The sequence below is a fragment of the Physella acuta genome, unplaced genomic scaffold (assembly GCF_028476545.2).
Source record: "Physella acuta isolate Inbredline_101_S28 unplaced genomic scaffold, ASM2847654v3 ptg001292l, whole genome shotgun sequence".
Taxonomy (NCBI): domain Eukaryota; kingdom Metazoa; phylum Mollusca; class Gastropoda; family Physidae; genus Physella; species Physella acuta.
The window spans coordinates 1-144,179 of record NW_026732807.1 but is presented as its reverse complement, the minus strand read 5'-3'; the positions used below and the strand labels follow the sequence as shown (position 1 = coordinate 144,179).

The 144,179-nt window shown below is 39.1% G+C and overlaps 6 protein-coding genes and 2 long non-coding RNA genes across 11 annotated transcripts; 5 read left to right on the top strand and 3 right to left on the bottom strand.

The window, feature by feature from the left end:
* The first annotated feature begins 24,897 nt into the window (after positions 1-24,897).
* LOC131958121 (uncharacterized) lies at positions 24,898-28,027 on the top strand. The gene is made up of 3 exons (XR_009389203.1): positions 24,898-25,514; positions 27,347-27,408; positions 27,851-28,027. It is a non-coding gene; the product is annotated as an uncharacterized LOC131958121 (long non-coding RNA).
* A 7,021-nt stretch (positions 28,028-35,048) lies between these two features.
* Positions 35,049-39,153, bottom strand: LOC131958117 (uncharacterized). Its single transcript, XR_009389201.1, has 3 exons — positions 39,019-39,153; positions 38,076-38,144; positions 35,049-37,779 (listed from the first exon to the last, which is right to left on the bottom strand). It is a non-coding gene; the product is annotated as an uncharacterized LOC131958117 (long non-coding RNA).
* A 48,265-nt stretch (positions 39,154-87,418) lies between these two features.
* On the bottom strand, positions 87,419-95,572 carry LOC131958126 (uncharacterized). Of its 2 annotated transcripts, none has more exons than XM_059323002.1 (6): positions 95,431-95,572; positions 91,159-91,233; positions 90,387-90,596; positions 89,200-89,317; positions 87,868-87,925; positions 87,419-87,574 (listed from the first exon to the last, which is right to left on the bottom strand). In XM_059323002.1, the coding sequence occupies exons 1-6, from the start codon at positions 95,525-95,527 to the stop codon at positions 87,488-87,490; spliced, it is 645 nt and encodes a 214-aa protein (XP_059178985.1). In that variant the 5' UTR covers positions 95,528-95,572; the 3' UTR covers positions 87,419-87,487. The 2 variants fall into 2 exon arrangements, with proteins under 2 accessions (XP_059178985.1, XP_059178986.1); XM_059323003.1 differs by lacking the exon at positions 95,431-95,572 and adding an exon at positions 92,513-92,590.
* Positions 95,573-95,791: 219 nt separating this feature from the next.
* On the bottom strand, positions 95,792-103,149 carry LOC131958122 (sialate:O-sulfotransferase 1-like). Its single transcript, XM_059322997.1, has 6 exons — positions 103,055-103,149; positions 100,528-100,694; positions 99,633-99,768; positions 98,399-98,449; positions 97,000-97,145; positions 95,792-95,950 (listed from the first exon to the last, which is right to left on the bottom strand). Exons 1-6 carry the CDS (start codon positions 103,113-103,115, stop codon positions 95,792-95,794), a joined length of 720 nt encoding a protein of 239 aa, XP_059178980.1. The 5' UTR covers positions 103,116-103,149.
* A 3,694-nt stretch (positions 103,150-106,843) lies between these two features.
* LOC131958119 (uncharacterized) lies at positions 106,844-111,851 on the top strand. Of its 2 annotated transcripts, XM_059322995.1 has the most exons (5): positions 106,844-106,954; positions 108,424-108,559; positions 108,596-109,820; positions 110,469-110,611; positions 111,643-111,851. In XM_059322995.1, exons 2-5 carry the CDS (start codon positions 108,424-108,426, stop codon positions 111,702-111,704), a joined length of 1,566 nt encoding a protein of 521 aa, XP_059178978.1. In that variant the 5' UTR covers positions 106,844-106,954; the 3' UTR covers positions 111,705-111,851. The 2 variants fall into 2 exon arrangements, with proteins under 2 accessions (XP_059178978.1, XP_059178977.1); XM_059322994.1 differs by having other exon boundaries at positions 108,424-109,820.
* A 4,040-nt stretch (positions 111,852-115,891) lies between these two features.
* LOC131958120 (legumain-like) lies at positions 115,892-126,582 on the top strand. 2 transcript variants are annotated; one of them, XR_009389202.1, is made up of 14 exons: positions 115,892-116,115; positions 117,550-117,647; positions 118,017-118,098; positions 118,492-118,583; positions 118,923-118,998; positions 119,295-119,357; positions 119,507-119,576; positions 120,321-120,439; positions 121,234-121,323; positions 122,555-122,644; positions 122,781-122,888; positions 123,325-123,492; positions 125,182-125,364; positions 125,400-126,582. XR_009389202.1 is itself a non-coding variant. In XM_059322996.1 (13 exons), the coding sequence occupies exons 1-13, from the start codon at positions 115,999-116,001 to the stop codon at positions 125,308-125,310; spliced, it is 1,302 nt and encodes a 433-aa protein (XP_059178979.1). In that variant the 5' UTR covers positions 115,892-115,998; the 3' UTR covers positions 125,311-126,582. The 2 variants fall into 2 exon arrangements, 1 of the variants encoding a protein (XP_059178979.1); XM_059322996.1 differs by having other exon boundaries at positions 125,182-126,582.
* Positions 126,583-133,667: 7,085 nt separating this feature from the next.
* On the top strand, positions 133,668-137,358 carry LOC131958118 (cytochrome P450 10-like). Its single transcript, XM_059322993.1, has 4 exons — positions 133,668-133,862; positions 134,969-135,191; positions 135,614-135,795; positions 137,156-137,358. The coding sequence occupies exons 1-4, from the start codon at positions 133,676-133,678 to the stop codon at positions 137,356-137,358; spliced, it is 795 nt and encodes a 264-aa protein (XP_059178976.1). The 5' UTR covers positions 133,668-133,675.
* Positions 137,359-137,853: 495 nt separating this feature from the next.
* On the top strand, positions 137,854-142,455 carry LOC131958125 (putative cytochrome P450 12a5, mitochondrial). Its single transcript, XM_059323001.1, has 5 exons — positions 137,854-138,022; positions 138,462-138,628; positions 139,864-139,945; positions 141,235-141,441; positions 142,178-142,455. The coding sequence occupies exons 1-5, from the start codon at positions 137,963-137,965 to the stop codon at positions 142,292-142,294; spliced, it is 633 nt and encodes a 210-aa protein (XP_059178984.1). The 5' UTR covers positions 137,854-137,962; the 3' UTR covers positions 142,295-142,455.
* Positions 142,456-144,179: the final 1,724 nt, after the last annotated feature.

Sequence of the window (144,179 nt, the reverse complement as noted above, 5' to 3'; positions counted from 1 at the left end):
GTATCAATGTTGGTTATTGAACGGGTTAGCCGTATTGTGTAAAGAAGGACTATAGACATGTGGATTCAGTTATACGAAGCCTAGTGAGGACTGTTAGGGAGTCAGTTGATCCAGACTATTATTGAGAAGCATTCCTGTTGATTTCTTGTGTGATTATGAAACATTTCTTGATTCATGTAATAAAGGATCAATAGCGAACCTGCATCTTGAGTATCTATACTGTGGTCGATGTTGTCTAGAATGAGTGGTCAGAACTCGTTAACATTTGGCACTACAGACAATTAGGTCTCATTACATGTGGCGTGCGAGCATAGTAACTGTTGGCTCGTTATAATTGGCGTTGTCGGCAGGATAAATGTCCGCCCGTTACAATTGCCGCTGCGAGCAGGGTAGATGTTCGCCCGTTACAATTGGCGCTGCGATCAGGATGGATTCAACTAGACTTGCCGTTTAAGGCACCCATAGTCAACCTTGTGCATAACTGTGTTTTGTGTGTGTGTGAATTCGGACATTCAGGAACTGTGAAAATCGAGGAACGAGGAAAAATTTTTCATACACACACGGTAAGAAAGAACTCTTTTTTTTTACTTAAGGAATAAAATGTCTACTCTGGACGAGAAGCAGACCCATATAGTGGTCCTACCCAGAGAGTCCCACATTAACAAATTTTACGGGGACGGAGATCCAACTTTAACCAACAGGTTCAGTGAAGAGGTCAAAGCGGCCTGGGCCTCGAGACACATGTCACCAGAGGAAAGATTAAGACTGCTGATGGGCAGTATAGGTGAAACGGTTAGGGCAGAGGTAAAATGCCACGATAAAACCGTCCAATCAGATCCAGATAAGGTGCTAGATCTGATTATGGAGACCTTTGGGGAGAGACGGTCGGGATCGCAACTGCTATCGGGATTCGTAGGCTTAAAGCAGAGAATGGCGGAGAGTGTGATGGAGTACTCACACCGGATGAACAGGGCCTTTGATTTGGTAAAGGGCAAAACACCTGACATTGATGTACGCCTACTGAGGGACCATTTCATTGAGGGGCTAGCAACCCCGATCTTAAGGAGAGAGTTGAAAGAGGAGGTCCACAGAAACCCGCAGTTGACCTTCCTTCAGGTCAGGAACTCAGCGATCCGCAGGTCCGAGGATGAGGACCAATCGAACTGTTCGGTGGACAAAGTCTCTGTGCCAGAACAGAAACAATCCCCACCCACAGGGGCCGACACGATGGAGACCATGATGGCTCAACTGTTGGCCCACATAGAGAAGGTTGACCAACGCTTGAAGAGGTTAGAAAGCAGGTCAACAGCTGAGAATCAGGAAAGGAACGAGACAAAACAGAGACAGGTTGGACGGCCGCGACCCGCCGGTCCATCGCTCCGGTGGACGGCGGATGGTAGACCAATTTGCTTGTCCTGTTCACAACCCGGACATATGGCACGGTACTGCCAGGGAAACGGTCGTCCTCTGTAAGGCAGGGCCAAGCTACAGAGGGGCGTGGTTATGGCCCAAGAAACAAATTGATGGGAGTCTGTCCCGAAATGGTGATTACGATTGGGGACATCGCGGTGAAGGCAATTGTGGATACAGGCTCCCAGGTGACGACAATTACGGAAAATTTTTACACCAAATGGATGAAAGGAAAAGACCATAGGTTGAGGTCTGACACATGCATGCGCCTAACGGCAGCTAATGGACTTACCATTCCATACTGCGGTTATTTTCTGACGGATGTCGTGGTGGCGGGACATAAGTTGAAGCAGGTTGGGGTGTTCGTTACGAAACACAACCTAGAGACAAATGTGTCAAACATACCTTGCCTATTGGGCATGAATATTCTTGGTCAGTTGCCAGAATTTCCTACAAATATAGTCGGATCGCCCACATCAGGTCGAGAATCCAGGTTGGCCAGGTTTGCCAAGACCAAAGGAAGGACAGCAGTCCCGGCAAACACGGTCAAGGCAATCACATTACAAATTGGTGATAGAAGTGTAAATGGTGATGTGATGATAGAACCATGTGGCGCCGCACTGAGGGCAGGCGTCGTGTTACTGCGGACATACACATCAGCGGAAAATGGACTAGTTCAAGGGTTGGTAGCAAATGTTTTGGATGAGGAAATTTTTATACCGCCTAATACTCTGGTAGGAGTACCACAGAACGTCGAGGTACAAAGGTCGGCACAGTGCATCGAACTGATTAATACCAGCAGTAATGAAGTAACAATTAGGTCGGTCAATGTGACGGCCGAGGTGAAGCAAAAGGATGGCCGATCATATACATTCCCAGAAACTGAGGACCCAAAACTGAATGAATTGCTGAATAAATACAAGGATATATTTGCCTCGTATGAGGGTGATTTGGGGTACACGGAGATAATCAAACACCAGATACCCTTACTACAAGACAAGCCGGTGGCGCAACCCTACCGAAGATTACCACCAAGTCACTACTCGGCGGTGAAGGCACACCTGAATGATCTACTAGAAAAGGGAATTATTACAACTAGTACAAGCCCGTATGCGGCACCGATTGTAGTGGTAAAAAAGAAGTCAGGGGAGATAAGACTGTGTTGTGATTACCGGAAATTGAACAATATCACAAGAAGGGATGCATTCCCCTTGCCTCGTATTGATGAATGTCTTGATGCGTTGGGGGGAGCAAGATTTTTTTCTACCTTGGATTTGGCTAGTGGCTACCACCAAGTGGCCATGCACCCCAACGATCAACATAAAACGGCATTTATTTCTCCACTGGGACTGTACGAGTGGACCCGTATGCCGTTTGGTTTAACTAATGCACCTGCTACATTCCAGCGAGTAATGCAGAGTGCTATGAGTGACTTTCTATTTCAAATAATGTTGGTGTACTTGGATGATATACTAGTTTACTCAAAAACTTGGAAGGACCATCTAAAAAGATTAGAACAAGTGTTTCTCCGTCTTAGGGAGATAGGAGTAAAGCTAAACCCAGACAAATGCTGCTTTGGTCTGAAATCGGTACATTTTTTGGGTTATGTGATTTCGTCGGATGGCATCGCCACTGACCCAGATAAAATTGCAGCGGTTAAAGAATGGAAACAACCAACAACTACGGTAGAGGTCAGATCATTCTTGGGTTTTGCTTCCTATTATAGAAAATTTGTGCCTGGTTTTGCAAAAATTGCCGCACCATTGCATGACTTGGTAAACAAAATGACAAAGAAACACAGTAAGGAGAAAAAGAAAGGCAAAACACACCTGATAGGTGAATTATGGACTGATGAATGCCTGAACTCGTTTAAACTCTTGAAAAAGGCTTTGACAGAGGCGCCGATATTGGGATACGCGGACTTTGACAAACCATTTCGGTTAGAAATCGACGCCAGCTCTAAAGGTCTGGGAGCTGTATTATCACAACAACAAAAGCAAGGTTTCAGGGTTATTGCGTATGCCAGTCGAGCTCTGAAGGAATCAGAGAAGAACATGACAAATTACAGCGCCATGAAACTAGAACTTTTGACATTAAAATGGGCTGTGACTGAAAAATTCAGGGATTATCTCTTAGGTGCTAAATGTGTGGTATACACTGACAATAACCCCTTGAGCCACCTAAAGACAGCAAAGTTGGGATCAATCGAACAGCGATGGGCAGCAGAATTGGCACTCTTTGACCTGGAGATAAAATATCGCCCGGGGCGGTCCAATGGCAATGCGGACGCTTTATCAAGGAATCCGTACGAGAGACCGGGCGATGAGGAAGAAACGCTGACAGGAATATGTGAGGTCAGAGCGTCAACAGATATCCCTCACGGGGTGCAAGTGATGCAAAACGGACAGACCGGGGTGGAGCACATTTCCACAGAGCCCGGACATATGGACATGAGTGATTTTAATTGCCTTAATCACAAAAAGATAAGAGATGCCCAGAGAACGGATAGTGGGTTACAGCCGCTATTGAAATACGTCCAGGAACAAAAATTCCCAAGGAAAAGGGAAAGAGAACAATTTGGTCGGGAAACAAGGAAACTACTGAGTCAGTGGAACCGTCTCAGTATAAAGGATGGTGTTCTCATGCGGAGAATTCATGACCAAATAGACGGCACAATACACCAGGTGGTGGTGCCTGGACAATTACGAGGAGAAGTGCTAAGGTTGGCACATGACAGGGCAGGACACCAGGGTCAGGACAGGACCCACAAAATATTACGACGGAGGTGTTACTGGCCCAATATGGAGATGGAGGTCAAACGCCATTGTGAGGCTTGTGTGAGGTGTCAGCATGCGAAAATGCCAGTTGTCAAAATGAGACAGCCATCAGGACACCTACTAGCGACAAAACCACTAGAGATTGTGGCTATGGACTTTACGTCGTTGGAGCAATCATCGGATGGGACGGAACATGTGTTGGTAATGACTGATGTATTCACCAAATGGACTGTGGCGGTGCCCACACGAGATCAGACTGCCAAAACAGTGGCAAAGGTCTTAATAGAACATTGGTTCATCAGATATGGCATACCAAGACAATTACACTCTGACCAAGGAAGGGCTTTTGAGTCTGAAGTAATTAACCAACTGTGCAGTCACTACGGGATCAACAAATCCAGAACAACCACATTTAATCCGAAAGGAAACGGACAGTGCGAACGGTTCAACCGCAGCATGCATGATTTGCTGCGCACTCTAGAACCTGAACAGAAAAAACGTTGGCCGGATTTTCTCCCAGAGTTGGTGTATCTATACAACTGCACCCCCCATGCCACGACCGGCTTTACGCCACACATGTTGCTGTTCGGACGAGAGGCTCGACTCCCTCTTGATTTGTTCCTAGGAAAAAGGGAGAGTATGACTGGCTCATACACCGCACTGGAATATGTGAATGAACATATGCGAAGAATTAGAGAAATGTACAGGGTAGTACAGGAAAGACTAGAACATGAAGCTCGGCGAAGGGAACCGCCGGTACAGACAAAGGACCCGCCACTCAAACTGAACGACAGGGTATTACTGCGTAGCCACCCGTTAGGCAGAAACAAGATACACGACCTCTGGGGACAGGAGATATGGCAAGTCGTGGAGATGCCTAAAGTAGCAGGTGGCCCCTTTAAGATAAGACCCATCGGTCACGCCAAACCGGATCGGTGGGCGAATATTGCTCAATTAAAGAAATATTGGAATAGGCAAGAAGAGCAGTTACACACAGAGAAACCCAAGAGAATTAGGGAACCGGAAGTTACAACGGAAATTCACATACCCATCCCGGAACAATGTCACCATCAACAGAACAACAGCGTTACACAAGGGGGGGATACCGGCAACAATGAGGATCCCGGTCCCTCCAGAAGCAAAGAGACAATAGACCATCAGAATAGTGGTCCGCGGAGAAGCTTGAGGAACAGAAAGAATACGAAATTTTTTGTCAGCAACCATCAATTCTTTCATGGTCGCGCTGGTAGGAGAACAGACTGTTCAAAAAGTCATAAAGGTGAATTGGTGAAAGCACCAAACGGAAAAGGTGGATGTGAATTCTAGAACTGTTTGGTGTCTGAGGAGGATGATGTGGAAACAGTTGAGGTGAAAGAGGTATAACTGTCAATCATATACGAATGGGACGACATTGACAGTGAGTGGAACAATAAATTCTTTTTTTTTATGGTGGTGCGTTTGACTTTGAGGGAGTGCACCTGCCAAGCGTGTTTGTGGTTGATAACACACAAAAAAAGGCAGGGGTGGATGTAACGGGGGTAGGCCTGGCTACTAGTTACAACTGATAACGAACGATAAGCCGCGACGCAGAATGAAATCTGATGCAACTATAACAGGTGGCTTATTGGATCGGTCTGATAACAATCTCAAAGCCAACGCGTGCTATTTTGGGAAACGGTACGAGAAGTTTCAGACGAGCTGTCAACTTTGATTGATGGGATGCAGATGTTTTAGTAAATCGGACGGTACGTCAGAAACTGCGACATTAGTATTCGGATACATCGATTACAAGTATCGATTACGGAAATGGAGACAAGTACGACTTCGAATACTAAGGATAAATAGGAGGGGACGGCTGAGATCGTAGCTCTGCTCTTCTCTTTTCACCGCTAGTTGTGACAGTATCAATGTTGGTTATTGAACGGGTTAGCCGTATTGTGTAAAGAAGGACTATAGACATGTGGATTCAGTTATACGAAGCCTAGTGAGGACTGTTAGGGAGTCAGTTGATCCAGACTATTATTGAGAAGCATTCCTGTTGATTTCTTGTGTGATTATGAAACATTTCTTGATTCATGTAATAAAGGATCAATAGCGAACCTGCATCTTGAGTATCTATACTGTGGTCGATGTTGTCTAGAATGAGTGGTCAGAACTCGTTAACATTTGGCACTACAGACAATTAGGTCTCATTACATGTGGCGTGCGAGCATAGTAACTGTTGGCTCGTTATAATTGGCGTTGTCGGCAGGATAAATGTCCGCCCGTTACAATTGCCGCTGCGAGCAGGGTAGATGTTCGCCCGTTACATATATATATATATATATATATATATATATATATATATATATATATATATATATATATATATATATATATATATATATATATATATATATATATATATATATAGGCACTGATGTAGGCTAAATGAATACCCACATCCTCCCCCCTCGCTTAAGAAATAATTAAGCACCGTATTGTAGTGATTAAAAACGCATTCAATCAATTAAACAAAACTTAGTATTTTAAATCTTATAAAATATTGATTATTTCATTGAATCCATTGATTTTTATCATTGTTTACTGATCATCTAGGCCTCATGTAAAAGGCCTCTCTTGATACAAATAGCTGAACCCTTTGTACACAGACATGTTTTGGCTCATCTCTCAATGAAATATATGATTTCTATACGTAAGTAATAGCATACACAATTAATACTCTTCACATAGTACTCACATAGTACTCCTCTTCTTCGATCTTAATTTTAATGTTGTAAGGGATCCCCTTCATATTAAGTACACGTGTCAACTGGTTATGCGATTTATCCAATTTCAGCCTGCTTTTCTTTGGATTTCCTTCCATAGTATTTTTCAAACCAAGAACAAACTACAAGGCAGCAGTTGTTTGATTTTGGAGTTGTCCCCAGCTAATGAAACTCATCTGCCCATGAGCTTTACCGACTCGACCACGCCGACCCCCTGAATGTTGTACAATAGTTAAAATAAGTAATAGCATACACTCATAATACAATGTACGGTAGTTAAAATAAATAATATCATACACACATAATAGAATGTTGTACAATAGATAAAATAAGTAATAGCTTACACACATAATGTACAATTGCTAAAACAGACTTCTATAAAAGGCTAATGATCTTCTCGATGGCTTCAGTTTGAGAATCCTTGACACCTCCCCCCCCCCTCTCAACCCCACCCCGATGCACACTCGTATTAAATAAAAACTAAGAAATGGCGGTAAGAATAACACAAGACCAGTTTTATCTCGTGCTGTCTGGCGTTAGATTTCTCGGCTTCTTGAGTCTCCTATTGATAAACACTCAAGTTATTATTTTTCTATTTACTTGTTCCCATTTTTGGACCCGTGCCCAAAGTTTGCGTGAAATTTATGACTAGGCGTTTGGGATTTAAAGAGGTTTTTTTTATTTATTATTAAATATGACACATAGATTATTATTTCAATGGGTGTTCAAGTAAAATATAACAATATACGTGATAAACAGGTGGAGATATGGACCACATGGATGGACCATATGGTCAACAGGTGGAGATATGGACCACATGGTCAACAGGTGGAGATATGGACCACATGGATGGACCACATGGTCAACAGGTGGAGATATGGACCACATGGTCAACAGGTGGAGATATGGACCACATGGATGGACCACATGGTCAACAGGTGGAGATATGAACCACATGGTCAACAGGTGGAGATATGGACCACATGGTCAACAGGTGGAGATATGGACCACATGGATGGACCACATGGTCAACAGGTGGAGATATGGACCACATGGTCAACAGGTGGAGATATGGACCACATGGTCAACAGGTGGAGATATGGACCACATGGATGGACCACATGGTCAACAGGTGGAGATATGGACCACATGGATGGACCACATGGTCAACAGGTGGAGATATGGACCACATGGTAAACAGGTGGAGATATGGACCACATGGTCAACAGGTGGAGATATGGAACACATGGTCAACAGGTGGAGATATGGACCACATGGTCAACAGGTGGAGATATGGACCACATGGTCAACAGGTGGAGATATTGACCACATGGTCAGCAGGTGGAGATATGGACCACATGGATGGACCACATGGTCAACAGGTGGAGATATGGACCACATGGATGGACCACATGGTCAACAGGTGGAGATATGGACCACATGGTCAACAGGTGGAGATATGGAACACATGGTCAACAGGTGGAGATATGGACCACATGGTCAACAGGTGGAGATATGGACCACATGGTCAACAGGTGGAGATATTGACCACATGGTCAGCAGGTGGAGATATGGACCACATGGATGGACCACATGGTCAACAGGTGGAGATATGGAACACATGGTCAACAGGTGGAGATATGGACCACATGGATGGACCACATGGTCAACAGGTGGAGATATGGAACACATGGTCAACAGGTGGAGTTATGGACCACATGGATGGACCACATGGTCAACAGGTGGAGATATGAAACACATGGTCAACAGGTGGAGATATGGACCACATGGTCGACAGGTGGAGATATGGACCATATCGTCAACAGGTGGAGATATGGACCACATGAATGGACCATATGGTCAACAGGTGGAGATATGGACCACATGGTCAACAGGTGGAGATATGGACCACATGGATGGACCACATGGTCAACAGGTGGAGATATGGACCACATGGTCAACAGGTGGAGATATGGACCATATGGTCAACAGGTGGAGATATGGACCACATGGTCAGCAGGTGGAGATATGGACCACATGGTCAACAGGTGCAGATATGGACCACATGGATGGACCACATGGTCAACAGGTGGAGATATGGACCACATGGATGGACCACATGGTCAACAGGTGGAGATATGGACCACATGGTCAATAGGTGGAGATATGGACCACATGGTCAACAGGTGGAGATATGGACCATATGGTCAACAGGTGGAGATATGGACCACATGGTCAGCAGGAGGAGATATGGACCACATGGTCAGCAGGAGGAGATATGGACCACATGGTCAACAGGTGGAGATATGGACCACATGGTCAACAGGTGGAGTTATGGACCACATGGATGGACCACATGGTCAACAGGTGGAGATATGAAACACATGGTCAACAGGTGGAGATATGGACCACATGGTCGACAGGTGGAGATATGGACCATATCGTCAACAGGTGGAGATATGGACCACATGGATGGACCATATGGTCAACAGGTGGAGATATGGACCACATGGTCAACAGGTGGAGATATGGACCACATGGATGGACCACATGGTCAACAGGTGGAGATATGGACCACATGGTCAATAGGTGGAGATATGGACCACATGGATGGACCACATGGTCAACAGGTGGAGATATGGACCACATGGTCAACAGGTCGAGATATGGACCATATGGTCAACAGGTGGAGATATGGACCACATGGATGGACCACATGGTCAACAGGTGGAGATATGGACCACATAGATGGACCACATGGTCAACAGGTGGAGATATGGACCACATGGTCAACAGGTGGAGATATGGAACACATTGTCAACAGGTGGAGATATGGACCACATGGATGGACCACATGGTCAACAGGTGGAGATATGGAACACATGGTCAACAGGTGGAGATATGGACTACATGGTCAACAGGTGGAGATATGGACCATATGGTCAACAGGTGGAGATATGGACCACATGGATGGACCTAATGGTCAACAGGTGGAGATATGGAACACATGGTCAACAGGTGGAGATATGGACCACATGGTCAGCAGGAGGAGATATGGACCACATGGTCAGCAGGAGGAGATATGGACCACATGGTCAACAGGTGGAGATATGGACCACATGGTCAACAGGTGGAGTTATGGACCACACATGGATGGACCACATGGTCAACAGGTGGAGATATGAAACACATGGTCAACAGGTGGAGATATGGACCACATGGTCGACAGGTGGAGATATGGACCATATCGTCAACAGGTGGAGATATGGACCACATGGATGGACCATATGGTCAACAGGTGGAGATATGGACCACATGGTCAACAGGTGGAGATATGGACCACATGGATGGACCACATGGTCAACAGGTGGAGATATGGACCACATGGTCAATAGGTGGAGATATGGACCACATGGATGGACCACATGGTCAACAGGTGGAGATATGGACCACATGGTCAACAGGTCGAGATATTGACCATATGGTCAACAGGTGGAGATATGGACCACATGGATGGACCACATGGTCAACAGGTGGAGATATGGACCATATGGTCAACAGGTGGAGATATGGACCACATGGATGGACCACATGGTCAGCAGGAGGAGATATGGACCACGTGGTCAACAGGTGGAGATATGGACCATATGGTCAACAGGTGGAGATATGGAACACATGGTCAACAGGTGGAGATATGGACCACATGGATGGACCACATGGTCAACAGGTGGAGATATGGAACACATGGTCAACAGGTGGAGATATGGACCATATGGTCAACAGGTGGAGATATGGACCACATGGATGGACCATATGGTCAACAGGTGGAGATATGGACCATATGGTCAACAGGTGGAGATATGGACCACATGGATGGACCACATGGTCAACAGGTGGAGATATGGACCACATTGTCAATAGGTGGAGATATGGACCACATGGATGGACCACATGGTCAACAGGTGGAGATATGGACCACATGGTCAACAGGTGGAGATATGGACCATATGGTCAACAGGTGGAGATATGGACCACATGGTCAGCAGGTGGAGATATGGACCACATGGTCAACAGGTGCAGATATGGACCACATGGATGGACCACATGGTCAACAGGTGGAGATATGGACCACATGGATGGACCACATGGTCAACAGGTGGAGATATGGACCACATGGTCAATAGGTGGAGATATGGACCACATGGTCAACAGGTGGAGATATGGACCATATGGTCAACAGGTGGAGATATGGACCACATGGTCAGCAGGAGGAGATATGGACCACATGGTCAGCAGGAGGAGATATGGACCACATGGTCAACAGGTGGAGATATGGACCACATGGTCAACAGGTGGAGTTATGGACCACATGGATGGACCACATGGTCAACAGGTGGAGATATGAAACACATGGTCAACAGGTGGAGATATGGACCACATGGTCGACAGGTGGAGATATGGACCATATCGTCAACAGGTGGAGATATGGACCACATGGATGGACCATATGGTCAACAGGTGGAGATATGGACCACATGGTCAACAGGTGGAGATATGGACCACATGGATGGACCACATGGTCAACAGGTGGAGATATGGACCACATAGTCAATAGGTGGAGATATGGACCACATGGATGGACCACATGGTCAACAGGTGGAGATATGGACCACATGGTCAACAGGTCGAGATATGGACCATATGGTCAACAGGTGGAGATATGGACCACATGGATGGACCACATGGTCAACAGGTGGAGATATGGACCACATAGATGGACCACATGGTCAACAGGTGGAGATATGGACCACATGGTCAACAGGTGGAGATATGGAACACATTGTCAACAGGTGGAGATATGGACCACATGGATGGACCACATGGTCAACAGGTGGAGATATGGAACACATTGTCAACAGGTGGAGATATGGACTACATGGTCAACAGGTGGAGATATGGACCATATGGTCAACAGGTGGAGATATGGACCACATGGATGGACCACATGGTCAACAGGTGGAGATATGGAACACATGGTCAACAGGTGGAGATATGGACCACATGGTCAGCAGGAGGAGATATGGACCACATGGTCAGCAGGAGGAGATATGGACCACATGGTCAACAGGTGGAGATATGGACCACATGGTCAACAGGTGGAGTTATGGACCACATGGATGGACCACATGGTCAACAGGTGGAGATATGAAACACATGGTCAACAGGTGGAGATATGGACCACATGGTCGACAGGTGGAGATATGGACCATATCGTCAACAGGTGGAGATATGGACCACATGGATGGACCATATGGTCAACAGGTGGAGATATGGACCACATGGTCAACAGGTGGAGATATGGACCACATGGATGGACCACATGGTCAACAGGTGGAGATATGGACCACATGGTCAATAGGTGGAGATATGGACCACATGGATGGACCACATGGTCAACAGGTGGAGATATGGACCACATGGTCAACAGGTCGAGATATTGACCATATGGTCAACAGGTGGAGATATGGACCACATGGATGGACCACATGGTCAACAGGTGGAGATATGGACCACATAGATGGACCACATGGTCAACAGGTGGAGATATGGACCACATGGTCAACAGGTGGAGATATGGAACACATTGTCAACAGGTGGAGATATGGACCACATGGATGGACCACATGGTCAACAGGTGGAGATATGGAACACATGGTCAACAGGTGGAGATATGGACTACATGGTCAACAGGTGGAGATATGGACCATATGGTCAACAGGTGGAGATATGGACCACATGGATGGACCATATGGTCAACAGGTGGAGATATGGACCATATGGTCAACAGGTGGAGATATGGACCACATGGATAGACCACATGGTCAACAGGTGGAGATATGGACCACATGGTCAATAGGTGGAGATATGGACCACATGGATGGACCACATGGTCAACAGGTGGAGATATGGACCACATGGTCAACAGGTGGAGATATGGACCATATGGTCAACAGGTGGAGATATGGACCACATGGTCAGCAGGTGGAGATATGGACCACATGGTCAACAGGTGGAGATATGGACTACATGGTCAACAGGTGGAGATATGGACCATATGGTCAACAGGTGGAGATATGGACCACATGGATGGACCATATGGTCAACAGGTGGAGATATGGACCATATGGTCAACAGGTGGAGATATGGACCACATGGATAGACCACATGGTCAACAGGTGGAGATATGGACCACATGGTCAATAGGTGGAGATATGGACCACATGGATGGACCACATGGTCAACAGGTGGAGATATGGACCACATGGTCAACAGGTGGAGATATGGACCATATGGTCAACAGGTGGAGATATGGACCACATGGTCAGCAGGTGGAGATATGGACCACATGGTCAACAGGTGGAGATATGGACCACATGGATGGACCACATGGTCAACAGGTGCAGATATGGACCACATGGATGGACCACATGGTCAACAGGTGGAGATATGGACCACATGGATGGACCACATGGTCAACAGGTGGAGATATGGACCACATGGTCAATAGGTGGAGATATGGACCACATGGTCAACAGGTGGAGATATGGACCATATGGTCAACAGGTGGAGATATGGACCACATGGTCAGCAGGAGGAGATATGGACCACATGGTCAGCAGGAGGAGATATGGACCACGTGGTCAACAGGTGGAGATATGGACCACATGGTCAATAGGTGGAGATATGGACCACATGGTCAACAGGTGGAGATATGGACCATATGGTCAACAGGTGGAGATATGGACCACATGGTCAGCAGGAGGAGATATGGACCACATGGTCAGCAGGAGGAGATATGGACCACATGGTCAACAGGTGGAGATATGGACCACATGGTCAACAGGTGGAGTTATGGACCACATGGATGGACCACATGGTCAACAGGAGGAGATATGAAACACATGGTCAACAGGTGGAGATATGGACCACATGGTCGACAGGTGGAGATATGGACCATATCGTCAACAGGTGGAGATATGGACCACATGGTCAACAGGTGGAGATATGGACCACATGGATGGACCACATGGTCAACAGGTGGAGATATGGACCACATGGTCAATAGGTGGAGATATGGACCACATGGATGGACCACATGGTCAACAGGTGGAGATATGGACCACATGGTCAACAGGTCGAGATATGGACCATATGGTCAACAGGTGGAGATATGGACCACATGGATGGACCACATGGTCAACAGGTGGAGATATGGACCACATAGATGGACCACATGGTCAACAGGTGGAGATATGGACCACATGGTCAACAGGTGGAGATATGGAACACATTGTCAACAGGTGGAGATATGGACCAAATGGATGGACCACATGGTCAACAGGTGGAGATATGGAACACATGGTCAACAGGTGGAGATATGGACTACATGGTCAACAGTTGGAGATATGGACCATATGGTCAACAGGTGGAGATATGGACCACATGGATGGACCATATGGTCAACAGGTGGAGATATGGACCATATGGTCAACAGGTGGAGATATGGACCACATGGATAGACCACATGGTCAACAGGTGGAGATATGGACCACATGGTCAATAGGTGGAGATATGGACCACATGGATGGACCACATGGTCAACAGGTGGAGATATGGACCACATGGTCAACAGGTGGAGATATGGACCATATGGTCAACAGGTGGAGATATGGACCACATGGTCAACAGGTGGAGATATGGACCACATGGATGGACCACATGGTCAACAGGTGCAGATATGGACCACATGGATGGACCACATGGTCAACAGGTGGAGATATGGACCACATGGATGGACCACATGGTCAACAGGTGGAGATATGGACCACATGGTCAATAGGTGGAGATATGGACCACATGGTCAACAGGTGGAGATATGGACCATATGGTCAACAGGTGGAGATATGGACCACATGGATGGACCATATGGTCAACAGGTGGAGATATGGACCATATGGTCAACAGGTGGAGATATGGACCACATGGATAGACCACATGGTCAACAGGTGGAGATATGGACCACATGGTCAATAGGTGGAGATATGGACCACATGGATGGACCACATGGTCAACAGGTGGAGATATGGACCATATGGTCAACAGGTGGAGATATGGACCACATGGTCAGCAGGTGGAGATATGGACCACATGGTCAACAGGTGGAGATATGGACCACATGGATGGACCACATGGTCAACAGGTGCAGATATGGACCACATGGATGGACCACATGGTCAACAGGTGGAGATATGGACCACATGGATGGACCACATGGTCAACAGGTGGAGATATGGACCACATGGTCAATAGGTGGAGATATGGACCACATGGTCAACAGGTGGAGATATGGACCATATAGTCAACAGGTGGAGATATGAACCACATGGTCAGCAGGAGGAGATATGGACCACATGGTCAGCAGGAGGAGATATGGACCACGTGGTCAACAGGTGGAGATATGGACCATATGGTCAACAGGTGGAGATATGGAACACATGGTCAACAGGTGGAGATATGGACCACATGGATGGACCACATGGTCAACAGGTGGAGATATGGAACACATGGTCAACAGGTTGAGATATGGACCACATGGTCAACAGGTGGAGATATGGACCATATGGTCAACAGGTGGAGATATGGACCACATGGATGGACCATATGGTCAACAGGTGGAGATATGGACCATATGGTCAACAGGTGGAGATATGGACCACATGGACGGACCACATGGTCAACAGGTGGAGATATGGACCACATGGTCAATAGGTGGAGATATGGACCACATGGATGGACCACATGGTCAACAGGTGGAGATATGGACCACATGGTCAACAGGTGGAGATATGGACCATATGGTCAACAGGTGGAGATATTGACCACATGGTCAGCAGGTGGAGATATGGACCACATGGTCAACAGGTGGAGATATGGACCACATGGATGGACCACATGGTCAACAGGTGCAGATATGGACCACATGGATGGACCACATGGTCAACAGGTGGAGATATGGACCACATGGATGGACCACATGGTCAACAGGTGGAGATATGGACCACATGGTCAATAGGTGGAGATATGGACCACATGGTCAACAGGTGGAGATATGGACCATATGGTCAACAGGTGGAGATATGGACCACATGGTCAGCAGGAGGAGATATGGACCACATGGTCAGCAGGAGGTGATATGGACCACATGGTCAACAGGTGGAGATATGGACCATATGGTCAACAGGTGGAGATATGGACCATATGGTCAGCAGGAGGAGATATGGACCACATGGTCAACAGGTGGAGATATGGACCATATGGTCAACAGGTGGAGATATGGACCATATGGTCAACAGGTGGAGATATGGACCACATGGATGGACCACATGGTCAACAGGTGGAGATATGGACCACATGGTCAACAGGTGAAGATATGGACCATATGGTCAACAGGTGGAGATATGGACCACATGGTCAGCAGGTGGAGATATGGACCACATGGTCAACAGGTGGAGATATGGACCACATGGATGGACCACATGGTCAACAGGTGCAGATATGGACCACATGGATGGACCACATGGTCAACAGGTGGAGATATGGACCACATGGATAGACCAAATGGTCAGCAGGAGGAGATATGGACCACATGGTCAACAGGTGGAGATATGGACCATATGGTCAACAGGTGGAGATATGGACCATATGGTCAGCAGGAGGAGATATGGACCACATGGTCAACAGGTGGAGATATGGACCATATGGTCAACAGGTGGAGATATGGACCATATGGTCAACAGGTGGAGATATGGACCACATGGATGGACCACATGGTCAACAGGTGGAGATATGGACCACATGGTCAACAGGTGGAGATATGGACCACATGGTCAACAGGTGGAGATATGGACCACATGGATGGACCACATGGTCAACAGGTGGAGATATGGACCACATGGTCAATAGGTGGAGATATGGACCACATGGTCAACAGGTGGAGATATGGACCACATGGTCAGCAGATGGAGATATGGACCACATGGTCAACAGGTGGAGATATGGACCACATGGATGGACCACATGGTCAACAGGTGGAGATATGGACCACATGGTCAACAGGTGGAGATATGGACCACATGGTCAACAGGTGGAGATATGGACCACATGGTCAACAGGTGGAGATATGGACCACATGGATGGACCACATGGTCAACAGGTGGAGATATGGACCACATGGTCAACAGGTGGAGAAATGGACCACATGGTCAACAGGTGGAGATATGGACCACATGGTCAACAGGTGGAGATATGGACCACATGGTCAACAGATGGAGATATGGACCACATGGTCAACAGGTGGAGATATGGACCACATGGATGGACCACATGGTCAACAGGTGGAGATATGGACCACATGGTCAACAGGTGGAGATATGGACCACATGGTCAACAGGTGGAGATATGGACCACATGGTCAACAGGTGGAGATATGGACCACATGGATGGACCACATGGTCAACAGGTGGAGATATGGACCACATGGTCAACAGGTGGAGATATGGACCACATGGTCAACAGGTGGAGATATGGACCACATGGTCAACAGGTGGAGATATGGACCACATGGTCAACAGATGGAGATATGGACCACATGGTCAACAGGTGGAGATATGGACCACATGGATGGACCACATGGTCAACAGGTGGAGATATGGACCACATGGTCAACAGGTGGAGATATGGACCACATGGATGGACCACATGGTCAACAGGTGGAGATATGGACCACATGGTCAACAGGTGGAGATATGGACCACATGGTCAACAGGTGGAGATATGGACCACATGGATGGACCACATGGTCAACAGGTGGAGATATGGACCACATGGTCAACAGGTGGAGATATGGACCACATGGATGGACCACATGGTCAACATGGTGGAGATATTGACCACAAAAGGGGGATTTCAAAGAGAAAATTATAAAATCATATTGTACCTTTTATTTGTTTGTCGTTTAAAATTATCAACCCCTTTTACAATTTACCTTCTGCCTCGCTCATAAATAAATAAATGGCCATTTGGGTTTTCTGAATATGCTTAACTTTAAGTATCCTACAGTATAAAAAGTTCTGTGACTAACCCCTGCAACTTAACTGAACTAAAGAACAACAGATGATGACAATTATAGCTCCAGTTGTGTGTGTGTAAAAATATATGACAGTTATGACATCTGCCCCATACATAGGATCTGACGTGAGATTAACACTGGGATTGGTTGTATCGTGGCTTGTAAAAATCTTTATAAAAAACACTCTGAAATACGAAAGAATATGCTTCGCACAACTGTCTTCGTGTGACTGTCATAGCTCCTGTGTTCTAAGCTACCGCCTGTAAATCGACATTAAGCTGAACAAATTGTAGGCCATCTTGTATCGTTGTGTGCTTGAGTCAATTGAAGCTACCATTTCGGGCCTAGCGATCAGGATTGCAGGTGAAGTAGAGTTCACCTATTTATTGTGGAGGTTGCTTAGTTCAATGCCAAGCCGACTTTACGTTTTACTTTCTTTAACGTGAGCTAGGCACCTAAGAGAAATCAGTGGCTTCACTTACGTTCGAACTCGAAACTTTCGGGTTAGCAGTCGTGCGCTCTAGCATCCGACCACGTCGTCCCATTTAACAGTGACCAAACAAACAGATGATTTAATACGAGCCGACCCGTAGCGTATCATATGCCGCTACTTAGTTGTTTTATTTTCTACTTTTCAGTAATTCATAATTTGTGAATTCGACAGTATCAATGCTGCCACTGAAGATATTTGCTTTAAAACACTATCAGTAGGTCGTTAAGAACGATACTACTCCCACCCTCCTTTCCCCCAACCCCTACCATACCCCCCCACCCGTGAAAGCAGCCTCCTCTTAGTTACCTCCCCTAAGTTTAAAATAGTTTCAAACTAAATTATCTGCCCCTAATAGCCGTCACTACGATTGTAAACATTTAGCGCGAACCACAGCTTACCAGACCATGTGGGGGTGGGGGTGGTAGGAATATGCCTAGAGAGGAAGAGAGGGGGCTGCTTGGCGCGCTTACAGCTTGGTGTTTTCTAGGGTATCCAAGAAGAGAATTATATATAGAAGATGGTGATTAAAATTTCCCATAAAGTTTGATTAAGCTGTATATTCTTAGAATATCCCGCTTTTTTAAAAGTTCGAAAAAAAACAACAACAACCCTTTCTTTTTTTTACAAGGGAAGCAATAAATCAAGTTAGATAACTCTCACGTGTATCTGAAAATATTGATCTATACGGTAGTTGCTAGTGAATCGTTTGATTACAGCTCAGTGGTTTATCACCGATTCAAAAGTATTGGCCAATAAAAATAGCCTGTTGTTTACTTTTTGTTGATAGACTGGTTGGTGATTTACGGTGACGGAAAGAATGTATCAGAAATTATCGGCGCTTAGGTATTTCTAATCTAACTATCAACACATTTTAGTTAGTATAAAAATGTTTGTAAATGTTCTCCAGGAACTAGATTAAAAAGTAAATTAGAAATCCTACGAGAAAATTAATCGAGTTGTAAATCTTCAAATCTCGTCTCACGCGGTCGTCATTTTGAGATCTCGTGGAGAGATGACGTCAGATGTCTGCAGTTTGAAGAGCGGTACTTGTCAAAAGTTGGATTGTTCCGTTTCTACAATAAACGCGGGATCTGATTCACCATTTTAATTCACCAGACGACACGATATCCGGGAAAATAAAATTAAGTCGTTACGAATTGCTTTTTAGATATATGGGCCACTATATTCAGCTGTGGGTGATAGGCAAATATAGAGAGTTCTTAATAAACTTCGTTCTCAAATAGAACTCTGACTTAGACGAAAACGATTGATTGAGATGGGGGGGGGGGGGGGGGGGGGGAAGGTGCAACCTTTCCTAATGTAAAGGGCAGTAAAGGCATAGAGGTTTAGGCGAAGGTTAATTCTTAACACAATTAATGTATTGTTTTTTTTTATTTGTGTGTAAAAATATAATGAAATATATCTCCCCTAACACAGTGGCGTTGCGAGGTCGGGTGTCACCCGGTGCGGCACTTAATGGTGTCACCCCCCTCAGAGGCGTAGCGACCCTTCTCGGGGACAAACTTTCAAACTTTCGATTTGCACCCCCCCTCAAACTTTCGATTTGCACCCCAAACCCCCACCTCAAGTTTTTCTCTATATATTTTGCTATTTTTTGCCTTGGTGTCACCCCCCTAAATGGTGTCACCCGGTGCGGTCCGCATCCCCCGCCCCCCTCGCTACGCCTCTGCCCTAACATCACATTACGTACCATATTTACATTTTCAGAAAAAAAATTGAAAAAGTGATGAAATTGTAGTAAATACACGTACACTGCAACAGCACACCAACAACAATAAGAGCAGCAGCAATTACAACAACAGGCAATAACAAAAAAAAAAAACAAAAAAAAAACAGGAAACAAAAAAAAAAACAAAAACAAAAACAACAGCAAACAAAAAAAAAAAAAAACCAAACAAACCCACCAGAAATGCCGATGACAGTATACGGCAGTGAATAAATCTATGATCTCACCAAACATTAACATTTTTTTTTAAATGAGGGGCGCAAGACTAAAAAGTTATCTCCCCTGGCGTCAAAATATCAAAGGTAACCTCCCCTGTCTGAACCAGCAACACAAGTTCGTCAACTCATATGTGTAGTAACGACATAGCAAACTAATTAAACACAATATGTTCATGTAATCCACGACACTCAGGCGGAAATTCACAATAGATTTTATTGCCAATAATGATCATTGAAATCGATAAAATAAAAAATCGATCCTTCGGGCTTCGATACCGAACTGAAAGAAATGTTGATAGTAGGATTTATTGTTATCGGAAATCAATATTAATCCCGGGCTTCATTAACGTTAGTCGATAAAGTAAGCAATCAATCAAATGGATTAGTGTTACTTATAGTAATTAGTAAGTCGAAATTGGTGGCAATGTAATGTGTGTAGCGGTTCTTTCTGGAACTTTTGGAATATTTGTTAAAATGCATGTTTTTTTTGTGTTCAGTATGTGTTTAATATTTAATAAATTTAGTACTTGTTGAATTAATTTTTATTGAGTCATTTGTTTAAAGATTTTTCATTATTTGTTAAAATAATTGTAGAGTGTTAGCTCACAGCTAGAAAAAAATATGCTTGTGCATTGTGAACATTTCTATTTTTTTCCTTTTTTTTCTTTCGTATATTGTGTTCATTAGCGTAGCGAGGGGGGGGGGCGGGGGGGGGGGGACATATGTCCCCGGGCGCCGACCTAAGGGGGGCGCCAAAATGGGTTGGAAAAATAAATTGAAAGGTTGAGGGGGGTGCAAATCGAAAGTTTGAGGGGGGGGGTGCAAATCGAAAGTTTGAGGGGGGGGGGGTGCATGCAAATCGAAATCTTGACGGGGGGGGGGGGGGTGCAAATCGAAAAGTTTGTCCCCTGGCGCCGGGAAGGGTCTCTACGCCTCTGATTGTGTTTCTTTGTTTATTATTTTAGGTATGACGTATCTGTTAACTACAGCGGCGCGGGTGAATTTAGTTGTTTTGCAGTTTTTGTGCTTGCTAAGGCAGATTCCAGGGAACGGCGTGGTCTGATGGTAGAGTTCACGACAGCTAACACGAGTATTTTCTAATTAGGATCCTGACTCGAATTCATTCTTGAGCCCACTCAAGTCTGATGGGTACCTGACTCTAGTCCACCCAGCTCTGATGGGTACCTGACTCTAGTCCACCCAAGTCTGATGGGTACCTGACTCTAATCCACCCAGCTCTGATGGGTACCTGACTCTAGTCCACCCAGCTCTGATGGGTACCTGACTCTAGTCCACCCAAGTCTGATGGGTACCTGACTCTAGTCCACCCAGCTCTGATGGGTACCTGACTCTAGTCCACCCAGCTCTGATGGGTACCTGACTCTAGTCCACCCAAGTCTGATGGGTACCTGACTCTAGTCCACCCAGCTCTGATGGGTACCTGACTCTAGTCCACCCAGCTCTGATGGGTACCTGACTCTAGTCCACCCAGCTCTGATGGGTACCTGACTCTAGTCCACCCAGCTCTGATGGGTACCTGACTCTAGTCCACCCAGCTCTGATGGGTACCTGACTCTAGTCCACCCAGCTCTGATGGGTACCTGACTCTAGTCCACCTCAGTCTGATGGGTACCTGACTCTAGTCCACCCAGCTCTGATGGGTACCTGACTCTAGTCCACCCAGCTCTGATGGGTACCTGACTCTAGTCCACCCAGCTCTGATGGGTACCTGACTCTAGTCCACCCAAGTCTGATGGGTACCTGACTCTAATCCACCCAAGTCTGATGGGTACCTAACTCTAATCCACCCAAGTCTGATGGGTACCTGACTCTAGTCCACCCAAGTCTGATGGGTACCTGACTAATCCACCCAAGTCTGATGGGTACCTAACTCTAATCCACCCAAGTCTGATGGGTACCTGACTCTAGTCCACCCAAGTCTGATGGGTACCTGACTCTAGTCCACCCAAGTCTGATGGGTACCTGACTCTAATCCACCCAAGTCTGATGGGTACCTAACTCTAATCCACCCAAGTCTGATGGGTACCTGACTCTAGTCCACCCAAGTCTGATGGGTACCTAACTCTAATCCACCCAAGTCTGATGGGTACCTGACTCTAGTCCACCCAAGTCTGATGGGTACCTGACTCTAGTCCACCCAGCTCTGATGGGTACCTGACTCTAGTTCACCTCAGTCTGATGGGTACCTGACTCTAGTCCACCCAGCTCTGATGGGTACCTGACTCTAGTCCACCCAGCTCTGATGGGTACCTGACTCTAGTCCACCCAGCTCTGATGGGTACCTGACTCTAATCCACCCAAGTCTGATGGGTACCTGACTCTAGTCCACCCAAGTCTGATGGGTACCTGACTCTAGTTCACCTCAGTCTGATGGGTACCTGACTCTAGTCCACCCAGCTCTGATGGGTACCTGACTCTAGTCCACCCAGCTCTGATGGGTACCTGACTCTAGTCCACCCAAGTCTGATGGGTACCTGACTCTAGTCCACCCAGCTCTGATGGGTACCTGACTCTAGTCCACCCAGCTCTGATGGGTACCTGACTCTAGTCCACCCAGCTCTGATGGGTATCTGACTCTAGTCCACTCAGCTCTGAAGGGTACCTGACTCTACTCCACCCAGCTCTGATGGGTACCCGACTCTAGCCCACCTCGGTCTGATGGGTACCTGACTCTACTCCACCCAACTCTGATGGGTACCTGACTCTAGTCCACCTCAGTCTGATGGGTACCTGACTCTAGTCCACCCAAGTCTGATGGGTACCTGACTCTAGTCCACCCAAGTCTGATGGGTACCTGACTCTAGTCCACCCAAGTCTGATGGGTACCTGACTTTAGTCCACCCAAGTCTGATGGGTACCTGACTCTACTCCACCCAGCTATGATGGGTACCTGACTCACGTTAGAAAAACCTAAGCGGCTGTGCATAGTGCTGACCACACATTCCATCCATATGTTGAGGTCATTAAACATTTAACTCTACTTCATCTGGCCCATATGTCTAGGGCATGAATGAGAAAAGATAATGTTGAAGGCAGATTTCGATTTTTGTTGTTGTCAAGTTGGATAAAATTACACTGTAATTGGCTATTGCCAGAACTGTTTGTATGCAGAACAATAGACGCACCAGGTCACAGTAATCAACAACGACCCCCAGGGGACGGTGTGGTCGGGTAGGAGAGCTCATGGCCGTTAACTCCAAAAGTTATGTTTTGGGACCCCGGGGCAGATGAGGCTCGTTAGCTGCAGTGTTTCTTCCAGACTTTTTTCTATGGGGAGGGGGGTGGGGGGCACGCACTTGATATTTTCGGGTTGGGGAGGGGGGTGGTGGAACACATTTTCCGGGGGGGGGGGGGCGAACACTGGTAAAAGTATATATTTTTAATATAATTTTCCATTTCGTTCAGGGGGGGGGGGGGGAGACTCGGTAATCCCCCCCCCCCCGAAGGGATGCCTGGAAGAAACACTGGTTAGCTGGGGACAGCAACTCATCTTTGAGAGAAAACTAAAAAAAACAAACAAGTGCTGACTTGAATATTGTTCTAAGATGGACAAAGAATTTGGGAGCAAATCAAAGAAAAGAAAAGCAAAGCAAGCTGAAGACTGTGTCGACGGGTCTTATGGAGCGTAGCATGTACTTAATACTTAACAGCGTTGGAGAATATCCCATTCAGTGTTTCTTCCAGGCTTTTTTCTTCGGGGGGGGGGGGTAGACTTTCTTCGGGGGGGGGGGGGGGCGCACACTGTTAAAAGTATATATTTTCTATATAAATTATATAAATTTCATTTCGTTCGGGGGGGGGGGGGGGGGGGGCGGTAGAATTTTTTCGGCCGCCCCCCCCCCCCCCCCCGAAGAGATGCTTGGAAGAAACTCTGATCCCATTTAATATGAGAATTAAGAAAAAAGATCAACCATAATTGCCCTTTTTACTTTCTCGTATATACGAAGTATAGAGAAAGTATTGTAATCGTGAACAAAAATAACATGAAATTTTGACAGTTTTCACCGTTTTACTCCTCAGTCCTTCATCACATCCGGAGTATAGAGGACTTATTTTAATCGGGCAAAAATTATCAATCCAGATTTATCAAAATTAAGAGGTTTTATGCGTAATCCAGTCTGAAAATCTGGGCTTTGCAATTCTGTCCGTATTCTGTGTGTCTGTGTGTCCGTGTGTAAACACGATAACTTGAGTACCGTTACAGCTAGGTTGATGAAATTTCATATATAAGTATTTTATCAAAATCGTAGATCCGTATCAACTTTTGAGCGATTTCCGATAACCGGAAGTGGTACTTTTCCTTCTTTGAATTTTTCAAAAGCCTATAACTTGAGTACTATTTCAGATAGATAAATGAAATTTCACTTGTAAGTAAAAGATCTAATTCTCTACCTTCTGTTAAATTTTGAGTAATTTCCGTTGACCGGAAGTAGTAATTTACGCTACTTCCGATTTCTCAAAAAACTAATGTAAATTTTAAAAGTACTAATAATATTGCGCACTATTATGCGCTTTTTGATTTGGCGTTCACTTGGTGTGCAATTAATTTGTCTACGAGATTTTATTCTATTTTTAAAACTTTAAGTATTTAAAATGGATTAAAAATCATGTCTATAGAACTTGTAAGTTTATCGTTCTTTCTCGCGTTAATTCGTGTCTGGTTAGCCAGGGAGAGATAAAAGTTTTCGAACTAAATCAATTGTTGTGAACGGGGTTTCCCATTGATAACAAAAAACATGGCGGCTATTTGTTAGTAGGTCCCGCTTCAAGATTTCAAAATCATCAAACGTTCCAGAAATGCAACAACTGTAAAAACTTTCAACGCTGTTTTGTTCATATGGATGGGAACAAACACATGTGTATGCATTTTTGAATATAAAAGTTTTGTGGCGGTAAGTATATTGATTTTATTTCTTTTGTTGATAGTTTGTCCAAGGCTAGGGGACATTACTCTGACTCTACTCAGTCTTTGCTACGAGACTTAAGATTCCCAGACCTAGATCTAGATCTAGATTCTAGAATCTACCAACTAAGATCTACATTGCTTTAATCTAGTTCTAAGAGTATAAGTTAATGAATTAGAATATATTAGATCTAGATTCTAGATCTAGTATTTTAGTGATCTAGATAAAATATTAAAAATATTAAGAAAAGGATGACGGTAAAAACTAAAACAACAGGAAAATGAGGATGACTTCCAGTCTCACTCAGCCTACGACTTACTTATTAATCGAATCTAGATCTAGATTCTAGATCTATATATTAGATCTAGATCTAGATATCTAGAACTTAGACAACAATGTTAATGTTAATAGACCTAGATCTAGATCTAGCTAAATTACTGAACTAGACTCTAGTACTGATTACTCAGTGATTACTGTTTAATATTTTAGAAGTAGGCCTATATTAGTATAGACTATAGACTCTATATTATATATAGTTATTAGAAGTAGCTTGTAGATAGATGGCTAGACAGATAGTATTTCTAGATAGGTAGGCCCTAGATCTAAAATCTAGATCTAGAGAATCTAGTAGATTAGATCTAGATCTAGATAGATTCTAGATCTAGATTAGATCTAGTTTAGGTAAAACCTACCCTAGTTAGTAGTAGTAGTTAAGTTTAGTAAGAGCTAGTTATGCCTAGTAAGGCTAACCTCAAACCTGTTTTTAATTTTAAATCATTTTTTTTATATCTAGAATCTAGAATAGATCTACTCTAGCTATTTACTAGATCTAGATCAGTAGCCAGTAGAGTGATTAGAGTAGTAGTAGAGTGTAGTGTAGAGTACTGTAGACTATTGTAGAGTGTAGGTACTAATAACTAGACTGAAACTAAATTAGACTAGAATCTAGATACATTTAGGGCTTACAGACTTATCAGACTACAGTGTTGCAATGAGTAGATCTAGTAATATATAGATTAAATTTAGATTGAAATTGTTACAGTAGTGCTACTACTTTTCTAAGTAGTAAGTAGTGTCGACTACTAGAAGAGCAAGATGATAGATCTCCATCAAGCTACAATAGAGTTTAGTTAGTAGTTAGTTAGCCGTAGTAATAGTACCAAAAGCAGTGTAAGTAGCACAGTAAAAAAAAAGTATTACTAGGCCATCTACTATTGTATTAGGCCCTTTTATTTTTAGCAAGTTAAAGTTTGGTTAAGTACTAGTCTTCTAGCAAGTTGCCTAGTAGTAAACTTATAAACTAGATCATGTGTATTAGTACTATTAGACTTGTAGGCTAGTCTTGTTAGTCTAGACCAGGGACTATAAAATCTACAATTGATAACTTTCGGCCTTTTAGTATAAGCCTAATTATTAATGAATTACAGGGTACAAAAATTAATAAATTGGTCAGAGTCAGTATGGTTACAGTTAGCTGTTAATAGAATTAAGTTTTAGATCTATTGACTACAATTTTTAGTTACAAGTAATGAAAATGAAACTAATAGTTTTGTAATAGTTAAGATATGGTTAACTGTAAACCAGATATTTTAGTTTTTAAGACAAGCTAAGTAGATAGAAAACTGAACCTTTACAAAAAATTAAACCTTATATATATATATATATATATATATATATATATATATATATATATATATATATATATATATATATATATATATATATATATATATATATATTAATATCTCATATTAGTTAAATAATTATTTTAATATAATATATGGATAAACTTAATAATTTATTATATTTAAATTCCCTAGGTACTTGGCAAGCAGTTTTCTCACACTTTACTGTGGCTATTGGTGCTGATCTTGAACTAAAGGTGAGCTGAATTTTTTTTTTTATAATAAGCCATTTTTCAGCTTAAGCCCAAGTTTGAAATCGATTCAGTGTTCTAATTCTTAAAGAATATGTTGCTACTAAGATTATATATTGTAAGTATTAATATGTATGGCTTGATAGTGGGACTGTCAGACAGTAGCTTTCACATTTCTATCCTAAAAGATAAGAGTTCAGATCCCTGGTTTTAGTCCTGGTATGATGTCCTAAGTCTCATGAGTACCAGCTCTCATGAGTACCTGGCTCAAGATAGGGAAATTAAAGGTGGCTGGGTATATACCTCTGAACACTCTAATTTTACATGCAAATGTCACAGAAACAGGTGAATTTTAATTCAACTGCTATATTGGCTTTCTGTTTTAATCAATGATTAATTTTTTCATATTACAGAAAGTTGTTAAAAATATTATTTATTTAATTTCTAGGTAAATGGAACAGCATGGATGTGGATTTTTAGACACAAGGAAGCTGAATTTAACTTTTAATGAAGAATTTAAATGATGATTGTCCATGAAAAGAAATATTAATCATATACATTGTAATGCTGTATTGATGCATCTTCTGTTTTAAGTAATTAAAAAACCATCCATTTATGAAATTCTTTTCATTTTTTTTTTTCAATTTTAAAACTGTAGTTCTGTTTTGTTATTTGAAAACAATGATGAAAGTATACTGAACTGCCATTGAGATATTAATATAAATGCTATTGTTTATAGTTTAATTCTTTCAGAAGCAACTATATTGACATCAAAACTGAATCTTTATTGTACACTAAGTATAAAAGCTTACCCGCAAACCAGTCCATGTCAACAATTTATTGACATTCAAATATTAAATTTTTTTAAAGGTGATTTTTCTTAAATAAAACAGACTACTTTCATATGGGATAAGAAACATTTAATTTTGAAATTGATTGGTTTATTAAATTTTAATGGAGCTGAAACTAAAACACTGGGTACAAATTTATTATTACTTTGTTTCTCAGAAAATTGCAAATTTTGAACATAAGAACTGTGGGAAGTAGGCAATGATGTTAAAATATCTCTTGAAACTTGAAGAAATTGTGGAAGGTTTAGAGATAGAAAACAACATTTCAGAAGATGATGTTTGAAATAATGGTAAAATATCTTTAGCAATTGTCACTGAATAAATATTTTCATTAGACAAATCACATTTAGATATAGAAGAATAAGGTATGTCTTCAGATTTTCTTATCAGCGAAGATCCTGGGTGATTCTCTTTGTTACCATCGGTCAAACGACAAGCCAATTCTGGAAAATTCATTGGGTTCTTTGCCTGGGCAGCTAAATATATTTAAATTAAGTTCATGCAAGGCTTTAGAAACATCAATTGGATAAAACTCTATAATTTCATTAACTTTTTATTAATATCAGCTCCAAAGGAATAATATAAACAAGTTACACATCATCAATAAATCAAATTTGCAGATATTTCCATTTCACCAAACTTTCTCTAAGTCATAATATATATTTTAAATTCATGGCATTTTGTTAGGCTAGATATGTTGACTTTTATTTACCACAATAATCTGATTATATAAATTAGGATTACCCAGCTATCATACATTCTTCTTTTTACTGCCCTCCTTTATGAGGGGGAGGTGAAAATCATCATAAAATGTGTGATGCAATTTACAGATGAACCCTCTCTCTCTCTCTACCCCTCCCCCTATACATATATATGTATATCTACATAATCTCTAAAATCATGTTGGTACCTCTACCTGTTTGAATGTTAGGCCCATTTCCTTCAACTGTTTCTGTGTGGATCTTCTCCATGGGGCTTATCTATAAATGACGTCACGCATTTTTTTGACGATTTTTACCTCACCCCCTCCCCCTACACATCGTCACAAAAAGCCAGACCCCCACCCCCTAAAATGACGTCACACAGTACTAGATTCTAGATCTAAATTACTACAGTTGCCTACACTCTAGATTTAGTTCTTAAGTTCTACAACAAGACTACACTAAACTTCGCTAGATCTAGAATAATCTAGATTCTATATATAAATTGATATTGAACATATTCTAGTCTACCTGTCTTAAAGTAAATAGCCTATTTAGTAATTAATTCCACTCAACTACACTGTAAAATAAAAGAAACTAGATCTAGAATCTAGATCTCTAGACTACTCTTGAGTCTATAAATTAAAAATAAATCCTGTATGTCGTATGTTACTGTCTAAGTCGGAATTTTCAAGAGGGTTTTTTTTAAGTCATAGATCTAGATATAGAATTCTAGATCTAGAAATCTAGACTCTAGATTTCTAGATCTAGGCTATATATATATTTATTAATTAAATTAGGCTTGATTTCAGATTTACGATTGAAATCTTTTAGGCCTATAAATATCATATTTTATATAGATTATAGATGTATTATTATTATACAGGTTGTATTCTAGATCTATCTGGATCTATATAAAATATAATATATTTGTGTGTGTGTGTGTTATTTTAAACTTAATTTACTTAAAACAACTTATTGTCGGAGTTTTTTTTATTCCAAAAACGAAAGTAGATTTCATAACTTAAAAAAAATAAAAAAATATTCACATTTGGTTTGAAAAAACAAAAAAACGCCAGCTGGCAACTACCGGAGCGAGAACTTGGTAAGCTACTTTAACAACTTACAAGCCCAATAAAAAAAAAAAAAAATAAAAAAAATAAAAAAATAAAATAAAAAATAAAAAAATAAAATAAAAAAATAAAAAAAAAAAATAAATTAAAAAAATAAAAAAAAAAAAAAAAAAAAAAAAAAAAATAATAAAAAAAAAAAAAAAAAAATAAAAATAAAAAAAAATAAAAAAATAAAAATAAAAATAAAAAATAAAAAAAATTAATAAAAATAAAAAAAAAAATAAAAAATAAAATAAAAAAAAAAAAAATAATTTTTATTTGTTCACGTGAACTGAACAAAGTTCACAAGGTGACGCTACTGTCCTCCCAAATAGAAGTCTTCTACTTCTAGACCAATTTTAACAGGGTACGTAACTGTGTCAAACGTGGTAAAGGGAAATAATGTAGCTTACCGTGCAGTTATTTTTAAATGCAATAATTAGTAAATGCATTTAGTTAATTCATTATATTTCCTGTATGCCAGTAACTGTTATATTAACGATAATAAGTATTTAAAGCATGTTTTTGAAAAAATATATTAGACAATGTATTTATTATTCAGTTATGCATAGGAGCAAAGACGAAGAGATATATAGAATGACTTATTCTTCCTTTAACTTTAACCCAAATATATCGTTTCATTTTGTTAGAATAAATGTAAAAAATATTAAAACTTCCAATCTAAACAGAAAAGTACAGCACACACGCAGTTTCTTCCGGGAACCTCTTCGGGGGAGTGGGGGTGCTGTGCCCCCCCCCCCCCCCCATCGAAGTAAGTCTACCGCCCCCCCCCCCCCCCCCAAAACCCCGAACGAGATGGAATTTACATAGCAAACGTATACTTTTAGTAGTGTCCGCCTCCCCGGAAAATGCTGACTATCGACTATCCCCCCCCCACCCCCGAAAATATCAAACGTTCCCCCCCCCCCCCCCGGAGATAAAAAGTCTGGAAGAAACACTGCACACACGTATTTTTAACGCTACTATACTTTTATTAAGACAACAATTTTCGTACGTTTATGTTTAAACCAGTTCAATTCAATCTTTTAAAAAATATTTTTTTTACTAATTACATAATCTTAGAAATAAAGGATAGTCGTCGTCGGGCGGTAGTGTGCATGATTGCTAGTCTGAAAGTATCAAATTCGGATCCAGGGTTTTAATTCTGTTGAATGTCCTTAAATCTATTGAATGTCATTGAGTCTGTTAAATATCCCTGAGACTTTTGAATGTCCTTGAGTATTTTAAATGTCCCTGAGATTGTTAAATGTCCCTTAGTATGTTAAATGTCCCTGAGTATGTTAAATGTCCCTGAGTATGTTAAATGTCCCTGAGTATATTAAATGTCCCTGAGTATGTTAAATGTCCATGAGTTCGCCCAGCTCTGATCGGTATTATGGAAAGTAAATGGGATTGTGCATAGTATTGACCCACTATCTCTGTAGATACTGAGGTCACACACAGATACTCTACTTCATCTACCCCTATGCAACCCCAGGTCTAACATGAGAACTTACATATAATTGACATCAATTTTTCCCTTCACTTTTATCCCCTCCCCCACACACATTTTCAGACCTCCCTACTAAAATGATGCCAAACTTCACTCTTACACAATTTCGCTCTAAACATACTAAACATTATTTAATTTCAAGATGCTTTTTATTTTATTACACTGTTATTTTACAATAAATTATGGGTTAACAGATTCTTATATAAAAACATATTTAACCTTACCTTCATGTTACTCCTTTCTTTATCAAGACAATGTAGCAAGTCCCTTTATATTCTTCTCAGTATTACGTGCTTATAATCCTAACATCTCAATGTACTAGGCTCGATATTTCCTTCATTAACTCAGTTTCCTAATTACATAATTGTTTCACATATAGTACAAAGTTGTTGTTTTTATTTTATTTCCTAAAACAACTTGATCACATGACATAATTACTAATGAATTCACAATACAGAAAACTAACACATAAACATTGAGCACATATGACGTAAGTATTTAGTACTTACTACAACGTGTTCAAGGACTACAAGATCAGCGTGTAGCACCTTACATTACTAAACCTCGTTAGAAGTCTCGGGCATTTAAATGCCACGCGAGAACTTGGAAGTATTTGCTGTACGCTGCCGTGCCCAGACGCCCGTGGTTCGCATATTTGTGGTGCATTTGTTCCTAAGCCGGTGGTGTTTGAAAAGACCAGCTAAAAATACACCTTCAAAGCCGGGTGTTACTTTACAGCTGTGTTGAAGTACCGGGGGGAGGGGGAGGAATCCGAGTATGATAGAGATTAATGCGCGATTATTGATTTGAACGGCGATCGCTGGAGATCGATAAGTCAAGAGGGAGCTGATAGGATTGTATAGTGTTTGGCAGTGAAACGGCGGTCCCCATATTTTAACCTGTCTACCCCTTCAAGGTAGACCTGATTGCAAGGTGTCAACCAGTTGTCCCCATCAGTGGCGTAGCGAGGTCGAGTGTCACCCGGTGCGGCACTTAATGGTGTCACCCCACCCCCGAGGCGTAGCAACTCTTCCCGGGGACAAACTTTCAATTTACGATTTGCACCCCCACCCCCTCAAACTTTCGATCTGCAACGCCCCCTTAAACTTTCGATTTGAACCTCTTAAAACACTATTTAACACTCGAATTAATCACTTAATTAAGTGGAATTATCATTTTTCTCTCTATATTTTGCTATTTTTTGCCTTGGTGTCACCCCCCTAAATGGTGTCACCCGGTGCGGTCCGCACCCCCCCCCCCCCTCGATACGCCTCTGATCCCCATATTTTAACCTGTCTACACCACCAAGATAAAGCTGATTGCAGGGTGTAAACCAGTGTTCCCCATATTGCTCTATCTACCAGTAGCGTAGCGAGGGGAGGGACATATGTCCCCGGGCGTCGACCTTAGGGGGCGCCAAAATGGGTTAGAAAAATAAATTGAAAGGTTGAGGGGGGTGCAAATCGAAAGTTTGAGGGGGGGGGGGGGGTGCAAATCGAAATCTTGAGGGGGGGGGGTGCAAATCGAAAAGTTTGTCCCCGGGCGCCGGGAAGGGTCGCTACGCCTCTGCCATCTACCCAGTCAAGATGGACCTGATGGCTGACCTGTATTCGGCTGACAAACAGTGGTCCCCATATGTTAACGTGCCTACCCCACCAAGATAGAGCTGACTTAAGGGTGTCAACCAGTGGTCCCCATATTGCTCCCATTCTGTCTACCCCGTCAACGTAGACCTGATGGTATAGTGTTCGGCTGACAAACAGTGGTCCCCATAGTATTGCCTGTCTACCCTGCCAATAGTGTTGAAGTTGTATATTGTTTTGTTGTCGAACAGTGGTACCCATATTTTAACCTACCTACCCCACCAAGACAGACCTGATTGAAAGGTGTCAACCAGTGATCTCCATATTGCCCCGTCTACCCCGTCAAAATAGTGCTGATTGTATAGCGTTTGTATGGAAAACAGTGGTCCCCATATTTAAGATAGTCTATCCCAGGGGTCGGCAACCTTTTGAAGCGGAAGAGCCAAAAGTTACAATTTTCAAAATTTCCCTGGTTTTAAAGAGCCACTAATTTTTTTTTATTTCAAATATTTTATTTTTTATTAAGATTATTAGTATTTGTTCAAGGAGCTGGAGAGCCGCATCTTGATATCAAAAGAGCCGCATGCGGCTCGCGAGCCGCAGGTTGCCGACCCCTGGTCTATCCTGACAAAAGAGAGATAATATTAATTGTGTTTACTCGTCAAAAATGGTCATCGTATATTTTAGTCTACCCAACCAAGAGCGAACGAATTTTATAGTGTTTGTGTTACACTCGGCTTTCTAATTATTGTTTGGCTCGTTTGGGGGCCAGGTGTAACACTAATAAAGAACACAATCCACAAAGGGAATTTGTTACATTGAGGTATAATTTTCATCAACTGGAAGAGAAACATTGAGACAAGAAAAAACTGACGACTAGCTACACGGAGTTGACGCTACACACCGCTCACACACTCCTTCGTTCACAATAGTTCACACACTTGTTTATCACGCTCGACCAGCACTTTCAAGGGGAGGCCACTCTCACATACAATCTCTCCGTGCCTACACACTTTCGTTATGGAAAACAGGAGTCACACACAGCAGAAGTGTAGGTGGGGAGCTGAGGAAGGGGGTGGGGAAAATACTAGCTATAAAATCCTAACAGTGAAACTAAATTAAATTTCATTTCTCAAAATGTTTTTTTTTTAAATTATAAATTTAATATTTAATTAGATTAAAAATAACATTCATAGAAAGAAAGTCCTCAAGATATGTTGATCAAACTAGTAACTTTATAAAATTGAAAAAAAATAAAATAACGGGATAGAAAATTTCAGGTGCCTGGACAGTATAGCGTATAGCAGTCAATAAAGTAAAATTCGACAAGGCAAGAGCAGTTAGCTAACTGTCTAGAATTTTAGAAAACTATCTTTCAAGACAAAAATTAGAGTTCAACACTGTAATCAAGACTACAAATAAATGTGGAGCCGAAACTTGGAGAACTAACGCAGCAAAGTGGCATAACCACGTTAAAGATCCAGACTTTCTTTGGTGTGGAAGAAATTTAAAATGTACTGGCATGGCGATGTCAGCCGGCAACCAACGAGCAACAGGTAGAAATAGATATGAAAACAATTTATCAATTGGCCACACTATCAGGATACAAGCATATCCCGCATCCATATATATATATATATATATATATATATATATATATATATATATATATATAAAAGAGGTGGGCAATTAGTACCAGTGCTTTATAAATATTTGATTTTTTTGTCAGGTTTTTTAGAGTTCATAGACAATGCCAAGAAACAATTAACATCAGGACATTGCAGCAAACAAAGTGAAACAACAGTTTGACACAGGAAACAGTATACAATTCTTAACTACTAAAATTAACTGACTTCACACAATGAAGTAACAAGCTTTTTCTCGCCACATTTTTAATAAATAGGATTATTAAAGCTGATATGTTGAAAAATATATAAAATACATTGTATTCAACCCTATCAAAAGTCTTCTTCCCATCCAGATCACAGTGTTCAGATTTTGTTGGCTCACGCTATCGTCCCCCCACCCCCAAGCAGGTCGTTGAGTCACAATTAAGGTACACTAAAAAGTTACATCAAAGACAAAAAATTGTGCAATCAGATAAATCATACATATAGAAGATTACTTTTTATCTTGACAGTCAGAATCAACCACCTGATGGAACACAAAGATAAAACCATTCAATTTTTACTAACAGAATCAGGCACAACACAACCTTGCTTTGACTGATGATGTGCAATATATTAATTTTACATGAGATAAAAGGTTAAAAAAGTTTCCTCAAACACAATCAAGTATTACTATTACGTGTCAACATGTTATGAACCACATAGGCTGTGGACTCTAATTCCAGTCTGCCTTTCTTGCTGGATTTGCTTCCGTAGCCTTTATCTATCCAAGAAAAAGTTCAAGACAATAGTTGTTTGATTTTGGAGTTGTCTCTCCTAGATGAGTGGCTGTCCCCAGCTATCAAGCTTCATCTGCCTGGGGGTTCGAACTCATGGTTTTTTGGTTTAGCAGCGATGAGCTTTACAGACATGGTCACGCCAACCGCCTATATCCAAATGAGAGTTCCATAAAATGTTAAGTAATAAAGTTAAAATTGACTCGATTCAGCCTGTGCCCTTTACTGTTATGTGTTATTCAGATAACTGACAGTTTGGCCAAAAAAAAAACCCAACTTTTTCCTAATAATGAAAATGTAAGTACACTCATAGCTATAGTGTAAGTACTGTAAGTTACAAAAAAAGGTATGCCATGTATTATAATAATGTTCATAAGAAACTTCATAAGACTGGCATTTAGTTTATAGGCCTACAAAGTTCATATTTTGATAATTATATACCTTATCAAATACTTTCAGCAAACCGTTGTGCATATTATTGAGCTCTACCAGTACATTTGGGCCTTACTGCAGAAAATAAACATACATGTTCAGATATATATTCTGCTTACAAAAAAAACACAGTGTATTATTTCTAACTATCCTTTCTTAACTCAGAAAGGGGTTAAACATTATTTTCTACCAAGGCACTCTGTGATAAATGTTTTTTAAGTTCTATCTTTACAAAATATCACCAAAAAGTTATAGTTTATCTTTTTCATTCAGATCACAAAGTTATTTACATACTTATAACTTAACAAGATTCAGATTAGATTTAACAAGATAATTCATGTTATAAAACAAGCAATATTTAGCAGTACAATTCTGACATAATTAAATGGAATGTTTGACAGATGAAATATCAGGAGTGATTAACAGTTTAAATATCAGGAATGTTTAACAGTTTAAATATCGGGAATGTTTAACAGTTTAAATATTGGGAATGTTAGATGTAAATTAAAATTTTAAAACATTAATAACGAATATGCCTAGTGGTAGAGAGCTAGACTGCTAAGATGAGAGCCTCGAGTTCAAATCCGTAGAACGTCCCAGCTCTGATGGGCCCCTGACTCACATTAGAGAAAACAAAGGTGGCTGGGCATAGTGCTGACCACACTATCCCTTCATTTGTCAAGGTCTCTGAAGCTGATGAACTCTACTTCATCTGCCCCATGTGTCTAGGGCACGAAGAAGAAATGAGGATGATGATGCTCACATTACTGGTTTCAATTATGTAATTTAACAGCTATTATTTTAAAAAGTAAAATAAAAATAAAGTAAATCTCATTTTTATAAAAAATTTACAAAATTGATCATCAACTTTCAATAAATAATGCTGCTTCTAGTTAATAATTTGTGATAATAATGGACGGAGAAGGTTGGATTGAATTTGTTTGAGCTTACTGCAATGAGTTAATGTGTGAAGGATGAATATTTTACAAAATAGTAAAACAATCTAAATCTGTAATAGGAAAGTAGTAACATTAGTTTGCATTATTTTTATGAGAAGTAAAATGTAAAGCAGTTAATTTTTAAAAAAAAGTTATTTAATTCCTATAACATAATAAAATGCTTACTTTTCTTATTTCTGCGAATATAAATTAATATGAATAAAAACGTAACAAAATTTAAAAATGTAGAAGCACAAGGGGTAAGTCATGTGTCTAGATTCTCTCCAAAATCCAAAATAAGAGAATCTAAATAATCTAATAATATCTTTGGTGTGGAAGAAATTTAAAATATACTGGCATGGCGATGTCAGCCGGCAACCAACGAGCAGCAGGTAGAAATAGATATGAAAACAATTTATCAGATTGGTCACACTATCTGGATACAAGCATATATATATAAATATATAAATCTAATAATATCTTAAATAACAATGGTAAAATATATAATTTTTAGTAAACTAAATTGTTATGAAAGACATTTTTTTGCTTGTACAAAACCAGTAAAAAATGAAAGACAACAGCAACTTTTCACACAAAAATCTTTCAAAAAATTAAAACTAAGTGGGAAGGTTTACTTCTTAGTGGACTGGCCTGTCTACAATACATAAAATAAATTAACGTTAGTAAACAAAAACATTTTTTAAAAACAACTTTCACTGTGTTTAAGCCGTGTACTTTAAGATCCAGTATAAACAGATGGAAAATAAAACCACTGAAGAGGCATTCAGCTTGACTCTGTTGCAGTTTGCTTCAGTTGTTGTTGAAATGGTGGTTCTGACAGTTCTTTAAAAAAAAAAAAGGTAAACAGACAAAACATTTTTAAAAGGAAAGAGAAATAGTGAAGTCCACATTTTGAGAAAACATTTAGTTACAGATAATTTTTGTGAAAAATTACCAGTTGACTACAAAAATTAAATACATTCATAACAAGCTTTTTGATGCATGTAAAATAGTATGATAAACAATAACATACACTACCTTTAGTTATCATAATAAAAGTGTTACGTTTCTAAGAAAAAAAAATCTTGTCAAACAACATTTAAGCATCCAAAGCTTTCACTAATGCAGACCAAACTTACCCAGTTTCACACGTGCATTTCTTGTTAACATGAAAAGCTTGCTTGTTGACACATCCAGGTTTACAACCACTAAAGAAATTATTCACTGGTTACTGTTTACAGAAAACAATACTACATACCTGCCAATGGTTATATTTTTGTGTTACATGTAGGCATTTTATACAGAATACTCAGGGAATTTTTACAGAATTATAGCTGCAAAGCCTGTCGAGTCACAGGCAAAATTTTTAATCTTGTTTTGTCTAGGTCAAGTTCTAATGTTTCATGGAAGCAAAATGGAATGAAACCATAAACCAATAAATGGAATGAAACCATGAACTAATATTTCATCTAGATTGAATTCCATTGATATTGTACCATTGAAAACCTATTGATTTATCTTAGCAGCTTATTTATGTTGAGTTTCAAACAGACAAACTGTAATACCACTTACTAAGTTTAATAACAAATTGTTAAAATTATTTCTTTTTTAGTATTTCACTGTTTTTCAATTAACAGATTGTTCAAGTAATAGGCCTATTGCTATAAGACAGTTATTATTACATAAGTATCTACAACTGAAAATAAATAATCGTGGTAATTAATTTTTTAATATATATTACATAATAGCATCTTTACAATAATTATGCCATTTTAAAAACATTAATTAGTAATATAGTAATTTCTAGAAATGTAAAAACAAAGGTTAGATTTAAAATTATATTAAATTATACAACATATTTGTATCTTGCACACTTAGAGTTCTAAACTAGAAGCTACTTGAAATATTTTCCAGTTACACACAGACAAAATAAGCCAATTATTGTATAGGATTTCTACGTTTAAAAAAAATTGAAACCAGTATCAATAACAATTTAAACCCGTTCTTGTATGTACCAAGTTACAGCTACTAAATAATCCCAGTTAAAAAATAAATTAAAAAAATAGTTGTAATAATAATTACATGCATTCCATTCTGTAAGAGCCATTTGCATCTGCATACAGCCACCCAGTCCAGTAAGTGTTTTCATAGCACATGTCAGCATACTGTGACAAATCCAAACAAAAAATCTTGTCCCCTACTTCTTCATACTTCGTGCAGATCCTGAAGTTTATTAAATAAAGTAAGTTTATAGTGAACAATAAATTTATTTTTATATGTTTAAGTGTTTAATGATGGATAGGTCATTCACTGGGAAATCAGCAACAAGATTAACCAAACAAGTCAATTTAAATGAAGCTTAAAATATAAAAAAAAAAACATGTACCTCCCCCCCCCCCACATAATATAAAACCATAACTTCAGCCATTATAACACTATAGTCTGACTTAAATACTAGTTACTGCTTCAAAAGTCTTAAAAAAATTTAGGATTCTTTGCTATGCACTACTAACAAATGCTAACTAAAGCTCGTACTCTTTGTAATATTATTAGTTAGATCTAGTGTGTTGATTAAATTTACTCATATTTTAACTTAAAAAATGTATCTACTTAATGATTACAATTACCCAAAAGAATCTATATTTCAGTATTCATTCCGTTTTATAAATGAAAATTTCTCTGAATATTTCTAAAATATTGTATTCATATTTCAAATCCTAGCATTCGGCAGCTATTTTCCAGATTATCAACATGTAGCCTAATTATTAAAAGTAAACATTGAATCGGAGCTGAATGCCAAAGGGAAACAACCGCATTTTACCCACTCATTTATTTTTGATTTAGTAGAACTTGACTAAAATGGAATAGCGGAACAAGATGTGATTTTTTTCTAATTTAGCAGAGAATATTGCATTTGGCGAGATGGTTATATTTTTTTCTCCTCTATATCTTATCTTGAACTTGCAATTAGAAATCTAAGCATTTGTTTCACAAGGGGTCATCCATAAATGACGTCACGCTTTTTTTGACGATTTTTACCTCCCCCACACATCGTCACAAAAAGCCAGACCACCCCCCCTAAAATTACATCACACATCAACCTACAACCCCCCTCAAAATTGCAGTTGAATTTTTTAAAACATCGATATTTTTCCCAAATTTTGTGTAAACTATTACAATTTATTAAAACAGTTATCTAAAATGCGAAATAACGTCTAAAATTTGTTTTCTAACATTGCTTTTTTATAATGCAAAAATGTGATGTCGCAACATCTGAACCCCCCCCCCCCTCCTCCTCCTCATCACACATCGTCACAAAATTACGGACCCCCCTACAAGTGTGACGTCATTTATGGATGACCCCAAACTCATTTTTTTAAATATAAAAGGAAGTTCCCACCATTATTCCGCCCTGAAGCAACAAGACTGAGGGTGATTTCCGTATCTCAGAAACTGAAGGTTTTTATATTTTCAACTTGAAAACAAAAGTAAAAGCAATCTCAGCCTTCTGGGGGAAAATATCACTTCTGCCTATTTTATAGCTTTTCAGATTCTTTTAAAAAAATGGAACAGACGGTGTCAAAGGCAAAATAATAAAACAAATTACTTTTTTTGGTGATGTAGCATAACTATTCCTTTTATTTGGGACGGTTGGCATGTCTGTAATAAACATAACCTAAAGACTTGTTAGTAGGCCAAAATCTCTTTCAGAAAATAAATTTAGACTGCATAAGTATTTTCAGTAAATAGGAACTTACATATAAGTGCACTTTTGATATTGATGAAAGGCAATAGGATTTTTTGTCCCTGGTTTGCATGGCCTGTAGTGAAAAAAAGCATTACTTTTACCTCATGATCATTCAGATTCTTATGTAAATTAAGAAAAGAAAATACTATTTTAGACCTTAATAAATTATGTCTATAGATTAGGTTAGGGTATGAACATTCCAGTATTTCTCAGACCAGTTATAGGATTTTAAAACTGACCCATGACCCAAATGTAAACAAATTCCTTGTTTTCTAATTAATCAAAGAGACTTTAATAATGCACACTATAATGCTAATCAATTTATTTTACAAAATATAAATGTAATGCAAAATAATTGCCAATTGTAGGCCTACATTATTTGAATTCTAGTTTTTAAAAACAAATTGAGGTTGTGATTTTCACAATACTACTTGTCATGATGTATGTATTACTTTTATTTTTTAAGTTTAAAACCTCAGCTCACAATTATATATGTAATAATTAATATATGTATAAGTAATGGATGTTAACTTAAAACTCGAACATTATGACAGAAGGATAAAACTTATAGATCACACACACTGAATAAAACATTCTATTGAGTAGGCCTACTAACTTCACTATTATTGTAAATACACAACTAATTAGTGAAATTTTTGCAGATCATAATAATTGAATACATTCTCTGAAAGAACCAATATAGAGTGAACTCTTGTATGTTAAGCAACATATAACTTTTAAATAACCAAAGTAAAAACGTAAATATTAGTTGTAAAAATAATTACATGCATTCCATTCTGTAAGAGCCATTTGCATCGGCATACAGCCACCCAGTCCAGTAAGTGTTTTCATAGCACATGTCAGCATACTGTGACAAATCCAAACAAAAAATCTTGTCCCCTACTTCTTCATACTTTGTGCAGATCCTGAAGTTAATTAAATAAAGTAAGTTTATAGTGAACAATACATTTATTTTTATATGTTAAAGTGTTAAATGATGGATAAGTCATTCACTGGGAAATCAGCAACAAGATTAACGAGACAAGTCATTTCATATAATCCAATAGGAACAAGCTAAGAGTAGAACCAAAAACACCAAGTGCAGACAATTCGAAAGAGAAACAAATGTTATATATTATGTTATCTGTTAATAACCATACTTAGTGAATGATACAACAGGAAGGTTAGTGAGACAGCAGAATAAAAAAAAAATCCAATAAAGATCTGTGGCAAAACAACAGCCAATAGACAGGGATATTAAAGCCCACAACTGGGGAATGAATAGGGCATACCCTGTGAATGGGAGAGGACAACATTGCGAGGAAAGCATTTAACTGGAATCCACAGGGGAAGAGGAGAGGAGGCCACAAAGGAAATCAAGGAAAAGAACAGTAGAAGATGAGACAGGAGCTGCCAGGCTCAGGTCAATGCAAATAAAGAGAGCAGCTAAAAACAGAGTCAGATGGAGAGGTGTGGCTGCAGCCCTTTGATCCCCAGGGTCCACAAGGGAATAAGTCAAGTGTAATAATAGTTTAAGTTAGATGGCCACTGGTGCTAGTATTCTTAATTACAATTGTTATGCAATTAAATACATTTACTTTGTTGAAATTTTATAGTTATAGAAATTCTATCGCATTACCAAAGACTACTAATGTTAATTACAATTCACAGCAGCAAGAGAGACAGCTTTTTTCAACAAACAGTTGAGCTCTCATGTAAAAAGGAAAAAACAAAGATAAAAACAATGATTGTATTCAGTGAATGAACTAATAAGACTTGTTATTTTTGATAATTTATAACACTATTTTTTATTGACATTATTAAAAAAAAGGATTAATATAATGATTTATGCTAAAATGAAGTCTAATAAGGGGTCATCCATATGTGACATAGACAAAAGATTTTGAAATGCTAATAATTAATACAGCGATATATATTTTTTTGGAGATATATACCATATACGGGGATGGCATGGCCTACTGGTAGAGTGCTAGATTGCAAACTTGAAAGTATCGAGTTGGAATCTGGGTTCAAGTAAGCAGAACATCCCTGAATCCACCCAGCTTAAATGAGTACCTAATGCTTATGAGGTAAAATAAAGGCTGCTAGGTATAGTGCCAACCACACTATCGCCAAATATGCAAAGGTGATTGAAACAGATGAACTTAACTTCATCTGCCCAATGTGTCTTGGGCACAAACGGCAAAAGATGATGATACCCTATATATATTAAATGTAGAATCTAGAAAATTTAGAGAAAGATGAGTAAAATATTTTTAAAAGAGTTAATTTCCAATCAGCACTACTTTGTTTTGAATGATTTTTTTTCTGAATCAAACAAAAACTGTTGAAATATATTTGGAAGGAATTGAAAGGGATGTGGAATATTTTAAGAATTCTTTTTCAAGGGTAAAAAAAATACAAAAATTTGATTATGTATTTTTTGTACTAATTACTTTTATTAATTTTGTATTTACGTAATGTTATTAATAATTCATGTTTGAAAAACAATATTAATCCAAAATGCATGTAGATCTAGTTAGCAAAATAAAATCAAGAGAAAATGGGAATGATTTATTATGCACTTTAAAGTATTCATGTTGACCCAAAGTTTTAATACTCAGCTATTGACAGCAAAATACATTTAAAAAAATTTGTTCTAATAATATAATCTAAGCATTTAACATTTTAAAAAATAGTAGGCCTTTAACACAAAATTGATATTTTATTGGTATAATAATAGACAATGAAGTTTGGGTTTAAAAAATATTACGGCCATGAAAGTCAAGGATGCTTACAATTTGTATGCCTAAATTTTACAAATTTTGTTAAATAAATATGTAGTAATATGAAATGCTTAAAAGGTAAATTTGTCAGCAATAATAAAAATGTCCTCTGATTAGTCTAATGTCATTTTTACTTACAAACATTTTGAAGATTCCTTGGCACAAGGAAGATTAAATTCTGATCCGTCTGCTAATGCAGTAATCGCCAGGAGAAAAAACATCCAATGTGACAGTATTTTTGTTTCCAATCTGTTCAACAGAAAAAACTTTACCAATACTGTAAATTAAAAATTTCTAAAAAATCAAGAAATAAAAGTTATAGACATAAGCTTTTATATATTTAAGCATGTTGTTGGTGAGTCCACTATATTAGTAGTATTACTAGATTTAGTGGACTACTTCCATTCACTCAAGTACTCCTAGTTGTCTAGTTTTAGTGACTGTGCATTTTGACTTTTGATAAAAAAGCTTCTAATTATCACAGAAGGATATGATTTACAAAGAATTAGAAAAAGGATTCGCCATTCAATAAACTACAAAAAGTATTATTCTAGGCTCTGTAGTTTTTTTTTAAAAGAAGTTTTTGGTAAAACTACTACTATTTTCTTGTAAAGTTGCAAATGAGTAAGTGCCCTTGTTTGATATTATACATTTAATGATAAAAAGGTTCATATTGATGGTAGCGAGTGTAGGCAACAGAATTATGCTAGGGAAATAAAGATCAGTAAAAGGAGAACTACAAATAATAAAGCCAAATTAAGGGGTATGTCGCCATTCTACAATGATTTCCACAGTTCACTTTTCATATTGCACATCTATGTTGTTACAGAAGATGTAAAGATAAAACTTTGCACAAAGATGGTTAAGGATATGGGAATCTATCATATAGGCAGCCATGTAGTGCGTCAGTCAGTCCGTACGTCGTTCCATCATAGCTATAGATTGCTATTGTTTAGGCGATGACCTATGTTAAAGTTTTTATATGCAACGACTGACCCCACTTCTCCTTCTTACCTCCAACATAATTAAATATCATGTGTCAACTTGTTATGCACTATATAGGCAGTTGACTCAGATTTCATCTTGCTTTTCTGTTTAAATTTGCCTTTGTCCAACCAAGAACATACAAGGCATCAGCTATAGTGCCTCATCTTCCCAGAGGTTCAAACTCGGGACTTTCCGTTCGGCAACCTTTAGTTAAATCGACCTGACAACGGCAACTATGTTCCCTCTAAGCTGTTAACTTATACTTATTGTCAGAGATTCAGGGAAAACCACTCTTATAAACAGATAGCAGCCTATAGAGTCCTTTCATATGACGTTACGTCCGTTCGTGAATGTAAACATCCGCCATCTCGGTGTACAGATCTACATTCAAAATGGTGATCTGTGCGGTGAAAGGTTGTGATACTCGAAGTGGCACATCTAAAGGGATTCCTGTATTTCGACTGCCAAGGGTTATATTAAACCATGGTGATAGAGATCGACAGTTAACAGAACGTAGACGCCGTCAATTTTTAGCCAATATTTATCGCAGCGGTGTGAGTAAAGCAACGGCACATAATATGCGAATCTGTTCTCGACACTTTGTTTCAGGTAAGGACAGTAAAATAATAAACTTCATTTTAATTATAAAATATAAATATTAATAAAACAAAAATGCTCGACCTTCACAAATACTAATAGTAAAAGACAAAGTCAAAAGTAATAATAAGAATAATAAGATTTAATAGTAGGCCTAATAATAGTGTTTTAATATCTAGATCTAGAATCTAGCTCTAAACATGGCGTAAACAAAATTCGGAACACAGATCTAGATACTGGATTTAGGGTGACTGGCTCCGCTGGGTAGACATAGAATCTAGAATCTACCTATTTACTTAAATTTAATTACAAAATTTAGATCTACATTCGATTCAAAATACACCCATAATAAATCAAAAGTAGTCATAATAGGCCTAATAAAGCATTTAATTGTCTCTAAGATCTAATCATTTTTTTAGCAAACTAAATTTTCTGAAATTGAAATAGATTGTATGACTAGACGTAGATCTAGAATCTGCTACTTAAATTAAATTGTAAAAAGTTTATACAAGCATGTAGTTGATATTATTGTAATAGAAGGCTTTAATAAATTATTAAATAACTAAGGCCTACCTACTTTGTGTCTTTTTACAGCAATATGTATCTGATACTGGACTCAGTTTAATTAAATTCAAAAGCATATCTAGTAATTGGCCTACTAAGTTTAAGTAGCCTAGTATTATTATTTGGTTAATGATTAGGCTATTTTTTTTTTTTAAATCCACTGTTTATAAAAGAAACAAATCAAACTAGAAACATAAGTGAGATGGTTTAGAATAATAACAATGGACCCAGTCTACAATTGGTACAATTGCAGGTCTACATAGGGCCTACAGTCTAGTAGTTTACAGTAGGCACCTAGTGTGTAGCTAGTATACTAGTGTGTAGCTTTCCCCTGATAAGCCATGTGTGCTATAAATGACATAACATGACATCAAGGTGAGAAATGTTGAGGGGAGAGCAGTGGGACTTTCCCCTTTGTTCTCCCTGCTGGGCCCTGAGGGTCAAAATTATATAAGAGATACTAACTCTGTGGGGCTGGGTATCACAGAGGTGAGAAATGTTCAGGGAAGGGCAGTGGTACTGGCTCCTCTTTGGTTTTATTGTGGGCTACAAAAAGGGTAAACGGAAAAAAAGTCACAGGAAAAAAAAACACAGAAAAAAAGTCACAGTTTTTGCTAGGAAAAAAGTCACAGAAAAAAAGACAGAGTGGAAAACAATTTTTGGAAAAAAAGTCACGGAAATAAAGTCACAGAAAAAAAGTCACAAAAATATATTTTAGAAATATTTTTTTTATTTGTTTAGAATTGTAAAATTTTGTATGTTTCTTGTTGTGGGTTGTATTTTTTTATAGCATAAATTATTTATAGACGTTAAAAGCATTATGGTTTATAACAATTGTAAGTAAAAATACTCTAATATAATTTACACAACAATCTCAACTTTTGTTACGTATTTAGTTAAAAACGCGGTAGAAAATTTAACTATAAAAAAAATTTAGGCACATTTCCGTAGGCTATTCTCTGGTCGGCCTCTCCTCAGTAGGCATTGTCCGAACATATTTTGTGTTGTTGACGTCATGCGTCAATGACAGCATTTGAACCTTGTCGGCTTTCTTTTTTGACCCTAAGTGTTGTTATGTAATGAGCGTGATAAATGTGGGCAGTAAAGGTGGTTGAACTAAACATCTAAACATAACTATTGTGGCCATGAGTTGAGGGCAGCAAGTCAGACGAACTTACCATTTCACGGTAATTTAATGTTGGTATTTAAAAAAAAAACAGGATTAAAACCGTGGACTTTGGAGCATTCTATTAAACGCTACTAATCTTAAGTTTAACATAATTAAAATCTACATACTTCATACTAAATATTTTTAGATGAATTATAAAAATTCCTATGCGTATACAGCCTACACACATTACATTACATTTAATTAATCCTAAGTTAATTTGCACTCTCTGAATATTTAATACATAAAAGTATTAACAAGTATCATGCAAATATATATTTGTGACTTTTTTCCTGTGACTTTTTTTCCTGTGACTTTTTTTCTGTGTTTTTTTTCCTGTGTTTTTTTTCCTGTGACTTTTTTTCCTACAATCACAAAAAGGTGGGGGCTGGCCATAATGAGGGTTGAACATCAGTATTAATGTGTCTGATCACTTCCCTGCTGGATTATAAGGGTCTTAAATTGTATAACATGCTACCCAGATTGCCTGAGATCTAAGAACAGCAGTGGTTATTACCCATGAATTATATTAGCCGTTGTAGTGTGGGTTTTGTAGGAGTTAAGTGGTCTCACGTTTGCTACAGTAGTGTGGTTGCACTAGATCTATTGCTACTAAATCTTGTACTTAACAGAGAATCTAGAATCTACATTAACCAGATCTAGATAACCTATAATATATTACTGCATTTGATCAGATTCGTCTACTTAAACAACTCTAAACGCAAACAGTATTACTAACAGTATTTTTATTTAGAAATTTCGGCCACATATTTATATTATCCACGGAACTGTCAATAACAGTATAAGGATTTTCAATTCCTAAGAGTTCAAGTTTTTTAACTTATTTTTCCTTTTCCGCGGGTGCGGTTCTTTGCATACAGTGAACGCGTCCAGTGTTTGTGAACAGCTGATTGTGTTTACGTCTGGTGTACACCACCGTGGCGGCGGACGCAGGTATCACGTGATTTAAGTCACGTGTTTGCAAGGACTCTATTTGATACAAATATAAATACATCACACTATAGATCTATATGAATATACTTGTATTAAACTAAAGCCATATCACAATGAGTCACCTTTCTTTCAGTACTTTCACTGCCGATTTTACAGATCTAAAACAATAGATTACCTCTTAGAGTTTAGACTATAGAGTCTTAGATTCTGATTAGGATCTAGATCAAAGTCTAGTCTAAGGTCATAAGTAGATCTAGAGTCGGTAATAAATCGTTTTAGGTATGTAAAATCTGCCGAGACTGGTAATGTGAAAATAAAGTGACTCATTAAATTTTAGTAATTATTTCACATTTTTAGGAAGATTTATGTTTTGAAAGTTACAAAAATCTCATTCATGTAATATACCTGTTTTTAAACAGATTTTAAAGTTTAAAGTAGGCCCCTAACTGAAATTATTAAATTAAAAGTTTTAAAACTTTTCAGTAATGAATAAAGTATCATTATAGGCCTACTATAAAGACTAGAGTCTAGCAATGTTTTCATGAAATGCAACCAAAAAAAAACCCCGACAAGATTACCGAATCTACTCAATCTAGATTTTCTAGATCTAGGTTCTAGATCTAGCTAGATCTAGGAATCTAGATCTAGATCTAGTATAGATCTAGATCTAGTAGTAGTAGTAGTAGTAGATTCACTAGATCTAGCAGCTAGTCTAGATCTAGATCTAGATCTAGAATCTAAATCTAGATCTAGTAGATCTATCTAAGATTCTAAGTCTAAATCTAAATTTGGCAAAAATAAAAATAAAGCGTAGATACTTCATTTTAGAGTTCACATAATAATACATGGATCTAGATCCAGATCTTGTTCTAAATCTAGATCTAGATTCTAGATCTAGACCTAAAACTTAAAGGTGTGAAAGGTGTGGCAAGTTTGTTATGAACCCACAACGAGACCGGTCCATTAGACTTCCGGATATCAACCTTGACCCGATGACCTTAATTTTGTTAAGAAATGACGCGCCTAGTTCTTTGAATAAGGCATTCGATTCTATCAACTTCAACTGAGAGATCACATAGGCCTACTTTTACTTGATTGCATTACATATTGCCTTGATCCACTGTATTAAAGAGAAATAAATATAACGATTCTTGTATCGCTATCTAATAAGTAAAATAGCAGGCGGTCAGAGCCAGAGTTTCTTCCAGGCATCTCTTCGGATGAGGGGGGCGAAGCCCCCCCCCCCCCCCCGAATTTTTTTTACCGCCCCCCCCCCGAATGAAATGAAATATATATAATTTATATAGAAAATATATACTTTTAACAGTGTCCGCCTCCCCCGAAGAAAGTCTACCGCCCCCAGAGGCGTAGCGACCCTTCCCGGTGCCCGGGGATATACTTCCAATTTAGCGCCTCCTCGATTTGCACCCCCCCCCTCGAACTTTCGATTTGCACCCCCCCTCGCACTTTTCATTTGCACCATCCCCCCCTCAAACTTTCAATTTGGCGCCCCCCCCCTAAGGTCGGCGCCCGGGGACATATGTCCCCCCCGCCCCCCCCTCGCTACGCTACTGACCGCCCCCCCCCCCCCCCCCCTAAAATTTCAAGTGCCCCCCCGGAGAAAAAAGTCTGGAAGAAACACTGGTCAATGCGGGTGGGTACTGGGTGAAAGGCGACACTCTTTGGCTGACATTTTAAGAGCTTTAACACGGGTTTCTATATTTAAAATAAACCTGTTTAAGGGCCAGAGTTTCTTCCAGGCATCTCTTCGGTTGGGGGGGGGGGGGGGGGGGACGACGACGACGACGGGACGGGACGGAGAGTCTACCCCCCCCCCCCCGAACGAGATGGAATTTATATAGTAAAAATATACTTTTACTAGTGTCCGCCCCCAGTGCCCGCGCCAGGTTATTTAGCGCCCTAGTAAGCAAAACTAATTAAAACGTCCCCTTTCACACAAACTAATTACTAAAACGGAAGTATAAGAAAACAATTAAAAGTTATAAGTAGACATCAAAATCAAATTTTACTTGCCTCCTTCGTCTCAAAAGTTTGTACTAATTTCTTCAATTCCAGTTTGCAAGCGTAATCACATTCTATTGAAATTGTTGCTACGTCTACGAGCAGTGGCGTAGGCAGGGTGGTTAGGGGGGGTCATAACCCCCCCCCCCCCCCCCCCATAGACCCCTCGGTATATATAAAAAGTATGAGGGGGGTGCAAATCGAAAGTTTGAGGGGGGGGGGGGTGCAAATCAAAAGTTTGAGGGGGGGGGGGGGGGTGCCAATCGAAAGTTTGTCCCCGGGTAAAAATTGGAACCCCCCCCCCCTTGAGACGATCCTGGCTACGCCACTGTCTACGAGTCTACTTTGTACTACGACATAACCCCCCCCCCCCCCCTCCGCCTTAGAAAATTTTAAGTGCTCCCCCCCCACCCCTCCCGGGAGGAAAAAGACTGGAAAAAACCCACTGAAAAAAAAGTTCTTGTAGTGTTGAACTCTCTGCAGACCTTCCAATGTGAGTTCCAGAACGGAACTTACCTGTTTTAAGCTTGACTGTCTTTAAGTTATAACTAGCCGTCCCGGCCAGGCCCTGCTCTGGCTTCTGTGAAAAACCTTTCTGTTAAAGACCATTACCTGTGTGTTTAGTAATCATCATAAACCCGGCATTGCCCACCCAAACCACAACCAACCAAAACAACAAAACGCAAACATAACGCTAACACAATTACAAATACAAACGAAAACAAAAACCTAACAACAAACCCAACCACAACCACAAACACCAATACAAACACAAAGAAAAAACAAACAAAAAAGCAAACGAAAACAAAAACCTAACAACAAACCCAACCACAAACACCAATACCAACAAAAAAAAAAAAACAACGAAAAAGCAAACGAAAACAAACCAAATCCAAACGCAAAACCAACCAAAAACACAAATACAAACCCAAACAAAAAAACACAAACAAAAACGAAAAAAGAAAGAACAAAAACGAACCAAATCAAAACGCAACCACTAACGCAAACCCACCTAAACACAAAGAAAACACTAACGCGAACATAAACGCCCGGGGCGGAATCACCTGTTTTAGCTTAATGAACGACTATAGTACCCTAACTTATTCATAGTCTTTTGCACTCACTTAAACGAACGCGCCTGTTTCAATTTAATGAACAATTTTAATACTCCAAGCTTATCCGTAAAATAACTACAACATTTGCACTTGATCAATCCCCGCTAAGTATGTAATTATTTTTTTCCCCAACACCAAAACAAAGTAATAAAAAGTAAATTATTTTCCATTAATGCAATGGTTTTATAAAGGGAAGTAATTGTGTTTTCCTAATTTATCAAAGGGAAGTAAGTGCTATAGGACTAAATAAAGACATAATTAGAATTTTTGTAATTTTTGTAAAAGATGATATTTTTTTAAAACTTGTGTTTAATGAACATGCCGACAATTATTACTTTAATTTGAAAAATGAAAATTATTTCCCAACACTTTCAATAGTAATTTTTTAGCTCATAAATTTAGACAAATGCGCACGATAATTTTCTAACACTTAAATTCATCCAAGACCAACTGAGCTTTATATATTAGATTGTAAAGTGTCTATATTTTGTGATTATGTAACTATGTTTCGGTTTTTGAAAAATAAAAGGTTATAAATAATATAGATTCCAGCCTTTAGGAGAGAGTGAAAAATATGAAAAGTCAATAATTAGATGTTTAGATAACGACTTAAACTGTATGTCTAGTCAGTGGCGTAGCGAGGTCGGGTGTCACCCGGTGCGGCACTTAATGGTGTCACCCCCCAGAGGCGTTGCGACCCTTCCCGGGGACAAACTTTCATGTTTTCAATTTGCAACCCCCCCCCCCTCAAACTTTCGATTTGCACCCCCCCTCAAGTTTTTGATTTGCACCCCCCCCTCAAACTTTCGATTTGCACCCCCCCTCAAGTTTTTGATTTGCACCCCCCCCCCCACAAACTTTCGATTTGCACCCCCCCCCTCAAGTTTTTCTCTATATATTTTGCTATTTTTTGCCTTGGTGTCACCCCCCCCCCCCCTAAATGGTGTCACCCGGTGCGGTCCGCACCCCCCGCCCCCCCCCCCCCCCCTCGCTACGCCCCTCCTCGCTACGCCCCCCTCGCTACGCCCCTGTGTCTAGTAACATTAATTATTGCAATCTACAACGGCTAATGATGTATTTGTTTTTCAACTTGATTATGCTACAAAAACCTACCAAACTATTTTGTTTAGAGCTTAAGCTCTATATAATTTTTGCAATAGCAAATAATAACTTAAAGTTGTATTTATATGTAAGCGGTGAACCTAAGGAGCAGGAATTTGAAAGGAATGTAAAATTAAGCAACGAATTATCTCCCATTTGAAAAATTCAAATTACTAAATTTTATTCAAGGGAAATAACTTTGACCAGAATAGCGAAATAAACCACGTGTAGCTAAGACCAGGGGCGTAGCGACCCTTCCCGGCGCCCGGAGACAAACTTTCGATGAAATAGAGAGAGAGAGAGAGAGAGAGAGAGAGAGCGAGAGAGAGAGAGAGAGAGAGAGAGAGAGAGAGAGAGAGAAAGAGAGAGAGAGAGAAGGAATAAACAGTTCAGCTCAATGACAGGTACTTCCCCCGACATGCCAGGGCATCCAATTATGCGGCAAGAGACAGAAACCATGCTCAAGCTGCCAGAGTGGCTCCCTTGTCTGACCACACAAAACAAGCTTACACAGCTAATCTGCCTAGTCTAAAATGTAGAGAAATTCAAACGAAAACAAAAAGTATGTGAACAAAGCAAACCATTCATTAAAGAACTGCCCAACGACGACCTGAGCAACCCTGAGTCAGAAGTGGACCATAGCCAGAGCCTGAGTCAGAATGTGAAACCAGAGGCGTAGCGACCCTTCACGGCGTCCGGGGACAAACTTTCGATTCGATTTGCACCCCCCCCCTCAAACTTTCAATTTTTTTTTCAACCCATTTTGGCGAGCCCTAAGGTTGGCGCCCGGGGACATATGTTCCCCCCCCCCGCCACCCCCCCTCCCCTCGCTACGCCTCTGTGTGAAACTAGCGCGAAATTATGGCATCGACCATCTGATTATTTAATACTATAGGTCCATGGCTATCAGTATTAGAATAATAAACTATTTTCAATACAAACTGTGTGATTTTCAATGCTTTAACGTGAATTAAGTAGAATTACAACGAAAAACAACACATCCCCTCAAGATTTTGATTTGCATCCCCCTCAACATTTCAATTTAAAAATTATTCTGAACACTTGGTTCGGCCTGGTAACTAAATGAATAGGCCTACGTATCAAGGATTGAATAAATTTTAATAAAAAGCTAGTTTTAATTCAAAATGTAACACGTGTGAGGCTACCAGAGTCTGCAAACCAGAGGCGTAGCGAGGGGGGGGGGGGCGGGGGGAGGGGGGGGGTGGACCGCACCGGGTGACACCATTTAGGGGGGGTGACACCAAGGCAAAAAAAGTAGCAAAATATATAGAGAAAAATGATAATTCCACATAATTAAGTGATTGATTCGAGTGTTAGTGTTTTAAGAGGTGCAAATCGAAAGTTTGAGGGGAAATCGAAAATTGCAAGTTTGTCCCCGGGAAGGGTCGCTACGCCTCTGGGGGGGGGGGGGGGTGTGACTCCAATGAGTGCCGCACCGGGTGATACCCGACCTCGCTACGCCACTGCTACAAACACAAAATTTTAATTTTTCTCGAAAGTGAAAAAGTGTGACAACTGTGGTTTAGCTCCTGTGGTCTTCAATTGGTTTCTTTTATAAGTGGTAACGTTAATCAACTCACAAATCTAGTAGCGACCCTTCTCGGCGCCATGGGACAAACTTTTCGATTTGCCCCCCCCCTCAAACTTTCGATTTTCACCCCCCCCCCCTCAAGATTTCGATTTGCATCCCCCTCAACATTTCAATTTATTTTTCCAACCCATTTTGGCGCCTCCCCCCCCCCTCCTTGCTACGCTACTGCACCCTCCCCCATCTACGAAAAGCTGGAAAGCGATTTATGCCGGTCATGTTTTACATTTACACAATCAAAGTAGGAAACAGTTAAATCAGTATGTAAAGGCTTGTAGCCATTACATTTCTTAACTAAGACTGTTTATAATTCAAAACTGCAGCATAAAATGAGCTTTTAAATGTCTTTTCCCACTCCTTTTGGCGCCCCCAGGGTCGGCACCCGGGCGCCCCTAGCTACGCTTCTGATGGGCGTGTCCATTTCGACTCTTGCCTGATCAGTCTCACTAGCATTAGACGAACTGTTTGACTGTTTCGTATTGCCTAGAAGGAGTAAAGACTTTACTAGACAACTTGTGAAGAAAGAACATTATTACATTCAGATTAGGTGAACAGTTAAAATTCGAAAATCCTATTCTAAGCCAAAAGCAATGCCACGAATTGAAACTTGTGTCCGGACCTACTCCTAAAACTGAATACATGTTCCCTCCCCTTCCCCATAGCAGGTAGCCGGTTCACGTGCTTCTTAACATTAATCACTTTTGAGTTGTTTTTTTTTAATTTGGCTATATAATGACAAAAGACAAAAGCAAGTTAAATAAAAATTTGTAAAAATATTACTGTTCCGAAAACAGTGTTTCTTCCAGACTTTTTTTTCTTGGGGGGGGGGGGGGTGCCCCACTGAAGAGATGCCTGGAAGCAGAGACGTAGCGACCCTTCCCGGCGACCGGGGACAAACTTTTCGATTTGCACTCCCCCTCAACATTTCGATTTGCACCCCCCCCCCCTCAAACTTTCGATTTGCACCCCCCCCCCCCTCGAGATTTCGATTTGCCCCCCCCCCCCTCAAACTTTCAATTTACACCCCCTCAACCTTTCAATTTATTTTTCCAACCCATTTTGGCGCCCCCTAAGGTCGGCGCCCGGGGACATATGTCCCCCCCCCCCCCCATCGCTACGCTACTGCCTGGAAGAAACTCTGTCCGAATAAGAAAAGAAAGATTTTAAATGTTATTTGCAAGGGGAGTTTATTAGATAATAGTAAATTTTAATTCAATGTAAGAGTTATGGTTACTCTGTACTTAGATCTATAATAACTGCAAGTTGACAAAGAATGATTAAATAGATGTTCATTTTTATTTTAGTACACCGTTTATTTGTGTTGTTTCTCACTTTGGAGGTCCGTTGTTTCCATTGCTAAAGTTATTTGCCAGTTGTTTACTTATGTTATAAATGGTAATTAGTGAGGTTTGCGGTTTTTCTGATTTTTGGGCTCGAGCAGAGGCGTAGCGATGGGGGGGGGGGGTGCGGACCGCACCGGGTGACACCATTTAGGGGGGGGGGGTGACACCAAGGCAAAAAAATAGTAAAATATAGAGAGAAAAATTTGAGGGGGGGGGGGTGCAAATCGAAAGTTTGAGAAGGGGGGGTGCAAATCGAAAGTTTGAGGGGGGGGGGGGGTTGCAAATCGAAAATGGAAAGTTGGTCCCTGGGAAGAGTCGCTACGCCTCTGGGGGGGGGGGGGGGGGTTGATGACACCATTAAGTGCCGCACCGGGTGACACCCGACCTCGCTACGCCACTGGTCTCGAGAGTAGTTTCAGTGTCCATGTTTTCTGTCACATAATAATCTGATGATCTTTCAAAATAATTGAACACAAAAATTCATTAGTAGCAATTCATTTTAAAATGTGAATAATGTTAAACTATATCTGAATATGTGACAACTGTTTGTTTATATAAGTTTAAAGTGAACGATGTGAGAAAATATTTTAAAATATAAATGAATAAATAAAAATGAAACAATAAATTTAGTAATAGTTTATCGCTGCTAGAAAAATGAGACAACTACAATTTGCAATCTTTTGTAACGTAACACAACATGTAGGCAAGTACAAATAAGTACTAATATAACTAATATAACCATCAATTTTAATATTATATAAATATAGAAATACTCTAACAGTAAAATATAAATGTTTAAGAAAAACATGTAAGGGACATTACTTGTAGTGATCTTCAAATATGACTAAATAATTTTCAAGATTTTTTTGGGTAATACAATGTGAGTAGTTACGCGGTGAAACTCATTGTTAAAAATATTGACTTAATTTATGTGATTTTAAATTATGCTTTGATTTGGATTTTGGTCATTTTCATTTATAACTAAATATGTGACAGTAATTTGAATGATCTTCAAATGAAGCTAACATTCGTAACAAAAAATGGTGGTGTTGGTGGGGTGAGGGAGTGGGGGAGAGTTTTAGGTAGATAATATAGAATGTAATTATTGTATGACAGTCATTTTATGAATGTTCTCATACAGCTAATTAATAAATGACATAAATATTTGGAGCTCGGGGGTCGTTCATAACCAATAATCAATTTTTTTTTAGTTAAAAAACTTAATTTTCTGTCATTTTTGACTTGATGGTTGTTTTGTTAAAAGAATACTGTAGCTGCGGTTGGATTATCTTTATTCTATAGGAATCATCCCACGCTCTTGTATAATTATTCATTTTCCCTTTGTTTTTAAACAATTGTGAAAGATAGTCAAACGTTTAAACCACTTCCATGACTTATTTCCCTTTTTTAAATAGTCAAATAGGGTTGCTCATAAGCTCATTTCAATAGATTTGTACTAAAGAATTAAAAAAGCAATTCCTTCTGTTAATTGTTTTTTAAATACATACTAAAGAATGACATAGCATAAAAAGGAAATGCATTTCAAATTAATAATATTAATACAAAAAGACATACAAATAAACATAACACGAGTAACCATTACATACATATACAAAGCTTTGATATTTCTTATTCTTCTGACCTACTTGAGGTTAAGAAATATTATGGCCGACATTAAAAAAAACAACAACAGAAGGAAAAGTAATAAAACTCCCAAGAAAGTCAGGGGGAGAAAAGCCATGCTTGGATTAGGCAAAAAGGGAGGGAAAGTCAGGAAAGGGGGAGGTAACAAGAAAACCAGAGGAAAAAGAAATATTTGATTTTTGTATATAGTGGATAAAATTTGTAATAAAGGATTGGTAGCAAAGTACATTCTTTTCCATTCATTATTAATTAGGGAGTGTCATTCAATGACACTGGTAAACAAATTAATTCACTTCAAGAAAAAAACTGATTCACTGTATTCAGTGAAAAGGAAACATTTTTCCTTGGTGTTTTAATGTAGGACTATGTTTTTGACAAAAACTATTTGTTACCTATGTTTTAAATAAAATGTTTTCACAGCACAAACATAAGTGTTACACTTTTAGAAGATTATATCAAAACCTTAAAATAAATGTCTATTTAAATTGATATAGAGCTTCTGGATCAGTGACTCTGTATGGCAAAGCTCAATTAAAAATTCCTGAGTACTGATGCACTGCTATTTTGCCACATATTTTTTATTACTGATTAAAATCATAAACAATTTGTTCTAATATTTATGTATGGGCTATAAAAATGGTAAGAAAGGGATATTTATAGGACAAAAAATTAAAATGATTAATTTATGTTTAATTGTACACAAAATCAAAAAATTATTACAGCTGATTTAAGTTATTTAGCTCTTGTTTAAAACATAAAATATAGTTTACCTACTTTAACAAAAAAGTACTGAGAAAAATTGGTTTTCTACTTTGATGGAGAGAATTTGATCTGTTATTTTATTGAAATGTAAAGGTTTTGTGCTGTTTACCAGTTGTGGATATTGCACTTTTGTGTTTCATTTTCATGTAATTGTTCAAAAACTTTACGGAATTATAAAGTTCTCTTTGACAATTATGATGAGCAACCAACTTATAATTTAACAGCATGTCTGGTAATGAATTGCTCTAACTACCCAAAATAATAAATAAAAAACACCTTTAAATATGTTAGTCAGAAACATATTTTTAAGCTTAAATTCAAAAGTAATGGCATAGTCTGTTTAATTGCAGATTCTCGTTAAACATCATCTGCTTATTTTACAAGAATAAAAATACTATTAAGTTATTTCAGAGTAATATTTTGCCATAAGACTTCTCATAGAACATATCTTCCAAGGTTATAGTTCATTTATGCACTTAAAACATAAAGTTGAAACAAAAAATAATTGAAACTAAAGAAACCATTTATTGACTATGAAAAATACTTGTCCCCGGTGTTAATGTTTGGGTGGGATAAGGGTACATCCTAAGAGTGGTATAACCACACATTATGAATGCCATTAAAAAAATAAATACAGAGCAAACATGATGAACTTAAAATAAAACATCATCAACAAAGTTAGAAGCCATAAAAAAAACAGCAGTGCTTAACATTTTGTATCTGCTATGGAGGCCATTTTAGCGCTATTTTTAGTTGGAACAAAACTATGCAAGAAAAATGTTACATTTGACAGCTGCCATAAACTGTATTATTAAATAAAAACACATCCCAGTATAAGACCAAAGAAAAAATGATTTGCACTTTGTTAATCAAGTATATTTTATATGGCCTAGTCAACTTTATAGTTGACTAAGATACATCAACAAAACAAGTTCTAGCATGTGTGTAATAAACAAAATCAAGATAATTTATAAACATGTCTTTAAGTGAACATACACAATTAAATGAGCATGATGACAAGACAGGCGTGCTTTCACACATTGAGCCAACTTTGCTATGGATGTTTTAAAAGCCTGAAACATTAAAAATATGTGAGACACCAAAAAAAAAAAAAACAGATTTTAAAAACATGGTTGAGTGTAACACGATAATCATATCAAATATGTAAATTTTAGGATTTAAAAAAAAAAGATTTTAAAAACATTAATGCACTCACACACATGAAATGTTGCTGTTACTTTTTTTTAATTGAAAAAAAAAGAAATTTTTTTTCAAAACCCGACCAGACCAGAAATGAGTATCCTATGTTCATATATTCTGTTTGAGAAAAAAAAAAAAAAAAAAAAAAAAAAAAAAAAAAATATATATATATATATATATATATATATATATATATATATATATATATATATATATATATATATATGGGGGGGAATTTTTTTTGCGGGGTAGCCCTTTTTTCTAGTTGAACTTTAAAAAATTAATGTTAAAAATTAAATTTTATCCGTTATTTCTCGATTTTAAAAGACGTTTCTTGTGTTGAATGAAATTGTAACATCACAATGTGGCTTTTTGACGATAGGGATATAGAGGTAAATTCGTCAAAAAAAAGCGTGAAATTAGTGACATTGTTTATTAACTAGCAATCGGTAACCGTTTCACGTGAATTATAGGCCTATATATTTTAAAATGTTGAACTTGTTTGAGAAAAATAATTTATAAAATAGTTATTGGTCAAAACGCAATGTGCATTAGTACACGCTGAACGATATTAGTGACAAAGCAAAGAAATAACTAATTAGCTAAAAATCCGAAACATTTAACATAACACAGGCACACACTGATTAAGTGACTTAAATGATTCCGTTAAAAACTCGGCTATTTCACGGTATTCTTCTTGTTTTTAAAGTGATTTAGTTTTATTAGGTTTTTATGAATAGATCTATAGATTTAAATGAAATAGTTCATTTCTTCATTTGTAACCATGCCGTATTAAATGCACTCGCGGATTAAGATACTTAAAATTAAGAGACTTAAAAGATTTCCTTAAACCCGGCTGTTCAATGATAGTTATGTTGTTTTTAGTAGATAGTCTAAATCCAGATCTTAGCGTCTAAGTCTAGTTTTTCCGTAGATCTAGTCTAGATCTAGAATCGAGATCTAGATCTATATCTAGAATCCAAATAGATAAAGTAAAAACTTATAAAAGTTTAGGCCGAGAAAATCGTATTGTATAGGCCTACATTTCATAGCGTACGTAGCTCTAAATCATATTTAAATGAAATAGTTCATTTCTTTATTTTATTCTAAACTCGGAAAGTGACGTCATTAGTTTCGTGCTCTTTTTTTAGTGTAAACATTAAGTGACGTCATTGTTAAAACGCGATCTTGTCCCAACTATAAATATAAACGCTTTTCCGGTTGCATAATTAAATTTTTTTTTCTACACTCGAATACGCCTTTATTTTTTATTTTTCTTCTTTAAATAAAATTGTGTTTATACATTTAAAACATCTAACATATTATTTTCAACAAAAGTACGTTTAAAGTTCTCCATATGTCGCTGAAGATTCTGATGTGATGTCCTGCAAAATTATTTTGCGGACAGAGAGAGAGAGAGAGAGAGAGAGAGAGAGAGAGAGAGAGAGAGAGAGAGAGAGAGAGAGAGAGAGAGAGAAGTGCGCACATGGGCTTTTATATATTAGGATGGCCCCTGTTCCATTAAGCTAGCGATGTTACATTTATTTTTGCAATGACCAAACAATTATTTAAAATATTGTACTAAATTACTGTACATTCCCAGTCGACGAACATAATCATTAAATGTAATCATTATTATGTCATAGGGGTCATCCATAAATGACGTCACGCTTTTTTTGACGATTTTTACCTCCCCCCTCCCCTCCGTCACACTTCGTCACAAAAAGCCAGACCCCCCCCTAAAATGACGTCACACCTCAACCTACAACCCCCCTCAAAATTGCAGTTGAATTTTTTTTAAACATTGATATTTTTCCAAAATCTTGTCTAAACTATTACAATTTATTAAAACAGTTATCTAAAACGCGAAATAACGTCTAAAATTCGTTTTCTAACATTGGTTTTTTATAATGCAAAAATGTGACGTCGCAACATCTGACCCCCCCCCCCCCTCCCCCTCATCACACATCGTCACAAAATTACGGACCCCCCCTCCCCCCTACGAGTGTGACGTCATTTATGGATGACCCCATTTCACAGATATCAATTTAAATAATTAGGTTTTATAAACTATTCAACAGTGTGGAAACTACTACGAAATATAAATAGAAAGATAGTTCAAAGTTAAATACATAAAATACATGAGATTAAAAAATCTTAAACTATCGATTGACAAAGTTACATGACAAAGTGTAGGATCGAAGCTAATTTGTTTGTGTCAGAGCAATGCTTGATGTCAAGAAAACATTTCTTTTTTGCTAGCTTTTTCCAAAATAATAAATATTTTTTCCCATTGCATATCAGTTCTACAAAACGTTGTCACAGACAGTGAAATAGATTGGATCTCGTAGTAAAAAGGGGGTCTACGACAAATTCCCGAAAGACACTTGCCCGAATGCCGTTTGCCCGAAGGCACGAATGCAACAAATGCCCGAATGGACACTTGCCCGAATGCGACAAATGCCCGAATGGACACTTGTTCGAATGCGACAAATGCCCGAATGGACACTTGCCCGAATGCGACAAATGCCCGAATGGACACTTGCCCGAATGCGACAAATGCCCGAATGGACACTTGCCCGAATGCGATAAATGCCCGAAAGCCACTTACCCGAAGGCCGTTTGGCCGAAAAATGTTAACATTATATATTACCAAATAATCATTCGTAATAAATTATGATATGAAATGTTGATAAACAATACATATCTAAGCAAAAAGAAAAGAAACAAAATAATATTAAATATTACTACGCAGACATTCTTAATTAATTTGTATTAGCTATATAAAAAGTGTACAAAAATATTTTCTCTTCTATTTATGAAACAAGACAAAATATAATTTTCATTTATCTTAGGATTTAAAAACGAAATTTGCTATATTTATTAAGTAATCGCTTTAACACATTGTCTAATCAGGGTGCATTAAATGGAGATGAACCATAATTGACTACCTTTAGTTTTTAAATTCGCTACCTAGACCTCGCCTCATTCTTTTGTTAAATCATCACCACACAGGTTAAGCATAACAAGATAAACAAACAAACGCGCCTCTGTTCAATGTTGCGAGACGCCGCGCTGCCTACACCGTATAAGAAACGCTGTATAACCACCGCAACACGTCGGCTAAACAAGGTGTTCAAACCTTACATCAAAAGAATGGTAAGACACCACCGCCATCTTTACCTTACATTTATGAACGAACAAAGAAGTTTTTTTTACAACATATTCTCACGTTTAAAAAATAAAAGCTAAATTTTAAAAATATTACAAAGTTGTTTTCTTGCTTAGAATTGTGTTAATCACAATTTCAAACTAGAATTGAATAAGAATGTCTATTTGGTAATATTATTTATTACCTAATATTAACATTTTTCGGGCAAACGGCCTTCGGGCAAGTGTCCATTCGGGCATTTGTCGCATTCGGGTAAGTGTCTTTCTGGAAAACGTCCGGCTCCCAGTAAAAAGAACAAGCACAGCGTTTCCTTTTAATACACTGAGAAGTAGAATCCGGTTCCCACAATCCATACGGTAATAAAAACAAGAAACGACAACATTTCGGAAAGCCTTTTGCTATTTATGTGATGGCACTTGGTGTTGCTGGTTGTTCTATCTCGTGTGGGTCCCAAGACAGTCGTGACGTTTTCCTGCAGTGCCTTGCCTGACTCTAGTACATCAGCAGACGGTTGGGTGGGTTGGTCTAGTGTAGAGTTTCTCTGCTCTTCATTCTGAAAATCAAAATAGTAATTTGGAGATAAAACTAATGTGCATAATAGTGCGGAATATTATTAGTAGGCCCTACTTTATAAATTCACATGCGTTTTTTTAAGAAATCGGAAATAGCAAAAATTACTACTTCCGGTCAACAGAAATTACTCAAAATTTGATAGAAGGCAGAGAATTAGATCCTTTACATATGAAATTTCATTTATCTATCTGAAATAGTACTCAAGTTATAGGCTTTTGAGACATTCAAAGTAGAAAAAAGTTCCACTTCCGGTTATCGGAAAGCACCCAAAAGTTGAGACGGATCTACGATTTTGATATAATACATGAAATTTCAACAACCTAGCTGTAACGGTACTTAAGTTATCGTGTTTACAGACACACACACACACACAGAAAAACACACACACAGGCATACAGACAAGATTGCAAAACTATGTTTTTCCGTCTTAGGTAGCTGTAAAGCGTCGAGATTTTTTTTGCACGATTACAAGACTTTCTCTATAGGCCTACTCATTAAAACAATATATTTCACAGATTAATGTTTTTATAGTCAAAATCTTAAAAAAAAAATACCAACCCGAAATATTTACTTATGAAAGAAAAAGACAGAACATAATGACTTCAAATAGGCAATTGTATATTAATTGTATTTCAGAATATTTACACGACTTCAATACATTATTTCTAAATAACCTTAATTTTAAATCTTGAACTTTAAAAAAAATATTAAACTAGACCAGAGCCATATCCACATATTTATTTACTTAAGTAGATTTGGGAAGATCCTGAACAATTTTCCTCAGTTTTTCCTTTGCAACAGCCGGAGAGGCAAAATGCTTCCAAATTCAGGTGCTGAAAAAAATCTTTCTAGAGAGGCTTAGAGATGACTCGGATAAAAAAAAACAGACAAGAACAGGCTGGTATTTGACAAGAGTTGTCTTCTCCTGACCACACTGTTACACTGCGCATCATTAATAAAACATTCGTAAAGGCGTTTGTAAGTAGATATGCTAACTGGAAGTCAATATTATATAGGCCCCACCCTCATACTGCTAATGACTCCTACTTTTACAGACTCCTACATCAAATGACTCCTACATCTATTTACTCATTCTATTGACTCCTATTTCTAATATCTCCGATGTCTAATGACGTCTAATTCTGTGGAGTCCCACAACTACTGACTCCAACATCTATTGACTTCTATATCTAGTGACTTCAATTTCTATGGTGTCTTATTCTAACGACTTCTATATCCTTTGGCTCCTTCTTCTATGACTTCTATATCTAATGACTCCAACTTATTTTTACACCTATTGATTCCTACACCTATTGACTCCTCTTCCAATGACTCATACTTTTAACGTCTCCTACTTCTATTGACTCCCACATCTAGCTATTTTTACTTCATTTGACTCCTGCTTCGTTCGACTCTTATTTTGTCCTACTATTGACTCCTACTTTTAATGATTCCGATTTCTTATGGTGCCTGCTTCATTAGACTCCTACTTTAACTGACTCCAACCTCTTCTGACTTTGCATAATATGACTTCTTCTGTTTCCACTCTCACCTGTTTCAGTTGTCGTCTGCTTATGTCGTCTCATGATTTCTCCATACAGTGGTTCCTACACAACTATCTTAGTCAAAAACAAACAGTACAATGTACTCACCTCCCTCCTTTGGTAGATGAGATATATTAGCAGTATTTCAGCCACGGCGACTATCGTGTATGCCAGTTGGCAATACACGAAAATAGACATCTTTGGCATTGAAGCAGATTTCGGAAGGTAATCGTTGATTCCAATGATATATCCTAGCATCGAAAATATCACTGAAATTCCTGGCGTGTGAAAAAAAAAATTATTGTTATTCATTATTAGTCTGCCTTACTTAATTTTACTATAAATTATTGGTTGATTAATCAATGAATGCATTCGTATTGTGGAATTTACTGCCTAGCATTGCTTAGGTTTTTGAATATTTTTTTTTACCTAAAACTAAACACTTTATATATGCTATGTAATAGTTTAACCAATAATAAACTTAGCACTTATGCTAATTTAATACCAACATTTTAAATATAAAATGAATATGTTAAGATATTTCCTTAATTTTCCACGCCTGATGTAATAAATGTAGGAGGAATAGCGTAGTCTGAAAAAATAGAATGGGGGGGGGGGGTAGGGGGATGGTGTTGGGGCTAAGGCCAGCTAGCGTGAATTTTTCATTTTAAATCCTGGATCCCAGTCTTTTGGGCGTAACTGGGCCCATCCGCTTCATGCTGGATGCATAGCTCATGTTTTATAAATCATATGTGACAGTACGTAGAACGTATCATATTACACCCCCGTATGTCAAGGTTACAGAAATAGATAAAATAGATTTCATCTACCCTATGGGCTATTTTTTTTAATTTCCCATCTAACTGAATAAAACCGATTAAGTAAGGTATAAATTTAGTCATACGTATAAAATATTCTTGAAGGATATGTGTATGTTGCCTACACTATTTAGAATAGAATCTCGTAGAAAATAGAATTGCGCACCAAGTGAACGCCAAAACAATCTGTGTATAATAGTGCGGAATATTATTAGTACTTTATAAATTCATATGTTTATTTTGAGAAATCGGAAATAGCGTAAATTACTACTTCCAATCAACGGATATTACTCAAAATTTCACAGAGGACAGAAAATAAGATCTTTTACTTACGTATGAAATTTCATTTTTTGATCTTAAACAGTACTCAAGTTATACGCTTTTAAAAATTGAAAGTAGAATAAGCTCCACTTCCGGTTATCGGAAATCGCTGAAAAGTGGATACAAATTTGATATAATACTTGTATATGAAATCTCATCAACCTAACTGTAAGGGTACTCACGCTCCTAACCCACCACCACCCACCCCGGTTGAACGTATAATTGCCCCCCCCCCCCCCCCCCCCCCCCAAAAAAAAAATTACATAGAAAATATATACTCTTTCCAGTGTCGGCCTCGACCGCCCCGGAGAATTTTATTCGCCCTGCAAAAATTCAAGTGCCCCACCCCCGGAAAAAGTTCTGACAGAAACTTTGTCTGTGTGAGTGAGATTTATTAGCCACCAGTAGAAAAGTGTCTATAATATAGATGTAGGCTCTACCTCTAGACTGTATGATCTACAAATGCGACCAGTGTTTCTTTCAGATTTTTCCTATCCGGATGGGGGAGGGGGGGGGGGGTTTGAAATTTTAGGGGTGGGGGTGGACTAAATTTTCTGGGGGGGGGGGGGGGGACACTAGTAAAAATATTTTTTCTGTATAAATTTTATTTCGTTGAATGGGACGGTAGACGTGCTTTAGGTTGTGTGTGGAGGGGAAGTGGGGGGGGGGGGGGTGGGGCTTCCCCAAGTACAGTCACCTGAAAGAAACCTTAAATGCGCCTTTTTTTGGATTTGGTGCAAGGTTTAGGGGCATGGCAACAACTATATTTAATATCAATGTGCAGTAACTACGTGTAGATCAAGCTTAAATCCGATTAAATGCCGATTCTGGATAAAAATCCGTTTTCAATGGCATTTTTCGTTTCCGTTTAAATTTGAAGCTAAGGTGGTGATTTTAAATTTGGTTTTGGTTAGAGAAAAGAGACATCAATATCAACCTAGCGCCCGCTGTATCCTTCCTCAACGGGCAATTTTTCTCGTATAAGAATATTCGAGAAAGTTTAGGGGAGATTACTCCCGGTTTATTTTATCGATTGCGCAACAGTTTTGTTATAATATTTGTGAAATCTAAGATACATGATTTGTTTTGTTTTTTAAATAGATAGATGTCGAAGTAGGCCTACATTAGGAGTATGTATTTAAGTATGCTTTTTAAAATGTGTGTGTCTCTGCCTACTGTGTGTGTTTGTGTACGTGTGTGTGTGTGTGTGTCTGTGTGTGTATACGTGGTGGAATGTGCGAGAGTTTGGTAGATACCATGGAATTACATGCCCACCTTTATCGAGTCTTCCATTACCTGTCGGGTAATGTTTTCCCCGTAAAGATGGATTTTAAGAAAGAAATATGAAGAAAAAATTTACCAATTCCAAGTTTGCTTTTCGAATTCACAGGTGCGACGATGTCGATGGCGGCAGCCAGGGAGAAAATCATGGTCGGGATGATTAAAACGAAAAATCCCGCGGTCGGCCTTCTCTTGACCGTAATAGCTATCTGAAACAGTTGGTAAAACACAATGAATTAGCGGGCGTCCATAAATGTCTTAACTGTATTTTAACTGACTTACATTCTAACATCCCATTGTTAAACGTTGTCACAAACTGACACTTGATTTGACTGTTTGCAGACCCCCCATTCTCCACCATAATCCTTCAAAAACCTTATATGTTTTTCAGCGTTTTTATACATTATATTTGGGTTTCGTTTGGGTTTTGTATGGGTTTCGTATGTGTTTCGTATGGGTTTCATATGGGTTTCATATGCGGTGATGGTTATATTTTCGGATTGGGTAGCTGACTCACGTTAGGGAAGGTAGAGGCCCCCACCCCGAACAAGATGGAATTTATATATTAAATATATACTTTTACAAGTGTCCTCCCCCGCCCCCCGGAAAATGTAGACCCCCCCCCCCCGAAAATTTACCAGCTACACAATGTAAAACAATGTTTTATTATTTACTAACCATACCTCGCCGTGTTATATAATAATAGAGAGATAATAATAGAGAGATAATAATAGAGAGATAATAATAGAGAGATAATAATAGAGAGATAATAATAGAGAGATAATAATAGAGAGATTACTTAAGGGGTGGTTATTGTTAAGATGCGGGGTAAATATTAGGAACACTTTAGGCGTACACCTATTTTAGACATTGGTTAAACTTTAGTTCCCTGAACATCTAATTTGAAAAGGAGAAATCATTGTTGCTAGCCATCTGTGCACGTTACAGTGGCAATGCTGGCGATCTTTTTTACTTTCTCGTATATAAGAGGTATAGAGAAAGTCTTGTAATCATGCAAAAAAAAAAACATCCCACGAGATTTTTGGAAATCTCGACGTTTTACACCTCACTGATACGGAAAAACATAATTTTGCAATCTTGTCCGTATGTCTGTGTGTCTGTGTGTGTGTCTGTGTGTCTGTAAACACGATAACTTGAGTACCGTTACAGCTAGGTTGATGAAATTTCATATATAAGTATTTTATCAAAATCGTAGATCCGTATCAACTTTTGAGCGATTTCCGATAACCGGAAGTGGTATCTAATTAGTTTTAATATCCATACCTTGATAGCCGAGAAGACCGCATGAATGTCTGTAAAGTTGTAGACTGTCACAGTGCACTCAATCAATTCCCACTGATTATTATTTTTTAAGTTTCTGAAGTTGGTTTCGTTAATGTCATCAGGCAAAAATTGCAACGCATCAATTGCCAGGGTCCTTGACACCAGCTGCAATGAAAGAAAAAACTCTTTGCATTAGATCTGACACACCAAGAGAATAACTGGGAGATTCAATCAAGCTTATTCACAGCCTAAAGTGGCTCGAAATCGTTAAGTTGTGAAACTTTGACATTTTCGTTAAATGTGTGTTCATTTTATGACTATCTTGAGCAATAAACTTTTATCGACTACCTATATAACTATATTTAACATTTAAAAGAAGCTTGTCCCAAAATTGTTAATTGTATCGTAATTTGAACACTAAACTACAATTTATTATTATTATTATTACTATTATAAAAACGACAAATAGACCATACACCAAGGGGCTAAGCTCGTGAGATCTAAACCAACTGTGAACAAACTACCAGCGGTCAAAACGTCGCTGCCGCCAGAGACCCACTTTTTTCAAACCAACTTGGAACAATAGCCCTATGGTCAAACTAAAAGAGATCAGAAGCCCAATGATCAATACACATGTGATGTGATTAAAGCTTCGCGTACCGCCTATTTAAATAAGAGTATTAAGCCACGGTAGTCATTTGAAAATCGGACAATGTCTTAAGAGTTTATAAAGTTGTTTTATGTAAGGTCGGAGTAGGCACACTAAACGCCTCTACATATCAGTAGCGAAGCGAGAGGAGGGGGCGGGGGGACGGGGGACATATGTCCCCGGGCGCCGACCTTAGGGGGCGCCAAAATGGGTTGGAAAAATAAATTGAAAGGTTGAGGGGGGGGTGCAAATTGAAAGTTTGAGGGGGGAAGGGTGCAAATCAAAATCTTGTAGGGGGGTGCAAATCGAAAGTTGAGGGAGAGGGTGCAAATCGAAATCTTGAAGGGGGGGGGGGGGGTGCAAATGGAAAAGTTTGTCCCCGGGCGCCGGGAAGGGTCGCTACGTCTCTGCTACATATTGCGGGGTTACCTGACGTGTTATTTTGGCCATTAGCTAAAAACTAAAATCACATGCCCGCATAAAAATCCCACCCTAACCCCTCTTTGTATTTATACCTGCAGTGTACATTTCTGTACATCAGTTGGGTAGTTGCTCTCGTCAATTTCACATGAGGCTTTGAAATTCCCCTTGGTCTCCCAACGCGTCAAACCATTGTAAAACACCAACACACGGCTGTAGAGACAAAACATCCGCATCACTAGGTAAACGAATCTAAACCATGGTGATGGAAAAGACATGTAACTAAGTGACGCCAAGAACAAAATACTCACGAGTCAACGTCATTAAATGGGTCAGTCTGCTGGACGCCGTTGACTAAGACAAATTGTGGTCGCCACATGCTCTCTGTTTTAATGTAAATCCATTCTTCACCCTCGAATTTCTTCGGGCTCCAGAACACATGCTGCATAACAACATGAACAGTTAAAATAACAGACTGCTACAGACATAACATTTAACGATAATGCAATTTATACAGGTGCAAAAAATACAAATACAATTTATTACAAAGATATTGATTTTAACAATAATATTACCTGATTGACCCAATGGAACCACCAGAAGCTGCTGACTTCGAAGCGGTTACTAGCTCCGTTCAGTTCTAAGGTAGAAAACTCCATTGAAAAATGAATATATAAGATCTTCTCTTTGTTAATGACCAGACGCCTTTGTAGAGTATAACTTTCTTTGTTTATTTCCTGTATCATTGTGTCGATTTTGGACAAAAGCTGGTTACTTTGAGTCTCAGCAAGTACTAGTAGAGTGGCCAGCATTATCAGGAGAGACCCCATGATATCGCTCGTTTGAAAAGAAAAACATTAAAGACCATGCTGTTTAATGTGTTTACAAAATATAATGTTTATACAACTAATTGAAAATTTTTACATTTCCATGGTTTTCGCCCGTTGATGATAAAATACAACAGGCTCTAGGTCAGTGGTTCCCAACCTTTTTCGAGTGGCGACCCCCTTTTATCAAAATTAAGTGACCCGCGACCCCCATAGAATTAAAAAGCCGCAATTAGTATGGAAATTAATAAGCATTTAAATAAGATTTTATAGTAGACTTTCAATATGAACTACTCTTGGTAACTGTTTTAATACCATGAGTAAAATTGCATACTATTCACTAAACATTCGCGGTTAATTTTTTTAAAGTATTTTTTTTTTTTAACGCCAACCTATGTCATTATCATTATCTTAATTGTGTTTTTATTTGAAAAATAGTGTTCAAAATAAAATTATATTCTCGGAAAAGTCAATCAATTTTACGTTTGGATATAAATAGTTAATACTACACCAAAATTGTGTCTGAAGTTTTTCATCTTACGCGGAATCATTCTACAAATCAAAGAATTCATCTTGCAATTCTCGGAAATGCTTGCAACATCAAGGGAAGAAGAGAATGGATAATGCGTCAATGCAGATTTTTTTTCAGCTCAGAGAAATAGCGCTGCAGTTCGTTTTCAATAGATTCAAGATGCCCAGAAATTTCTTCTTTCAAAATTTTAATTATCTCACAATTAGATTCATCTACCACACTGCAGAGTTTCTCAAATTTACAATATTTCCAAGATTTATTTTCTTTGCCGATTTTGCAGCTTTGATCAAAATGCCCCGAGATTATCATGGAAAGTGATAATATTCGTTCATTTTCCCTAAAGCTTCAGGTTATGCTTATGTTATTTTTCGTACACATCTGCTAGGTATAATACTCTCTGCAAACACTCCATGTGGTTTTATGTATACCAAAAGGTCTTGTTTCCTTTGCAATTCCAAGAACAATTTGATTTCAGATTTCAATTCAAAAACACGATTCACAACAATTCGTGATCTTTATTCGGGTCTTTGCTCAGTTCTTTGAAGGCTCCAGATTTTATATAATTTACGACTTATACTAGCAATAGAGTCTTGATGGCGATTGGTGAGGGCAGTGGTTAGGGAGCTAAATCTTTTCTGCTTTCTGAAAGCCCGATTTTGACCTAAAAATAGATGGTGCACCATCCGTACAAACCCTCACAGCCGTTTTAACCCATTTTAATAATCCAATTTTTAAAAAAAAAACGTTTTTATTTTCTCCATGCTATCTTCACAAAAGAGCAACTCTTCTTTGCTATCATCTGAATAAATATTGACAAAGACCAGCAACTGCGAACACGAACTCACGTCTGTTGATTTATCAACTTGAAAAGCAAACAATGGTGAAAGCTTAATTTCAATAAAAATGTGTTATTTAACATCTACGTACTTGTAAGAATTAACTTCACCATCTTCAACATGCAGCGTTTGATGAGATGTTCTCCTATTGTGTTTTCTTTTTGCTTGGCATTTTCTGTCGCGACTTCATGTGATGCTTGCACTAATGCTGTGTTTCCTTGGTGAAAACTTCCTGTTCGATCAAGTCTCTGACGTTTGCAACTAGCTTCATACCGACGAAAGAACTCCATATCTTTTTTGGTGTGTTTCGAATGACTCATGTCAAATGACGTTTTAGTTTTGAAGATTTCATAAACTCGTGACTGAGAACAACTTTGTACAGTACGCTTTGCTTCTTCCAGTGATGTTAGTAAAGCCGAATTTAAAAAATTCTTCTAAATATTTATGTTTTGTTTCAAATTACTAAGGTTTAGTATACCAGTTGGCGACCCCACAGAAAGCCCTTCGCGACCCCCCGGGGGGGGGGGGGTCGCGACCACCAGGTTGGGAACCCGTGCTCTAGGTGGTTACTTTTTGTGCTACTTTTTAAAACGGCCAGATTATTTAAAAGTGGCGTAACATTTAGAGTTTCTTCCAGGGATCTCTTCGGGGAGGGGGGGGGGGAGGGGCGGGGGGGCGCTGTAACCAAATAAAGTCTACACCGCCCCTCGAACGAAATAGAATTTATATAGAAAATATATACTTTTACCAGTGTATACTCTCTTTCGGAAATTATATGCATCCAATCTTCTCTGGAGACTCGATGTATTATGCTTTTCTTCACAAGTTTTAAGAAATAAAAAGTACACGGAATTGTACACAATTCCGGCGAGTTTAAACCTCTAGGAGAGGCGTAGCGAGGGGGGGGGGGCGGGGGTACATATGTCCCCGGGCGCCAACCTTAAGGGGCGCCAAAATGGGTTGGAAAAACAAATTGAAAGTTTGAGGGGGGTGCAAATTGAAAATTGAAAGGTTGTTCCCGAGGGGGGCGCAAAATTGAAAGATTGTCCCCAGGCGCCGGGAAGGGTCGCTACGCCTCTGGCCCCTAGCAGGAGGTTGACATCACTTTAGGTCTTTCTTGTGCACGTGTACATAGTTTTAGGTGGACTGTCTTAGAAACCGTAATCAAATAAATGGGTGAAATATTTGAATAAACGTACAGACAAGTTATACTTTCATACGACTTCGCGAGCCTCAATGTAGGTTAATATGGCCTACACAAGTATATGTTTTAAATACAGTTTTACGCTCCAGGAAAAACAAAAAATAATTGTATTAACACACTGGATAATGACACACTGGGAAAATGTATACTTAAACGTATAATTTGACTTTGTTAAAAATCGGTGAGGGGGTACGTTAAACTGTTATTTAAACATGAATCATCAAACTGCAGAAAAAGAACAACTACTGCAATTTTTTTTACTGAAATGTTTTGCAACCGGAAAATTAAGTCCATGAAACTATTTACTCACACTGAACATTACTATTAAAAGTTTAATCTTGGACTGAGGAAGATCTAAAGCAAACCTATCCTACTGAGATGATGTTTGTGGTAATTATGAAGAAGAAACTGATTTAGCTAGGAAAATGAAACTTTCAGCTCACCGAACTAAACAACCTGTAACATAACTTAAAAAACTGTCGCCAAAGATTGGTCAACTCTTATTTTATAGCTTTTTCCGACCTTCAGTCTAACAGTCTAACAGCACCATTAACATATTCGCAAATACGGCAGTCTACTACGCAACGTACAATCTCGAATTTAAATTTCAGGACAATTTAATTACAACAACGATATATTTCACAATCATTTGACAACTTAAACAAAAGTTTATATTTTTTTAGAAGTATAGCAACCTATGTAAAAATGTTTAATAAGTTTATTTTTCTGAAAGCTAAGAAATAATGCATGCCATTCAATTGCGTGGGAATAAAACGAGTGTCGTCATACTATCTTTATCCATGCTCCTCCTCGTCACACATCGTCGAAAAAATCAAAACCCCCACCACCCCATTCTAGGCGTGTTTCGTCAATTATGGATTACCCCGTCAATTTGATGTTGAATTAGTTTAATTTAATAGCGTTGTTTCTTTTATAAAGTGCTTATTTTTTGCCCTTCGTACACACAATATTTGTTTTCATTTGGTGCGTATTTCTTTTCGCCTCCGTGTTTTCTCTAAAAACCAGTGGCTTTGTCACAAACTTCTATATTTTTATAGTCTGATTGAACTGAAAGGGCTATCCCAACCCTAATTGTTATGTAAGAACAGTGGCGTAGCGAGGTCGGGTGTCACCCGGTGCGGCACTTAATTGTGTCACCCTACAGAGGCGTAGCGACACTTCCCGGGGACACACTTTTAATTTTCAATTTTCGATTTTCACCCCCCACCCCTCAAACTTTCAATATGCAGCCCCCTTCAAACTTTCGATTTGCACGACCCCCCCCCCCCTCAAACTTTCTATTTGCACCTCTTAAAACACTATTTAACACTCGAATTAATCACTTAAGGGGGAAGTATCACCCAGACATTTGAAAATTGACAAAAAAATTTGCCAAAAAAAAAAACTATTATACATACACACATACATTTTTTACCATAATAGTAAATATCAAGGAGCTATAAAACAACACATAAAAGAAAGTTAACGTATGATGCAAACACTTTTTATTAATAATTTTACCAAAAAATGTTTACTAAGAAATTTTAGGCTGCGGTTTTCTAACATTTAGGCCTATCCTGCTGAAAATACTCTAGGAGATGCATAACAGGGTAGCCTATGGCCGGAATTAGGAGACATCCATTGTGACCTCTTTTAAATTTTTTAGAATTTTTCAAAGTCATACCAAAAAAATGGAACTTTGAAATTTTCTAAAAAATTTATCTGTCAATAGAATACTATTATTTTAGTTCCGGCCATAGCTGATAACGCAAGGAATGTTTATACCAAATTTTAAGTACTTTACTTGTGGTTTCGAAAAATTGTTTACAAAAAAATTCAAAATGTAATAAAATATTCACAAAATAATTTTTGAAAATTTATTGCCATACATATAGCCTACAATTTATATACTGTATTATAGCAGAAGAAACGTTACTACTGCTGTAGAATTTTGACATGTGTATGTCGAATAGTTTTTTTTTTGTGATAGTTTTTGTTTCCCTCCCTTAGTCTGGGTGATACTGCCCCCTTAATTAAGTGGAATTATCATTTTTTCTCTATATATTTTGCTATTTTTTGCCTTGGTGTCAACCCCTAAATGGTGTCACCCGGTGCGGTCCGCACCCCCCCCCCCCCTCCCCCCACCTCGCTACGCCTCTGTGTAAGAATATACGAGAACGTTTAGGAGAGATCACTCTTGTTTTATTTTATATATTTTTAAACATAATCGCTTGCTTTGACAACTTTTGTTAAGACCGTATGCACTTTATGCATTCCTAGCCGTCCTTCAAATCTAGAAGAGGTATTTAACAAACGAATGCGTTTTTTTTTTTAAATTGTATGCGGTAAAATAATGTTGTTTTCGAAAGTCAAACGCATAAATAAAAACCATCTGCTGTGAACAACAAGACAAGCATGATTATCATCCCTTGCATTGCCTTGTAATCAAACGCGATTGACCTATTGCGCAAAGAGACATTTGATGATGATATATGTGTTTTTGCTAATGCACAGAGCCGCAAATGTAACATAATATAAAAGCAAAGCTTAATCTAATTGCTATACAACACTGTTACAATTCTAAAGTTACTGTATTTTTATATTTGATCCAAATCTAATCAAATTTGTAATTGATTATTTTTAAACTTTTAGGTTAAAGAACAACATTACTTTTTTTTTTGCTATGACATTTCTGATTTGATGTCTTAGTCTTCTAAATATAGAATTCTCTACGTGGGGACCATACAAGACACCAGGAGGAGGGAGGGAGTAGGGGGGAGAAGGGGGGCAGTGTTTCTTCCAGACTTTTTTCTCCGGGGGGGGGGGGGGCGGTCAACATTTTTCGGGGGGGGGGGGGCGGACACTATTAAAGTGTATGTTTACTATATAAAATCCATCTCGTTCGGAGGGGGGGGTAGACTTTCTTCGGGGGGGGGGGGGGTCCTCTGCTCCCCCGAAGATATGCCTGGAAAGGGGGGGAGAGGGTAGTGTCGAATTCACAAATTATGAATTGCTGAAAAGTAGCAAATAAAAGAACTAAAAAGCGGCGTATGCTTACTGCGCGGGTCAGCTGGTATGCTATAATACATGTCTGTCTCTCAGTATCTCATTTTCTGGCTTTTTATCGCGGACCCTAATTTTTTTTTCATTAAATCGTTTACTAACAGCCGTAGACCCTTAACGTTCGTAGGCCTAAGGTACCGTGACCAGCATTGGGCGAAACTAGAAAAAAAAAAACCCCCGTCGATAAATAACGGGTGTGGTCAGAAATTGATACGGAATGGCGGGACAACAAAATGCGAAAAGCGTGCGAAATTGTAGGTCACCTGTCTCGCAATACACGACCACTCTTCTAGATTGGAAACAAGGGCGGAACTACAGTGCCGCCAGATCCCGCAATGCGGGGGGGGGGGGGGTGGGCAGGCCGTTTAGGGGCCCACAACCGACCATAATCAATTTTTTATAGTTAAAAAAAAATTTCTTGTGAAAAAACAGATCTACTACAGTAGAAATGTTCTACAGTAGCTAACACGCTGTTTCGTAAAGGAAAAAAAAATAGGCAACGTGAGTTGTAGTGAGAAAGATAGGCAAACGTTTAAACCACTTCCATGACTTATTTACCTTTTTTAAATAGTCAAATATTTGTGCTCTTAAGAAACTTTTATTAAATTTGCACTAAAATAATTATTTAAAAGCAATTTCTTCTCTTAATTATTATTAAAAAAAAACACATAATAAAAAATTACATAGAATAAAAAGGAAATTTATTAAAAATTAATAATATAAATGCGAAAAAACTTACAAATAAACATAAGGCGAGAAATCATTACACATACAAAACTTTCATGCTTCATATTCTTTTGACCAACTTTTAAATTAGGAAGCACCATGTCAGACATTGAAACAGAGAACTTCAAAACAGACTAATAGCACTCACACAAATAATGTGTTGTTTTAACATGTTTTCATTAAAAAAAAAAACTAAGAATTTTTATTTTTTTCAAATTTTGAACAAGCCCGTGTTGAGTCTTCTATGCTTGCATGTTCGTATTTTGTTTATATATGTATATATATATATATATATATATATATATATATATATATATATATATATATATATATATATATATATATAGAGATATATATATAGATATATATATATAGATAGATATAGATATATATATACACAGGGTCCTATTATATATATATATATATATATATATATATATATATATATATATATATATAGGGTCCTATTTTATATATATATATATATATATATATATATATATATATATATATATATATATATATATATATATATATATATATATATATATATATATATATATATATATATATATATATATGGGGCCCAAAAAAATTTTTTGCTGGGTGGCCCTTTTTTTCTAGTTCCGCCACTGATTGGAAGGCTGGGGGAAGGGAGTGTGTGTGTGGGGGGGGGGGGGGGGGGGTTAAAATGCAAAGATATCTTCAATTTTTTTTTTACCTCCACCAGATTTTATCGTGCCCATTATTGCTAATGATCTTTGATGAAGACTTTTAAACATTAATTTTTTTGTATTGTTATAAGTTTCCCATTCTTGCTAAAATAAATATATAATAAAATAATTAATTAGTTTTTAACTTATTTAATATCATTTTTATTTGTTTTCATTTAAATAATTATACAATATTAATTCATAATTTTTTCACCAACACTGTGTCGGGATTTCTCTCCCTTCGACATAAAATATGTATTAGAACGTCGTTAGCGTGCGTTCACAAATGTGACCATGTTTGGAATTTGCATGTTTTCCCGATAGCCGTCTGTTTGTTTTTAATACTCACTGCATGAATAATATTTTTACTTTTACATTACACTTTCACGCAATTTTTTTACAGTCTTTTATTTAATTTAATTCTCCTGTCGTTCTTCGTCAAGGCGGTGAGCAAAAAAAAAAAGCGATAAATTAATCCGAACAAATTCAGTTCAAACGTGTAACGTAGGTAAAGACCCTTTGACATTGCAATGTGACAGAAACTTTGACATAATTAGATGTTTTATTATATTTTTTAATTAAATCAAGTTTGCTATAGATCTATTAATTACAAATCTTTTCTTGCTATTTCTTATTACATACAAATAATATCCGTTAGTGTTATTTGTTTTACGATTTAAATTAATAAAAATAAAAATTTAAAAAGAAAACGTCCACTTTAATGATGTTTTATATAGGCCTATACACTAAAAAATAAAATAATTTTCTATAAAAATTATATAATGATAAGGACAGCGTGGTAGGATGGTAGAACTTACGACTGCTTACCGGAAAGTATCGGGTTCGAATCCCGGGCTCAAGTCCGTGGGATGTCTCAGAGTCCAACTAGTCCTGGTAGGTAGCTGACGCACGTTTAGGTGGCTGGACATAGTAACGACCAGCAGAGGCGTAGCGAGGGGGGGGGGGGGCGGGGGGTGCGGACCGCACCGGGTGACACCATTTAGGGGGATGAAACCAAGGCAAAAAATAGTAAATTATAGAGAGAAAAATTTGAGGGGGAGTGCAAATCGAAAGTTTGAGGGGGGGGGGGGGTGCAAATCGAAAATTGAAAATTTGTCCTTGGGAAGAGTCGCTGCGCCTCTGAGGGGGTGACACCATTAAGTGCCGCACCGGGTGACACCCGACCTCGCTACGCCACTGACGACCAGTGACGGATTAAGGGGGAGTGAGGGCTGAATTAAGGGCCCACGAGTTTTAGGGGACTCTAAATTTACTGCTTAATTGTTAGTTTTCACTCTCGAAACTAAAGTTTCATTGCTTCCATTACAAGCTTCAATTTAAAAAAAAAAATATCTAACACATGCACACACAAATGCCGAGCAGTGTTTCTTCCAGACTTTTTTCTCCGGGGGGGGGGGCACTTGACATTTTTTGGGGGGCGCGGTAGACTTTCTTCGTGGGGGGGGGGGGGGCGGACACTGTTAAAAGTATATATTTTCTATATAAATTATATAAGTTTCATTTCGTTCGGGGGGGGGTGGGGGGGGCGGTGAATTTTTTTCGGGGGGGGGGCTCTGCCCCCCCCCCCCCGAAGAGATACCTGTAAGAAACTCTGATGCCGAGGCCATTGAAACAGACGAACTCTACTTTATCTGTCACATGTGTCAAGAACACAAACAGGAAATGATGATGGTATAACAATACACCACATTTTATATAACTAAATATGAAAGCGTAAGTCGCTATTGAATAATCTTATGAAAATTGTATGAGCAACCAACACTTTTTAAAAATAGTTATATGTATGATTTTACATTTCAGTTCATGTTAAATTAATTATTATATTAAATCAAAGAAAGCAGTAAACATTAAATTAAAATAATTTTCTCAATACAATCTCGGCCCGTGCTAGTCATGTTTATTTCGTTTCTTGCATTAAATTGGCGGTTTTGTTTACAGTTTTATAATGGACATTAAAAAATATGCATCTAAATGTCACACTAAGACATAATTAGAAAAATAATTTTCCTCTTAGTGTCTCCTTATGCCGCAATTCAATATTTACACATTATGTTAGAATTTCTCAAATGTTTTAAAATACTCAATTTTGGTTATATATATATTAAAACTATTCTTTCTAGCAACAATTATTTGGAACTATTTGGAACCAGCTTTTCAAGCAATTACGAAGACGCTCAGACCATACAATACAGTTACATTTCAACTTAAAAAAATAAGTCCGTGCATTACGTAAATTTAAATTAATTCAATATCATTTTTAACGCAACACGTTTTTCAACAAAACCAGAAAATAAAATTCATAAAAAAACGTTTTAATAACAAGCTTTTATGTACTAATGCACTAAAAAGTAGAAAATAAATTATACACTACTATTTAAATTACTATAAAGAAAAGCGTGGGTTACTTTAGTACTTTAGTACCTATTGGATACCTTTACTAATATTTGAGAAGAGACCCACGCTTTTCTTTATAGTAATTTAAATAGTAGTGTATAATTTATTTTCTACTTTTTAGTGCATTAGTACATAAAAGTTTGTTATTAAAACGTTTTTTTATTTAAAAAATGTCAGTACTTTACATGTTTTATTTACAATAGTGTTACATGACTAAAAACAATTGCGCGTCTATTGAACGTGATGGCGCAGCTATTGAACCTGATGGCGCAGCTATTGAAAGTGATGACGCGTGTGGTGTGGTTGGATAGACATGCCTACTAATTCGGTCCAAATTTTAATTAATTCATAAAAAATTTAATTAGGCATCCAATTAAGTCAAATTTAATTTCTGATTGCATTGTCTTCATGTCTTGACCCACGTGTCAAATGTGAATCGTATCGGTCAAGTAGAAGTGACCGAATTTTCACTCCTGCGTTTCGATCTAGACAGACTGACGACAGACTGACGACTGACGAGGAAGTGAGTTAAATAAAAGCTTGTAGAAAGATACATACCACGGAAAGCAAGCTTGAATCCACCTCCAGAAAACAACGTCAACTTTTGTCAGCTGGTCGCTTTCACATTCACATAAACGTGAAACAAACTCTCTTGATCACAATAACTGAGAAAGAAACTAACAGCGGCTGGGAACTTCCATAGCTACAGAGGGGTTTAAATAAGGCGATCCTCGATGCTATTGATCTCCAGCCCGGTCTAGCCAATGACAGCTTGGGGAATCGTGGCTTCCGGAATCACGTGGGTTAAATTTATGTTGTTGCAGAACATGGATAGGGCAGAGCAGGCGGATTTACCGCCTCGGGCGCCGACTCTAAAGGGGCGCCAAAATGGGTAAAAAATATTTTTTAAAGCTGATTTTGAACTGCAATCGTGAATTATAAACAACAGTAAAAAAAAAATTACTGACTGATTTAACACCTCGTGGTCGTGAGGGTAAGAAATGGTTGCTAACCCGAAAGTCCCGAGTTCGAAACCACGGGAAGACCAGGCTCGCTGGGGAAAGCCATCCATCTAGGAGAGAAAACTCCAAAAACTAACAGGAGTAGAGCGCATTAGGCGATAAGATTACCAGCTCTGGTTTCCTTTGGGCAGCTACTGCGACGCTGCTGATTCCACGCTGTACAGCTGTTGTCCTGTCCCTTGGGTCCATCAGCAGTGTGGAGAGAAGGGAGGGGGTGGGGGAGGGGCTGATACATGGGCACCATCTGACTCATCTCAACTTAGGGACCAGGCTTTGTGCTTGGATTTCCAATGTGCAATCATCCAATGGTCTATTAGACTACTGATATATATATATATATATATATATATATATATATATATATATATATATATATATATATATATATATATATATATATATATATATATATATATACTTCTATTACAATGGTAACATTCTCCTAATTGCAATTTTAACATTCTCTGCTATGAATGTTAACGCTCTCTTATAACAATGTTAACATTGCACTGCTGTTGTGTTAGGTGTCTTCTATTACAATGGCAATATTTTCGTATATTTCAGTGTCAACGTTCTTGTTTTTCAGTGCTAACCTTCTCCTGTAGTAATGTTAACCTTCTCCTATAGTAATGTTAACATTCTCCAACGAATGACGATTGTCCTATTTGGGAGCAATGCCCTAATAGGCATTTCCTGCAATGTCTAAATGCCCGAAGACAGAAAAATGTGTAATATTGATCATCAGCAGATGTTGTTAATACATTTGTATTTCACATTTGAATAATTAACACAATTCTAAACATACAAAAAGAGTATTTCGTTAATAGTTTTAAGGTAGTATAAAAAAAGAGAGAAATTTTACTTTAATAAAATTATAACGCGCATAACATTATCTCAGAATTAATGAAGGCAATAATTTACAATTTTTTCTATTTGTTTCTTCGCGGTCAATCTGACCGTCTTTGCTTGGATTGTGGTTGCGTTCAATACACTTTGTTTCTATTACAATCGCAAAAAAAATTGAAAAAAGCTAAAATTAAAAAGAAAATGTTTAAAAAATATATTTTGAGGCTTTTTCTATTCGGGCAATCGGCATTCGGGTATATATTTTTTTTGCATTCGTGTTAACGTTCATTCGGACAAAGGGATCCTGGACTCCTGTTAGTAGAACGTCTATTGGGTCCACCCAGGTCTGATGGGTACTTGACTCAGGTTAGTGAAAGTAAAAGCGGCTCGGCATATTGATGACCACACTATCCCTTCTTTTGCCCATTGAATGCCAAGCGTAACTTTACGTCACCGACATGATGTTATTTAATGTATAGCAATGATCGCACTTTAGACTGTATTTTCTAAAAACAAAAATTGGACCTTTGGATTTTTTTTCATGATATTATTGAATTTTAGGCTTGCCGTCATCAAACATATTTCTATATTTTCTTTTTCTAGGTCATCGTGACCCAGGCACTGGCAGCAGTGGACGAGAATACAGTTATTTATAGCTACCTTGTTTTCACCCATTGAACATATGCTTAGGACGGTGTGGTGTGGTGGAGAGATAGCGTGCTCGTGAGGGTCTCGAGTTCAGTACCCGAGCCCGATTACACCAACTCTAGTGGGTACCAACATCTGGGTACCTGATTCTAGTGGGTATCTGACTCTACTGTATACCTGATTCTAGTGGGTACCTGACGTGTGTAGGTATCTGGATCTAGTCTGTACCTGACTGTAGTGGGTACCTGATTCTAGTGGGTACCTAGCTCTAGTGGGTACCTGACATGTGTAGGTATCTGAATCTAGTGTGTACCTGATTCTAGCGGGTACCTGATTCTAGTGGGTACCTAGCTCTAGTGGGTACCTAGCTTTAGTGGGCACCTAGCTCTAGTGGGTACTTGATTTAAGTGGGTACCAGACACTGATGGGTCACGAGTTCAGTACCCGAGCCCGATTTAATCAGATTTAGTGGGTATTTAACTCTAGTGGGTACCAAAATCTGATGGGTACCTGAAACAAGTTGGTACTGATTCTTGCAGGAACCTTCTTGTGGGAACCTGATTCTAGTGGGAACATGACATGTGTAGGTACCTGACTCTAGTGAGTACCAGATTTTAGTGAGTACAATAGGAGGTCGGCGTGGTCGAGTCGGTAAAGCTCATGGTTGCTAAACCGAAAAGTCTCGAGTTCGAACCCTCGGGCAGATGAGGCTCGTTAGCTGGGGACAGCCACTCCTCTAGGAGAGACAACTCCAAAATCAAACAACTGCTGCCTTGTAGTTTGTTCTTGGTTGGACAAAGGCTATGGAAGCAAATCCAAAAAGAAAAGCAGGCTGAAATCGGAGTCAAAGGCCTCAATGGCGCATAACCAGTTGACACGCAATCCTTAATTGTGATGGAAGCATGGTCGAGTCGGCAAAGCTCATGGTTGATAAATTCGAAAAAAAAGTCTCAAGTTCAAACCCTCTGGCAGATAAGGCTCGATCCCTCCCAACACTAAAAATTAAGAACGAAGAAGAAGAAGTGAGTACCATACTAAGATGGGATGGAGTGGTCTAGCGGTAGAGAGCTGGATTGCTAACCTGTAAGTCTCGAGTTCGAATCCGGGTTCAAGTTAGAAAACCGTCCTTGAGTCCACCCATCTCTAATGGGTACCTAACTCACGTTAGGGAAAGTAAAGGCGTCTGGGCATGGTGCTGACCACACTATCTCTTCATATGCCGAGGTCACAGAAACAAGCGAACTCTACGTCACTAGGCCCCATAGACCGTCAGGTTTGATAGGGAAACTTTTACCATACTAAGATGGGTACCTGACTTAAGTAATTATCGGACTCTGATGGGCAACTGACTGATGCGCACCTGACACAGGAAAGAAAGGCCGTGTACCGTAAAACGAAAGCGCAAAATAAGGTGAAGATTAAATAAAAGTGATCTTCTAAACATAAATATTTCCGCGAGTCTAGATCGAGCCCTTGTTACAAATAGTCTATTTTATATTTTTATTGGCAGTACATTATGACTTTCTATCAGGTGATTGTGTAAGCGGGGGGGGGGGGGTGATTGTGTTTGGGGAAGGTGGTTGTGGTTGGGGAAGTTGATTGTGTTAGGGGAAGTGATTGTGTTAGGGGAAAGTGATTGTGTTAGGGGAAGTTGATTGTGTTAGGGGAAGGTGATTGTGTTTGGGAAAGGCGATTGTGTGAGGGTAAGGTGATTGTGTTAGGGGAAGTTGATTGTATTAGGGAAAAGTGATTGTGTCTGGGGAAATTGATAAATTGATTGTGTTTGGGGAAGGCGATTGTGTTAGGGGAATGTGATTGTGTTTCGGGAAGGTGATTGTGTTAAGGGAAGTCGATTGTAATTGAGGGAGTTGATTGTATTTAGGGAAGGTGATTGTGTTAGGGGAAGATGATTGTGTTAGGGGAAGATGATTGTGTTTGGGATTGGTGATTGTATTAGGGGAAAGTGATTGTGTTAGGGGAAGTTGATCGTGTATGGGGAAGGTTATTGTGTTAGGAGAAAATAGGCTGTTGTAATAAGCTTGTAAATAAACTGAAAAGGAGATAATACATTTAAAAATCTTGCTCTCTATGCATTTGTCGCTAAAAGTTGTAACATATTCTATGAGCGACCGATGTTTTTATTTCGACCTGTTGTTAACTTAAAATTTACAAAGTTCGGGAACTCGAACTCCCCCATTATGTCCGCTACCCACTAGTTATTTCCCTTGGATTGATTATATTGATTTTTAAAGAACTCAATTACTATTTGAGTATCTAATAGGATTATAGTTGAAATATCCTTACGGTGTCACCAGCTATACACGTATGTTGACTCAGGTCAGTGGCGTCGCTAGGTCAGGTGTCACCCGATGCGGCACCTAATGGTGTCACACCCCCTCCCCAATAATAAAGTTTATATAATCTCTCTGTCTCTCTCTCTCTCTCTCTCTCTCTCTCTCTCTCTCTCTCTCTCTCTCTCTCTCTCTCTATATATATATATATATATATATATATATATATATATATATATATATATATATATATGTATGTATATATATATATATGTATATATATATATATATATATATATATATATATATATATATATATATATATATATATATATATATATATATATATATCTGTATGTAATACAGCTGTATGTAAAATTATTTTCTCTATAGTTTTCAGGTTTTGGTCCGGTGTCACCCCCTCCCCCATATCGGATTCTTTGAGTAGCACTTAATAAGATGTTTTTAACTCTAATTAATCATTAATTAATTTTCTACTATACATTTTTCATTTTTTTTGTCTTGGTGTCACCCCCTATATGGTGTCACCGGTGCGGTTCGACTCCCCGCCCCCGCCTTGCGACGCCTCTGACTTAAAATTTAAATTAATTTAATTTAATACCAAAAATAAATGGCGTCAAAGCTTGTTAAAACTGATGACAGTAGAACAGCAGTTGTACCCCAACTGTAAGGTGTGGTCGGACGGCAGAGCGTACGACTTCTTACGCGAAGGTCTCGAGACAGGTTCAAAATGGTAACTTCATCCACTTTTCCTGTTCGTTCACTGGATACGATGTTTCAGAGACATCGGCATGTGAAGGGATGGTGTGGTCAGCGCTATGCCCAGCCATCTCTACTTACTCTAACGTGAGTTAAGTACCTGTCAGTGCTGGGTGGATCTATGTGTGCTGGGTGGATCTATCAGTGCTGGGTGGATCTGTCGGTGTTGGGTGGATCTAAGAGTGATGGGTGGATCTATGAGTGCTGGGTGGATCTATGAGTGCTGGGTGGATCTATGAGTGCTGGGTGGATGTGTCAGTGTTGGGTGGATCTATGAGTGCTGGGCGGATCTATGAGTGCTGGGTGGATCTGTCAATGTTGGGTGGATCTATCAGTGCTGGGTGGATCTGTGAGTGTTGGGTGGATCTATGAGTGCTGGGCGGATCTATGAGTGCTGGGTGGATCTGTCAATGTTGGGTGGATCTATCAGTGCTGGGTGGATCTATCAGTGCTGGGTGGATCTATGAGTGCTGGGTGGATCTATGAGTGCTGGGTGGATCTATGAGTGAATGGGTGGATCTATCAGTGTTGGGTGGATCTATGAGTGCTGGGTGGATCTATCAGTGTTGGGTGGATCTATGAGTGATTGGTGGATTTATGAGTGCTGGGTGGATCTATCAGTGGTGGGTGGATCTATGATTGTAGGGTGGATCTATGAGTGTTGGGTGGATCTATGAGTGCTGGGTGGATCTACCAGTGTTGGGTGGATCTATGAGTGTTGGGTGGATCTATCAGTGTTGGGTGGATCTATCAGTGTTGGGTGGATCTATGAGTGCTGGGTGGATCTATCAGTGTTGGGTGGATCTATCAGTGTTGGGTGGATCTATGAGTGCTGGGTGGATCTGTCAATGTTGGGTGGATCTATGAGTGATGGGTGGATCTATGAGTAGTGGGTGGATCTATGAGTGCTGGGTGGATCTATGAGTGTTGGGTGGATCTATGAGTGAATTGGTGGATCTGTCAGTGTTGGGTGGATCTATGAGTGAAGGGTGTATCTATGAGTGAATGGGTGGATCTATGAGTGAATGGGTGGATCTATGAGTGCTGGGTGGATCTATGAGTGTTGGGTGGATCTATCAGTGTTGGGTGGATCTATCAAAGTTGGGTGGATCTATCAGTGCTGGGTGGATCTATGAGTGCTGGGTGGATCTATGAGTGGTGGGTGGATCTATGAGTGCTGGGTGGATCCATGAGTGGTGGGTGGATCCATGAGTGGTGGGTGGATCTTTAAGTGATGGGTGGATCTATGAGTGGTGGGTGGATCTATGAGTGCTGGGTGGAGCCATGAGTGGTGGGTGGATCTATCAGTGTTGGGTGGATCTATGAGTGCTGGGTGGATCTATGAGTGCTGGGTGGATCTATGAGTGATGGGTGGATCTATCAGTGTTGGGTGGATCTATCAAAGTTGGGTGGATCTATGAGTGCTGGGTGGATCTATGAGTGAAGGGTGGATCTATGAGTGAAGGGTGGATCTATGAGTGAATGGGTGGATCCATGAGTGAATGGGTGGATCTATGAGTGCTGGGTGGATCTATGAGTGTTGGGTGGATCTATCAGTGTTGGGTGGATCTATCAGTGTTGGGTGGATCTATCAAAGTTGGGTGGATCTATGAGTGCTGGGTGGAGCCATAAGTGGTGGGTGGATCTATCAGTGTTGGGTGGATCTATCAGTGTTGGGTGGATCTATCAAAGTTGGGTGGATCTATGAGTGCTGGGTGGATCTATGAGTGCTGGGTGGATCTATGAGTGCTGGGTGGATCTATGAGTGAAGGGTGGATCTATGAGTAAATGGGTGGATCTATGAGTGAATGGGTGGATCTATAAGTGTTGGGTGGATCTATGAGTGAATGGGTGGATCTATCAGTGCTGGGTGGATCTATGAGTGCTGGGTGGATCTGAGTGCTGGGTGGATCTATGAGTGCTGGGTGGATTTATGAGTGGTGGGTGGATCTGGGTAACATCACAGACCATATTGGCCAGGTAACATCACAGACCATATTGGCCAGGTAACATCACGGACCATATTGGCCAGGTAACACGACAGACCATATTGGCCAGGTAACATCACAGAACATATTGGCCCGGTAACATCACAGACCATATTGGCCAGGTAACATCACAGACCATATTGGCCCGGTAACATCACAGACCATATTGGCCAGGTAACATCACAGACCATATTGGCCAGGTAACATCACAGACCATATTGGCCAGGTAACATCACAGACCATATTGGCCAGGTAACATCACAGACCATATTGGCCAGGTAACATCACAGACCATATTGGCCAGGTAACATCACGGACCATATTGGCCCGGTAACATCACAGACCATATTGGCCAGGTAACATCACGGACCATATTGGCCAGGTAACACGACAGACCATATTGGCCAGGTAACATCACGGACCATATTGGCCCGGTAACATCACAGACCATATTGTCCAGGTAACATCACAGACCATATTGGCCCGGTAACATCATAGACCATATTGGCCAGGTAAGATCAGATACTATATTGGCCAGGTAACATCACAGACCATATTGGCCAGGTAACATCACGGACCATATTGGCCAGGTAACATTACAGACCATATTGGCCAGGTAACAGACCATATTGGCCAGGTAACATCACAGACCATATTGGCCAGGTAACATCACAGACCATATTGGCAAGGTAACATCACGGAACATATTGGCCAGGTAACATAACAGACCATATTGGCCAGGTAACATCACGGACAATATTGGCCCGGTAACATCACAGACCATATTGGCCAGGTAACATCACGGACCATATTGGCCAGGTAACATCACAGACCATATTGGCCACGTAACATCACAGACCATATTGGCCAGGTAACATAACAGAACATATTGGCCAGGCAAGACTAAGAAAACAATATTTTTCTGGATAAAAAATTGAAATATTTTATTTGCATTATCGGGTTTCCCTGAAAAGCTGGCGAGGAACGGAAAACTTCCGTCAATCGGAACTAAGGCTGTCTTCATCCGTGTCTTCGCTTGACTCGCTCCGTGGATTTCTTCTTCTTCTTCTCCTACCTCTGCGTCTCTACCAAAAAAATAAAATTCTCAAACAGTGGTCAGCTAATCAAATGATAAAAATCTAAAAATAAACATCAGGATTCCAACAGTCGTTGTGGACGCGTATTCTAGCAAGAAATAAATATTAAGGTCTCTACTAAACTAACAGTCGGTATCTATACAACCTGGCTGTCAATAGTGACTTACTTTAAAATAAGGTTCGTAACCCGACTATCAAAGGTCAGTGTACTCTCCTCCCCCCCCCCCAGCCCCCAACCTTTCATACATCAGTCAAGAAGTGTCATCCTGTCTCAAACTTACATTAAAGTTTTTGTTTTCTTCCACATCTTCGTCTAAATCTCCATCGTTCTTCTTTATTCTAGCACAAAAAATATAATAATTATTGTGCAAACGTAAGAACAAAATGCTTAGTGCTAAATAAATAATTCACCTCTGTATTGTATACCAGGAGGCAGCCATTTCTAGTGATCTGGCTAATTCATCTGTTTTCTAAAACAGGTGACAGCCGCTTCTAGCAATTGAGCCAATTCAAATGAGTATTCTATAATAGGATGCCGCCATTTCTAATGATCTAGCTAATTCACCTAGCATTACAACTAGTGACATGCTCGTCAGTGGCGTAGCGAGGTCGGGTGTCACCCGGTGCGGCACTTAATGGTGTCACCCCCCAGAGGCGTAGCGACCCTTCCCGGGGACAAACTTTCAAGTTTTCGATCGATTTGCACCCCCCCCCCCTCAAACTTTCGATTTGCACCCCCCTCAAGTTTTCGATTTGCACCCCCTCTCAAACTTTCGATTTGCACCCCCCCCCCTCAAGTTTTTCTCTATATATTTTGCTATTTTATGCCTTGGTGTCACCCCCCTAAATGGTGTCACCCGGTGCGGTCCGCACCCCCCCTCGCTACGCCCCTGACGCTCGTAACCCATGCATAAGACGTAATTTAAAGCTCGTTACATTTGTTTCGATGATAACAATGGATGTTAAATAAGTTATTTATGATTTTATGCTGGACCATACTTGTGTTATTTAATAACACAAGTATGGCGGAACACAACAGAAGTAGTGCTTTTTTGTGTGTGTGTGAACTAGACAGTTTGAAGACTGTTACATTTACAATATTTCAAATATAAGAATTAGATCCTATACGTAGGCTTTTTTTTTAAATTAGGTGATTTCCGTTATCCGGAAAAAGATACGTTGCTCGATTTTCGGTTTCTATAAGCCTTCATGATTTATTAATTTTATGTCGTATTTTCATAAAACAGCCTATTGTAAGAACTCTTCGTCTGATTATTTTTTTCTTTATTTTTTCCCTCCTTCAATAACAAGCGCTACCTGATTCCACAGGCAATGCCATTCGGTCCCTTCATGTTATATACGAATATACGAGAATGAGGTTTAGGGAAGTTCACACTCCGCTTTTTTTTACATAATACAAACGATAAAACAAAAAAAAACCTATACAATAGGGGGCAACAATCAATCAAACAAACAAACAAACAAACAAACAAAAAAACAAACAAACAAACAAACAAACAAACAAACAAACAGATGTTGCAAACAAAATAAAATCTTGTAAAAACCGAAGCAGCGAAAACTACATCACATCACCAGTGAACAAATCTGCTTACGAGTAGACGTAACAGGCGAAGGCTATGGTGAAGACCACAAACCCTACAACAACGGCAGCGATAATCAAACCCACGCTGCTCTCTGTTTCCGCTTTCGATTTCTCCTTAATCCTGGGGACTGATAAAAATATGGACTCTTCACAAAGAGGAACTATTTACACTTATTACATACAGTTTTGTTAATAGAAGTTATTACCGTGATTAGAATTGACTCAAATATACCTTGCTTTATAAAAGTGTTTGTGTATAATGAAAGTTTTGGCTAGTTTTCGTAGCTAATTTTTCTTTCTTAATCAAGCAAGTCATAGCAAGTTTATAAAATTGTATAGACTTAATTGTTCTTAAAACTGCTTTATATTGTTCGAAGATTGTTGTGTTAGAGAAAGCTTTTGGTATTTTAAAATATTTTGGTGCTTAAACTTTTTTTTTGGCTGTTTAAAAATGATTTAGTATTTAAAAATGGCTTGGTATTTAAATAATGTTTTCGTTGTTAAAAGATTTTTTATGTGCTTAAAATGTTTTTGGTGTTAAAACTTATTTGTGAATGCCTATTACTAGTGTTATAAAACGTTTTGAATGTTTGGATGAATTTTGGCTGATTTGTATTTTTTGTTATATTTTAAAAAATTACGTTTCTTTTTTATTTTAAAAACTCTGTTTTATAAACCTTTTAAAAGTACAATGGTAATTCGTTAATCTAATTAAAAATAGGCCCGTACTTAAGGTTAAATATTAATTAGTTTATAAATCTATAAAAAATTGTCTAGTTTAAATTTTATTTTTGTCATTATGCGCAAAAAAAAAACAACTGTGTTTAAAATTATAATTTAAGTCTTTCTCATTTACATAACAACATCTTCTTAGTTCAGAGGCGTACCGACGGAGAGATTGGGGGCGGGGTACATATGTCCCCGGACGCCGACCCTAGGGGTGCCAAAATAAGCTCATTTCAGCTACTAATTTGAATTATAAATATAAAAAATATATGGGGGGGGGGGGGCAAATTGAATGAAAGTTTGTTCCCTGGGCGTATGGAAGGGTCGATACGCCTCTGCCTTAGTTGAATTACCATCTTATTATGAGAAATTTCTGTTTTAATAAAGAAAGTAGCCGCTTTAATTTTTTTTTACTATTTTTTTTAACCGTAAGCAATTAAAAACTATTTTAAAAACGCTAGAAATGTTTACGTTCTAAAATGGCCACTTCCTCCTTGAGCCCGCCGGACGAAGGCTGCCGCTTGTCACCCCCGGGCAGGTTAATCACCGCCACCTTGTCCGTCTCCTCCTTGTTGGCGTCCTCCCCGGGCTGTCTGGCTCTTTTCTTGGCCAGCAGGTCCGTCAGAGACCCCAGGGACTCCTGTTCTTCGTCTTTTAACTTCACTTCAAAATTTTCTCCGGCTTTCATCAAGAAAAAAAAAATTATTTTCAAAGACTTTCATCAAGTAAACTATTAAAAAACATTTTTTTAAAATTTTCACTGACTTTCATCAAGAAAACAAATTTAAAAATATTAATTTTTTTCACTGAATTTCATCAAGAATACAATTAAAAACATTTTTTCCCCACTGACTTTCAAAGGAAACAATTCTAAAAACAAATTTTATTTTAAGTTTTCACCAAGAAAACAAATTTAAACATATTGTTTAATTTTCACCGACTATCATAAAAAAAACAATTAAAAACACTTTTATTTTCAATGACTTCCATTGAGGAAACAATAAAAAAAAAACCATTTTATTTTCACAATTTTCTTCAATGACAGAAAGCGTATTTTATTTTCACTGACTTTCATTACAGAAACAATAAGTAAAAACATATTTTGTTGTCAGTTCTCATCAAGTGAACAAGGAAACAGTGAGAAAAACACATTTTATTTAACCAATACTACAAGATCTTTTCATAAACTAACAATAAACCGTAAATTAATTTTAAAAAATTAAAGAATTTCAATTTGACTTACGTGGAAATTGGGGCTGCAGCCACGTGGCGCCCAGGAAGGCGGACTTGGACCAGCGTCTGAAGTTTGGCGCCCTCCCTGTAGACCGACCCGGGAATTTAAAAACAAGAAATAGGATAGAAATCAAACAAAACAATACAACCTGCCCTGGTTCTATGTTAACTAGCGCTTTGCATCATAGACAAATATAGCTTCGGTGTCAGGGGGGGGGGCGGGGTGTCTTTAGGGTTTCTTTCAGACATTTCGCTGCGTGGGGGGAGGGGGGGGAGACTTGAACGTTCTGAAGGGGGGTAGGGGAGTCTATGGTTAAAGAAACATTGGCTGTCTGCAGGGTTTGTTTTTAGACATTTTGCTGCCGGGAAGAGAGGGGACACTTGAAGTGGAGGGCAGTGGCGTAGCGAGGGGGGGGGGGCGGGGGTGCGGACTGCACCGGGTGACACCATTTAGGTGACACCAAGGCAAAAAATAGCAAAAATTATAGAGAAAATGATAATTCCACTTAATTAAGCGATTAATTCGAGTGATAAAAAGTCTTTTAAGAGCAAATTTGACAAATCCCGACAAGGGTGGAGGGGTGCAAATCGAAAGTTAGAGGGGTGGGGGGGGGGGGGTGGGGTGCAAATCAAAAGTTTGAGGAAGGGGGGTGCAAATTGGTAGTTTGTCCCCGGGCGCCGGGAAGAGCACTACGCCACTGCTATAGGGCTATGGTTAAAAAAAAAACACTGGCTGTCTTAACCTAGATCTGCATACAAAAGCTACTGGTTCAAATTTGGCTAAAAATAACAAGTGTTGAAAATAGAAATGTTGGTAGGCTATACTTGATGTTCACATAGGCCAACACATTTGCTCAAAACACATTACACACACACAGAGGCGTAGCGAGGGGGGGGTGCGGACCGCACCGGCTGACACCATTTAGGGGGGTGACACCAAGGCAAAAAATAGTAAAATATATAGAGAAAAATTTGAGGGGGGGGGGAGGTGCAAATCGAAAGTTCGAGGGGGGTGCAAATCGAAAATTGAAAGTTTGTCCCCGGGAAGAGTTGATACGCCTCTGGGGGGTGACATCATTAAGTGCCGCACCGGGTGACACCCGACCCCGCTACGCCACTGCACACACATATGAAGCACAAGAGTAGCGTTCTTGTATAGACCGAAATCAAATGTCCCGAGTATATAAATTGATATGCAGCTATATTTAGCGGACATATCTGTACATCGAGATAGACTTTTTGAAATGGCGCTTGGACATTTTAAAATTTACAAGCGCTGTAGAATGCAGCCGAAATCAATCCAAAGCAATATAATCGTTTTAGAATTAAGATTACAGTACTAATCCTTAGGATTAACACTTTACCTGTTGAACCACCCAGCTTAAACCCAACTCTAAACAGCGAAAGATAGCCACGGGTCATGTAGGCTAGATAACAATGGACGTCTGTTTACCGTTTCGTCGATAACTATCCCATCCTTCCCTAATTAGACCCTTGAGACTATCCTACAGTACACCGTCTTCCACCCCCCTCTACCCCATTTTTACACACGTGGAATGACCCAATGACCCATACATTACAGTGGATTCGCCCAGACACGGCGAGCACAGCTGTGTAGTGATAACAACTGTGTTGTTTGTTGTTCGTCTAATTTGACTAATTCGTATCAGAGGCGTAGCGAGGTCGTGGGGGGGGGGGGGGGGGTGCGGACCGCACTAGGCGACACCATTTAGAGGGGTGGCACCAAGGCAAAAAATAGCAAAATATATAGAGAAAATTGATAATTCCACTTAATTAAGTGATTAATTCGAGTGTTAAATAGTTTTTTAAGAGGTGCAAATCGAAAGTTTGATTAGGGGGGGGGGGGGGGGGGGGGGGCGGAGGGGCAAATCCAAAGTTTGAGGGGGAAATCGAAAGTTTGAAGGGGGGGGGGGGGGTGCAAATCGAAAATTGAAACTTTGTCCCCGGGAAGGGTCACTACGCCTCTGGTGGGTGACACCATTAAGTGCCACACCGGGTGACATCCGACCTCGCTACGCCGCTGAATTCGTATAACGAAACGATGCTGTGGGCCTAAATTTATATCAGATGGTAGCAGGCGTTACACGGAGCAAAGGTCACTGTTAGATGTGGTTTTGTTGACAGTCCGATGTCAAGTCTGATCCAGCCCTACCCCCCCCCCCCCCCCCCCCCCACACACACACCACAATAACACGTGCAACCAATCACACCTGTCAACGAATTGTAAACTGAATAACGAGCTGGGAAGGAGACTCATCTCTATCTACGAAAAATCAATATGCCACGTTGATAATTGCGAGATTTTATGTACGCGCAAAAAAGAAAAAAAATTGAATTGATTATCTGTTAACACAATAAAGCACCACCAATAGATGTTAACATAATACACAAACACATAATTGTCTAAAATATTTTACATTCATGAAATGCATGTTGTATTATAGTTAGGATATGAGTTCATTTTCAACGTATTATTTGTATTTTAAATAAACAATGAAAACGTTATGAATATATATTTATGTCGTCTGCTAACCCGAAAGTCTCGAGTTCGAATCTCGAAGCTCGAGTAAGTACGACGTCTCTGTGTCTACTCAGCTCTAATGCGTACCTGACTCTCGTTAGGGAAATAATGATAGATGGGCATATGGCTGACTACACTATTCACATGTATGCTGTTGTCGTTGAAAAAGTTGAACTCTGTTTCATCCACCCTATCTATCTTGGGCACGAAAAGAAGATGGTGTAGGTCTATACTTTTTTCTATGTAATTGGAGTTTTGCTTTAAATCAGTTTTACAAGCAGATGTTGTGCAAACAAATGTGTAACTCTTCTATTTGTTATTTTTCTTCTATAAACCATTCACATAGCTATCGCACACTAACGTTTTAAATAGACGAATTGTACAATGACATAAAAACTGACCTATCGGAGGATAACAATTTCTTTCTCAACTACTGAACCCTGACATTTTAAATTGACCCCCTCTATACTATAGGGCTGGTAAGTAGGTCACCAACCTGTTCTATGGCTCATGCAGGTTTTATTGAGCTGTAGAACTGGTTCGTGACCTACTTACCAGCCCTATAGTTTGTATACAACAAACATTTTAAACTACATGTCCAACAATAATTTTTAAAATATTTCTATCGAACATAGACATTGTTAACTGGCCTAAAACACTGATGATTTACTAAAGTGACCTACCAAACGCTGACATATCAAAGAGGTCTCTCAAACACGGGCATATTAAACTGACCTATCAAACACTGACCTACCAAATACTGACCCACTAAACTGACCTACCAAAGACTGACCTACTAAACTGACCTATCAAACACTGACCTACCAAAGACTCAGGGCGTAGCGAGGGGGGGGGGGGGGGCGGGGGTGCGGACCGCACCGGGTGACACCATTTAGGGGGGTGACACCAAGGCAAAAAATAGCAAAATATATAGAGAAAAACTTGAGGGGGGGTGCAAATCGAAATTATGAGGGGGGGGGGGTGCAAAAATCGAAAATTTGAAAGTTTGTCCCCGGGAAGGGTCGCTACGCCTCTGGGGGGGGGGTGACACCATTAAGTGCCACACCAGGTGACACCCGACCTCGCTACGCCACTGCAAAGACTTACCTACTATACTGACCTACCAAAGATTGATCTATTAAACACTTACCTACCAAACACTGACCTACCAAACACTGACTCACTTAACTGACCCACTAAACTGACCTACCAAAGAGTGACCTACTAAACTGACCTACCAAACACTGACCTACCAAACACTGACCTACTGAGCTGACCTACCATGACCTACTGAACTGACCTACTGAGCTGACCTACTGAGCTAACCTACCATGACCTACTGAACTGACCTACCATGACCTACTGAACTGACCTACCATGACCTACTGAACTGACCTACCATGACCTACTGAACTGACCTACCATGACCTACTGAACTGACCTACCATGACCTACTGAACTGACCTACCATGACCTACTGAACTGACCTACCATGACCTACTGAACTGACCTACCATGACCTACTGAACTGACCTACCATGACCTACTGAACTGACCTACCATGACCTACTGAACTGACCTACCATGACCTACTGAACTGACCTACCATGACCTACTGAACTGACCTACCATGACCTACTGAACTGACCTACCATGACCTACTGAACTGACCTACCATGACCTACTGAACTGACCTACCATGACCTACTGAACTGACCTACCATGACCTACTGAACTGACCTATCTCGAATGTAGCCCACTGGATGCCCTGGTTCTTGTTGCCCGTGCAGCCCATACTGTCGTCCCCAGCACAGGGGATGTTGCACCAGGAGAGCATCGTGTTCTTGGCGCCGGTCACTGAGTTACTGCAGCAGCAACGGTCGTCTCCCTGGTGCGGTACAGGGCGGAGTGTGACTCAGGGTGGGGTACAGGGTGGGTGGGGGTACAGGGGTGGGGGTACAGGGTGGGGGTACAGGGTGGGGGTGACGTCCCCAGCACAGGGGATGTTGCACCAGGAGAGCATCGTGTTCTTGGCGCCGGTCACTGAGTTACTGCAGCAGCAACGGTCGTCTCCCTGGTGCGGTACAGGGCGGAGTGTGACTCAGGGTGGGGTACAGGGTGGGTGGGGGTACAGGGGTGGGGGTACAGGGTGGGGGTACAGGGTGGGGGTGACGTCCCCAGCACAGGGGATGTTGCACCAGGAGAGCATCGTGTTCTTGGCGCCGGTCACTGAGTTACTGCAGCAGCAACGGTCGTCTCCCTGGTGCGGTACAGGGTGGAGTGTGACACAGATGTGGGGTACAGGGGTGGGGTACAGGGGTGGGGTACAGGGGTGGGGGTACAGGGTTGAGTGTGACACAGGGGTGGGGTACAGGGGTGGGGTACAGGGAGGAGTGTGACACAGGGGTGGGGTACAGGGATGGGGTACAGGGTGGGGGTACAGGGGTGGGGTACAGGGGTGGGGGTACAGGGTTGAGTGTGACACAGGGGTGGGGTACAGGGATGGGGTACAGGGGTGGGGTACAGGGGTGGGGTACAGGGCTGGGGTACAGGGAGGAGTGTGACACAGGGGTGGGGTACAGGGATGGGGTACAGGGTGGGGGTACAGGGGTGGGGTACAGGGGTGGGGTACAGGGTGGAGTGTGACACAGGGGTGGGGTACAGGGTGGGGGTACAGGGTGGGGGTACAGGGGTGGGGGGGGGTACAGGGCGGAGTGTACACAAGGGTGGGGTACAGGGCGGAGTGTACACAGGGGTGGGGTAAAGGGTGGGGGTGGGGGGTACAGGGGTATGGTACTGGGGTGTGGGTAAAGGGTGGGGGTACAGGGTGGAGGTACAGTGTGAGGAGTATAGGGTGGGGGTACAGGGCGGAGTGGATGCGCAGTGTAGGGAGGGGGTAAAGTGTGGGGTACAAGGTGGTGGCATATAATGTGGGTGCGGTTCAGGGGTGGGGGTAGAGGGTGGGTGGGTTACAGAGGTGAGGGCTTGCTAAGGTAGGTAGTTGATGTGATTGGTTCGCTCTAGTGTTTCTTTTAGATACTTTTTCTCCATGGGTGAGGGGGTTTTCGAGGGTGGGGGCATGTTAATCTCCGGGGTCGGAGTGAACACTATTTAAGGTAAATTAGTTATAGATTAAGTATTTTTTTCCTATTTCGTCAATGTCGGGGGGGGGGGGGGGGTCACTACAAAAACTAAAGTTTTATTGGCGAGCTGAGGCTGCCTCCCCTTGTTCCAACAGGGGGTTAACAAGAATCATACGACGCCTCTGACTCACCACTGCGTTGTGAATGCGTCATCGTCCTGACTCACCGTGGTCGTGCTGAACTTGGTCTGGTACATGGCGTCGCAGTAGTAGATACACAGAGGCACCGACATCCGTTCTGTCCGCAGGGGGGCGAAGTCTTTAGGGCACAGGATCAGCATGGAGTCTTTCCTGGCATAGCACCCGATGTTGGCTGAATGAGGGGGGTCAAAGGTCGTAATGGTGGTGGCGAAGGTAAAGGTTAATTGACAGCAAACATGGTGGAAGTATTAGGGGTCGCTATGTACTGATATGATGGGCGTCAGGGGTAGCTATGTACTGATATGATGGGTGATAGGGGTAGCTATGTACTGATATGATGGGCGCTAGGGGTCGCTATGTACTGATATGATGGGCGCTAGGGGTCGCTATGTACTGATATGAAGGGAGCTAGGGGTCGCTATGTACTGATATGATGGGAGCTAGGGGTAGCTATGTACTGATATGATGGGAGCTAGGGGTCGCTATGTACTGATATGATGGGCGCTAGGGGTCGCTATGTACTGATATGATGGGAGCTAGGGGTCGCTATGTACTGATATGATGGGAGCTAGGGGTAGCTATGTACTGATATGATGGGAGCTAGGGGTCGCTATGTACTGATATGATGGGCGTCAGTGGTCGCTATGTATGGATATGGCTGACGACACGGTCAATATTTACTAATACGGTGGATTTTCATATACATATATGGTGAACATCACATCATAGGTCATAGTTTACAGACCAGGGTAGATGGGTGCTAAATATCAATACACAGATCGAAGAAGGCATCAAGACAAGAATTGAGTTGACCTGTCCATACCCTCCAACATCATGGCTCTAATCCCCTGGTGTGTTTAAATATATGGGACGGCGTAGCCTAGCGTAAGAGCACTAGACTGCTAACCCGAAAGTCTCGAGTTCGAATCAGGGGTTGAAGTTAATAGAGCGTCATTGAGTCTACCCAGCTCAGATGGGTACTTAATGTTAAGGAAAGCAGAAGCGGCTGGGCGTAGTGCTGAATAAACTATCCTGTCATATGCCGAGGTCTCGGAAACAGATGAACTCTACTTCATCACAAACGGGAAAGGTGATGATGATGATGATGTTGATGATGTTTATGATGATGTTGATGATGTTTATGATGATGACGATGATGTTGATGATGATGATGATGATGATGATGTTTATGATGATAATGATGATGTTGATGATGTTGTTGATGATGATGATGTTGTTGATGATGATGATGATGTTGATGATGATGTTGATGATGTTGATGATGTTGATGATGATGTTGATGATGATGTTGATGATGTTGATAATGATGTTGATAATGATGTTGATGCTGTCGATGATGATGTTGATGATGATGTTGATGATGATGATGATGATGATAATGATGATGTGTCACGATGTACTCACCCTTTAGCAGCGAGAATCTCTCCATGGCAATGACCGGCTCTCTGACATAGCCTGTAAATAACAGAGAAAACAGTCTACGTAGATTTAACGATTAATAAACACCGTTACTTATCCAAAACATTCTTTGCAGCGTTTGTTTATGTTTTACACTGATGATTATATCACGCATCTAATTTATTATTGTGTTAGGTTTAACACATGAAACTCTTAAAAAGAAAAAATTAAGCAAAACAGAAACCCCGAAAAAAGAGCTCTATTCATAACTTAATTAGAATATTTTGTATAATTTCTTTAGAAACGTGTATTCTTTAACTTCGTAGGAATTTCAAGACCCACAATTACATTTTAAAACAAATACAAACTTGCTGAGTCTGAAACCATTCCAAAATCTTAAACAAAATCAAAAACACCCCTACATTAGAACAAATGCTTAAATCCTAAGTCTGAAACCAAATGACCCTATTTTCCCAGTGGGGCAATACAAAACTCCTAAGTCTATAATCAAATATTCCCCACTACAATAACAAAAGTTTTAAATCTGAAACCATATAATCCTCCGACCTTAAAGCAAATAAAGTCCTAAGTCTAAAACCAAAGATCCACCCTAAGTTGAATCAATAAAAAAAATTCTCAACTCCACCCTACATTAAATCAATAACAAAAGTCCTAGGTCTAAAACCAAAGATCCACCCTACATTAAATCAATAACAAAAGTCCTAAGTCTAAAACCAAAGATCCGCCCTATAACAAAAGTCCTAAGTCTAAAACCAAAGATCCGCCCTATAACAAAAGTCCTAAGTCTAAAACCAAAGATCCACCCTATAACAAAAGTCCTAAGTCTAAAACCAAAGATCCACCCTACATTGAATCAATAACAAAAGTCCTAAGTCTAAAACCAAAGATCCGCCCTATAACAAAAGTCCTAAGTCTAAAACCAAAGATCCGCCCTATAACAAAAGTCCTAAGTCTAAAACCAAAGATCCGCCCTATAACAAAAGTCCTAAGTCTAAAACCAAAGATCCACCCTATAACAAAAGTCCTAAGTCTAAAACCAAAGATCCACCCTACATTGAATCAATAACAAAAGTCCTAAGTCTAAAACCAAAGATCCGCCCTATAACAAAAGTCCTAAGTCTAAAACCAAAGATCCGCCCTATAACAAAAGTCCTAAGTCTAAAACCAAAGATCCACCCTATAACAAAAGTCCTAAGTCTAAAACCAAAGATCCGCCCACCTGTCTTGTAGACCGACAGGGCGGTGTCTCCCCCACAGGCCTGGTAGCAGTTACCTGGACATCGCCTGTCGCAGGTTTCTATCGGCACCCTGGCCGTGTCTTTGATGGACATCCCACAAAAACAGAGGTTACCTTTCTAAAAACAAAACAAAAACAAAAGAAATACATTTCTTTAAAAATAGGGATACCCTTCTGCATACAACTAAAAGTAATAACTGTTGAAGAACTTAACCTTACCTGTGAAGACACATTGCCTAACATACAGATAAACATCGAATGTCCCATTAAAAAGCATTGACTTGCCTGTAAAGACCTCACATTAAAAGACCCATCAAATCACCTTTCAAGATCCATCACCTCATCCATAAAGAACCATCACCTCACCTGCAGATACACCTCACCTGTAGAGACACCTGGCCTAACCTGCAGAGACACCTAGCCTCACCTGCATACACACCTGGCCTCACCTGCAGACACACCTGGCCTCACCTGCAGACACACCTGGCCTCACCTGTAGACACACCTGGCCTTACCTGCAGAGACACCTGGCCTCACCTGTAGACACACCTGACCTCACCTGCAGTCACACCTGTCCTCACCTGCAGACACACCTGACCTCACCTGCAGACACACCTGGCCTCACCTGCATACACACCTGGCCTCACCTGTAGACACACCTGGCCTTACCTGCAGAGACACCTGGCCTCACCTGTAGACACACCTGACCTCACCTGCAGACACACCTGTCCTCACCTGCAGACACACCTGACCTCACCTGCAGACACACCTGCCCTCACCTGCAGACACACCTGGCCACACCTGCCATCACCTGCAGACACACCTGGCCACACCTGCAGAGAAACCTGCCATCACCTGCAGACACACCTGGCCTCACCTGCATGCCGGCGTAGAAAAACCTCAGCTTCCAGCAGCGGAAGACGCACATCTTAACCTCAAGCTGCAGGGCGCCATAGTCTTTGGCCAGCGTCTTGAAGGACTCGCTACCCTCTGCTACCTTCAGACAGCCGACAGCCTTGACCTCGTTGATGTTGATTGAGGTCGCTAGATGGGAGGGAATAGGATGGGGTGTTGACGGTATGAGGTGGGGGAGGGGAGTTTAAGGGTTGGGAGAGGGGGTTTATGGGTTGGTAGAAAGGGGGTTTATGGGTTGGTAGAAGGGGGTTTATGGGTTGGGAGAGGGGGGTTTATGGGTTGTTAGAGGGGGGTTTATGGGTTTGTAGAGGGGAGTTTATGGGTTGGTAGAGGGGGGTTTATGGGTTGGTATAAGGGGGTTCACGGGTTGGCAGAAGAGAGATTATGGGTTGATACAGGGGAGTTTATGGGATGAGGGGGGTTTATGGGTTGATAGAGGGGGGTTTATGGGTTGGGAGAGTGGAGTTTATGGGTTGGAGGAGGGGGTTTATGGGTTGGTAGAGGGGGGTTTATGGGTTGGTAGAAGAGAGATTATGGGTTGATACTGGGGAGTTTATGGGATGAGGGGAGTTTATGGGTTGGGAGAGGGGGGGTTTATGGGTTGATAGAGGGGGGTTTATGGGTTGGGAGAGGGGGGTTTATGGGAGGGGAGGGGGGTTTATGGGTTGGGAGAGGGAGTTTATGGGTTGGTAGATGTGAGTTTATGGGTTGGGGGGGGAGTTTATAGGATGAGGGGAGTTTATGGGTTGGGATAGGGGGGTTTATGGGTTGATAGAGGGGGGTTTATGGGTTGGGAGAGTGGAGTTTATAGGGTTGGGAGAGGGGGTTTATGGGTTGGTAGAAGAGAAATTATGGGTTGATACAGGGGAGTTTATGGGAGAGGGGGGTTTATGGGTTGATAGAGGGGGGTTTATGGGTTGGGAGAGGGGGGTTTATGGGTTGGTAGAAGGGGGTTAATGGGATGAGGGGGGTTTATGGGTTGATAGAGGGGAGTTTATGGGATGGGATAGGAGGGGGGGGGAGTTTATTGGTCGGTAGAGTAGAGTTTATGGGTTGATAGAGGGGAGTTTATGGGATGAGGGGGGTTTATGGGAGGGGAAGGAGTTTATGGGTTGGTAGAAGGGGGTTTATGGGTTGGCAGTAGAGAGATTATGGTTTGATACAGGGGAGTTTATGGGATGAGGGGGGTTTATGGGTTGATAGAGGGGAGTTTATGTGTTGGGAGATAGAGATACGAAGGGAGAGGTGAGCTAACCAGATAATATAAGTGAGGGGGCGGGGTCAAAAGGATGGTATTGGAGAGAAGATGGGATGTGAGACAGGGGTTAACAACATCATATGAGAGATTCTTACCACATGGGAATAGAGAAGGGAGTTTACACAACATTTGCAATGTGAACTTATAAAAGTACTTCAGTAGCCACTGAAAAATGTTGAACAAATTTTTATAGAACCACTCTACTCCAAATACTTAAATAAACTGTATACAGCTTAACGTATACAGCCATACCGGCTATAGTGAGTAGATTCCACACAGAAAAGTTCCTGGCGGTCCAAGGGTAGGTAAAGTAGTTTATCTGTTTCTGTGACCTCGGCGTATGACGGGATAGTGTGGTCAGCTCTATGCCAACCCGCCTTTAGTTTCACTAACATGTTGAGTACCCATCAGAGCTGGATGGACTCAGGGATGTTCTACTAACTTGGACCGGATTCGAACTCGAGACTTTCGGATTAGCTGTCTAGGGCTCTACAGTTAGGTCCAGAGCTTCTTCCAGGCATCTGTTGGGGGAGGTCGAAGCCCCCCCCCCCCCGAATTTTTTTTACCGCCCCCCCCCCCCCCGAACGAAATGAAATTTATATAATTTATATTGAAAATTTATACTTTTAACAGTGTCCGCCCTCCCCCCCCCCCCAAAGAAAGTCTACCCCCCCCCCCTCCCGAAAATTTCAAGTGCCCCCCCCCCCCCTCCGGATAAAAAAGTCTGGAAGAAACACTGGTTAGGTCACGCCTAGATTCTATATACACTAATGTATTATCCAGTTGTCGATCTCACTACGGAAAGATGGCGTATATCTGCTCCCGTTTGAGATAGTAGTTACATGCAGTTATCGTACACTTAGAATCGAAGCTACATGGCGGTCATTGATTATTGGATTACGATAATGGGACGGCGTGGTCGAATAGTAGAGCGCTTGGCTGCTAACCTGAAGGTCTGCAGTTCGAATCCCTTTACGGACTTGTGACTGTAGTCACACCCAGCTCTGTTGGGTACTTGATTGACTTAGCTTAGCCCCCCCCCCCTCCCCGAAGAACGTCTACCACCCTCTCCACCCCCCCCCCTCCAAAAAAGGTCTGAAAGAAACACTGTTCTGTGTTAAGACAGGGGGGGTCTTTACTCTGAAACTAGGTACTGATAACTAGTTATATAGTTATATAGTTATGTGGTACCCTATAACGGTAAAGAATGGAATCCTAACTAGCGACTTACCATCCGATTTGCTATACGTCAACATAAATACTACTACTAAGGCTATTTTTATAAACTGCATGACTATACTCTTCTACGTTGTGAAACATACATCAATTAATAATGTTTTTGAAAGAGAAAGAACTTCCGTTCATGTGAAGTAGTAAAATGTTTACATAGGTGTCAAACTCATGGTATTTAGCGAAATTTCCATACTGGAATTGAGATTATTAATTCGTTATTTCTGGATGGATGGATGGATGGATGGATGGATGTGTGTCCGCAATGGACGGATGTGTGTCCGCAGCTTTAAGTCGTATCTCCTCCTCAACGAAGCAATATCGAGGACTAGTTCCAAAAGCAAATATGTTAAGCAAGTTCCGAGGATGATTGTGGGCCAAGCAAATTCCCGGAATTCCTTCCTGGATTTCCCGGAAAAGCCAAAAAACCTCGAAAAAAATGCAGTTTTTGGCCCATATCTCGGCAACCAGACCACTTAGCGACTTGAAACATTTACCAATGTCATAATTTAGATCAATATTGCAGAAGAAAGTTTTCAAAAATATCCTTTCGTTCGGTCACAAAAAATTAATTAAGAACAAATAAATTTATATTTATAGGATGATATTTACTATTATTAACTTGTTTAAACTGAGCATCGTGTAGGCCTACTCGTTAAAATAAAACTATTTCCGTTGATATAGGTTAATGTAGTTGTCTTTATTTTTTACTTATTAATTCAAACGTTATTTTTGTACCTTATTAAATAATAGATATTTTTTCTATTTTGTTTTGAATTATTAAAACTACTTGTGTTGCATTATTTATTTGCTGAATATATGATTTATCTCGATTTAAAATTGTTATGGATAGCATAAGGAAATTGCGCTTAAATTGTCACTAGACTTTTTATTAACTTGTTTTTTTTTAAAATCAAATCGCGTTCCTTTACAAAACAAGCTATAACTGGAACCCCGTTGGGGACCCTCACACTTATTTTATATTAACTATAAACTGTAGTAGAAATATTAATTTTTTTTTATTTCTTTAAAATTTTTAGAGCAATTGGGCTATAGAAATAATTAAGCTTTTAACAAAACCGCTAGTTTTTTTAAGAATACACAATCAACTGAAAATGTCTAAGAATTTGCTTTCTGATAATATGGTATAAATTCATTAAATTCAGTAGGTCTTTGTGAAATCGTCCACATAACCTAAACGGCGCTCTAGTTATAGACTTTTCTAGAAACCGGAAGTAGAGTTAGCACCACTTCCGGTTACATGTATTTTTGACAAACTGAAACGGTACTCAAGTAATCGTGTTTACATAATTTAAATTCAAATGTATTCAAATTTATTCAAAAAACGGTAACAAGTGTAGGCACGAAGGCCTTTTTACATGCATACACACACAAAAGCATGAACCCACCCACTCATGCACGCACCTAATTACACATGTACGCACAAACGCACACACACACATACAGAACAACAGGATTAAAAATCAAAGTTTGTCAACATCTGGATTAAGATTTTCGCAGGATTACAATGCACGATTTAAATTCCGTATGCGATAAAGTTGGGAGCAGAAACTCTCCAATTATCTGTTCACGAGCCGACCCGCGGCATATCATACGCCGCTATTTAGTTGTTTTATTTTTCTACTTTTCAGTAATTCATAATTTGTGAATTCGACAGTACCAATGCTGACACTAAATATTAGCTTTAAAACACTATCAGTAGGTCGTTAAGGACGATACTACCCCCACCCTCCTTTCCCCCAACCCTTACCCTACACCCCCTCCCCGTGAAAGCAGCCTCCTCTTTTTTACCTCCCCTAAGTTTAAAATCGTTTCAAACTAAATTACCTGCCCCTAATAGCCGTCACTAAACCCGGCTCTACGAATGTAAACATTTAGCGTGAACCACAGCTCACCAGACCATGTAGGGGTGGGGTGGTAGGGAGCACGCTTACAGCTTGTTTTCTAGCGTCTCCAAGAAGAGAATTATATATATAGATTATTCATCACGATTGCAACACATCCTTTATACTCTTTATACGAGAAAATAAAAAAGTTGCAACAAACAACTTAATAAAGAAGAGATGTTCAAAACCTATCTAAAAAATTACCTATTGGGTAAAAAAATTTTGACCCGTGACGTAGCGAGGTCGGGTGTCACCCGGTGCGGCACTTAATGGTGTCGCCCCTCAGAGGCGTGGCGACTCTTCCCGGGGACAATCATTCAGATTTCAATTTCCACCCCCACCCCCCCCCCCCCCTTGAGCTTTCGATTTGCACCCCCCCTCAAACTTCACACCCCCCCCCCCTCAAATTTTTCTCTATATATTTTACTATTTTTTGTCTTGAAGTCACCCCCCTAAATGGTGTCACCCGGTGCAGTCCGCAACCCCCGCCCCCCCCCCCCTCTCGCCAGGCCTCTGATTTTGACTAAATAGCAAAAATAATGGCAATCACTGTTTTCCAACCTACTCAATTTATATTCTTCATTTTTTTTTTTTTTTTTTTTTTTCAAAGTTTGCATTTTTTAAAAAGATTTTCTAAATATATTTAATTTGTAATTTAAAAAAAATTTCTTTAATATTTGTTCCTAACAGCCAATATGATACAAGTCCAGTGTTTATAAATCGGGCATGGTCTGGTGAGAATATGAGAAAACATTGAAAAGCAGACACTAGCCTAGATCCTACAAGGTAACAGAAAATTGGGCAGACCTGGAAATTCCCGGAAGAAGATTTCTGAACGCTAAAATGCGCCCAATTGAAGAAAGCCACGCGAATTGCAGCCCTTTGCTCGTCATGCATAAGTGTTTCTTTCAGGCATCTCTTTGAAGGGAGGGCGGCGTTGCCCTCAACCCACGAAGCACGCCTACTGTCCCCTTCTTTCCCCCAACGAAATAGATTTAAATAGAAAATATATACTTTTACCGTGTCCTGCCGCCCCACCCCCCCCCCCCCCTCCGGAAAATTTAGTCCTGAAAAAAATCTCTGAACGAAACACTGCACAGTGTCTACCGTTTTTAAATTTTGTAATTTATTTCGGTTTTTTTTAACACAACTTGGTTTTCTGGTAGCCGTTTAGCAAATACTACTTCGAAATCTTCACCATCATCCATAAGGCGCAGATGAAGTAGAGTTCATCTGCTTCAGTGACCTCGGCATATGCAGGGATAGTGTGGTCAGCACTATGCCCTGCCGCCTTTGATTTACTAATATGAGTTAGGTAGCCATCAGAGCTGGGACGTCACACTGTTTTGAACCCGGATTCGAACTCGAGACTCTCGGGTTAGAAGTCTAGCTCTCTACCGCAAGGCCCGCCGTCCCATTTTCAAAAATCATAATAAAGTATTTTTCTTATCGTACCGTCGCTATTTCACTTTTGTTTATCGTCTTTCGTGTTCTTCCACCGTCCACATCCTATTTTTTACCTGCCGTCAAGCTCGGAGTTAAACAGTAATTTCGTTGTAATGATGTCATTGATACCAATACATGTAGACAGGTTTTGTAATGCTAATCCATTGTTTCTCGCGGGGTCTCCTCATTGTAGACATAAATTGTAACACTAATCCACTACTTTCATACCCGTGATGACGTGAGTCCATTTATTACTCACCTAGAACTCCAGCCGCTACAACCTCAGCGCTCGTCTATGAAGTCACTCACGTGCAAACGATCCGATCTAAGGCAAATCTCACGTGTCGAGATGAAGGTAAGATGATAGGTGTCATGGCCGCCTGCCCAGCAGCTAGGTGGCGCTGTCAGACGGAGAAGCTCACTAATGAAATCACACGTCTGCCATCTCCAACTGTATTTATAGTCAGAGAATTCTTGCAGTCTATATCCGGTCTCCGGGCTCCATACCACGTTCATATCTGTTGTCTAAGGTTTGGTAACCCGTCAAGGTAAGGGTTATGGACGTTTGCTTTAATATAGATTAAATAAAATTGTTTGTTTTCAAATAGTGTAAGCTTACGATTTTTTTTTAATTGTTGCTTTTGTTTCTGCAATAATGCGTTATTTTTTTTTTTCGGTATTTTTACTTTCTCGTATATACGTAGTATAGAGAAAGTATTGTAATCGTGCAAAAAAAAAAATCGAGATTTTTACAAATCTCGACGTTTTACACCTCACTGATACGGAAAAACATAATTTTACAATCTTGTCCGTATGTCTGTGTGTGTGTGTGTCTGTCTGTCTGTCTGTCCGTGTGTAAACACGATAACTTGAGTACCGTTACAGCTAGGTTGATGAAATTTCATATATAAGTATTTTATCAAAATCGTAGATCCGTATCAACTTTTGAGCGATTTCCGATAACCGGAAGTGGTACTTTTCCTACTTTGAATTTTTCAAAAGCCTATAACTTGAGTACTATTTCAGATAGATAAATGAAATTTCACATGTAAGTAAAAGATCTAATTCTCTACCTTCTGTTAAATTTTGAGTAATTTCCGTTGACTGGAAGTAGTAATTTACGCTACTTCCGATTTCTCAAAAAACTAATGTAAATTTTTAAAGTACTAATAATATTGCGCACTATTATACGCGTTTTTATTCGGCGTTTGCTTGGTGCGCAATGTTTTTTTTATGAGATTCTATTCTATTTTTAAAAGTTTAAGTATTTAAAATGGATTAAAAATCATAACTATATCCCCAGTTACCATCCCCTGTTGTTTTATATAAGAATATTCGAGAAAGTTTAGGGGAGATCACTACCGGTTTATTTAAAATGTGTTTATTCCAAGAAGTTAAGTGAAATTTGACCACGCGGCTTTGTAGACTCTCGGCTTCAGTTCAAATCGGCATTTATTTCGCTAAATTCCCCCCTCCCCCCCCTCCCACCCGTTACTAAAAGTCTACTAGTATGCTTTCAAATAAACTGAAGTGAATGACTCTTTTCCAATATCTCAGATAATGACTGACACGCTCCCTATATCCCAGCTAGCGACCGACTCTTTTCTAATATAACTGACCTAGATGAAGACTGACACTTTCCCAATCTATGACAAGCAGATCTTCCACCTATGTCGTCACTTGCTATAGTCCGTTCCCCTAAACTAAGCAATTGCTTGTAGCTAAAACTAACAGTAATTCAAACCATACAGTCGCCTACAAGCTTCATCTCTGGAATATAAAATTGACCTTTATTCTAACTGACACAAGTACTTGTTTTACTAACACTAACCCTAACCAACCAATAAAAAATCACCATTATAGTAAATTACGCTAGTAGTTGTAGCACTAACCCTAACACTAGCCAAACAATTGCCTACTAATTCTACCTCTAGCGTCAAACTGACGATTATACTAACATCAGTTTCTGTAACCCTAACCCTAACAGCCAACCTTCTCTTTACTCTGCCCCCTATAGATGCGCCTTGTACTGATTCCACTTCTGGTGCTGGTGGCCACTGTGAGAGCAGAGACCGACGTTGATGTCAACGATGAGGCGGTGGAGCTGAACCGTCGTCTTTTGGATCAATTATTGGGTGGATTATTGGGTGGAGGTGGTGAGGGTCTTCTGGGTGGATTATTGGGTGGAGGTGGTGGCGGAGGTCTTCTGGGTGGAATACTGGGTGGTAATAATGGATCAGGTCTTCTTGGTGGATTATTGGGTGGGAGTAACGGTCTTCTGGGTGGATTATTGGGCGGAGACGGAGGTCTTGTTAGTGGAGTATTGGGAGAGAAAGGTCTGGTAGGCAGCCTGTTAGGTCCAAATGGTCCCGTTGGAGGTATTTTAAATAGTTTGGTTGGACCTTTAGTGGATCAACTGTTGGGACCAAAGGGGCTGTTGGCTGGGCTTGGGTTGAACAAAGGGCTTGTGGGTAATCTCGTCAAAACCCTGTCCCAAACACTCGGTCTGGACGTGGGCGAGATCCTGGAAATCGTCGGGAAAATCCTGTGCTTGATTAGAAAACTCGGCCTGGGTGTCGTCATTCAGCTGGTCAAGATTCTACAGCTGGACGTCCTGTTGTCCCTGAACAATTTCCTCTGTAACGCCAACGGCTCCCGTCTGTTTGATCTCAACGTCGTCGTCAACGGAACGGCGCAGATTGGCGGCATCGACTGTCTCTTGAACACAGTGACCAGCGTGGTAGGCTTGGACTACCTGCTCCCCTCTGTCAAAAGTATCCTTGGTACTGGGCTGAACGAGAAGTGCAAGACGCCCGCTGGGAACTCCCTCATCAAGGGGGTCTTCGATCTCTTAGGCAAGGTACTCAACCCGGAACTAGTGAAGAGAGTTGTCGTTCTACTCAACGCTGTCGATTTAACTGACCTGACGGTATCTGTTCCTAAAATTCTAAAAGCTCTCGAATGTCTGTTAGAATACTTCGGCGTCGGGCTAAAATTAGATTTCCTGTTGAACCTCCTTAATGTTGTTGGTCTCAAGGCCGTCATCGGCGCCGAAGTTCAGTTCTGCAACTCTACTAATGCTGGTCTGAAAGCCGACGCTCTTCTGAATTTAAACGGTATAGTCGGTTTAGATATAGTCGGCGCTTTGGTCAAGAGCCTGGGGATTAGCCCACTTCTGGACATCATCACCAAGATTACCACTGAGCTCGGGCAAATCACGCTGGACGTCTTGCGGGTCGTCTTGTGTCTGATCGACAGCCTCGGTCTGAAGGTCGTCCTTGACCTGTTCAACACTCTCAATGTCACCGCCATCTTGGGTCTGTCTGCCGTGACTTGCAGCCAACAAGGAACCCCGGCTCTGCTGTCCGCCGCCGTGCAAGTGTGCAGAGGCCCAACTACACCCGAATGCGAGGCGTAAGACCTTCTTTTACTTATCACCTCGTCTTTACCTTTGTAGATTTAAGATTCGCGTAGTCATTTTAGATAGTCTTACCAGTGGCGTAGCGAGGTCGGGTGTCACCCGGTGCGGCAGTTAATGGTGTCAACCCCCAGAGGCGTAGCGATCCTTCTCGGGGACAAACTTTCAATTTTCGATTTGCACCCCCCTCTCAAACTTTCGATTTGCACCTCTTAAAAGACTATTTAACACTCGAATTAATCACCTAATTAAGTGGAATTATCATTTTTCTACGTATATTTTGCTATATTTTACCTTGGTGTCACCCCCCCCCCCCCCTAAATGGTGTCACCCGGTGCGCTCCGCACCCCACCCTTGCTACGCCACTGAGTCTTATTTATTTATTCAATGCAGAAGAAAACTAAGTAGTCAAGAAGCTATATTGGAAGATTTTGACAATTATCAATGAAAAATCAGCTAAATATAAATTGATATATCAGTATTTATAGAAAATTTAGCTTTGTAAAAAGAAAGATAAAAAAAACACAGTTACAAACTAATAATGCAAAATAAATATACACTACAATTACACACAGGCATAGAAACACTCTGATACACTTTTACATTCCCGCTGCTAATAAACTAACACAATATGCTTCTAACAGCGCAATACAGGTTGCGTTCGACAGTAACCCGTGTGCAGATGTTTGTGGTGCTTGCGAGCAGTTGGTTTCCATCAGTGTAGAGTACCAAGCGGCCTCTACGTCATGCTTGGACAAATGTAGCCTGGACTGCCCTGCTTACTTGAGTAAGTTATAACATAATTGTATGTTTATAGCATAACTATATGTGATAGATTCCCCAGCTTACTTAAGTAATTACATATTTGTATGTGATAGATTACCTATAACTTGAGTAAGTTATAACTCAGCTGTATGTGATAGACTGCCCAGCTTACTTGAGTAAGTTATAGCATAAATGTATGTGATATATTACCTATAACTTGAGTAAGTTATAGCATAACTGTATGTGATAGATTCTCCAGCTTACTTGAGTAAGTTATAGCATAACTGTATGTGATAGATTCTCCAGCTTACTTGAGTAAGTTATAGCATAATTGTATGTGATAGATTCCCTAGCTTACTTGAGTAAGTTATAGCATAACTGCATGTGATAGATTTCCCAGCTTACTTGAGTAAGTTATAGCATAACTGTATGTGATAGATTCCCTAGCTTACTTGAGTAAGTTACAGCATAACTGTATGTGATAGACTGCCCAGCTTACTTGAGTAAGTTATAACTGTATGTGATAGATTCCACAGCTTACTTGAGTAAGTTATAGCATAACTGTATGTGATAGATTCCCTAGCTTAACATAACTGTATGTGATAGATTACCTATTACTTGAGTAACTTATAACATAACTCTATGTGATAGATTCCCTAGCTTACGTTAGTGAATTATAATACAGCTAAATGTGATAAATTACCAGTTACTTCATTGAGTTAAAAGTATGAACAATAGAAGTATAACCAATAAATAGATCGCAAATAAATACTTTAATTATCCTTATAATTGCCCGCTTTCTTCTTACCCATCTGGAAATTTCAAATCCCCCCCCCCCCCCCCTCTCCACGTAGCAAAATATGTGAAATCAACCCAGCACTTTTGTTATTCGTTTTACGACATTGAAATATTTTTAAAAAAAAATTTCAAAGCGAGTTTAACATAGTTTACGTAAATTAAAACGTGTTGTCTTTGAGTGTGTGGTGGAACTAATCCGTGAAACTAATCCATGAAACTAATCCATGAAACTAATCCGTGGACATTTGCTTCCAGGTGGGTCAGCTACAGTGACCACACCTGCTCCTGGTAGTGGTGGCATTGGCTCCGGGCGTTAAGCAGACCTCAACGTGGCAGCAGACGGCTTAGTATGCGATCAGTACAAATACAAATGGACTACTGCAACTATTGCTACTGTTGCTACTTCTGCTGTTACTAACGCTGCTACAATAATATAAACAATAAAACTTGAAGCATACAATTCAGACTGTTATTTTTTTTTTTCTGTTCCCCAAACATTCTTCTTTCTTCTTCGTTCTTAATTTTAATGTTGGAAGGGATCCCCTCCAACACTATTAAATATACGTGTCAACTGGTTGTGCGCATACAGAGTTTCTTTCATGCATCTCTTCGGGGGGGGGGGGAGGGGGAAATCCCCCCCCCCCCCGAAAATAATTTCAATCCCCCCCCCCCCCCCCACGGAGAAAAAAGTCTGGAATAAACACTGGCGCCATATAGGCCGTTGACTCCGATTTCAGCCTGCTTTTCTTTTTGGATTTGCTTCCATAGCCTTTTCCAACCAAGAACGAACTACAAGGCAGCAGATGTTTGATTTTGGAGTTGTCTCTCCTAGAACAGTGGCTGTGCCCAGCTAACGAGCCTCCAGTGTTTCTTCCAGACTTTTTTCTCCGGGGGGGCACTTGAAATCTTCGGGGGGGGGGGGGCGGACACTGTTAAAAGTATATATTTTCTATATAAATTATGTAAATTTCATTTCGTTCGGGGGGTGGGGGGGGGGGCGGTAAGAAACTCTGCGAGCCTCGTCTGCCCGAAGGTTTGAACTCGATACTTTTAGCAACCACGAGCTTTTCCGACTCGACCACGCCGACCCCAAACATTAACAACGTAGCGTTTGCTAAAATTCAGTTCAAAATTATTTTCTGAAATGAAAGAAAAAAATGTGTGTTGTTTTCTAAACACTTTCCCTCCATGTCAACCTCAGGAGTGCGATATCTCTTTGTAGACGATATCTCTTTGTAGACGACCCCAAAGGTCATAGATAGCAGATAACTTATTTGGTTTATCATATTTTAACTTTAAGAAGAAATATCTGTTCCATTTTTTTTCTAGTAGGCCTACATGTCAAGTCGCGTTATCCCCTTTCAAAACTGTTACTGAATCACAGTTTCTATTCAGACTTTTTTTTCCCGGGGGGGGGGGGGGGGGTGGAGGGGCACTAAATTTTCAGGGGGACGGATACTTGTAATAGTATATATTTTCTACATAAATTCAATTTCGCTCGTGTGGAAAAGGAGGGGGGGGGGGGGACGACTGTAGGCGTTATCCTGTCGCCCCCCCTCCCTCAGCAATGAAGAGATGCCTGAAAGAAACTGCTGATTCAAGAGAATTTCACGTTACCGGGGGGGGGGGGGGGGATGGCTGCAGTGTGTCGTCATTTTAAGTGTGTGTTTGGGGGCGGGGGCGACTTTTTCTGATGACGTGTGGCCATGTGTGTAAACAAATTACATTAAAGATTATTTCTCTGGTAGTTAAAATAAATCTATTTAAAAAATATTAACCTACCTAGAATAAGTTAAACTAAGATCTATACTAGTAAATGTGTAGTCTACTCATACAAAAAAGCATTAAAATTTGTCCTTTGGTAATATAATTTGGTTTTATTTTAGAAATTGTTTCCTTAAAAAAACAAATCATAACGGACAAAGCAACTTCGCTTAACAACATCCGCGCGATCATTAGTCACACAGAACAAAAAAAAACGCGCGTGACACTTAATTGGTTTTTAATTGTCTTGTTTTTTTTTTTGACACGTCATTTCAGTTAACCAATTTTTTTTTTAACTTAAGAATTTGCGGGTTATGTCCCCTTTTCCAAGAATTCTGCGTTATTTCCAGATCGAGACCGAAACTAAAGACCCAGATGAGTCAGATAATAGAGAAGCCAGAGTAGGTTATACAAAAAAAAAAACAAAAAAAAAAACAACACACAATTGCAAGATAAATGCACAGTAAAGTTCACTTTCAAACCTGACGGTCTATATGGCAAGTGAAGTAGAGTTCCTTTCTAACCTGACGGTCTATAGGGCAAGTGAAGTAGAGTTCCCTTTCTAACCTGACGGTCTATAGGGCAAGTGAAGTAGAGTTCCCTTTCTAACCTGACGGTCTATATGGCAAGTGAAGTAGAGTTCCTTTCTAACCTGACGGTCTATAGGGCAAGTGAAGTAGAGTTCACTTTCAAACCTGACGGTCTATAGGGCAAGTGAAGTAGAGTTCCCTTTCAAACCTGACGGTCTATAGGGCAAGTGAAGTAGAGTTCCCTTTCAAACCTGACGGTCTATAGAGCAAGTGAAGTAGAGTTCACTTTCAAACCTGACGGTCTATAGGGCAAGTGAAGTAGAGTTCACTTTCAAACCTGACGGTCTATAGGGCAAGTGAAGTAGAGTTCACTTGTTTCTGTGACCTCGGCATATAAGAGATAGCTCTACCGCTAGACCACTCAGTTTCCGGTGCTTGCTGTTAATTCAAGAAAAATCATCGTCACAAAACGCCTACATTCAACAAAAAATAAGCAAACAAAACTTTCAGCTTTAAACAAATTATTGCCAAATAGCATTAAGGAAATAATAGTGTCTCTAACTGTATAATATTATTTGGGTAAGACCCTTTTTGCAAAGAAACACAAAAAAACGCAAATGGGATTGCATCAGACACATATACATCACAAGACAGGCACTATAAGATTGGAACCCCAAGGGAAACACGACCGTAGGTAGACCACGGGAAATTTCAAGCGCCCCCACCCCAGAGAAATGTCTAAAAGAAACCCTGGCTGAACTCAAGACACGTGTGGGGGATAGCCTTTATGTTCCGTACCCTACCACTTATCCTAAACAGAACAATCGGTAGGCTACTGCAAAGTGGCGCAGCGAGATAGGGTGTCACCCGGTGCGGCATTTAATGGTGTTTTATCATTTATGTACGCATTAAATTAAAATTAATGGATGTTTAATTTGTTTATCTTCTAATGACTCGATCGTGTTGTTGTTTAGGACTAACAGGGCTTCTATATTATAATTCACGGCCAATATCCTGTGTCAAATGAAAACAAACACACACACACACATACATTGGTGGATCGTGTCCCGGTTTTTGATATCGATTTAAATGTGAGTTGTCCATCAGATAATGCATTGGCTAACCTTTTGAAAACCCTTTCTGGATGGTTCCCCCCCCCTAGCAGAAGCGTAGCGAGGGGGCGGGGGGGGGGGGACGGACATATGTCCCCGGGCGCCGACCTTAGGGGGCGCCAAAATGGGTTGGAAAAATAAATTGAAAGGTTGAGGGGGGTGCAAATCAAAATTTTGAGGGGGGGGGGTTGCAAATTGAACAGTTTGTCCCCGGGAAGGGTCTCTACGCCTCTGCCCCCTAGTATAATCTTTTAATAAAGTCACGAGGAGGGTGGTTTTCATTATCGAAACGCTGAGATTATGGGGATGGGGTGGGGTAAATTGACACGTAAGATGTCGTCGTTAATAGATGACCGCTTACCTGATAATGATATCGATTTAGGCTATATTTTGTCTTTTTTAAAACATAAAATTACGAAAAACATGAGCACTGCAACATAAACTAAAACAGTGCTTATAGACGAACCATTTAAGGCATTTATCGCGTGTTTTTGGTCTTTTTTTTTACCCTCTTGTTTTGGATTTAAATGAAAGAAAAAATTTTTTGGTGCGATTTTATTTAATTTTCTTCTAGGTCAAAAGAGACAATTTTACTGTGGTCTTTACCATAGATCTCATATCGTGTTGCTAACTATGGAATTCAACAAATGCGGCTTATGACTTCGGTTAAAGTGTAGTTTATGTTATCAGATAATGGGTGCCCAGGGGATTATTATTTATTGACCAATGGCCACAACTCGATCACAAGACATACAGGTGTTGAAACGATGTACAAAAGGAAAATCGAAATTAGGTCAAGCATGTGACAAAAATCATGTGACTAGTCTGAAAATTTTACGTCACTGTTTGTTTATCCCCACAATGGTGGTTGGAATCGATCCAAATATATCCATGAACTATAAAACGTAGTATTAAAAGAATATTAAAGAAATAGTTGTATATCTCAGACAAAATATACATGGAAGTGTTTATAAAAATAAAATATAATGAGTAATAATTTAAAGTTTTTATAAAAATTGATAAAACTTAGCAGTGCTATTCAATCTTTACAAGTAATCGCAGGCATATTTATATCGAATACCCAGGACAGCCTTGAGGAGTATAAATAATCTGTGGTGTAGGCATTGAACTCTACCAAGCAGAAGTCTGTCGCTCTCAGGCTTAAGCCTTAAGTCCATCTAGTGGTTTCATTTAATTCTTCAATCATGTTGAAGTTGGTGGTCGTTGCACTGCTAGCTAGCCTCGTGGCAACAATTTCAGCTGAAAAACACTGGGCCCTTCTTGTCGCTGGTTCGAATGGCTTTTATAACTACAGACACCAGGTACGCTTACAACCAATCCTCATCAGTAGTACTAGTACACTTAGTACACAAGTTAGGCCTATTTATTTACTATTACTTTGTTTATAACTTTATTAATATTATTAGGGCCTAGTTAGTTTTTAATCAGAACTTAGAGTTTAGTTAGTAACTTAGTATGTAGGCCTATGTATGTATAGTATAGGCCCTAGTTAATATTAAGTACTAAGTGTAGGAGTTAAGAATCTTAGTTAAGAACTTGTAAGGCATTTTTTTGTGATTGTTGTAAATAAGATATGATTATGTAGTAATGTAGGCCTATAGTATACTGTGTAGATCTAGATCAAAATCAGATTATCTACTAGATCTAGTATTAGTATCTAGACTAGAATTGACTAGATCTAATACTTAACTAATTCTAATAAATGACAAAGTACAAAGTTCTAATTTTTACAGTAATAGACAGTAATAGTACTAGATCTGGATGATATTTTGAGTGGACCCTTTGTATTTTGTATCCCTAGCAACCGGCGGTCTTGTTGTTGCATTCATTGAGTTAAATATAAATTCAAAACGATTCTATAGGCCTAATGCCTAATAGTACAGACTTTTTAAAAATTAAACATGTCATGTTCCCATGATTTTTTTCCAGCACCTAAGAAATTTTTTTAAATAAAAATATGAATAGTAAATCTGATTATCAGATTTTAATCATCAAACTATTAGGCCTAACTAAATTACATAAAGTGATGCTGTACAGATAAATTATCTATGCTTTGAGAAATTGGCTTTTCTCGTTAGACGCATATTCCTTTATGGTCTTATGCCGCCGAGATTTTTCTTTTGTGGCTCAGCCCTATGCGCCTAAACATGCCTGTTTGATTAATGCTACCATTTGTTTGGTTAATGCCATTTTTTTCACTATTAAGTTCGACAGTGGCGTAGCCAGGATCGTCTCAAGGGGGGGGGGGGGGGGGTTTCCAATTTTTACCCGGGGACAAACTTTCGAATTGCACCCCCCCTCAAACTTTCGATTTGCACCCCCCCTCAAACTTTCGATTTGCACCCCCCCTCATACTTTTTACATATACCGAGGGGTCTATGGGGGGGGGGGGGGGTTATGACCCCCCTAACCCCCCCTGCCTACGCCACTGAAGTTCGATGCTGCTTTTTAAAATCATGATGTTCATTGCTTAGTAATTAAAAGTAATGCACAAAAAATCCGCATCTATTATGTTTAAATTTTTAAATTTAAATGCACATTGATTTTTTTTTATTAAATATTAATTAGGCCTAATTACTGTAAGCAACAATTAAAAAAAAATATTTCCCCTCACTTGGTCGCACAGTAAGGAAAAAAAATTCTGAACTTTTGTAATCAGGCTAATAAAATTTGAACACAGTTCTATAGATTGTATGATAAGCCTACAAATAAAACATGTTTTTTTTTTTTTACAGGCAGACATATGCCATGCATTTCATGTCCTCCGAAATCATGGTATTCCTGAGGAGAACATTATTGTCATGATGTATGACGACATTGCCTACAGTATGAGGTGAATACATTTTTCAACAAGATTTTTATTTTGCCACTTTTTCTCGTAACTAGTATCGGTTCTTTTTTACACCAACATTAAAACTTATGGGAACAGCGTGGCCTAGCGGTAGACTGCTAAACTGATAGTCTCGAGTTCGAATCTTGGTTCAAGTCAATAGAATGTCAGAGTCCACCCAGCATTAGGGAAAGTAAAGGCGGGTGGGCATAGTTCTAACCACACTATCCTTTCAAATGCTAAGGTCTCTGAAACAGATGAACTCCACCATTATCTGCCTCATGTGTTTTGGAGAAGAATGGGAAAAGAAGATGAACATTAAAATTTACTTTTTAAAAAATGTGTTTTCATATTTATTTATTTTTATTACAGCAACCCAGTGAAAGGTGAAATAATAAATCATCCAAATGGCCCGAATGTCTACAAGGGTGTTCCTATACATTACTCTAGAGAAGTGAGTACTTTTAATTATCTGTTGAAACTCATGCACACTCAGAGATTGTGGACCCTCATCTTCAACCATTAGTTCATCTAAATATAGTTAAAAATTAAATTTGATAAAAACGTTCTGATTCTGTACAACACATTTAATCCTAGAAGCATTTTAAACAGTACAGAATTATTTTTATTAGAACTCAGCTGTAGGTCTATTCAAACTAAATTTTTTCTAGTGTACATTGTTCTGCAATAATTATTTCCTTTTGACTTGGGATGTGTCAACAACTGATTGTACAATTTTAAAAAAAAAATTGTTTGATTTTTATTTTTACATGAATGTTTACAATCATGAATAATTGTTTTCTATAAAAAAAAGTAATGTAAAAATCTATTTTTTTGTTATGAACAGGAAGTAACACCAGAAGTTTTTCTAAAAGTATTGACTGGAGATGCTGAGGGAATTAAAAAACTTTTGGGCAGAGAAGGAAAAGTTATCACTAGGTAAACATTTCTTTAATATTTAAAAGCAATAGTTAATAATTTTTATTTGGATAAAAATGGAACCGCATGGCCTAGTGGTAGAGCGCTAGTCTGCTAATCTCAAAGTTTTAAGTTAGAATCTGGGTTCAAGTCTGCAGAACGTCCCTGTCCACCCAACTGGGCATAATTCTGACCACACTATCTCTTCACATGCAGAGGTCACAGAAACAGGTGAACTCTACTTCACTTGCCCCAAGGACAGTCAGGTTTGAAAAGGGGGCTTTACTTTTTGTAATGTGGAAAATATTCACTTTTATTTATTAATTTTTAAAATTTATCTTTTTGTATCTAAACTTTTAGTGGAGCAGATGACAGGATCTTTGTCAACTTTGCTGACCACGGTGCTCCTGGTATTTTGGCTTTTCCTCAAACCTATGTAAGGGATTTACACGTTTATACCTGTTTCAATTTTTAAAGTTTTATCTATATGCTTATGGTTAAAATAAATATTAGAAACCGTATATATACTAATACAAGTCCTTTAGATATTCAAACATTAGTTTGTTCTATACAAAAGTGTGTTGTCATACTTTGTGAACCAACCCAGTCAGGTGCCATAACTCCATATTACCTTGATCCTAGGAGTGTTGTGTTTATAGACAAATCCCTAAATGGTACTGAAAGTACACCATTTTGTTCTTGCAGTAATTAGTGTCTAAATCTCATCCCCAGTTACATGCTGAAGATCTTCACACAGCTATCAAGACCATGCACGCCAACAAACGTTACAAACAGGTAAGCCATATGTTACTTTTCCATCCTTTAAAGCTGTTGCTGGTAATTTATTTGAATGGCTGTGACACACTTGTCTGGCTGTGACCTACTTAACTATTATGATTTTAAAAAAGTGTGATTCCTATATTTTCACCAACCTTATGTTGCAGATGGTGATGTACATTGAGGCTTGTGAGTCTGGCTCCATGTTCTACAACCTTTTGGAATCTGATATCAATGGTAGGCCCTCCAACCTCTTACATACTTTACATTTGGAGTTTTTATGAACCTCAGATTTTATTTTTTAGTCACCAAATTTGCCATCAAACTTAATAGTGAAAAAAAATGGCATTAACCAAACGGTCCTCCAGCCTCTTACATACTTTACATTTTGTTTTTATAAACCTCAGATTTTATTTTTAGTTGTCAAATCTGCCATTCCTATATATAGTACAGGGTACGTGCGGCCTCCAGGAGGTCCTGGAAAACTCCTGAAAACTTAAAATACTTAAAAACCTCCTGGAATTCTCCTGAAATTTAAAAATTCTCATGAAACCTCACAAAATTTCATTAACCATCGCAAAACCCGACCAAAATTATTACTATTAGTAACTTTTCAATTTTTATAATCTGGAATGACGTGTTTTTTGAAACGTGATTGTATGGTGCGTTCATAAGATAAAAGCCAATGTCTACTATACTAAAAGTTTTGGATGTAGGACTGAGTCCATCCAGCTGTAATGGGTACCTGACTTGCATCAAGGAGAGTAAATACAGCTGGCTATAGTGCTCATCACACTATCCCTTCATATGCCAAGATCATAATAAAGAGACCTCTACTTTATCTTTCCCATGGACCACCAGGTCCATAAGAGTTGTATTTAAAACCTTAATTCACATAGAATTTTCTTGAAGCATTTTTATGTAGTTTCCTTATTTTAATGGCAGTTTAATGTGTACCGTGTTTCTGACTTGCGTCCCCAGTTTTTGTGACAACAGCTGCCAACCCTGATGAATCTTCCTACGCCTGCTACTATGATGAGAGAAGACAAACTTACCTCGGAGATGTGTACAGTGTCTTCTGGATGGAAGATTCAGATGTTGTAAGTTCGACTCTTTTACCTGTAGCTTTTCTTCGTTCTTGATTGTGTTTAAGGGTTTCAATAATTGCCACTTAGCGGATGAACTGGACTGTGGTCTCCAGATGTTCTTAATTGCACATTATGAGATTTCCTTAAATATAATTCAAGATCAATTCATTAATATATGTCCATATAATTCAAGATCAATTCATTAATATATGTCCATATAATTCAAGATCAATTCATTAATATATGTCCATATAATTCAAGATCAATTCATTAATTTATGTTCATATAACTCTGACTTATGCCTGCTTCTCTTTCCTGATACCCTTTATTCTCACTTGAACAATCTGCAAGACAGCAGTTGTTTGATTTTGGATTTTTATTTCTTAAATGTGATGCTGTTCCACTTGTCAGCTGAGACATTTGTGTGTTGTGCTGCATGTTATTTAATGTTAAAATTTATGTGTTAGTAAGTCATGGTTATATTATCATAAATAAAAAAAAAAAGTAAAGTACACTTTCAAACCTTATGGTCTATGTAGCAGGTGAAGTAGAGTTAACCTGTTTCACTGACCTTGGCATTTGGAGTGGGGAGGGGGGATAGTGTTGACAGCACTATGCCCAGCTGAAGTAATGTTAGCTATTATGAGTAATGCACCCATTAGAGATGGATGGACTCAGGGGTGTTGTATAGAATAGCACCCGGGATCCCAACTTGAGACTTTGTGATTACCGCTAGGAAGCTCTACCATTTGACCACACCGCCCCCATTCAAATGAAATAATTGTACACAATAATTGTTTAAATAGGAGGACCTGTCTCAAGAAACCCTGCAAAGCCAGTTCAAGTTGGTGAAGAAGGAAACCAACACAAGTCATGTGATGGAGTATGGAGATTTGGTAGGTCAAGTTTTTTTTAAGCCTTCCATCTATCCATCCATCCCTGTGGCTCTACTTGAGCCTGCTTCTCCACATTCTTTCACTCCTACTTATCTGCTGTTGTAAATCAGGACTCACAGTTGCCGTAGGTTTGTCTCCTCATCTTCTATCTAACTGAACTTTAGGTCATCGCCCTTTTAGGTTGTGATTAAATACCATCTTAACCCTTCTGTTATCTGCTAACTTCTTCTTTATTTAAAAACCTGAGTAGAGCAGTGACCTTGCAGACTCAGCTAAGTTTATATCACACTTGTAGATAACTCTAAAGCTGACCTGGTGACCTTTTGACCCTGACCTGGTGACCTTTTAATCCTGACCTGGTGACCTGAAAGTCTATCAGCATCAAGTGTCTGCTTGTTTTGTCTGCATTGAGATATCAGATGATATTTAAAGGTTTAAGATGACCTGTAGATACTGACTAAAACATCAGAAGAATACAGCCATTATCAGGCCTCAACTCTTGACATTCTCAACAAGAAAGAAATAGCAATTGATTACTTGTTACTTATCCCATTTACTGTCCAGAAAACAGATTTTTATATACTGTTTGACCAATCCAAATGACACTTATTCAACTATTGTACGTTTTCATTTCTGAGGGCTAGTTAAATACTAACGATATAGTTAGGCAGTATACAATCCAGTGTACTTATTTTATTAAATTTTAGTCTTAACAGCTAAATTAATTTTTTAGCCAGTAATACATTATAATAAAAAGCCTGATTCATTATGAGAAGCATTTTTATTAAAACATGTGGGGAGGGGGGGGGGGCGTTCTTGAAAATATAATATTGCATGTCATGGTCTTTTGAAAAGTTAACATAATATGGGGTAATAATATGAGTGCATGTGTTTTAAACTTGAGAATTCCTTGGCCACTTATTGTTGATGGGATGGTTGGGTTGAGTAATAATCCACACCAGTACTCAACCTGTCAGAGTTGGATGGCATCAAGGTTGTCCTTCTGACTTCAATCCGCGATCCAGATTTTCAGATTAGCAGCCGTTGAGGAAAAATATGGAAAAATTAATTTCACCTGTCATTATTTTAAATATCTCAATACCAACATGGAAACTACAGAACTGTTACTATACCTAGTTGTAGCACACAGAACTAATGGCCAAAGTCAAGAAAATATTTCTATCTTTGTTTTATCGCTGGATTTTTAAAAACTTTTTTTTATTAATGACAGAAAATGGGCAACTTGAAATTGGCAGACTTTCAAGGCAATCTGACCTCCAGGACATTCAATTTTGGCAGAGGTTTGCCATATCACCCCACAGTAAGTCTTTCTTTTAATGACTCATTAATTAAACACCAAAATCAAGTTTAATTAATCAGCCAATACACTGCATTGTAAATTAATACGCCATAACTGTAATGCATCCGAACACAACTTAATATTGTGATGTTTCCAGGTGGATGCTGTACCCTCAGAGGATGTGAAGATGGAAATCCTTAAAAGAAAAATTAGATCAGACAGCAGCAACCAAGAAACTCTGAAAGCTTATGAATCCTTGATAAAGGTAGGGCAATGTTTTTTTTTTTAATATCACGTCAATAAATTAATTGAATTTTAGCTTTTGATACAAAAATATTAAATTTAATCTGCTAAAACTGTTGAATATACTCCAAATTACTTTTAAACGAATGTCGTCACTGTAGTGATTTAGCTTTTATTTGATAGTTGAAGTAAATTTTTGGGTTTGACAAGACTTCAGAGAAATTAAATCTGCTTAAACTATTGAATTTAAATGAAAAAAAAAACATTTGATCTACTTACACTACTGAATTTAAACTTAAAAAAAAAAAAAATTTAATCTACATCATTAAACTATTAGTTTGAACCAAACTAGACCAAGATGAGCTTTGTAATTTTAATTTCACTTATATCAGAAATATCCATGCATGTGTCATTTATAAAAATTAACACAACTAATTAATGAGCGCCTGATCTTGCAGCTGAAACAGGAGAGTGAAGACTACTTCAAGAAGGTTGTTGAACTTGTGACCCCCTTCCCCCTGTACGAGATATACCTGCACGCCCCACTCCAGTTCACAGACTTCAAATGTTACAGGGAGAGTCTGAGGCTTATTTCAGACATGTGCCCTGGTCTGAGTCTTGTACAGGTAACGTTACTTCAGACTAATTTTAAAACCTTTTTTTTTTTTTGCAACTTAGTTTTAAGTTTTAGAATAAATTTTTTTTAGTAAAGTAAAAACAAAAGTAAAGAATACTCTTTAGACTTAACGAACCTTTGGGCAAATGAAGTAGAGTTTATGTTTTTGGCCTCGGCATATGAAGGGAAGGTGTGGCCAGCACTATGCCCAGCCGCTTTTACTTGAGTTAGGTACCCATCACAGCTGGGTTGACTCGGAAATGTTCTACTGACTAGTACCGGGGTCGAACACTCAACTTTCAGGTTAGCAGCCCAGCACTTTACCTTTTAGGCCACGCCGTCCCATAATTTCATTTAGAATCTCGTAAGTTATTGTCAGGTCTAAAAATTATTTTCCAAAATTTTTATTTTCAAACCTAGTAATAAAACTAAAAAAAAATTAGTTGTATTTACCATAGTTCAAGTCTGTTTTTGGCAAGATTATTATAACAAAACACATGGCAAAACTCTGGATGCTACTTTATGTGTAATTAGCTCATACACCCATTGTAATAATTTTTAGTTAACCCAATGCTCACAAAATGTGTACACAAGCATTTACCACCTTGCCCCAACATTGGATTGGGGGGGGGGGGGGGGGAAATTACTAAATTTTCATAGTTATAATATATTTTTGTCCAAAGGGGTTGCATAGCTCCAGGCTAACACCTCACCTAATGCGCCACTAGAGTTCCATTTCATTCATGCGGTTGTTTTACATTTCCATTGACATGATTTTGTGTACTTAGACAAACTCCATCAAACATAAAGTCACACGCCATACATTTACACCTATTTTAGTTGAAAATTACAATTTGATGTGTTAATCAAATAATTTGTTGTAAATTTCTGCAGAATCACTAGGTTGTATTGGTGATTTTATTTGAAACTGTTTTATATCTGTAAAATGACTGATTTGTATTATTGAATGTGTTGTTTCTATGGCTGAGTTGTGTCATTGATTGTGTTGTTTCTGCAGAATGACTGAGTATCGTTAAATGTTGTGTTTCTGCAGAATGACTATGAGTTTACTTATTGAATGTGTTGTGTTTCTGCAGAATGACTATGAGTTTACTTATTGAATGTGTTGTGTTTCTGCAGAATGACTATGAGTTTACTTATTGAATGTGTTGTGTTTCTGCAGAATGACTATGAGTTTACTTATTGAATGTGTTGTGTTTCTGCAGAATGACTAAGAGTTTACTTATTGAATGTGTTGTGTTTCTGCAGAATGACTAAGAGTTTACTTATTGAATGTGTTGTGTTTCTGCAGAATGACTATGAGTTTACTTATTGAATGTGTTGTGTTTCTGCAGAATGACTAAGAGTTTACTTATTGAATGTGTTGTGTTTCTGCAGAATGACTATGAGTTTACTTATTGAATGTGTTGTGTTTCTGCAGAATGACTATGAGTTTACTTATTGAATGTGTTGTGTTTCTGCAGAATGACTAAGAGTTTACTTATTGAATGTGTTGTGTTTCTGCAGAATGACTATGAGTTTACTTATTGAATGTGTTGTGTTTCTGCAGAATGACTATGAGTTTACTTATTGAATGTGTTGTGTTTCTGCAGAATGACTATGAGTTTACTTATTGAATGTGTTGTGTTTCTGCAGAATGACTATGAGTTTACTTATTGAATGTGTTGTGTTTCTGCAGAATGACTATGCACTGAGGAAACTGCGTGTGATTGCCAACATGTGCGAGGCTGACATCCCTCACCAAAAAATCTGGTCAGCCATTGGTAGAGCCTCGTACGACTCCAGCATCTGCAAGACAACTTCGTAAAGTGAATTCCATCACTTAGGTGTCATCTTAACGATCTTTAATGAAATCATTTAGGTGTCATCTTAACAAGCTTTAATGAAATCATTTAGGTGTCATCTTAATAATTTTTAATGAAATAATTAAGGTTATATCTTAATGATCTGTAATGAAATAACTTAGGTTGTATCTTAATAATCTTTAATGAAATCGTTTAGGTTACATTTTAATGATTTTTAAATAAAACCATTTTGGTGACATCTGAGTGATTTTGAACCAGTCATCTTAGTGACTTCTTCAAGTTTTCTTTACCAGTCACCTAAGATTTGTACAGTAAATTTTAATTTTTTGCATGCTCACTGCGACATTTTTTGTTTTCATATTTGACTTGTGATAATGTTGGAAGTATATGGGAACGAATTGTTGTATGAATGGATGGTACTAAATTATTACCATAAAACCAACTGAACTGCAAATGTTCATTTTAACACTGTCTTTCAGGTCGAAACCATCATAATGTATTGTTATAAAAAGTACTTTCCGATAAAACTGAGACCAAGAGAAACATTGATCCCAGTTAAATATTTTTATAGGTTTAAACTTGCCATAACAGCAAGCTAAACTTGCCGTAACTGCAAGCAAAACTTACCATAACCCCAAGCTTGCGGTAACTGCAGGTTACCGTGACTACAATAAAACCAACATTTGCCTTGGTCGTTTCTCTAGTTTCATGTTAAACAGGCCTGTACCTAATTTCTGTACATATTGTCAAGTCTTTCTTACATGTTTTTTGTTATATTGTCCACCTATTGTTTCAAGGAATCAAAAATATTTCTCACCAATTTTTACTTATCAGAAAGATTATACATTCAGCAGGTTAATTTAGTATTTTGTATACAGCAGCTTTCAAGCTTCATAAAATAATTTTTTTCTGTTTGCTTGATAAAATCTGAACATATTTTAGTGGCTATTTTATCTATTTTTTGCAATTGATACTCCACATTTCATGATTTAACAGTTTCAGGGTTTTAGAAATCTCATTTTATTTTTAGTTTAGGTAGAAATTTGCTTTTGTAAAATTATTCTGATTTTTAATGTTACAAGGATTTATATACACACTGTGCTTAAAACTGCATACATTTCATGTATAGCACGTGTGTTAATAAGGTAATTATAGAAAGGTAAAATGATAATCAAAATGCATTCCTTTGTACAATGTTCTAATTTCAGTTCATGTCAAACGCTTGTCAATTTTTAAAAATTAAACTTCTTTTTGAATAAAAGTAATTGGGACTTGGTTATTTATAATCATTTATAGTGTATTTTTAAACCTTTTTAAAAAAATTAAACACAAATATAGGGCTGCGGCCTAAGCTGTAGAGAGCTAGGCTGCTAACCCAAAAGTTTCGAATTTGAATCCGGGTCCAAGTAAGTCAATAAGTCCCCCAAGCTCTAATGTGTACATAACATATGTTAGGGAAAGTAAAGGCAGCTGGGCATAGTGCTGCCCACACCTCCAAATCCCCAGGTAATAAAAATATATGAACTTTACTTCATTTGCCCAATGTATTGCTAGGTGTAAAGAGGAATCTTTTATATAATAAATGTATGAATATGGGGTTAATATCACAGTTGACTTGAGATAAGCTCTTGTTGATTTATTGTAGGTTTATGGGTCTTTTTAAAATTGATAAAAGATAAGCTTTGATGTCATTTTTATTGCTAGTAATTTGAATTTGAGATAATTTACAAAAAAATTAGACAATACCAGCGGACGTAAAATAAAAGTTCCTTTTAGTACTGAAGGTCCATGAGGCAAAGGAAGTAGAGTTCACCTGTTTCTGTGACCTATGCACATGAAGGGATAGTGTGGTCAGCACTATGCCAAGTCACCTAGTTTCCTTAATGCTAGTTAGATAGGCCTACCCATCAGCGCTGGTTAGACTGAGGGACGTTCTACTGATTCACTCAAGATTTTTGGGTTTGCAATCTAGCGCTCTACCTCTAGGCTACACTGTCCCATAGCAGACTTGGCTTATAGTTCACAGATGATAGTGTGCACCTGTGTAGGTCAGTGTGTACCAGTGTTGGTCAGTGTGTACCTCTGTAGGTCAGTGTGCACCTGTGTAGGTCAGTGTGTACCAGTGTTGGTCAGTGTGTACCTCTGTAGGTCAGTGTGCACCTGTGTAGGTCAGTGTGTACCTGTGTAGGTCAATATGTACCTGTGTAGGTCAGTGTGTACCTGTGTTGGTCAGTGCACCTGTGTAGGTCAGTGTGTACCTGTGTTGGTCAGTGCACCTGTGTAGGTCAGTGTGTACCTGTGTTGGTCAGTGCACCAGAGTAGGTCAGTGTGTACCAGTGTAGGTCAGTGTGCACCTGTGTAGGTAAGTGTGTACCTGTGTTGGTCGGTGCACCTGTGTAGGTCAGTGTGTACCTGTGTAGGTCAGTGTGCACCTGTGTAGGTCAGTGTGCACCTGTGTAGGTCAGTGTGCACCTGTGTAGGTCAGTGTGCACCTGTGTAGGTCAGTGCACCTGTGTAGGTCAGTGTGCACCTGTGTAGGTCAGTGTGCACCTGTGTAGGTCAGTGCACCTGTGTTGGTCAGTGTGCACCTGTGTAGGTCAGTGTGCACCTGTGTAGGTCCGTGTGCAGTATTCTACAAATTGATTATTGTAATTGGAAACAAATGGCACATATAGATGGGATATGCCCTACCTGTTTATTTACTATTATTTAGTAAATAATTAAAATAATTCTTCACATGATATTAAAAGGCTGAGGATATGGCAAAAACTACTTTTTGAAAGAAAACAATTTATTATTAAATAACAATGTGTGTTACATACAAGTAAGTACTGAAAGTTATTCTTCAACATGTTAAATTTGTGCAAATATTTTTTTTTTTAAATTTCTTGCCCTTTATTCTGGAAATTGATCAATGAAATTGATATTTGACCTGGATTTTCAGTATTATAATAATTATAAAACATTTTTTTTTAAATTATCAAATGCTTGTGCTAAGGGAAAAAACTCAAGTATTATTATCTGTTAAATTAACCTACTCGGTTACATCCCCTTATAAAATATATTGTGTAGAGATAATGACAATAGGTCTAATGATCATAAATTAAATTTAAAGAATTAACAAATGTCCATATAAATGACAAAAAATTGCGTGGTTTTAAAATGCAGCAAACAATTGAAAAAATAATTCGGAGGACACCAGTTGACTATAAGCTAACACAAATTATATTAAATTTTGTGATCATAAAAAATAGACGAAAAAAATAAATAAAGTTGGTTAATATAGTTTGAATTTAAATCTGTTTTTTTTTATAACTTGAAATGTGGTAAAGTTCTCTAAATAATGTTAAAATTTTTTCACATAACTTGTGGCTGTTTGGTACAGCATTTTCCTTAATTTTTTTCTAGGCTCGTTTTGTCTGTGTCTGTTTGTGGGTGTTTTATGCATTACTAATTAGTTTCATTCGATGCTATGAAACTTAGAGGAGTTGATAATAGTAAAGGGAAAGTTGTATTAAGTTGCCTTATTTCAGACCCCAATAGCCACAAAATCTATTAAAGGGAAACAATGCTTCTATTATCTTGCAAACACAACATTAAATTGGTTGTTTCCCTTTGTCTACAAAACAAAGAGTTGATTAAAAAAAAAGTCCATTAACAGCATCTATTAATATAGTTGTACTAAGCAAACCAAAAAGCAATTTCTTCTCTTAATTATTATTTTAAAGGCATACTAAAGCATGACACAGCTATAAAAAGTAATGTATTTAACATTATTAATATAATAATTCCGCCACCGGTAGTAAGTGATAATTTTTTTTTTTTTTTCTAAATATTCTAGATCTATTATAAAATATCCTTTTTTTTTTAGAAAAAAAACTGAGCTAAATTCTTAGCTCTAAATAATACAAGACTTATTTTCGTATCCTCAATAACGGCTTTTTACAACAATACCACAAAAATTCGTAGCTTGAAACAGCAGTCTACAACTATTCCTAAAAAATCATTTTACATTTTTACTCAATGCCTTGAACCACCACAAAATGAGAGGCACGTTTCTGCGAGCCGCATCCACTCCGGTTTTAGCGCTCAGTCGTGAGCGAACGGGGGCCCGCAGTGACGCCCCACCCCTCGACTCCCGTTACCGAGAGAGTGGGAGAATTCCAGACAAGGCAGGAATCTTCTTCCACCCAGGCGAATCAGAAAATATCGACCAACTCTCTATGGCCAATCTCATTGAAACGGTGCTTCGCTCACCCTGCCTAGCCAATCGATGTGGAGCCGTATTGCACGTGACCTGCCTGGCCAATCGCCAGTGAAGCTGCCGGGTCTCGCGCGTGAGGTGACGTCACGAATTGTAATCAATCCGGCGCAAGCGCGTGGTGTGAGCCTCAATAGCAAATCATTGTTACCAATTGAATGTTCTTGTAACGAGTGTCTTGAAATATCTTTTCTTTTCCTCTGCGACAGTGTTTCTTCCAGACTTTTTTTCTCCGGAGGGGGCACTTGATATTTGTATTATTATTTTTTAAATTTTTATACAACATTACAAGCATAAAGTTGTAGCCTGATAAGTTTTTTTTTTTACAACACCAGACAAAGTGCTAGCTTGAAATATTGGCCTAAAATATTATTTCTACAACCTAAAGGTTCAACTGGCCCGCCGGTCTACAGGAATAAATCTCCCCCCCCCCCGCCCCGCCCCCCCCCCCTCCCAGGAAAAAATCTCGGTGGCCCCCGGGAAAAATCCTCGGTGGTCCCCAAGAAAAAATCTCGGTGCCACCCCCCCCCCCCCCCAGGTAAAAAATCTCGGTAGCCCCCAGGAACGGAATGCGATGTGGCAGTCCTATTTGAGGTTTTATTTTTAAATTTTATTTACGATTTCATCATACCAACACGTAAAATTTCAGGCTTTGATGGAACAAATATGCACAATGAAAATTTCAATCTGGGATCGGGGGCCCCTTTTAAAATATTCCGGGACTCTTGGACACAGACTTACACCCCTGTACAACGGTCTTACCAGATATTTTTATATCCATTCCAGTGTTTTTTCCAGGCACATCTTCGGTGGAGGGGGGGGGGGGGGAGGGGCTCCGTCTCCCCGAACGAATTGGAATTTATATAGAAAATATATACTTTTAATAGTGTCCGCCGCGAAAATTTAAAGTGCCCCCTCCCCCTCCCTCCCGGAGAAAAAAGTCTTGAAGAAACACTGATCCACTCAGATGGTAGCGTTCAATCATTAGTGAATGAAGGCCCGTAGTGACGCCCCTCCCCTCGCGACCCGATACTGAGAGAGTGGATGAATTCCAGACAAGGCAGGAATCTTCTTCCACCCAGGCGAATCAGAAAATATCGACCACAACTCTGTGGCCAATCGCCTTGAAACGGTGCTTCGCTCACCCTGCCTGGCCAATCGCTGTGGAGCCGGTATTGCACGTGCCCTGCCTGACCAATCGCCATTGAAGCTGCCGGGTCTCGCGCGTGAGGTGACGTCACGAATTGTAATCAATCCGGCGCTAGCGCGTGGTGTGAAGCGATGCCAGTAGCAAATCACGCGCTCCTGTTCAACCTGCGCCAGACAGTGAGTGTTGTTTCGTAATGGTGTGTGGCCGGGGCTATGAGTGAGTTTTAAAGGCACATCATTTCGGATTTTTATATATATATATATATATATATATATATATATATATATATATATATATATATATATATATATATATATATATATATATATATATATATTTATATATATATATAAATAAATAAATAAATAAATAAATATATATATATATATATATATATATATATATATAATATAGAGCATGTTTTAAAAATTGGGCACATTTTCGCTCGTTTCGTTCCCCCTACACCAAAAACCTGGATACGCCTCTGTGTATATGTTGTGTTTACTACCCCTACACTTGAGCTAGTTTTGTTATCGCGCGTGGCAAATATTTGCCGCTCTCTTTTGGCGTGTACTTTTAAAGTACATTGGCTCTAGGTCCGCACAGTGGCGTAGCGAGGGGGGGGGGGGCGGTGGTGCGGACCGCACCGGGTGACACCATTTGGGGGGGGTGACACCAAGGCAAAAATTAGCAAAATATATAGAGAAAAATGATAATTCCACTTAATTAAGTGACTAATTCGAGCGTTAAAAAGTCTTTTAAGAACAAATTTGACAAATCCCGACAAGGGTGAAGGGGGGGGGGGGGTGCAAATCGAAAAGGTTGAGGGGGGTGCAAATCAAAAGTTTGAGAGGGGAGTGCAAATCGAAAATTGAAAGTTTGTCGCCGGGAAGGGTCGCTACGCCTCTGGGGGGTGACACCATTAAGTGCCGCACCGGGTAACACTAGACCTCGCTACGCCACTGGGTCCGCATAAGCGGATGGTGTTCTGTGATAAAAAAAAAACAACAACAATAGAGCAAGATGTTCATGCAACATATTATTTTGTTATACAATCAATGTTTTATTTACGTAGATCAAAATAGGTAAAATAAAAATTACAACGCTTTACTTTAAATACGAAGCATTCTTAATTTAATTTAATTTGATGTTTCATGATTTAGCTATTGAAAATAATTATGATCCTTCCAAGCATACACGTTATAACCTTATTAATAATTATTATTTAATCCATCCCTAAAATAAAACTAACAATACTTAACACGTATATCGAATATGTACTTTTAAAAAAAGCAACTTATATATATATATATATATATATATATATATATATATATATATATATATATATATATATATATATATATATATATATATATATATATATATATATATATATATATATATATATATATATATATATATATAACCTTTACATAACTATATATATATATATATATATATATATATATATATATATATATATATATATATATATATATATATATATATATATATATATATAGTTATGTAAAGGTTGTCTCTGGTAAAAATGTCACATTCAGGAAGCGACCCTGTAAACATAAACTGTGAATACCAACATTGTAGTGCACTGAACGGGGTCATGGCAAGCTTGTTTTTGTGCTTGTGGGTAAAGGCAGAGAAATAGGTCAGTGTTAGATGGATAGTCTGACAGTCCAGCTGTTAAGTCTAACTTCAGAACGGTAAGGGGTTATGGTTGCTCTTTTTTTTTTATTTTATTTTTTAAATAATTATTTCACCATTTTTAATATATAGTTATTATACTTTATAAATGAAACAAAACATTTTTTTTTACTAAATATTGCATTAAAAAAAAGTATGAAATAAGTGATGTAAAAATATGAGATAGATTTTGGAATTGTACGGTATAGGATTTTTTCCCCTAAAGTAGGCCTACATAGAAACTATAGTCGTGCAAAAAAACTATATTTTGATAAATCTCGACGTTTTACATCCCGCTGAGCCGGAAAAACTTATTTACGCAATTTTGTCTATACGTCTGTGTGTCTATGTGTGTGTGTGTGTGTCTGTGAACACGATAACTTGAATACCGTTTCAGTCATTTTGACGAAATTTCATATATATATATATATATATATATATATATATATATATATATATATATATATATATATATATATATATATAATATTATATAAAATGTGTAATACTATATTCATTTTTGAGCGATTTCCGGTTATCAGAAGTAGTACTTACACTACTTCCGTTTTCTCAAAAGGCAAAAACTTCAGTGCTGTTTCAGTTAGGCGTACGAAATTTCATACATAAGTATGCGCATGTTTCTCTCATATTTTAAACGATTTTATTTTCGCAAATAGAGTAAAGATGTACTTTACTCTATTACCTTACGAACACTATAACTTAAGTCATTTTTCAGTTAGGTAAACAGTATAGAATCTTATACTGTAATTACTTTCTATTTTTGAGTGACCTACGATGACCGGAAGTGGTACTTAACTATATTTCTGGTTCCTAAAAATAACGTTATCTTGAGTATAGTCTAAGTTAGGTGAGCGAAATTTCAAACATATGAAATGATCACTTCTACCTGACCGCTTTCTTCAAAATGTTTTACGTAGCTCTAGACTCGGTGACAATTCATTGTGCCATGTAATTGGCAAAACTAGATGTTTAACTTTAAAAAAATTAATCACTGATTCCTTTATAAACACTTATTTTCCGCTCTTTGTTTATGTTCATTTGGTGCGCAATTATTTTTTCTACTCGATTCTATTCTATTTAAAAAATATATACAATAGTTTAGGGGAGATCACTCCCGCTTTGTTTCATAAACTATATTTAGGTGAAATAAATTGTTATTCTTGGACACTATTCTAAAAATATCAAGATATTTAAAAAAAAAAAAATTGTTCAGATTTCACAGGCTTAAACCATGATGACAAAATATAACGTCGTTTCAAGGATTATTCCAAACATCGTGAGGAATCATCCACTTAGATGGACATCAGTGGTCAGTAGTGGCACCACAGATGAGGTGAAACCATTTGAGGATATCCCAGGTCCTAAAGGACTTTACAACATTCCATTCATCGGGTCCTTCTTTCACTTCAAGCCTTTTGGTAAGTATATAAAAACTAAGGGTTATTATTTGTTTACTTTCTCGCAAATATAATGTTTAAGTGGGGGGGGGGGGGGGGGGGGTTGCAAATCGAAAGTCTGAGGGGGGGGGGTTGCAAATCGAAAGTCTGAGGGGGGGGGGGGGGGGTTCAAAACGAATATTTGTCCCCGGGCGCCGGGAAGGATCGCTACGCCTCTGCATTCAAAGTATAGAAGTATTGCACTTGTGTAATCAAATCGAGAAAGATTATCACAAATCACGACGGTTTTTACCTCCCTGAGTCGGTAAAAGTTAGTTTTGCAATTTTGTCAGTGTGTGTGTGTATGATTGTGTGTTTGTGTGTGTCTGTGTGTGTCTGTGTCTGTGTGTTTGTGTGTGTCTGTGTGTGTCTGTGTTTGTGTGTGTCTGTGTGTCTGAACACGATAACTTGAGTACCGTTTCAGTTATGTTGACAAACTTTCATGTATTTTCGTATCAACTTTTGAACGATTTCTAACGTGAGCTCTACTGACTTGAACCCGGATTAACTCGAGACCTTCGGATTAGCAGTCTAGCAGTCTATCGTAGATCACATGTAAAATACAGCTCGTTAATACGACAAAACCCCGATACTTTCCTGAACGCCGTTTTTACACAGACCATTGTTCCGAATGGACATTTGCAAGCAGGTGACGATTGCCTGATTAGACTTTCAGTTTGGAGTGGGTTTTATTGACGACAATTTGTGGTTTGAGGAAAAACAATTTTTCTCAAAATGCGTAACGTACAACTTACCAGTGGAGTAGCGAGGTCGGGTGTCACCCGGTGCGGCACTTAATGGTGTCACCTCCCCCCCCAGAGGCGTAGCGACCCTTCCCGGGGACAAACTTTCAAACTTTCGATTTGCACCCCCCCCCTCAAACTTTGGATTTGCAGCCCCCCACCCCCTCAAACTTTCGATTTGCACCCCCCCCCCTCAAACTTTGGATTTGCAGCCCCCCACCCCCTCACCCCCCTAAATGGTGTCACCCGGTGCGGTCCGCCCCCCCCCCCCCGTTACGCCTCTGCAACTTACTACCAGTATAACCTGGTGCGTCGTGTCTATAGTTTTTTAAAAAAATTTTGCAGGTAAATTTACACCCCAGAAAACGCATAAGCTGTTTGAGAGTTTACACGAAAAGTATGGGCCAGTGGTTCGAGTCCAACTTGGAAGAGAATGGGTCATGTTGGAGGATGTTAAAGACATGGAAAATGTCTTCAGAAACGAGGGCAGATATCCAATAAGGGAAGTCAGTGATATTACCAAACTGATTTATCAGAGGCATGGATTCAAGTTGACGCTTAGCCACTTGTAATTACAAGCTTTTACATAGTTCGCAACGTCTGTTTGTTTGTGGGTTTGTGTCTCAAATTTGAAACACTTAAAATAGAGCGATATCGTTCTACCACGCTTTCCCAATTGTATATGGTTAAAGTTCCCTTTTCAAACCTGACGGTCTATAGGGCAAGTGAAGTAGAGTTCACTTGTTTCTGTGACCTCGCCATATGAAGAGATAGTGTGGTCAGCACTATGCCCAGCCCCCTTTACTTTCCCTAACGTGAGTTAGGTACCCATCAGAGTTGGGTGGACTCAGGGACGGTCTACTGACTTGAACCCGGATTCTATCTCAAGACTAACGGGTTAGCAGTCCAGCTCTCTACCGCTAGACCACTCCGTGCCATATATGTATTATTATTGTATATGGTTACAGCCGTTTTATTCTGTGACTTCAGGCAAGGAGAAGAATGGCATGCACTGAGGACCCCAGTCAACAAAAGACTTATGAAGGCTGACTCCGCCTATCATTACCTGGAGCCGCAGAACGCTGTAGCCGATGAATTCGTTCAAATGTTGGCCACACAAAAATTAGCACCGGAGAAAATGAAAGATCTGTTCCTTCGCTACGCTGCTGAAAGTATACAGGAAATTTAATTTATATAAATTACGTTCAGTGTTTCTTCCAGACATTTTTACCCCGGAAGGGGGGGGGGGGCACTTGCTATTTTCAGGGGGGGGGGGCACTTGATATTTTCAGGGGGGAGGCGGACTACATTTTCCGGGAGAGGGCGGACACTGGTAAAAGTATGTATTTTTGTATTTTCTATATGAATTTCCATTTCGTTCGGGGGGACGGCAGACTTCTTTCGGGGGGGGGGGGGGGGGGGGGGGGGGCAAAAAATTGTCTGGAAGAAACACTAATTACTTTATACATTTAAGCACTGTATTGTATTCCTACGTTTATTTCTAAACACGGAAAAAATAGTTTCCTTTTAAATTACTATCAGTTTTAAATTCGCTTTATCTTAAGTTAAAACACAGCTATCTTAGGTTTTTATAAAATTAAATATTTCCCAGCTTGAAAGAAGCTTTCAGGTTTTTTTTTATATAATCAACTTTTTCATAGATTAGGACTTAATGAAACAGATCTATCGCAAGTGTATTGTAAAATGAAATTTTCAAAGCTTTAGTAAAACAGATATTACAAGTTTGTACAAATGTAAATATTCAGTATTCTATTTTCTCTGTGCTGCCAACCAGACTAATGCTTCACATTTTCTACCCATGCCATGAATGCTAATAAAAATAATTTAGCAGTAATTTAGAAGAAAATACAATCATTTATAAACTCATGCCTCAGAAAGATCCTGCGAATTCACTGGCCTAAAACCATCAACTGCCAGTTGTAGAGATCCTCCAGAGAAAATGGAAATGGATGTGCCACACACTCAGGAAGTCTGTATCCAGCATAACAAGACAGGCCCTCACCTGGAATCCACAGGGCAGGAGGAGGAGAGGTAGACCAAGAAAGACCTGGAGACGTGAACTGGAAGAAGACACCAAGAAGATTGGATACACCTGGGGACAGTTGGAGAGACTAGCCCAGGACAGAGACGCCTGGAAAGCTCTTGTCAGCGGCCTATGTCCCAGGAGGGGCGACAGGCTAACCTAACCTAAACCAAATATATTTCTAAACGTCTTAGATGTGAAAAAAAAAAACACATCACCTACACCTTAACAATAGTGTTTCTTCCAGGTTTTTTTTCTCCGGGGGGGGGGGCAGTTGAAATTTTGTCGTGGGGGGGGGGGGGGGCGGTAGACTTTCTTTGGGGGGGGGGGGACACTGTTAAAAGTATATATTTTCTATATAAATTTCATTTCGTTCGGGGGGGGGGCGGTAGACATTCTTCGGTGGGCCCCCCATCCATAAAGAGATGCCTTGAAGAAACTCTGCTTAACACCTAAAATTAATTTTATTTAAAAATGTCACCATCCAGGTATAGGAGTGGTGACGTTCAATACCAGACTGGGTTTCCTGGAGCACTCCCCAGACCAAGAAACGTCTGAGTTTCTGGAAGCGACAAAACAATACTTCGCTATAACAGGTGCAATTATAAGTGGCACAACCTTTTCCTATAGATGGTACAGGAGCAGGATTTATAGGGATATGGAGAAGGCGATTTTTGCGATTCGGAAGTAAGCGAGCTTTAGATGCATCGTTTATGATAATGAATTATATAATGCGTGTCCCCATGTTGACAACTTCACGCGCGTTGTTTACTAGTCTATAGGAAGGGGTTTAAAAAAACAGCAACAGGTGACATGTTATGCACCTGATTACCAAATTTATTTTTTTTACTTTTCTTGCTGTACATGCTCCGTAGTTGTTTTTTTTTTTAGTTTAATTTTTTTTTTACTAAAGAATATTAGCAAGTGTAGGTTTCTATTCTTGGAAGGGTTGCTATCATCGGATGGGTTGCTCTCCTCCTGTGTATTGATATTCTCGGGTGGGTTGTTGGCTTCGGGCGGGTTGCTACACTACCCGACAAAGCCAATTCCTTTTTTCCAATCCTCGTTCAAAGAATAAATTTCAAAGATATCTATGATGTAGGCCTAATAGTTATACATTTTCTTATATACCTAAAATAAATGACTATTTCGCGTAAACTCTACAATACTTTTTCCGAAGAAATTCGGGAAAACATACTTTAAAAGCACAGGAAATAATCGAAAAGCGGAGGAAGGATGGGACATTGAACCCCGATGAACCGAACCTACTTCTCTCCCTTGTATCAGAAAAAGAAATGACCAATGAGGATATCAATAATTTACTTGCCTCACTCTATATGGCTGGGACAGATTCTGTAAGTTTATATCCACAGTTTCGGTATATTATAACCTGTTCGAAGTAAGCATAACAGTATTATAGGGGTCGGCGTGGTCGAGTCAGTAAAGTTCATGGTTTTTAAAGCGAAAAGTTTCAAGCTCATGGTTGCTAAACGTTGCTCAAAGTCTCGAGTTCGAACCCTCGTTAGCCGGGGACAGCCACTCTTCTAGGAGAGACAACTCCAAAATCAAACAACTGCTGCCTTGTAGTTTGATCTTGGTTGGACAAAGGCTATGGACGCAAATCCAAAAAGAAAAGCAGGCTGAAATCTGAGTCAATGGTCTCAATGGCGCATAACCAGTTGACACGTAACGCTTAATTGTGTTGGAGGAGGATCCCTTCCAGCACTAAAATTAAGAACGAAGAAGACAAAGACAATAGTAAATATAAATGTGCATTGTAATAACTGTCCCCAGACAGCGAAGAACCTGCAAGCATTCTTCTACAACTTGGCGAAAAACCCAGACAAACAGGAAATTCTGAGACGAGAAATTCTGGAAGTTGTGGGCGATTCAGGTCTTGTAGATGCTGCAGCACTCTCTAAGATGTCTTACCTGAAGCACTGTTTAAAGGAATCGTTCAGGTGAGATGTAATCAAACATCAAATAGACTTACAGATGAGATGTAATTAAAATCTAGGAGTCTTTTTCAGGTAAGATGTAATCAAACATCAAGGAGTCTTTCAGTTGAATTAAAATCAAGAGTCGTTCAGCAATATGTAATCAAAGTCAAGGCAACTTTCGTGTAAGATGTATCGAAATCAAGGAGTCATTTAGTTAAGATGTGACTAAAATCAATTATTTTAGGTAAAATGTAAGCAAAATCAGGGATTTTTTTCAGCTAAAATGCGAAGACAATTAACTGTACATTAATAGTAATTGCTCGATAGATCTTTATACTAGAGCAGGGGTCGCCAAACTTTTCAGTCCGAGGGCCGCATTAAGTATCAAATTTCAGTTCGGGTGCCAGTTTCTTCCAGGCATGTCTTTGATTTTTCTGGGCAAAGTTCCTCAGCCATCACCAACAAACGATTTTTCCTTGAACAATAGGATCTCAGCAGTCCGGATGAGAGGACTTCGCGGGCCGCATCCGGCCCGCGGGCCGTAGTTTGGAGACCACTGTACTAGAGGAAGACAAGACAGGATTTACTAGACGCTGGGACAGTATTAGAAACTAGTTAATGATAGCGTTGTGAGCTTTTATCTCTCTTCTCGATGTTAAAGAAATTACTAACTACTATTGCTGTACTGAAAAGTCGTGTTAATTTTTAAGCTATCCACAGCAGAGGCGTCAAGAGGCGGGGGAGGGAAATGTGGACCGCACCGGGGGGGGGGGGGGGGGGGGACACCAAGACAAAAAACTGCTAAATATATAGAATAAAAATGTTTTTTTTTCCAGTTCAGTGAATTAATATCTAGAGTTAAAAAGTATTTTAAGTACATTATTAGGATCCCGACTATAGAGAGGTGGATGACACCTTGACGTAAACATGCAAACTATAGAGAAACAATTCAACAAAAAGCTGTATTAACAACCGACTATATATCAACATCATTAATATTGAATGTGAACATTTAAAGCTTTTACCAGGAGGGGGGGGGGGGGGGGGGGGGGGCTAACACCAACTGCAACATTTACAGAGAAAAATAAAGGGGGGGGGGTGTCACCATGAAGTGCGCACCTGGTGACACCCAACCTAGCGACGCCACTGACCCACATATTTAACTTTCCTAACGTAGAGGAGTGGAGAGCTCTTGTCGACTTTCTCACTTGCACATGTACATAAAGCTTAACCGTTAATTTTCTAAATATCCACAGACTAAACTACCCAACAGCAACGGGTGTGAATAGAGCGCTGCCAAAGGACATTGTAGCCAGCGGTTATAGGATTCCTGCTGGGGTAAATCAGACTTACGTAACACGTTAACAATACAACAGTGAAATGTTTTGTTTATTATTATTAATCTTTAAAAGATGACGTCTTTATTTTTTTTCCTGTCAGTGACCAACACGCATAGGAGCGCGTGTTTCCATTTTTACAAGCTTTTATTTAGTTAGCAACGTCTGTTTGTTTGTTTGTTTGTTTGTTTGTTTGTTTGTTTGTTTGTTTGTGGCAGATCTTGTAATTCAATTTTGACCCACTTATAATGCAGCGATTTCGTTCAAACTTTCCAGATACGTTCAACATCAATGACAATACAATCTATCTATTTTTAAAATTTAATTAGATGTTTGGTCATTAAAAATTAATTAAAAGGGTTTGAAACTAAGGAGAGATAGCTAAAATTAAATCACTCGATAGATTACTATATTCGATAACAGAAGGGTAGATAACTAACTGAACGCTATCACTCGACCAGTGGTTCACGCAGAATGTTTACGGTAGTAGAGCCGGTCGACCTAGTAAAGGTTACTAGGGGAAGATTATAACGTTTTTAAACGATTTGAAAATAAGGGGAAGTAAAAACAATTCAGAATTTGTTGTCGTCTATAAAATATGGTCACGGACGAGAATCTCAAGTGCAGTCTCTACCACTAGGCCACGCCGTCACGTGTGAAAAATTGGCACATGATTAACCCCTCGTTAACTGCCATGTAGTTTGTTCTTGGTTGGACAAAGGCTATGGAAGCAAATCCAAAAAGAAAAGCAAGCTGAAATCGGAGTCAATAGCCTCAATGGCGCATAACCAGTTGACACGTAACGCTTGTGTTGGAGGCGTGGTCGAGTAGGCAAAAAGGTCATGCAGTGGCGTAGGCAGGGGGGGGGTCATAACCCCCCCCCCCCCCCATAGACCCCTCGGTATATATAAAAAGTATGAGGCTGGGTGCAAATCGAAAGTTTGAGGGGGGGGGTGCAAATCGAAAGTTTGAGGGGGGGGGGTGCAAATCGAAAGTTTGTCCCCGGGTAAAAATTGGACCCCCCCCCCCCCCCTTGAGACGATCCTGGCTACGCCACTGAGCTCATGGTTGATAAAGTCGAACAAAGTCTCGAGTTCAAACCCACTGGCAGATAAATCTCGATCCCCTTCAACACTAATAATTAAGAACGAAGAAGAAGAAGAAAGAAACCCCTCGCTACTTTACTTCAAAAATGTGTTTAAGTCCCAAGCTACATTAATTTAGTCATTTGCAATTCTTTTAACTACACCAACACCTCTCACCTGTATTACCCACCTGTTTTACAAACAGACAAAAATATTACTCAGCAACCCTCGAGCGGCCAAACTGTGCTTTGAAGACCCCGATAAGTTTATCCCGGAGAGATGGGAGAGGTCTGAAGACGGCCGCAAACAAGACACCTCGAGCAACATGGCGGTCTTACCGTTCGGTTACGGGCCACGCAACTGTATCGGCAGACGTTTCGCTGTTCAGGAGATTTATCTGGCCACATCCAAAGTGAGATTTTGACTCGGTATTTAAATAAAAAAAAATTAGCAAAACTTTGATAAAATGCTTTAGGTTATAACGGTGTTCGATATTGCTAAAAAGAAGAATGTTTTAAAGTGTGAAAGGTTATTAGTGAACTAAAATTTTATTTAACGTTTATTGTAAAAAATTTAACCAAAAACCTGAACGAAGTCCTACCATAGCACTAACCCTATATTCTGAGGCTAACTCTAAACTTGATTTTACAATATTACTGACAATCTTACACACCTATTTTTAGTTTTACTTCCAGACTTTTTTCTCCGGGGGTGGGGGGGGGGGGGGGGTGGGGACTTGATATTTTCTGGGGGTGGGGCAACATTTTCCGGGTGGGGGGGGGCGGACACTGGTAAAAGTATATATTATCTATATAAATTCGATTTCGTTCGGGGGAGCTGTAGACTTTCTCCGGGGATTGGGGGGGGGTGGGGGAGGGGCAGAGCCCCACCGATGAGATGCCTGAAAGAAATAATTTGCCTATATTCGGAAGAATCGGGAGCTATGGTAAGACTTGGATTAAGATTTGCATTGGGGCTTGGGTTGGAGTTAGCGTTGACATTTCATTAAATTTTAGTTCACAGTAACCTCACACACCCTGTTTAAAATACCAGCATTGTAGCATTGCCGGCCGGCGTAATGATTCATGAACCGGCGGATAAAATTGTAGGCAACTTTCGATGACATGTATTATGATGTATGTTTACAGGTTCTCCAGAAGCTGAAGATAGAGCTTGAACCAGAGTCATGGAATACAGAGTTTATCTACACAGTGTTTCTTGACACAGAGAAGCCACTCAGGTTTAAGTTTACAAAGATTCGCTAGAGAAAGTTGACTTTGAGAGACTAATCAGGTTTAAGTTTACAAAGATTCGCTAGAGAAAGTTGACAAAGTTGACACAGAGAAGCCACTCAGATTTAAGTTTACAAAGATTCGCTAGAGAAAGTTGACTTTGAGAGACTAATCAGGTTTAAGTTTACAAAGATTCGCTAGAGAAAGTTGACAAAGTTGACACAGAGAAGCCACTCAGGTTTAAGTTTACAAAGATTCGCTAGAGAAAGTTGACTTTGAGAGACTAATCAGGTTTAAGTTTACAAAGATTCGCTAGAGAAAGTTGACAAAGTTGACACAGAGAAGCCACTCAGATTTAAGTTTACAAAGATTCGCTAGAGAAAGTTGACTTTGAGAGACTAATCAGGTTTAAGTTTACAAAGATTCGCTAGAGAAAGTTGACTAATTATACATTTTCTTATATACCTAAAATAAATGACTATTTCGCGTAAACTCTACAATACTTTTTCCAAAGAAATTCGGGAAAACATACTTTGAAAGCACAGGAAATAATCAGGTTTAAGTTTACAAAGATTCGCTAGAGAAAGTTGACTTTGAGAAACGAATCAGATTTAAGTTTACAAAGATTCATCATAATAAGTCACATCATTGTGTGACAGTTTTATTTGCTTAAACTCAAATTAAAAAAAAAAAAGATTTCAAACGTCTTGTTTACACAACTGTTAACACAAGAAGTTTTAAAATCGAATTCACTGCCATGGCTGGGTCTTTTTTTTAATTATATACATTTACCATGACAATAGTTTTTACTATAAATTTGTGAAAAAATTTTATTATTTTTACCAGATGCAATTATTTGTACTTTATTGCACAGAAAAGATGTAATCTAATGTATAAACGACATAAAAAAATGTTATGTTCTTGCCCAATTTAAGGCTGAAGGTATTATTTCATAACAGCGTAAACTTGTATTTTTAAATACAATTGTACATTTTGTAAAATGAAATGTAGTACCCATGGGCATATCCACGTTTTCGAGTCAGAGGAATCGGGTAGTGCTAAAAAGCGTCATATGTATAAATATGTATGTATATATACCTTACTTTTTCTTGTAATTGTTCTATGTATGTAAAGAAATCTACACTATATGTTAAAGAATGTTTTAATAGCGTATCTACCCAGTGTTGAACACACTAACTAAAATATCGCATATTTATATTTCTAATTTATATTTATATTTCTCATCGCAATTTTAATAGGTTTAATGTAATGTAATGTAAACCTATGCGACAAACCTTTTCTCACAATAATTTATTATGTATACAAAAAGGTAAATAAAAACCAAATGACAATCATGCTTTAAATATTTTATTGTGAGATATGTTATGAGATAGTTTGTCTGCGATCAATTATCCTTGGTATTATTTGTCCTGATGTATTTTGTCCTGAAATATTTTGTTCATGATATTTGTTCGTGAGATCATTTGTACTGAGATAATTTGTCTTGAGATCATTTGCCCGTGAGATATCTTGTCTGAGATAATTTGTCCTGTCACCGTATACATACATACACACAAAACACACACACACACACATATATATATATATATATATATATATATATATATATATATATATATATATATATATATATATTATATATATATATATATATATATATATATATATATATATATATATATATACATATTTATGTATATATATATATATATATATTTATATATATATATATATATATATATATATATATATATATATATATATATTTATATATATATATATATATATATATATATATATATATATATATATATATATATATATATATATATATAATATTGTGCATTATTAGCCTTTAGTGTGCTGTAAGCAAGATGTCTATCCTGATGTGGTTAGA

Coding starts and splice junctions, on each gene's coding strand:
- LOC131958126 (XM_059323002.1), bottom strand. CDS start 95,527: ATGCTCTCCTGGTGCAACATCCCCTGTGCTGGGGACGACAGTATGGGC. Junction 90,597..91,158: donor GCTGCAGCCCCAATTTCCAC/GTAAGTCAAATT, acceptor TCTTGATGAAAG/CCGGAGAAAATTTTGAAGTG. Junction 87,926..89,199: donor TTCGCCTGTTACGTCTACTC/GTAAGCAGATTT, acceptor TTTTTGTGCTAG/AATAAAGAAGAACGATGGAG.
- LOC131958122 (XM_059322997.1), bottom strand. CDS start 103,115: ATGCAGTTTATAAAAATAGCCTTAGTAGTAGTATTTATGTTGACGTAT. Junction 100,695..103,054: donor GACGTATAGCAAATCGGATG/GTAAGTCGCTAG, acceptor CCTCCCATCTAG/CGACCTCAATCAACATCAAC. Junction 98,450..99,632: donor CCTGTCGGTCTACAAGACAG/GTGGGCGGATCT, acceptor TGTTATTTACAG/GCTATGTCAGAGAGCCGGTC.
- LOC131958119 (XM_059322994.1), top strand. CDS start 108,424: ATGCGCCTTGTACTGATTCCACTTCTGGTGCTGGTGGCCACTGTGAGA. Junction 109,821..110,468: donor ACTACACCCGAATGCGAGGC/GTAAGACCTTCT, acceptor TGCTTCTAACAG/CGCAATACAGGTTGCGTTCG. Junction 110,612..111,642: donor GGACTGCCCTGCTTACTTGA/GTAAGTTATAAC, acceptor ATTTGCTTCCAG/GTGGGTCAGCTACAGTGACC.
- LOC131958120 (XM_059322996.1), top strand. CDS start 115,999: ATGTTGAAGTTGGTGGTCGTTGCACTGCTAGCTAGCCTCGTGGCAACA. Junction 119,577..120,320: donor TTTGGAATCTGATATCAATG/GTAGGCCCTCCA, acceptor TTGCGTCCCCAG/TTTTTGTGACAACAGCTGCC. Junction 122,645..122,780: donor GTTTGCCATATCACCCCACA/GTAAGTCTTTCT, acceptor TGATGTTTCCAG/GTGGATGCTGTACCCTCAGA.
- LOC131958118 (XM_059322993.1), top strand. CDS start 133,676: ATGATGACAAAATATAACGTCGTTTCAAGGATTATTCCAAACATCGTG. Junction 135,192..135,613: donor AAGTTGACGCTTAGCCACTT/GTAATTACAAGC, acceptor CTGTGACTTCAG/GCAAGGAGAAGAATGGCATG. Junction 135,796..137,155: donor CCTTCGCTACGCTGCTGAAA/GTATACAGGAAA, acceptor GTCACCATCCAG/GTATAGGAGTGGTGACGTTC.
- LOC131958125 (XM_059323001.1), top strand. CDS start 137,963: ATGACCAATGAGGATATCAATAATTTACTTGCCTCACTCTATATGGCT. Junction 138,629..139,863: donor TGTTTAAAGGAATCGTTCAG/GTGAGATGTAAT, acceptor AAATATCCACAG/ACTAAACTACCCAACAGCAA. Junction 139,946..141,234: donor GTTATAGGATTCCTGCTGGG/GTAAATCAGACT, acceptor TTTTACAAACAG/ACAAAAATATTACTCAGCAA.